At 37.2% G+C, this 103,657-nt stretch overlaps 2 protein-coding genes and 1 pseudogene across 3 annotated transcripts; all 3 read left to right on the plus strand.

Annotated features, from left to right (window-relative positions):
• Positions 1–1,581: 1,581 nt before the first annotated feature.
• Positions 1,582–44,716, plus strand: LOC136338168 (UDP-glucuronosyltransferase 2B31-like). Its single transcript, XM_066280279.1, has 6 exons — positions 1,582–2,345; positions 4,050–4,198; positions 19,778–19,909; positions 21,782–21,869; positions 22,985–23,204; positions 40,918–44,716. Exons 1-6 carry the CDS (start codon positions 1,625–1,627, stop codon positions 41,195–41,197), a joined length of 1,590 nt encoding a protein of 529 aa, XP_066136376.1. The 5' UTR covers positions 1,582–1,624; the 3' UTR covers positions 41,198–44,716.
• On the plus strand, positions 43,525–48,942 carry LOC136306643 (etoposide-induced protein 2.4 homolog pseudogene; annotated as a pseudogene).
• A 1,685-nt stretch (positions 48,943–50,627) lies between these two features.
• On the plus strand, positions 50,628–83,690 carry LOC136338167 (UDP-glucuronosyltransferase 2B31-like). Of its 2 annotated transcripts, XM_066280277.1 has the most exons (6): positions 50,631–51,706; positions 53,294–53,442; positions 57,145–57,276; positions 58,900–58,987; positions 59,856–60,075; positions 79,449–83,690. In XM_066280277.1, exons 1-6 carry the CDS (start codon positions 50,938–50,940, stop codon positions 79,726–79,728), a joined length of 1,638 nt encoding a protein of 545 aa, XP_066136374.1. In that variant the 5' UTR covers positions 50,631–50,937; the 3' UTR covers positions 79,729–83,690. The 2 variants fall into 2 exon arrangements, with proteins under 2 accessions (XP_066136375.1, XP_066136374.1); XM_066280278.1 differs by lacking the exon at positions 57,145–57,276 and having other exon boundaries at positions 50,628–51,706.
• Positions 83,691–103,657: the final 19,967 nt, after the last annotated feature.

Below are 103,657 nucleotides of genomic sequence, written 5' to 3' on the forward strand. Positions count from 1 at the left end.
AGGGATATATATCCAGAAAATATTAAACTTATAATTCAACAAGAAGACAACAAATAACCAAATAATGATGTTTCTGAGTAGACATTTCTCCAAGAAAGATACCCAAGTGGTCAACAAACATATGTAAAGGTACTTTTTTATTTTTTTATTTTTTTTAATTTTTCTGAAGTTGGAAACAGGGAGGCAGAAAGACAGACTCCTGCATGTGCCCGACCAGGATCCACCCGGTATGCCCACCAGGGGGCAATGCACTGTTGCAACCAGAGCCATTCTAGAGCCTGAGACAGAGGCCATGGAGTCATCCTCAGCGCCTAGGCCAACTTTTTGCTCCAATGGAGCCTCGGCTGCAGGGGGAAAGAGAGAGACAGAGACGAAGGAGAGGGGAGGGGTGGAGAAGCAGATGGGCGCTTCTCCTGTGTGCCCTGGCCGGGAATCGAACCCGGTGGTAAAGCGTTGGCCTGGCGTGTAAAGGTGCTTTTAATAGCATTAGGCATCAGGAAAGGTTAGTCAAAATCACAGTGAGATATGACTTTATCCCCATCAGCTTGGCAATATACAAAGAGAAAAATAAATGTTGGCAAGAATATGGAGAAATTGAAACCAGCAGATATTGGCAGTGAAGATGGAAAATGATGTTGCTAATTTGGAAAACAGACTACTGATTTCTCAAAGTTTAAGTATACATAGTTACCATATGTTGCAGCAGTCCCATTTCTAGGAATAAACCCAAGAGAAATGAAAACATGTTCACTACTAACTCGCCCATGAATGTTAAAATGCATTTTTCATAGTGGCCAAAATATTGGGAGACAATGTCTATCCACAGATGCATGAATAAACAAAATGGGGTGTGTCTAAATTAAGAAATACTATCTAACAATTAAAAGGAATAAAACCCTGATACCTGATATATATACAATATTAATGAATCCTTGAAATATTATGCAATATGAAAGAAGCCAGTCACAAAAGTCCACATATTACATTATTCCATTTTTGAAAATGAGACACAAACCACATTAATGATTGGATATGATTTGCAGAGTAAGAGATTAGCGAGTTCAATGAAAATTTTAAGGTGTCATTTGGGGTTTCAAAATGCTCTTCATGTGATCATCATGGTGGTAGCACAATTCTGTGAATACACAAGGAACTATTGAACTGTACATTTGAAATTTATCAATTAAATGGTGTATGAATTACATGTTCACAAAGCTTTATTTAAAAAATTAAATCTCTTGAACCCTCATCAAGGTAATTGCTGACCAGCTATAGAAAGGGTTTATCTGCCTTTCTCCATGAAAAGAGATTACAGACACAGTCATCCTTCAATCCTATAATTCTCACTTTCATCTGTACTACATAATATAATATAGGGGTATTAAAAGATAACTCTTAGCTGGATTATAGCACTTGTAGATATAACACAAATTTGTATAAAAAATAAGTCTTCTATCTTATGATTTTTTTGGCTTGCAATTAAATGTTCTGACTGTTGATATACTGTATTTACTTCGAGGTGTAGAAGTTATATTTTAACTTTTATTGAGATCTCCTTGGAGATAAACATGAACTTTAGCAGAAGGAGAAAGCTATTTGAAAAGAAGCATTATATTCCACCAGGATGTCTACGAAGTGGATTTCAGTTCTGCTGCTGCTACAGCTGAGCTGTTCCATTAGCCCTGCGTGTTGTGGAAAGGTGCTGGTGTGGCCCACAGAATACAGCCATTGGATCAATATGAAGACAATCCTGGATGAACTCGTCCAGAGAGGCCATGAAGTGACTGTTCTGACATCTGAGGCTGCAATTCTTGTTGATGCCACCAAACCATCTGCTATTAAATTTGAGATTTTTCCTACATCTTTAACAAAAGAGGATTTTGAAGTTCTTTTCACGCAGATGAACAATAAATGGACATATATGCCAAAAGATACATTTTGGGATTATTTTTCACTAATGCAACAAATCCTTTTACAATATTATGATTATATTCAAAAACTTTGTAAAGATGTAGCTTTGAACAAGAAACTTAGGACAAAACTACAAGAATCCAGGTTTGATGTCATTCTTGCAGACGCCATTGGACCCTGTGGGGAGCTGCTGGCTGAGCTACTTGAGATTCCTCTGGTGTACAGCCTCCGCTTCTCTCCAGGCTATACGATTGAGAAGCACAGTGGAGGACTCCCATTCCCTCCTTCCTACGTACCTGTTGTTTTGTCAGAATTAAGTGATCGAATGACATTCCTGGAGAGGGTAAAAAATATGATGTATGTGCTTTATTTTGACTTCTGGTTCCAAACATTTAATCATAAGAAGTGGGATCAGTTTTACAGTGAAGTACTAGGTAAGTCATCTTTTTAGTTGGTAACATGAAGTTCTACCTTTCCTTGTGTCTTAGAAGGTGAGTTTGCATGAATCTTAAGTCAGAGGAATTTGTCTTTTATAAGTAAAATGATGAAATAAAATTATACAATGATCTCTCATTGTAAATTATACAGTCATTGAGGAACTGCTTCTTCTTGTATGTGTTAGTGTTTTATAAACTGAACTATTTTACCATGTTATCTAAAAGATTCATTTACGGCCCTGGATGGGTAGCTCAGCGGTAGAGCATCGGACCAGCATGTGTCAGACTCAGGTTCCATTCCCAGCCAGGGCACACAGGAGAAGCGCCCATCTGCTTATCCACCCTTACCCCTCTCCTTCCTCTCTATCTCTCTCTCTTCCGTTCCCACAGCCAAGGCTTCACTGGAGCAAAGTTGACCCAGGTGCTGAGGATGGCCCCATGCCCTCCACTTCGGGCGCTAGAATGGCTCTGGTTGAAATAGAGCAATGTCTTAGATGGGCAGAGCATTGCCCCTGGTGGGCTTATTGGGTGGATCCTGCTCAGGGGCATACAGGAGTCTGTTTCTCTGCCTCTTTGCTTCTCACTTCAGAAATTTTTTTTTTTTTTACAGAGACAGAGAAAGAGTCAGAGAGAGTGATAGATAGGGAAAGACAGGCAGGAACAGAGAGAGATGAAAAGCATCAATCATCAGTTTTTCATTGCGACACCTTGTTCATTGATTGCTTTCTCATATGTGCCTTGACCGTGGGCCTTCAGCAGACTGAGTAACCCCTTGCTCGAGCCAGCAACCTTGGGTCCAAGCTGGTGACCTCGGTCTTCTGCATCCCAGTGCAATGCTCTATCCACTGTGCCACCACATGGTCAGACAAAAAATAAAAATATTTTAAAAAATAAAAGATTCATTTACAATAGAGAAATAGAGTGGATCTATGCCAGCCTTTGGAACCTATTATTTGAAGTACCTAATGATTTCACATCCCTTCATTATGTACTTATGAATCATCTGTTTAAAAACCTAAAATTTTGTTACAGGTTGGACATGTAAGTCACTAAATTATATTTTGTGAAAACTCTTCCTTCATTAAAAACAAAATAAGCCAAAATTTAAAATGAGGACATCTATTACCATACTTAATAAAAATACTCAAGCTGGGGTTTTTTTCAACATTTTTATTAATGTACAAGTATTATTATGCCCTTAAAATGAATTAAATGCAATTATATTACTAGAAATTAAGCTACAATTTCAAAGCTTCCGTTTTTGGTAAATCTAGGGTCAAAGGAATAGCTCGCTAAATTGTAGAAACTACACTAAGCAATCTAGGGAGAAGTGTTTCCATGGCTATGGTAGAATTAATTTATTAAGGAGTTGAAATCATTGTTGACATTTGCAACTGTTACTTTTGCACTTTACAGAGTAAACAAATGCATGTTTAATTCAACAGTGGCTTAGGTTTCATCAATTTCTATGATTGTGAATTACTGATTAGATGTCAGTGAAAAAAGACACTTACACTTTATCATATATATTTTTCATATGGATGAACATGATATCAGATAACTGCATATAAAGATGTTTGTATTATCCAATCAGAGAACTTTAAACATCTTGGACTACATTATTCCAAATGTTTTTCTGAAAACTAAATGTCATATTCACAATATTATCATTTCTCTAACTTTTGTTTTTCCACCTTTCAGGAAGGCCCACAACGTTATCTGAGGTAATGGGGAGAGCTGAAATATGGCTCATTCGAACCTATTGGGATTTTGAATTTCCTCGCCCATTTCTGCCACATTTTGAATTTGTTGGAGGGCTCCACTGCAAGCCTGCTAAACCTCTGCCTAAGGTAAACCTATTCATGTTTGTTTTTGTTGTTTACTTTGCACTTTCAATATAAATGATTTTGTGTTCTTCACTTAGAACATCTGATCACACTGAGAACTGCCAATTAGACACTCATAGATTTCAGCCCTGGTTGAGTGGCTTAGTGCATAAAGTGTCAACCGGTGAGCCAGAGATCACAGGTTGGTCAGGGCACCTACCGAAGCAATCAATGAGTACACAAATAAATGGAACAACTAAGTGAAATGAGTTAGTGCTTCTCTCTCTATCTCTTCCTTCCTCTCTCTCTCTCTCTCAAATCAATGAATAAAATTTTTAAAAAAGAGAGAAACTCATAGATTTCTATACTATTACAAGTGTTTGAATGTCATCATTACAGAATAAAAATTATACTTAGGAGTCCTTTGGAGACTTCGGAACCAGGATCAGCTAAATTAAGGCCTTTATTATTTAACACATAAAAAAGTATAAGCCAGTAGTGCAAAGAAGAATTTTATTTTTTTAATTAATTTTTTTTTTATTTTTAACACAGACAGGGAGAGATGTCAGAGAGAGTGACAGATAGGGAGAGACAGACAGGAAGGGAGAAAGATGAGAAGTATCAATCCTTCATGGTTGCATATTAGTTGTTCATTGATTGCTTTCTCATATGTGCCTTGACCTGGGGGCTACAGCAGAGCGAGGGACCACTTGTCAAATCCAGCGACCTTGGGTTCAAACCAACAATCTTTGGGTGTGAGCCAGCGGCCATGGGGTCAGGCCTATGATCCCACACTCAAACTGGTGAGCCCATATGCAAGCCCGATGAGCCCACACTCAAGCCGGCGACCTCAAGATTTTGAACTTGAGTTATCCGCGTCCCAGTCCAACCCACTATCCACTGCACTACTGCCTAAAATTATTCAATGCAAAGAATAATTTTAAGGTGACTAGCATAGTGCAAGGATAAGTACTAAATATGTAGGGGAGCAGTGTGGACACAGTTTGTGCTCCCACACACCGAATATTCTATTTGGAAAGATATATACAATAATATAAGCAAGTAATCAAAATTGTGGAAAGAATTGTAATAAAAAATATATATAATGCTACTATAATGCTAGAGAACATCCCATGAGACTAGATCATAATAACTTCAGGAGTTACAACAGGAATCTGGTATAACTGAATAGAGAACATCCTTGTTTTTGTCTCCATTCAAAAACAAAAATTTATTACTTATCCACAACCAAGAATGCCTTGTGGAAATTTTGGTATCCAGCATCATCTGCCAAGGCACCTGGGAAGAAACTCACTCACTTATGTATCAGGTAATATGCAGAAAGACTCTGGTACTGGCTGCGATACCACAGGACATTGTGAATGGGTTCCTCCACCTCATGACTGCTGTTCAGCAGCACCCACAGAACCCAGACTTGGGCAGCCACCTCTGGGTTAGAGAGCTTTTGTGAAAGTCCTAATTTCCCGAGAAGTTCCAGAACATTGTTGGAGCACAAAATATATGTGTTTGCATTGATGTGAGTAAGAGGAGAGCTCAACTTTGCCAGCAGTGTTCCTTCTCCGAGGTAGCACAGCTTAGGGCTACAGGAGGCTGTCATTGCTCCCACAGGGACAGGGAGAGCTGATAAGTAGATGGTGAGTTTCCCTGGTGTCCAGGATACTTCAAAGGGGCTTCATTTCCCTGTCACAGCATCAGTACCTGGTGAGAGGGAGCAGACAAGAGAGTGCCATGTGAGGTTCCCAGAGGGCATTGAAGAGACACAGTCCCTCCTGACAGCATTCTGTACTCCATCATGAAACTTGACCACAAACCATGAAGGAAACCTCTCCTACATATCCCCACAATTAGCCTGTGGGCACCAACAGTGAACTGCATTCCAAACCCATACCTCCTTGTCTGTGGCCAGCTCCATGTACAAGCTGCCAGGGGCAGCACAAGAGCAAGATTTGTTAGAAGACTAGAGAGAAAGAGCAGAATGCAGGACAGGGTTTGTCAACAAGAGAGAAACCACAAACTTGAGCTGTAGCACCACCATCAGGTCTGGTCTTTTATAAGATGGAGGGAAGACAAACAGGCTTAAGATTTCTCCCACAAGAGGGAGCAAGAAGCACAGGGCAGGAATATTCATACAAGGTCTAAAAGAATATCATCTATAGCAAATTTTACAGTAATCCTCCAGCAACCAAATACAGACAGGGAAACATGACTTACACCACCCAAAAAAATTGAAAATAGCTGTGTTAAGGAATCTCAGTGATCTACTAAAAACACAAAACATTGTGCACTGTTGGTGGGAATGTAAAATCAGTGCAAACACTATAAAAAATAGTATGTTCTTCAAGAAATTAAAGTAGAGCTACTATGTGATGGAGAAATCCTATTTCTGAGTATATTTCCAAAAGTAAGAAAAATAGCATATAAAAACTATATCCATTATTCCATGTTTATTGTACAATTATTCACAACAGTCAATATATGAGAACAACTTAAGTGTCTGTCAATAAATGAATGGGTGTAGATGTGAAATACATACACACACACAAATACACATGGATAATAGAACATTATTCAGCCATAAGAAAGAAGGATATATTACTATTTGAAACAATATAGATAAACCATGAAGGCATTATGCAAAGTGGCATATGTCACACAGGAAAAGACAAATAATATATAATATCACTTATACAATACATAGAATCTAAAAAAGGTATACTTCTAGAAACAGAGAGTAGAATGCTGATTACCATGGACTAGTAAAAGGGAAAAGGGGGTTAAGAAGAAGTTGGTCAAAACATACAAACTGCCTGACCTGTGTGGCATAGTGGATAAAGCATCGACCTGGAAATGCTGAGGTCGCTGGTTCAAAACCCTGGGCTTGCCTGGTCAAGGCACATATGGGAGTTGATGCTTCTAGCTCCTCCCCCCTGTCTCTCTCTCTGTCTCTCTCTCTCTCTCCCTCTCTCCTCTCTAAAATGAATAAATAAAATAAAATAAATTTAATTTTAAAAAATCATTAAAAAAAAAAACATACAAACTTGCAACTCAGTGATAACGTTCAGGAGATGTAGTAATTATAGCAACAATACTCTATTATATATTTGAAAATTTATAGAGACCTGATCTTAAATGTTCTCACAATACACAGAGAAAGGTAATAAAATGACCTAATAAAGATGTTCAGTAATGCGAAGGTGGTAATCATATTCTATAAATAAATCAACTCAATATACCATACCCCTTAAATTTATAGGATATTATACACAAATTATATCTCTATTTCTTTAAACAAAACCTTTAAATAATGATTAGAATGAGAAAGTAAAATTTTATTTTAGAAGAGTTATATCATTATTTTCCATAGAGAAAAAAAACTATTAAATTATTTAAAATAGGCCTGACCTGTGGTGGCATAGTGGATAAAGCGTCGACCTGGAAATGCTGAGGTCGCTGGTCGAAATCCTGGGCTTGCCTGGTCAAGGCACATATAGGAGTTGATACTTCCTGCTCCTCCCCCCCTTCTCTCTCTGTCTCTCTCCTCTCTCTCTCTCCCTCTCTCTCTCCTTTCTAAAAAATGAATAAATTTTAAAAAATAATAAATTTAAAAAAAACATCAAAAAAAAGTATTTAAAATAAAAAGATCAGGGGGGAAAATATAGAAGTATGAAGTTTGAACCACATAACCATGAAACTTTTGGCTCCTTACATATTTGTGGGTGTCGAGGTAGAAAGTCCATTGAGCAATTGGAAATTTTTCTAGTAGAGAAAGTAATAAAATGTGAAAACTGACAAGGATCCTGGACCACAGTCAGAATTTTGAAGCAATTCTGAATGAACATGACTTCACCATTAACTTTATATACATTGAACTGAGCTACTCAAGAATGTGACCAGACATCTGATGCAAAAAACACAGCTTTACCTCTCCTACTGTGGTGCAGGTGCTCCCTATGGGACTCAGTGAGATGATGATGAGGGCCCCCACAGCCAGTTATAGCACATTCTACTAGAAAATGTATTTTAAAATATTATTTCACGCTTGTCCAGGCAGTGGCGCAGTGGATAGAGAATCGCACTGGGATGCGGAGGACCCAGATTTGAGACCCCAAGGTCTCCAGCTTGAGCACGGGCTTATCTGGTTTGAGCGAAGCTCACCAGCTTGGACACAAGGTCGCTGGCTTGAGCAAGGGATTACTCGGTCTGCTGTCGCCCCACAGCCAGGGCACGTATGAGAAAGCAATCAATGAACAACTAAGGTGTCGCAAGGAAAAATTGATGATTGATGCTTCTCATTTCTCTCCATTCCTGTCTGTCTGTCTCTATCATTCTCTCTGACTCTCTCTGTCTCTGTAAAAAAAAAAAATTAAATTTTAAAATATTATTTCAGAGCTGAAAATGTCATATATAACAAGCTAGAAACTTAGTCATTCAAACAAGTGACTATACAAGTACAATTCTAGATTAAAAATGGAAATCTTTGGACTATTTTATGAAAATTCCAACTGTAATTCCAGAATTACGAATTACAGTGATTCTTCAGCCTGTAAACAGTGATTTGGGGGAAAAAGGGCTAAGATGTCAGCACAGGAAAACGCTGAACTCACACATCACATCAAATCCCTCTTGTACAGCAATTTCTCCTAAAAAGCATCTGAGGGTTGAGAGTTGATTGAACAGCTTCTGTGAAACAAATGAAACAGAGAGACTGCATAGAGAATGTTGGAAAACTGCAAGAACATTTCAGGCTTTGGAAACAATTTGGGATTGGAGGTGCCATTGTTTACATTCTCTCTCAACAGCTAGCTTGAGCAGGAATTCAGTTCAAGCACTGCAGCCCCCCTACTAAGCCCCCATAGTGTGCACTATCCCCTCAGCCCATACTCACTCCAGATTCAGACAACTAAACTTCCATAATATTGTACTACTGCAGGCACATGCACCTGGCTGCTCCAAATTCAACCAGCCAACCCACCATGGTGTCCCCAGAGTCAAGCATCCTGGGAAAATGGCCCGTGTCTGCCACACCTGTGGCTATCTTGTATGCCATAAAATCCCTAGTGCCTCAAGCCATCACTTCAGCTCCAGCTAGGTTACCAAAGCCATTCAACACACACAGAGGTCATCCCTGCACAAAGGCGTTCTACCAAGTTCAGGAGAGGTAGCTGTTTCATCTACTTCTTAGAAATAAACACAGACTGTAATACAGATGAGGAAACAGAAATATGTTTCAATGAAAGTACATATAAAAGCTTCAAGAAAAAAACTATAAAAAAAAAGATAAGTAATTTGCCTGATAGGTATTCAATATAATGGTCATAAGAATGATCACCAAATATGACAGAGGAATAGAGAAACACAGTGAGAACATTAACAAACAATTACAAAATATAAAAAAAGAGCTAATCTGGACTGAAGAATACAATAACTAAAATAGGAAAAAAATATGCTATATTCAACAGAAGATTAAATAATAGAAAGGGTAGCAACTGAAAGAATAGTGATAATCACCCAGTCAAAACAGCAAAAAAAGAGAAAAAAATTTTAAAAATAAGAATAATTTAAAAGACCTCTGGAACATCATGAGAATAACCATTCACAGTATGGAGACCCAAGAAGGAAAGAGGGGGGGGGCAGAAAAAACTATTTGAAAAAAATAAATAAATAATGGCTGAAAAATTTCCTAACCTGGGGAAAGAAACAGACATCCAGATCCAGAAAGATGAACCTAAAAAGACAACATCAAAATATGTTATAATTAAAATGACAAAAGAAAAAAAGAGGATATTGAAGGCAGCAAGAGAAAATCAATTAGTCTCATAGAGGGAAAACCTCTATGATCAGTTAACTTTTAAGGAGAAAAGTTACAAGCCAGAAGGTAGTAGTAGAATATACTTAAAGTGCTAAAAGAACAGAATTTACAACATAAGATACTCTACCATGCAAGGTTATCATTTAGCATTGAAGAAGAGACAAAGAATTTCCCAGACAAGCAAAAATTAAAATTCATCACTAAAGAATCAGCTTTTCAAGAGCATTTGCCAGGGACGTTAAGGACCCAAGTTCAAAACCCCACGGTACTAGCTTGAGAACAGGCTCATCCAGCTTGAGCACGAGCTCACCAGCTTGAGCAAGGAGTCACCAGGTTGAGCACGGGATCATAGACATAACCCCATCAATGGTCACTGGCTTGAGCCCAAAGGTCACTGGATTGAAGGCACGCATGAGAAAGCAATCAATGAACAATTAAGGTGCCACAACTATGAGTTGATGCTTTTCATCTCTTCATCTCTCTTCCTTCCTGTCTTTCTCTGTCTGTCTCTCTCTCTAAAAAATAAAAATAAAATAAAGACAAAGAAATGTTAAAGGGCCTTATTTAGACAGAAAATAAAAAGGCCATAAACAGAAATAAGAAAGAAATCTCATTGGTAAAGGCAAATATATAAAATAATACAATGGATCAGTCAACCAAAAAGCTATTACAAAAGTTCAAATACAAAATAGCAAACCAACTACAAGTATATACAAAAACTATTTAAGAGATATACAGCAATCAAAAGATGTCAAATATAATGCCAAAAAAAACAAAATAGGGCAGTAAAAATGTAGCTCTTTTAGAATATTTTGAACTCTCATGTATATCAGCTTAAAATAAACTGCTATCATTATAGGTTGATATATATGTAATAACAAACCAAAAATTTATTTAAAAAATACCCCCCAAAAAAACAAAGAAAAATAACTCTCCCAGAAAACTAAACAAGACCAGAAAACCAAGGAGAGATCAAGAAATGCAGAGAGGAACAGAAAACTATAAAAGCTACCATGAAACAATTATAAAAATGGTAAAAAAATATATATATAGCTATAAATAATTACTTTTTGCCTAACGTGTGGTGACAGTGGCTAAAATGTGGACCTGGAATCCTGAGGCTGCTGGTTCAAAACCCTTGGCTTTCCTGGTCAAAGGACAGATGGAAGTTGCTACTTCTTGCTCCTCCTCCCCTTCTCTCTCTCTCCTTCTTTATCTCCCCTCTCTAAAAAAATTAAATCTTTAAAAAAAATAATAATTACTTTTAATGTAAATAACTAAATGCTCTAATAACAATGCATAGGGTAGATAAATGCATTTTTAAAAAGACCCATCTATATGATGACTAAAAGACATTCACCTCATATCAAAAGACACAGAAAGAAAGTGAAGAGATGGAAAAACATACGCCATGCAAATAAAAGTTAAAAGAAAACTGGGGTGGCAATACTCATATAAAACAGAATACAGTTTAAAACAAAGACTGTAAAATGAGACAAAGACATTACATAATGATAAAAAAAATCAATCCAAGAAGTGAATACAACATTTGTAAATACCTATGCACCCAACATAAGAGCACCTAAATATAGAAAACAAAAGTTAACAAACATAAAGGGAGAAATTGACCATATTTCAATAACAGTAGGAGCCTCTAACACCCAACCTACATTAATGAGTAGAACATCACATCAGAAAAATCTGTAAGGAAACGATGATCTTATACCTCAAATTAGACCAGATACATTTTAAAATATATAAAGAACATTTCTTCCTAAAATCGCAACATACATATTCTTTTCAAAGACACATGGAGTCTGACCAGGTGGTAGTGCAATGGATAGAGTATAAATCTGAGACACTGAGGATCCAGATTCAAAACTCCAAGGTTGCCAGCTTGAGCACAGACTCACCAATTTGAACACAAGATCACTGGCTTGAGCGTGGAATCATAGACATGAACCCATGGTCACTGGCTTAAGGTTGCTGGCTTGAAGCTCAAGATCAATGGCTTGAGCCCAAGGTCGCTGCATTGAGCAAGGGGTCAAGGCTTGGTGGAGCCCGTGGTTAAGGCACATACAAGAAAGCAATCAGTAAAAAACTAAAGTGCCACAACAATGAGTTGATACTTCTCATCTCTCTTCCTGTCTGTCTGTCCCAGTCTATCTGTCTCTGGGTGTGTCTCCCTCACTAAAAAAAAAAAAAGGCACATGGAACATTCTTCAGGAGAGATCATATTAAGTCACAAAACAAGTCTCAATCAATTCAAGAAGACTTAAACGATATCAAGCATGGTTTCTGACCATCTGACCATAAATATATGAAATTAGAAATCAATTAAGAAGAAAACAGTAAGAACATGAGCACATAGTGACCAAACAAGATTCTACTAAACTAGTGGTCCTCATCCCCCAGGCCACGGACTGGTACCAGTCCATGGGCCATTTGGTACCTGTCCGCAGAGAAAGAATAAATAACTTACATTATTTCCATATTATTTAAATTTAATTCTGAACAATGTTTTACTTTTTTAAAATGACCAGATTCCTTCTGTTACATCTGTCTAAGACTCACTCTTGACGCTTGTCTTGATCATGTGATACATTTGTCCATCCTACCCTAAAGGCCAGTCCGTGAAAATATTTTCTGACATTAAACCAGTCCGTGGCCCAAAAAAGGTTGGGGACCACTGTACTAAAAAACAATGAGTAAGAGAAAATCAAACAGAATATCAAAAATTACCTTGAGACAAATGAAAATAAAAACACAATGTTCTAACATCTATAGGATGCAGCAATAGCAGTACTAATAGGAAAATTCATAGTAAGAGAGGTTTACCCTTTTAAAAAATTCAAAATAAATAATTTAATATTACAGCTAAAAAGAAAAGGAAAAATAAAAATGGCAAAATAAGTGGAAAAATTAAATATCAGAGCAAAAATTAGTAAAATAGAAGTTAAAAATAGAAAAAAATGAAGGTAACTGTTGCTTCTTTGAAAAGATAAAATTGATAAATATTTAGCCAGATTCATTAAGAGAAGAAGAAAGCCTATATAAATAAAATAATAAATAACAGAGGAGAAGTTACAACCAACTCCCCAAAAATATACAGTAATATAGTACTATGATTTGATGACAACAAATTGTAAACCCAGAAAAAATAATTTTCTAAAAACATACAACCTTTGATGAAAAACTGGAGAGAAATTAAAAACTGAAAACTTTGTTTTCTAGGAAGAAAATTAAAGAAGTAATAATATTTTTTTAAAAACTTCAAACAAACAAAAGTTCAGGACCAGATGATTACACAAGTAATTCTACTAAACATTTAATTCTATCAAGTAATCAATACCTATCCTTCTCAAAATATTCCAAAACATTGAAGAGAAAATAATACTCCTACACTCATTCTATGAAAGCCAGTAAGCAGTACAGTCTGATCACAAAAACACAGAGTACAAAAAAAAAAAATTACAAGTCAATGTCCCTGATAAAAAAAGATGCAAATATTTTATTAAAATTTTTAATTTATTGTATTAACATGGATTCATTGTGGTTTTAATTTGCATTTCTCTGATGATTAGTGATGCTGAACATTTTTTCATATATTTATTGGCCATCTGTATGTCCTCTTTGAAGAATTGTCTATTCAGTTCCTTTACCCATTTTTTAATTGGATTGTTTACCTCTCTGGTGTTGAGTTTTAAAAGTTCTTTATAAATTTTGGTTATTATCCTCTTATCAGACATATTGATGAATATCTTATTCCACTGTGTGGGTTGTCTTTTTATGTTGTTAATGGTGTCTTTTACTGTGCAAAAGCTTTTTAGTTTGATATAGTCCCATTTGTTTATTTTGTCCTTTATTTCACTTGCCCATGGAGATATATTGGCAAAAATATTGCTATGAGAGATACAGAGAGTTTACTGCCTATATTTTCTTCCAAGATATTTATGGTTTTGTGACTTATATTTAAGTTTTCTATCCATTTTCAGTTTGTTTTTGTTAATGATGTAAGTTAGTGATCTATTTTTTTTTTTTTTGCATATCCCTGTACCATTTTTCCAAAACCATTTATTACAGAGACTGTCTTAACTCCATTGAATACTCTTTCTTGCCTCTTTTGTCGATATCAATTGACTATAAAGGTATGGGTTTACTTCTGGCTTCTCTGTTCTGTTCCACTGATCTGTGTCTGTTATATAAATACCAGCCTGTTTTGATCACAATGACTTTGTAGTATAACGATATCAGGAAGTGTGATATCTCCTACTTTGTTCTTTATTTTGATTGCTGAGGCTATATAGGTTCTTTTATGATTCCATATAAAATTTTGAAATATTTGTTCCAGATCTGTGCAGTATGCCATTGATATTTTAATAGGAATTGTATTGAATCTATAGATTGTTTTGGATAGGATAGCCATGTTAACGATGTTAATTTTTCCTAGCCATGAACACAGTATATGCTTCTACTTGTTGTATCTTCCTTGATTTTTTTTCCAAAGTCTTATAATTATCCAAGTAAAAGATTTTTTTTACCTCCTTGGTTAAATTGATAGCTACGTACTTTATTTTTTGCTATTTTAGTCATGAAAGGAATTGTTTCCTTAATTTTTCTTTCTGACAGTTTATTATTGGTATATAAAAATGCCACTGATTTCTGAATGTTAATTTTATATCCTGCCAATTCATTTATCAGGTCTAGTCATTTTTTGACTGAGACTTTAGGGTTTTCTATATACAGTATCATGTCAGCAGCAAACAATGACAGTTTTACTTCTTTTCCAATTTAGATGTCTTTCATTTCTTCTTATCTGATTGCTATGGCTAGAATTTCCAGAACTATTTTGAATAAGAGTGGTATAAGAAAGCACTCCTCTCTTGTTCCTGATCTTAAGAGGGTTGCTTTTAATTTTGCCCATGGAGTATGATGTTGGCTATTGGTTTGTCTCAGATGACCTTTATTATGTTGAGGTATGCGCCCTGTATTCCAACTTTGCTTGGAGTTTTGATCATAAATGTGTGCTGAATTTTATAAAACGCTTTTTCTCCATCTATTGATATAATCTGATTTTTATCCTTCATTTTGTTTATGTGATGAATCACACTTATTGATTTGGGAATATTGTACCAGCCTTGCCACCCCAGAATAAATTTCACTTGATCATAATGTATAATCTTTTTACTGTATTGCTGGAAATATTTTGCTAATATTTTGTTGAGAATTATAGCATGTATGTTCATCAGGGATACTGGCCTATAGTTTTCTTTCTTTGTAGTGTCTTCATCTGGTTTTAAACTTAGGATAATGCTGGCCTCAAAAAATGAGTTTGGGAGTCTTGCATGCTCTTGAATTTTTTAGGAATAGCTTGAGAAGGATAGGTATTAGTTCTTTGAATTTTCAGTAAAATTCACTGGTGAAGCCTTATAGTTCAGGACTTACTTGCTGGGAGGTTTTGATAACTGTTTCAATTTCATCTGTTGCAATTGGTCTGTTTATGTTTTCTGATTATTCCAGATTGAGTTTTGGAAGATTGTATGTTTCTAGGAATTTGTCCATTTTGCCTAAGTTGTCCAATTTTTTGGCATGTAGATCTTCAGAGTATTTTCTTATAATCCTTTGTATTTCTGTTGTGTCAGTTGTTACTACTCCACTTTCATTTATAATTTTATTTATTAAGGTCCTCTCTCTTTATTTCTTGAGGAGTCTGCTTAAAGGTTTGTCAATCTTGCTTACCTTTTCAAAGAACCAGCTCTTGGTTTCATTGATCTTTTGCATTGTTTTTTTAGCCTCTATGTCATTTATTTCTGCTCTAATCTTTTTTATTTCCTTCCTTCAACTTCCTCAGGGCTTTATATGTTGGTTTTTTACCTTGGTCTTTTAGGTGCAGGATTAAGTTCTTTATTTGAGCTTTTTCTTGCTTCTTAACATATGCCTGTAATGCTCTGAACCACCCTCTCAGTGTTGCTTTTGCTGTGTCCCATAGATTTTGGTTTGTTATATGTTCATTTTCATTTGTTTCAAGAACATTTTTTATTTCTTCCTTGAACTCATTGTTAACCCATTCATTATTTACAACAAGCTATTGAGCCTTCAAGTGTTTGAAGTTTTTTCAGTTTTTTTATTGTAGTTATTTCTAGTTTCATGCCATTGTAATAAAAAAAAAGATGCTTCATATGATTTCAAACTTCTTAAATTTGTTGTGACTTGTTTTGTATCCTAATATATGGCCTATCCTAGCAAATGTACCATGAGCACTTGTATAAAATGTATATTCTGCAGCTTTGGGGTGAAATTTTCTGAAAATATCAATTAAATCCATTTGATCTAGTGTGTCATTTAGGCCACTGTTTTTTGTGGGGTTTTTTTTTAATTTTTTGTCTGGAGAATCTGTCCATTGATGTTAGTGGGATACTAAAATCCCTTATTAGAGTATTGCTGTCAATCTTGCCTTTTATGTCCATCAAAATCTGCTTTATATATTTAGGTGCTGCTCTATTAGGTGTATAAATATTTATAATGGTTATATCCTCCTGTTGGATTGCTCCCTTTATCATTATGTGGTAACCTTCTTTGTCTCTTATTATAGCCTCTTTTAAAAGCTATTTTATCACATATTAGTATTGCTACCCCAGCTCTTTTTTTATTTCCAATTTCATGAAATACTTTTTTACTTCCTTTCACTTTCAGTCTATACATATCTTTTGTTCTGAGGTGGGTTTCTTAAAGATAGCATATATATGGGTACTGTTTTCTTATCCATGAAGCTACCCTAGGTCTTTTGATTGGGGCATTTAATCCATTTATATTTAAGGTTATTATTGATATGTACTTATTTATTGCCATTTTATTCTTCAAATCTACAGTTCTCTTATTCTCAATTTCTTTTTTTCTTTGCTCCTTCTATAGCAGGCCCCTTAACATTTCTTGCAGTATTGATGTGGTTGTAATGAATTCCTTGAGTCTTTATCTGGGAAATTTTCTACTTCTCCTTCAATGTTAAATGATAGCCTTGCTGGGTAAAGTAGTCTTGGTTGTAGGTTCTTGTTTTGCATCACTTTGAATATTTCTTGTCAATCCTTTCAGGCCTGATGTATTTCTGTTGAAACATCAGCTATCATCATTATGGTGCTCCTCTGTAGGTAATTAAGTGCTTTTCCCTTGCAGCTTTCAGTATTCTTCCTTTGTCTCTGAACTTTGACAGATTAATTATGATATGTCTTGGCATAGGCCCCCTTGGATTCATCTTTAATGGGACTCTCCGTGCTTCTTGCACTGTGTGACTTTTTTCTTCATCAATTTAGGGGAATTTTAGGCTATGATTTCTTCAAACAAGTTCTCTATCCCTTGTCCGTGCCCTTTTTCAGAAACCCTTACAATGCAGATTTCCTTTCTCTTCATGTTGCAGAAGTCTCTTAGAGTTTCCTCAGTCTTTTTCAGCCCTTTTTTCTTTTTGCTGCTCTGCTTCTGTGCTTTCATTTATCTTGTCCTATAAATTGTTGATTTGATCCTCTGCTTCCTCCAGCCTGTTATTGATTCCTTCTAGTGCAGTCTTCATTTTAGGTATTGCATTTCTCATTTCTGACTGATTCTTTTTTATGATTTCAATGTCTTTTTTTGATGCTCCCTATTTCTGTTTAAGGTCTCATTGTGACCATCCATTGTTGCTCTAAGATCCTTGAGAATCCTAATAATCATTATTTTAAACTCTACATCTGGTAGTTTGGTTACTTTTATTTCATTTAATTCTCTTTCTGGGGATTTCTCTTGTTGGTTTATTTGGGTCATATTCCTTTGCCCATTCTGTCTTTGTATTAGGTACCTCTCCTCTGACTTTGAAATTGATTGTAGTGTCTTTCTGAGGAAGATGGGCCCAGTGGTACTGACTTCCAGGCCACCTGAATTCTTTGTTCTAGGAATGCTTCTTGAGGGTGGTATTTACCCTCTTGTTGTATGTGAATATTAAATACTGTTTGTTCTTTCTTTAAACACTGTTTGTGAAGTTATTACCTCAGTCTGGCTGGCTCTAAAGGTCAATCTTGATCATATGTATTAGACACTGTGCAGTGTCTGTCCTGTTGGGCATATTTATTCTCTGCAGTGGCTGTTGCCTGCTGCACTCCTCCTTTGGGCTTGCTGCTTGTGTAGTTAACCGAGTATAGCATTGGTGCTGTCTGCCACCCACTACTGGTTGTGTGTGTTCCGGGGTTCTTGGTTGTGTCAGCCTATGTCTATAACTTGAGATGGGCTACCTATCTGGAGCTATTGCTCTGTTCGCTGTTTGTTTCTGTGTTTTCTGTGCCTGCGTAGTGTGGGCAGGACCAACTTATATATAAGGACTAGCTTCCTTCTGGTTAGAGGTGAAAGCAGCTCTGTACAAACCCCAAGCACCTTAAGATTTTTCTCCACTTTTCAGCTGCTTCACCTCTTTTTGAGGCTGCCTGGTCTCCACATAGAGTCTATGTAGAAAGACTGTAGTGTGGGCTCAAGCTGGCCTCACCAATCCCTCTACAGGTTGCAATCTTGGTGAGTTATGGCAGTTGAGGTTGGAAATACAAGCCAGCAACCTTGGGCTCAAAACAGTAACCTTTGGGCTCAAGCAAGTGACCATGCACTCAACCTGGTGAGCCCATGCTCAAGCCGGCGACCTCAGCGTTTTGAACCTGGGTCCTCTGTGTCCCAGTCCGACCTTCTATCCAATGTGCTGTTGCCTGGTCAGGCAATAAAAATATTTTTTTAAAGAGAAGAGAAATTCTAAAACACGTTATAATATAGCTGAAACTTTGAGAACATTTTGCTGCCTGACCTGTGGTAGCGCAGTGGGATAAAGCGTCAACCTGGAACACTGAGGTTGCCGGTTCGAAACCTTGGGCTTGCCTGGTCAAGGCACATATGGGAGTTGATGCTTCCTGCTCCTCCCCCCCTCTAAAAATCAATAAATAAAATATTTTTTAAAAAATTAAGAACATTTTGCTAAGTGAAATAAGCCATTTACAAAAAGGCAAATACTGTATAATTGCATTTATGTAAGCATTCTAGACTAGTCGAAGTCAAAGAGAGAGAAAGCAGAATGATGAGTGTCAATGATTATGAAATGGGAAATGGAGTATCACAAGATAAGAAGCACAGTTCCAAAGTCCAAGATGAAAACGTTCTGGAGATCAGTTGTACAACAGTAAGAATATATAACTATTGAATGGTACACTAGAATATGGTTAAGATGATCACTTTACATTATATTGTCTTTTAACAGATTTTAAAAGACAGGCCTTGGCCAATTGGCTCAGTGGTAGAGCATCAGCCCTGAGTGTAGACATCTTGTGTTCAATTCTCAGTAAGGACACACAGAAGAGGCACCCATCTGTTTCTCCACCCCACCCAACCCCACCCCCAGCTTCTCTCTCTCTCTCTTCCCTTCCCTTCCCGCAGCCAAGACTCAGTTGGAGTGAGTTGGCCCCAGGTGCTGAGGATGGCTCCATGGCCTCTGACTCAGACATTAAGAGCTCAGTTGCTGAGCAATGGAGGTACACTGTAGATACAGCAACGCTCCCGAGAGGGCTTGCTGGGTGGATTCCAGTTGAAGCACATATGGGAGTTTATCTCTGCCTCCCCTCCTCTCACTAAATAAAATTAAAAAATTAAAAAAACAGGCACTACACAAATAAATCCTATAAGAGTTAATTTTCTCTCATTAGTTATTTGTAGCAATCCTTTCAATAGTATTCACTGTGCTGACACTTTTTGTGATGGGAAAATTTCTTCCTCCCCAGGAAATGGAAGAGTTTGCCCAGAGCTCTGGAGAACATGGAATTGTGGTGTTCACCCTGGGGTCAGCAGTCTCAAAAATGACTGAAGAAAGAGCCAATGTGATTGCATCAGCCCTTGCCCAGATTCCTCAAAAGGTCAGATTATGTACCTTATAGTAAAAAACTAATGAGTGTGGTAAATTCTATAAGGGTCTGATTACAGAAATTTCTACATGAAAGGTAACTATTTTTTATAGCTCCATTTTATCTCAGGTATCTAAAAACAATTTACACAAAGAGGATTTTGTTTAACAACAACTTTGGCATTAACATTGTGATCACAGAGAACTATAATTAAGAGGTACACTGTGAAGTTTGGTATTGTCATAGTATTGTAGACAGGAACAGATATTACCTAATTCTGTCCTGTCATTTGCTCCATTTCCTTGCAGATTCCGAAGGTAAGGTACACATTATAGATATTCTCAGAGAGGAGTTAAGTTTTAACAGTAACATTAAACTGGAAATAACAGTCTGAACGGTGTCACACAGTTTAGGTTTGGCAGGTGATCCAGGCACCTTTTCCCTGAATTCTGGAGTAGGCCCACTCAGTGTGTTTCTCAAGGTGATACCGAGAGAAACAGTGTCCACGGCTCACCAGCTGCATCAGACACAAGTCAGATCAATGATTGAGAGAAAGAGAAAAACCGGTCTGTGAAAAAGAAAGAGAAAACCTCCCTGATAAGCTGGGCCCTGCTACATTCTGAAGCAGAAAGACATAAAAGAAAGGATGGAGGGAGGGCCAGCTCTCAAGGTGACCCTGTGTTTTGTAAAATGTGACCCAGAAAGAACCCATCAGAAAAATAACTGCTCCTGTTTGAAGAAGTAAGGAATATAAAAAAGAGTCAACCCAAAGTATGCCTAGCATGAGACACTTTCAGATGCCCCCCTCCACACTTAAAATATGGTAGTAAATTATTCTAACATATAAAATCACTTGAAGTCTCTGGGTATTTGTGAACTACTTTTAATTTCCTAACTAATGTAGCTTTCCCCTCATCACCTATGCTAATTTGCTGAGGACCTGAAGTTACTTTGTCATATAGCAAAGAGATGTTAACCATTTATAAACTACAATCCAGCTTAGTAGTGGATTCAGAAGTTGCTTGACCATTTATAGTTAAACCATATTAGTCAATGTTGTCAGTGAATTGCAGCACATTGTGAAATGTTGAATAAAATTTAGTATCATAATATTTACTCAACAGGCATATTATTATTTATAAAGTACCAATGGGATATTCTTTCCTATATTTTAGCAGAATTTTTCATTGTAGCTAGAGTGATATTACTGGATTCATGTAAAAATTATCCTTGGAAGTGGTGATTAATAATTCATATACTAAAATAAGCTAAACATACCAAACAGCATAAATCACTTTATTATTATTAATAAATTGTTAAATATCAGAATGATTTAATTTTCACAAAGTACTAATTGCACTGATTTTATAAATCAAAAGATGTAAAACTTTAATAAAATAACTTATGGAACTAGTGTATTAAGTAAACCTCTTCCCTATCTTTCAAAAAGAAATAAACAGGTGAGTATTAAATCTGAATGATGAGGGCTAGTATAAGAAATAGTAAAAATGAAATATATGTATAGATTATTAGTAATTTGGTGGTTTTTACACTACAATTATATGACTACCTAAAAACATTCATATGCTTAAATTGGTCAATAATCTCATTTGTGTAGTCTCTGTGTGTGAAACATCATGATTGCATTCAAACCTGACTGAATATAAGAATAAGGAGCACATGTATACAAGTCTGTACTCCTCTTCCATCAATGGTTTGGTTTTGTTCTCATTCTCTAACATGTCTTCCTTTCCTTCTCTGGAACACGTAAGAGGTTTAACTAGATGTCTCTTAATAGAGATTCTAAATAGAATTCTGACACTTTATAACTCTGTAGTTTGACTCATGGAATACTACTAATACATTACTTTCTTACTCTAACAGGTTATATGGAGATATGAAGGCAAAAAACCGGCTACCTTAGGGCCAAATACTCGGATCTATAAATGGCTCCCCCAGAATGACCTTCTTGGTAAGACAGTGGTCCCCAACCTTTTTGGGGCCACGAACCAGTTTAATGTCAGAAAATATTTTCACGGACCAGCCTTTAGGGTGGGACGGATAAATGTATCACGTGACCGAGACAAGCGTCAAGAGTGAGTCTTAGACCGATGTAACAGAGGGAATCTGGTCATTTTTTTTAAAATAAAACATCATTCAGACTTAAATGTAAATAAAACGGAAATAATGTAAGTTATTTATTCTTTCTCTGTGGACCAGTACAAAATGGCCCACAGACTGGTACCTGTCCGCAGCCCGGGGGTTGGGGACCACTGCTGTAGAAAACACTGAAGTTAGAGTCAATTTGACCAGAGTAATGAACATTTCTTCTTGAAAACCTCAAATAAAAATTAACTTCCATATATATAGTATTTATTTCCCAGTCCTAGGGAGAAATAAGATATAACAATTGGTATCTTATTTCACACAGTCACATTTCTTTATGGTCACAAACAAAATATCTTTATTTCATGTGTAATTACTTCTCACCTAGAATATCTCTATTTCACTCTGTATCCTAATTCTGACCTGACACCAAGCCATTAACTCACTGTAAGGTTAAAGGTAAGGGTGTGCAGGTGCTCCTGAAAAAATATCAGCTCCGTTATTATTACCAGTGACTCTCCATTTTCCATTGAGAAAAATTTCAGTCTTTTTCCAAAGTATTAACATACTTCATTATAATGTGTAGCTTTTCCTTCCTCTGAGTCCTGGGACACCTCCATTACTTGCCCTACATCCAACATAGCAGATTCAGTGACTTCATTCACTATTTTACTAAGAGAATATATTCTAACATGACCCACTACCTTTTTTTTAACTTACACTCTTTTTTAAATCCAGAATATTCTCTTTCACTTTGTCTCTAGCAACTTGCATTCATTTTCAAGTCACAGGTCACACCAGTCTTCCATGTAAGCCTTCACTATCTCTCTAGCAGACTTAAGTGCCTCTTCCTTTGAGTTCAGAAAGACATTTTTAATACAGTCTGAAATGTACATAACTGTTACTAAATACATTGTCTCTGTCACCACTATTATGGCACAACTAATAGTTCATAATTCCCTGAAATTCGCCCAATCCTAGGTCATCCAAAAACCAAAGCCTTTATCACTCATGGGGGAACCAATGGCATCTACGAGGCGATCTACCATGGGATCCCTATGGTGGGCCTTCCTTTGTTTGTGGATCAACCTGATAACATCGCTCACATGAAGACCAAGGGAGCAGCTATAAGATTGGACTTCAACACTATTTCAAGTACAGATTTGGTCAATGCATTGAAGACAGTCATTAATGACCCTTCGTAAGTATCACATACTTGTTAATAAATATTGTTTATAGATAGGTTCTTTTTTCAGTGGTGCCTGTGAGTTTTATCCCATTTTTAAGATGCTAATTTTCAAATTATTAACATGATTTAGCCCATCTTATATCAACTTTTATTTTAGGCCACACATTAATCTCAAAGTTATACTTTAACCCCATGTATTTAATGAGCAGTCAATTACTGCAATAATTTTCTCCTTCAATAATCTAAAGTTATATAGATGATTGTAAAAACTCATCTTTTTAAATATGATAGAAAACAAAGAAGAATAATGTTCTAGAAGGAAAATCATAAATTCTTGCAATATAGCACCTAAAATTTCTAAAACCACAAGTAATTTTATATACAAAACTTTATTTTATTATAACCAATTTAACAGGATTTGTGAGATATTTTTATATACCATAAAATCCACCTGTTAAAATTATAAAATTCAAGTATATATAGTATGTTTACATAGCTATAAAGCTATTACCATAAGAAAAGTTAGGTCATTTTTGTCATCCCAATAAGATATGTTACTGTCTTAGAAATCACTTCTCTTTTTCTTTGCCCATTCAACCATTAATAACCTATCTCTACAGAGAAATCCCTTTGGACATTATATAGTAACAATCATACAATATATTGTCTTTCGAAACTGTCTTCCTTCACACAGCATAATGTTTTTTAGTTTTGCCCCTTTTGTAGTTTTCACACTAAATAATATTATATTATATGGATACACATGTTTTGTTTATATATTTATCAGTTTGTGGACATTTTGCTTATTTTCAATTTTGGCTTTTATTCACACTATGATTTTGTGTGAATATATGTAAGGATGTCAAAAGTTATAGCAAATCTTTTCTTTTCTTTTCTTTTCTTTTTTTTTTTGTACTTTTCCAAAGCTGGAAACGGGGAAACAGTCAGACAGACTCCTCCATGCGCCCGACCGGGATCCACCTGGCACGCCCACCAGTGGGCGATGCTCTGCCCATCCCGGGCGCCGCTCTGTCGCGACCAGAGCCATTCTAGCGCCTGAGGCAGAGGCCATGGAGCCATCCCCAGTGTCCGGGCCATCTTTGCTCCAATGGAGCCTTGGCTGCAGGAGGGGAAGAGAGAGACAGAGAGGAAGGAGAGGGGGATGGGTGGAGAAGCAGATGGGCGCTTGTCCTGTGTGCCTGGCCGGGAATCAAACCCGGGACTTCTGCACACCAGGCCGATGCTCTACCACTGAGCCAACTGGCCAGGGTCTATAGCAAATCTTAAACAGACTAAATCATTTAAATATAAGTAATGTCAAATTAAACAAAATTAAGTATATATATTATTTAGAAGCCATGCGTAAATAGAAGTGTACAAAAAGATTGTTAATAGGTAGAGAAATAATCTATTTCAAGAGTGACCATAAAACGATGCTGCTATACTGTTATGAGACACTGTTGACCAGAAGCACTACTAAAAATAAAGATAAATACATTATACTAATAAAAAGATTAATATTTCAATGCAATACAAATTATTAATTGCTAACCCCTATTAATATAATCAATCCCCAAATAAAAAAGTAAAAAGAGACAAAAAGGCAAAAATACAAGCCTTTAATCATAATAAAGGGGGTCTTTGGGTTATGGCAGTCTAGACATACATTTCATGTTTACAAAGCTCACGCCTATAAAAACTTTAAAAAAATGAGACTTGAGTGTTTCAGCTTACACCATCAGCGTTGTACTTACAGATAATGTGGACAAACTAGTTTGGTTGTGTGTGGCGGAAGAATACGCAGTAACACAGCATATGAGTGAGGAAGTTGACATCCCCCAGTACACTTACTACACCATTTTGGACAGTTAAAAGTGCATGCGTCCCATTTGTGTTAGGCTAGGCTGTGTTTTGACTTACACCAAAATTTGGGTTACATCACTGTTGTAGGAACAAAACTGTGTTGTAACCCAAGGACACCCTATACAATGTTTTTAAGATCTTTTTCTATAATATAAAAAAGGTGACAAATACACAGAAAATTTCAAACAATTCTTTTTTATTTAGAAACTAAATTTAATGTGGTAACATTGATCAATAAGAGTACACAAGTTTCAGGTAAATATTTCTATAGCATTTGAAATGTTGATTTCACTGTGCACCCATCACCCAAAGTCAAATCATTATCAATCACCACATATTTGTCTCATTTTCCTCTCCTCTTTCCCAGCCCACTCCCCTTGGTAACCACTTTATCTACGTCCATGAGTCTCCTTTCCTATCCCACCTATGAATGAAATCATATAGTTCTTAGCTTTTTCTGATGTGCTTATTTCACTTAGTATAATGTTCTCCAGGACCTTCCATGTTGTCATAAATGACGATATTTCATCATTTCTTATGGCTGAGTAGTATTTCATATCACATATGTACTACATCTTCTTTATCCAGTCCTCTACTAAGGGACATTTTGGTTGTTTCATGTCTTGGCCTCCATGAATAATGCTGCAAAGAACACAAAGGTGAATATGTCTTTGAAAACCAATATTTTTTAGATATTTGAGTAGATATATACCCAGTAGAGATACCCAGATTGTATAGTTCTAGGAACTTATCCATTCCTTCAAGATTGCTGAATATGGTGGCATATAATCTTTCATAGTATTCTAGTATGATTATTTGTATATCTATAAAGTCTGTGGTGATTACTCCTATTTCATTTTGGATTTTGTTTATAAGAGTCATTTTTCTTTTTTCCTTAGTGAGTCTAGCATGAGGTTTGTCAACCTCATTAACTTTTTCAAAGAACTAGCTCTGTTGTATTAATTTTTATATGGTCTTTTGTTCTCTATTTCATTTAGTTCAGTTCTAATTTTTACTATGTCCTTTCTTCTGCTGATTTTGGTCTGCCTTTGTTCTTCTTTTTCTAGTGCTTTAAAATGCAATGTTAGGTTGTTTACTTAGGATCTTTCTTGTTTCTTGATATAAGCTTGTAATGATATAAACTTCCCACTTATTACCACTTTCACTGCATTCCAAAAGTTTTGATATGTAGTGTTGTTACTATCATTTGTCAGTGTATATCTTCTGATCTCTGCATCTATTTCTTCTTTGACCTAGTCATTTTTTAGAAGTATGTTGTTTAATTTTCACATTTTTGTGGGTTTCTTTACTTCCTTTATGCAGTTGAATTCTAATTTCAAAGCCTTATGGTCAGAGAATATGTTTGGTATAATTTCAGTCTTCTTAAATTTTTTGAGGTTAGTTTTGTGGTCCAACATATGGTCTTGCCTTGAGACTGTTCCAGGCATACTGAAAAAAAATGTATAATTTGATGTGCTGTGATGAAATGTCCTGTATATGTCTATTACTCCATTTGGTCTAGTTTGTCATTTATGACCAATATTGCTTTATTGATTTTCTGCTTGGATGATGTATCTAAAGATGTCAATGATGTGTTGAGATGTCCAACTATGATTGTGTTTTTGTCTGTTTCTTCTTTGTTGTTCTGTTGAAGATGTCTTATATATTTTGGAGCTCCCTAACTCAGTGCATATATATATTAAGAAATTTTATACCTTCTTGATATAGTGTCTTCTTTATCATTATGAAATGTCCATTTTTGTCTCCTGTCAACTTTCTTGTCCTGATGTCAGCAATGCCAGATATTAGTATGGCTACACCTGCTTTTCTTTGGGTATTATTTGCTTGAAGAATCATTTGCCAAACTTTCACTTTGAGTCTACTTTTGTCCTTGCACCTTAGATGTGTCTCCTGAAGGCAGCATATGAGCATATGATTGGGTTTGCTTTTTGATCCAATCTGCTACTCTATGCCTCTTCATTGGTGAGTATCATCCATTTCAATTTATTGACACATGAGGATTTCCTATAGCCATTTTATGATTTGTTTATTGGTACCTCTATGTATCTTTTGGTTCTTCTTTTTTGTGTTTTTGTCACTTGTTTTTCTTTGGTGGTATTCTATAGTTCTTTCTTCTGTGTCTCCATTTTTTAAGCTGTGTTTCAGTATTGGTTTTTTGTGATGGTTACCATTATATATTTAAGAAAAAAATTTTTCATATATACAGGAGTTGTTTATCTTATGAGAGTTTCTGCCCTTCCTCCTTTTTTGCTACTGCAGATTCTTATCCTCTCTATTTTTATCTTATTGTTGTCACACATTATTCTTGTTTTATATTATAACCATTGTTGGAGCTTTTATTTTTAGTTTTATGTTGGTTTGTTCTTTGTATTCAATACAATAAACCCCTGCTGTTGGGGTTTTCTGTTGATAAATTCCCGCAGTTTCTGTATTGCTAGAAAAGCTTTAATTATCCATATTTGAAGGATAACTTTCATGGATATAATGTTCTTGCTGGTAGTTCCACTTTTTCAGTACTTTGAATGTTTGGGCCCACTCTCTCATTGTAGAGTTTCTTTTGAGAAGCCTGATGGGCTTTTCTTTATATGTTATATTTTTCTGTCCCTAGCTGCCTTAAAGATTCTTTCTTTGTCATTCAATTTTGACAGTTTTATTGCAATGCACCTTGGAGAAGGTCTCTTTGGGTTAAGGTAACTTGATGTTTTGTTTGTTTCTTGGATTGGGGAAGGTTTATTTAGCTTGACATAGCTAGGTGTTCTGTTTGCTTCTTTGATTCAAGGATATAACCCTTTCCACTAGCTTGGGAAGTTCTCATCAATTATTTGTTTGAATAGGCACTCCAGTCCCTTCTCCCTCTCTTCTTCTTCTGATATGCCCATTATTCTTCTATTGCTCTTTGATGGAGTCAGATGATTCTCATAGAGCTCTTTCATTTCTTTTCATTCTTGAGTCTTTCTCTTCTTCCCTCTATTTCATCTCTAATTGCCAGTCTTCAATGTCACTGATTCTCTCTTCTATCTTGCCTGATGTTTAAGCTAAACTTGCTAGCACATATTTTAATTCACTATTAAATTCTTCATCTGTTTTTAAAGTTTCAATCTCTTTGGTGAAGTACTCAATTTATTCATTATTGTGTTTTCTGAGCTTATTAAATTGCTTATTAGTGTTTTCTCATATCTTTCGAACTATTTTTAGAACTTCAATTCTGAATTCTCTATCATTTAACTCCAAGGTTTCCTCGATGTGATTGAGACTGCTTTCTGGAGATTTTTATTTTCTTTCTGATCTGTGTTTCTTTCTTGTGTAGCCATAGTATTAATTTTCTTATGCCTTGATGACACTTGAAAGTGGTATTATTAAGCAATTTAAAAAAATTTTTTTAATTAGTAAAAATATATAATAAAAAGCAAAAACCCAGAACAAAGATCAAAAACAAAAAAAATAAGCCTGACCAGGCAGTGCTACAGTGGATGGAGCATCGAAATGGGATGTGGAGGACCCAGGTTTGAGACCCCGAGGTTGCCAGCTTGAGCGCAAGCTCATCTGGTTTGAGCAGAGCTCACCAGCTTGGACCCAAGGTCGCTGGCTCGAGCAAGGGGTCAGTTGGTCTGCTGAAGGCCCGAAGTCAAGGCACATATGAGAAAGCAATCAATGAACAACAAAGGTGTCGCAATGTGCAACGAAAAACTAATGATTTGTACTTCTCATCTCTCTTCATTCCTGTCTGTCTGTCCCTGTCTATCCCTCTCTCTGACTCTCTCTCTGTCTCTATAAAATTAAATAAATAAAATTAAAAAACAAACAAAACAACCAAAAAAAAGAGAAGAGAAAAAAATTCCAAGCTAATTAAAAGGGGGTTGTGTTGCACTTCCAAAAGGTTTTTCTGTTTCTTTTTTCCAGTAGGTGGCAATGGATTATAAGTTTTAGCTTTGTGAAGTTCACAGGTTGACCTCCACTGAAATGTTGCTGTGACAATGATGGAAGCAGAGCTGTGGTTGCAGTGATTTATGGGGTGTGTTATGAGGGCTTTATAGCTTTAGCTATGGTGATCTCAGGCCTTGAGTGCTCTTCCCCACATTTTAAGAGACCAGGTAATCAAACCCAAAGCACCTCTGTTCTTCAGGGGAATGAGTGGCCCTGTAGAGCAAGCTGAGTGATAATTCTTGCCACTCTCCATATCCCATGAGGGAGTGAGGCAGGATCTGAAAGGTTGGAGGGGCATCCTTTGTTCTTCTCTCTCTTGTCCCAAGTGCAGGCCTCCAGCAGACCATGGGAACACTGTCACTGAACCCGTACTCTGCCACAACTTTGAGGCAGTATTTCTCCAACTGACCCCCAATCTCTGCTCCTCCCAGGAGATAAAAGCTCAGCAGTTCCGGTTTTTCTCTTCTATGAAGTCCTACCATGAGTGCTTCTTATCTTCCTCCCCCTATTTTAACCCGTCCCATCTTTAGTCTATTCAATGCATGTGTCTTTTCAGGCAAGCCTTACAAGCCTAGCTGAGGTTCCTTTGCTGAGTTATAGCTGTTCTGCTTGTTGAAATCTCAACGAAAATGGTCAAGTGTATCTCTCAAGCCACCATTACTCTGACACATACACAACTTTAAATGCAACCTATTTAACATGTGTACATCATTAGAGAACATATATTCTTAACTGCATAGGGAATAGCAATGATTTAAACCTACATGATGGGGCAAAACCAAAACTCAATATTTGAAAAAATTTTCAAATCATAGAGAGTACATGTCCAATCATACTAGAATTTAATTAGAAATAAAATAAAACCCTAAACCAAAAATATCTTTAAATTTTGGAAATTAAACAACATATTTCTAAATAACTCAAAGTCAATACTGAAATCATAATTACATATGCACTTTCTTCTCATAAATTCCCCTTTTAGAAATACATTTATACAACAGAAATGTATAAATGTATAAATCAAAAAACATACACACAAATATTTATATCAGCATTAGTAGAAATAACTAAAAAATACTAGCAATCCAAATGTTCATTGAATATTATGACACAATAATCTGTGGTACTGTAATACATTAGGTACTATACAGCAATAAAATTAATAACTGCTATATAAAAGAAAATAACAACTATTAATATATTATTCTAATATACAAATATTAAAAACTAAACTATGTTGTTAAAATTAATGAGAGTAGTTAAGTTGGGGAATGCATTAATGACTAAACTGTCCAAGAAAACAGGGAGCTTCTACTACTTTGTGGTATCTTTGGTACATTGGTAGGTCAAGTTCATAACAAATTACTAGGTAAGTATGAAATTTTGAGCTGTTTAATTACGATATATGCATTTGTCTATTTTTTATATTAAAATTAAGGGTATACTCTACAAAATGTATTGTTTTGTTTTGTTTGGGGAAGCAGTGAGTTATCTGAAAGACTGATTTCTGTCTTTGCTCACAATTTGTGTAGCTCAGGCTCATGTGAGAATTATAACAATTTCACATGCCAACAGCATGCAGGTTAATATCTCTTAATATGCCAAATAATGAATAACATATACCAAAGAAATGACTGGTTAATCACACTATTTTTCCAGGCAAAGGAAGATGAAGGAATAAAGTCCAAATTTAATAAAGAATCGGTAACCAACTAACAGCTTCTTTGTAATTGCCAGCACAAGAGTAAAAGCTCCCAGTTGCTATAGCGGGTTGCTGGGGAGCAAAGTCACCAGCAGTGAAGGTTGTTTGATCTCTTTCACAGGGCTGCTTTGGTGTTTATCACCACTGTCTAGGAGACATGTGTCACCAAGACAGGAAGCAATGTTCCAAGGAGTTTTTAGATTAGTGAAGTCATCCTACACAAACCAAACCTCAAAATCGTCCTCACAAACTCTATGTATTTATAGTCTAAATGTATCCTGGCCATAGTTGTTTCTCAGTACCTTCTTACAAATAAGCCCATGGCAGGGGACGGGGACGACTGCTTATGAACAAACACCAGATGTAGAATGATATCCTGTTAGTACTTTTACATCAAAACAACTTTTTTAATCTTTGTCATATAAAATTGGATTAATAAGCATCACTTAAGCCATAAAGAAGTGGATTTGAAGTCATATTAAACCAATGTACATGTATTTAGAAAAATAGTAATTAAATAGTGAAAAAAATAAAAACAGAAATAATGCATAGGAGTGCTGTAAGTGTGGCAGGAAAAGCTCTTCTGAGACATGGCATTGACATCAAGGCCTCCCTCAGAAGTTGAAAGCAGCCTTGCTGTGTCTCAGGGAAGACTGCTCCATAGGAGGGACAGAGGACAGAGCACAAAGGGGCTGATGTAGAAACACACTTGGCAGCTTCAGTGAACAAACAGCCAGAGTGCCAATGTGCCTACAATAGAGTGTGCCTAGGACAAAGTCATAGGAGAACAGATTGCCACGGGTGTGTCCATTGTCAAAATGCAAAATTTGAAGAAATAATTGGCTGTATTAAGCAATTTGTGAATTAGGCAATATATTATATCATTAGTGATTAGAAGGGTCCTCAAAGGGGTTGTACAAAATGGAAAGTATGTATAGAAAGAAGGCTGTAGCAGTAGAGTTATCAGTGAATGAAAAGATTATCTTCAAAAACTCCAAAAGCATCATTCTAAAACTACATTTTACCATCTGATTCATGTTAAGTAAAGAACATCCAAACCTACCAAAAGATTTTATAGAAGTTAATTTGAGCAAATAACTGAAGAGCTGCCCAGACACAAGATCAACAGATGAGAAACTGCTCTGGAGAATGGCAGTTCGGCAGTACAGCAGTTAATGCATTCTGAATCAACAGAGAAAACAAAAGAAATATTACATGAAATCCATTAGAGGTAGATTAAGGAGACAGAAGAAAGCAAAGTGGAGGTGGGGGGGGGTTAACTCTCTGAATTGAATAAAAAGTAAAATGGAGAGATACATATACTTCTTTCCCATTGGTAGTTACTGAACGGTTAACATTTAACACTTGTAGTAAATAGAGCTGTTCTGTGGGCAACGAGAGGTTTGTGGTCATTGTGCTCTGGTGCCTGTGGTTATACCTCCAAGAAAGTACTCTGGAATTTCAGAGGTATGTTATCCTAGATGTATAAGAACGACGAACACTCCCACTTCAGGTAAAGATTAACCTATTACTAAAGAAACTATAGGCCTAGGATGAGACTACTCAACAGGACCAGTCCAGTTAAAAATTTATGATCTGGTGGGATGACGTCAGAGTAATGGCGGGTTAGGAAGCGATACCGATAAATCTCCCCCAAAACTCAACAAGATCTTCAACCAGAAACAGAAAAACCTATACTTGGAGCTTCCAGATGCTTCGCAATACACCCAAAGGTATGATTGAGTGAAAAATTGGCTAAATATATAACCAAACCCCGAAGGAAATAGGGAGTAAGAAATGCTCCGCCTTCCGCACTAACCTAAACAGGGCGGCTTTCTCGGGTAACTGTGAATATAGAAACTGAGGCGGGCAAAGGGGGTGAATAGATCCAGGCCGCCGCGGCACAAACGGCCGAACCAGGCTGTGGCATGGTGATCCAAGCCGAGAAAAATCTGATCCTGTGGCAACCCGGGCAATACAAGCTAACACTCGTGCCAAACCCAAACAAAGAAAGACAAGCGGAGTGGCCATTTTACCCGGTCTCCTGGTCGGTGCGCAGTTAATGGGCGAGAATCTCTTCCTAGGCCCCGAGAGTGGGTGCCCGTGTTGCCCCACGGAGAGGCAGGGTCAGAGGCCTTTCTGTGGGCCGAGGGTAGAGTCTCTGGGCAGCCCCAGCACCCTGGGAAAGCCACGCACAGGAGGGAGTGAGAACTAATTCCAACGGTGGAGATTTTCCGTGCTGGAGGGTGTTTCACTCAGAGGGAAAGGCGGCCGGCCTCATATCCTGGTTTGCGCGCGCAGATAAGGAGTGAGCCATTCCTCCGAGTGCCTCGGCAGTGCGCACCCGTGTTATCACACAGAGGGGCAGAGTCAGGGGCCTTTGTGTGGGCCAAAGCGGAATCTCGAGCCGCCCCAGCGCCTTGCAAAAGCCGCGCACGGGGACAGAGCGAGACTCAATTCCAACGCTGCAACTTTTCCCTGCGGTTGGGGGTTTCACTCAGAGCATGAGACTGCTGGCCAGATATCCTGGTCGCAGACAGTGAGTGAGAGTTTCCTCCAAGCGCTCCGGAAGTGGGCGCCCACTTGTGTTACCGGACAGAGTGGCAGAGCCAGAGGTCTTTGAGTGGGTGGAAAGCCCGCCTGATTATGCTAGCAGCTCTGACTGACTGAGCCTTACCCAGAGCCCTGTGCTGAGTGGAAATAGAGTGGGGAGTTGCCAGCTCTCTGAGCCTCTTACTATCCAGGCAGAGGCAGCAGCAACCCCATAGCTGGATTATCAGGCTACTAATTGAGGAAGGAAAGACTACGAGAAAGGCTCCAGGAACACGGACTCTCTGTCGGAGCCTATAAATGCTAATGAGCTTCGACTGCCAACGAGACTAAAGCACAATACAAGACATTGCCATAGAGACTTATCAACTGCAAACCTCTACCTGAGCGTGCCAAAGTGGCAGAACCCGGGGTACAGAGTCACCGACCAGGAAGAGGGAGAGAAAAGAAAAAGCAAGAAGATAACCTCTCAAAATCAAGAATAATCTGCAGACTTTATAACCTATCCCATTTTATTATATTTGTTTGTTTGTTTCTCTTATCTTCATTCTTGATACTTTTTTTTCCTCCTCCAATTTGGCCGATTAACTCTCTACCAGTCTTACTCTCTCCTCTGCTTGAACTACACTACCCATAAGTGTTACATCTCCCATTATCTTTTCTCTTCTCTTACTTTCTCTCTATGAGGGTTGCACTCCAAAACCCTTAACTCTCTCTCTCTCTCTCTCCTTTCTTTTTTCTTCTTTTAGTGGTTCCCTCTTTTTTACTCTCTCTCTCTCTTTCTTTTCTCCCTCTATGTTAGTTTCTTCCTTTCTCCTTTACATCTCCTCTCATTCAAACCTCAATAACAAACAAATTATCTTATCTGGGACTCAAACCTATGTTTGTGGCATTTTGGGGGGTTTTTACTTCACCTTTTTAACTCACTAGCAGTGCTCCCATCCCTGGCTCTCCATATTATCTAGTTCTTGTTCCACTAAATACAATAGTAATTTTTTAATTTGTCCCCCCATTTTTCCGTTTTCCTCTTATTCCTCTCATCATAACTCTTAGAAAACCAACACCTAAAAGCAAATCATTTTATTCTTGACCCAAACTTTTTCCTTATTTGCTTTTTGTGGGTCCATATGCTCTTTTTTTTCTTTTTTCTTTTTTTTTTTTTTCCTTTTTTTTTTTTCTTTTTTTTTTTTTTTTTTTTTTTTTTGCCCCTTCATTACTTTTCCCCAATTCAGGCCCTCCATCACAGGCATTGTTTGTTATAATTCACAGTCCACCACAAGATTTTCTCAAGAAAGAGGGGAGAGGAGAGGAGAGGAAAAAAGGAGGGGGGGAATAATTTCCTTTTTTTTTAATTTTTATTTTATTTTATTTTTCTTTATTTCATTATTAATTTTTTTAAAAAAAAACAACTGTTTTCGATTTTTTATTTTTTTATTTTTTATTTTTTTAACTTTTTATTCTTTATTAAATCTCATTAATACTATCAACAAAACTACCCTCAGATGCCATTAAGGAAGAGAAAATCGAATATCATGAATAGAAAAGAAAGAGAGGTAACACAGCTAGATAAGGAAAAATCTATGGAGAAAAAATTTACTATATTGGAAACCTTGGAGCTAAATGACAGAGAATTCAAGATAGAAATCCTAAAAATCCTCCGAGATATACAAGAAAACACAGAAAGGCAATTTAGGGAGCTCAGAAAACAACTCAATGAACACAAAGAATATATGTCCAAGGAAATTGAAACTATAAAAACAAATCAAGCCTGACCAGGTGGTGGCGCAGTGGATAGAGCGTCGGACTAGGATGCAGAGGACCCGGGTTCAAGACACCAAGGTCGCCAGCTGGAGTGCAGGCTCATCTGGTTTGAGCAAAAAAAGCTCACCAGCTTGAACCCAAGGTCACTGGCTCCAGCAAGGGGTTACTCAGTCTGCTGAAGGCCCGCGGTCAAGGCACATATGAGAGGGCAATCAATGAACAACTAAGGTGTTGCAATGCGCAATGAAAAACTAATGATTGATGGTTCTCATCTCTCTCCGTTCCTGTCTGTCTGTCCTTGTCTATCCCTCTCTCTGACTCACTCTCTGTCTCTGTAAAAAAATAAAAATAAAAAAATTAAAAAAAACAAATCAAACAGAGATGAAAAACTCAATTCACGAGCTGAAAAACGAAGTAACAAGCTTAGCTAATAGAACAGGTCAGATAGAAGAGAGGATTAGTGAAATAGAAGACAAGCAACTTGAGGCACAACAGAGAGAAGAAGAGACTCAAAAATTTAAAAAAATGAGATAGCCCTACAAGAATTATCTGACTCCATCAAAAAGAATAACATAAGAATAATAGGTATATCAGAGGGAGAAGAGAGAGAAAATGGAATGGAGAACATACTCAAACAAATAATAGATGAGAATTTCCCAAGCCTGTGGAAAGAACTAAAGCCTCAAGTTCAAGAAGCAAACAGAACTCCAAGTTTTCTTAACCCCAACAAACCTACTCCAAGGCATATCATAATGAAATTGACACAAACCAACAGCAAAGAAAAAATTCTCAAGGCAGCCAGGGAAAAGAAGAATACAACATATAAAGGAAGGCCCATTAGATTATCATCAGATTTCTCAGCAGAAACTCTACAAGCTAGAAGAGAGTGGACCCCAATATTTAAAGTCCTGAAAGAGAGGAACTTTCAGCCACGAATACTATACCCATCAAAGCTATCCTTCAAATATGAAGGAGAAATAAAAACATTCACAGATACAGAAAAGATGAGGGAATTTATCATCAGAAAACCCCCACTCCAGGAATTACTAAAGGGGGTTCTCCAATCAGATACAAAGAACAAAAAAAAAACAGAGCCACAAGTAAAAGCTCCAAGAAGAACACAATAAAACCAAATTTAAACTGTGACAACAACAAAAAGAAAGAGGGGGAGAAGATGGAGATTAACAGTAGCAAAGGACGATGGAGTGCAAAAGTACTCACAAAATAGTTCGCTACAATGAACAGGGTAGGGACCCTTTTCATTACTCAAAGGTAACCACCATTGAAAAAACCACCACAGAAGCACATGAGATAAAAAAGATAGCAACAGAGGAAAGATGTATGGAATACAACCAAATAAAAACAAAAGATAGAAAAACGAAAGAGAAGGATCAAACAAGACACAAAACTAACAGAAAGCAAGATATAAAATGGCAATACGGAACTCACAAGTATCAATAATTACACTAAATGTAAACAGATTAAACTCACCAATAAAAAGGCACAGAGTAGCAGAATGGATTAAAAAAGAAAATCCAACTGTATGCTGCCAACAGGAAACTCATCTAAGTAACAAGGATAAAAACAAATTCAAAGTGAAAGGCTGGAAAACAATACTCCAAGCAAATAACATCCAAAAAAAAGCAGGTGTAGTAGCAATACTCATATCGGATAATGCTGACTACAAGACAGGAAAAGTACTCAGAGACAAAAATGGCCATTTCATAATGGCTAAGGGAACACTGAATCAAGAAGACATAACAATTCTTAATATATATGCACCAAACCAAGGAGCACCAAAATATATAAGACAGATACTTATTGATCTTAAAACAAAAACTGACAAAAATACAATCATACTTGGAGACATCAATACACTGCTGACGGCTCTAGATCGGTCATCCAAACAGAGAATCAACAAAGACATTGTGGCCTTAAACAAAACACTAGAGCACCTGGATATGATAGACATCTACAGGACATTTCATCCCAAAGTGACTGAGTATACATTTTTCTCCAGTGTACATGGATCATTCTCAAGAATTGACCATATGTTGGGCCACAAAAACAACATCAGCAAATTCAGAAAAATTGAAGTTGTACCAAGCATATTTTCTGATCATAAAGCCTTGAAACTAGAATTCAACTGCAAAAAAGAAGAAAAAAATCCCACAAAAATGTGGAAACTAAACAACATACTTTTAAAAAATGAATGGGTCAAAGAAGAAATAAGTGCAGAGATCAAAAGATATATACAGACTAATGAAAATGACAATACGGCATATCAGAATCTATGGGATGCAGCAAAAGCAGTGATAAGAGGGAAGTTCATATCGCTTCAGGCATATATGAACAAACAAGAGAGAGCCCAAGTGAACCACTTAACTTCCCACCTTAAGAAACTAGAAAAAGAAGAACAAAGACAACCCAAAACCAGCCGAAGAAAGGAGATAATAAAAATCAGAGCAGAAATAAATGAATTAGAGAACAGAAAAACTATAGAAAAAATTAATAGAACAAGGAGCTGGTTCTTTGAAAAGATCAACAAAATTGACAAACCCTTGGCAAGACTTACCAAGGAAAAAAGAGAAAGAACTCATATAAACAAAATCCAAAATGAAAGAGGAGAAATCACCACGGACACCGTAGATATACAAAGAATTATTGTAGAATACTATGAAAAAATTTATGCCACTAAATTCAACAACCTAGAAGAAATGGATAAATTCCTAGAAAAATACAACCTTCCTAGACTGAGTCAAGAAGAAGCAGAAAGCCTAGACAGACCTATCAGTAGAGAAGAAATAGAAAAAACCATTAAAAACCTCCCCAAAAATAAAAGTCCAGGCCCTGACGGCTATACCAGCGAATTTTATCAAACATTCAAAGAAGACTTGGTTCCTATTCTACTCAAAGTCTTCCAAAAAATTGAAGAAGAAGCAATACTTCCAAACACATTTTATGAGGCCAACATAACCCTCATACCAAAACCAGGCAAGGATGGCACAAAAAAAGAAAACTACAGACCAATATCTCTAATGAATACAGATGCTAAAATACTAAACAAAATACTGGCAAACCGAATACAACAACATATTAAAAAAATAATACATCATGATCAAGTGGGATTCATCCCAGAATCTCAAGGATGGTTCAACATACGTAAAACGGTTAACGTAATACACCATATCAACAAAACAAAGAACAAAAACCACATGATCTTATCAATAGACGCAGAAAAGGCTTTCGATAAAATACAACACAATTTTATGTTTAAGACTCTCAACAAAATGGGTATAGAAGGAAAATATCTCAACATGATAAAGGCTATATATGATAAACCATCAGCTAACATCATATTAAATGGCACTAAACTGAAGGCTTTCCCCCTTAAATCAGGAACAAGACAGGGTTGTCCACTCTCTCCACTCTTATTTAATGTGGTACTAGAGGTTCTAGCCAGAGCAATCATACAAGACAAAGAAATAAAAGGCATCCATATCGGAAAAGAAGAAGTAAAGGTATCACTTTTTGCAGATGATATGATCCTATACATCGAAAACCCCAAAGAATCCACAAAAAGACTACTAGAAACAATAAGCCAATACAGTAAGGTCGCAGGATACAAAATTAACATACAGAAGTCAATAGCCTTTCTATATGCCAACAATGAAACAACTGAGAAGGAACTCAAAAGAATAATCCCCTTCACGATTGCAACAAAAAAAATAAAATACTTAGGAATAAACATAACAAAGAATGTAAAGGACTTATATAATGAAAACTATAAACCATTGTTAAGGGAAATCGAAAAAGATATAATGAGATGGAAGAATATACCTTGTTCTTGGCTAGGAAGAATAAATATAATCAAGATGGCTATATTACCCAAAGCAATATACAAATTTAATGCAATTCCCATCAAACTTCCAATGACATTTTTTAAAGAAATAGAGCAAAAAATCATCAGATTTATATGGAACTATAAAAGACCCTGAATAGCCAAAGCAATCCTAAAGAAAAAGAACGAAGCTGGGGGCATAACAATACCTGACTTCAAACTATATTATAGGGCCACGACAATCAAAACAGCATGGTATTGGCAGAAAAATAGACACTCAGACCAATGGAACAGAATAGAAATTCCAGAAATAAAACCACATATATATAGTCAAATAATTTTTGATAAAGGGGCCAACAACACACAATGGAGAAAAGAAAGCCTCTTCAATAAATGGTGCTGGGAAAACTGGAAAGCCACATGCAAAAGAATGAAACTGGACTACAGTCTCTCCCCCTGTACAAAAAGTAACTCAAAATGGATCAAAGATCTAAACATAAGACCTGAAACAATTAAGTACATAGAAGAAGACATAGGTACTCAACTCATGGACCTGGGTTTTAAAGAGCATTTTATGAATTTGACTCCAATGGCAAGAGAAGTGAAGGCAAAAATTAATGAATGGGACTACATCAGACTAAGAAGTTTTGCTCAGCAAGAGAAACTGATAACAAAATAAACAGAAAGCCAACTAAATGGGAAATGATATTTTCAAACAACAGCTCAGATAAGGGCCTAATATCCAAAATATACAAAGAACTCATAAAACTCAACAACAAACAATCCAATAAAAAAATGGGAAGAGGATATGAATAGACACTTCTCCCAGGAAGAAATACAAATGGCCAACAGATATATGAAAAGATGCTCATCTTCTTTAGCTATTAGAGAAATGCAAATCAAAACGGCAATGAGATACCACCTCACACCTGTTCGATTAGCTGTTATTAGCAAGTCAGGTAATAGCAAATGTTGGAGAGGCTGTGGAGAAAAAGGAACCCTCATACACTGTTGGTGGGAATGTAAAGTAGTACAACCATTATGGAAGAAAGTATGGTGGTTCCTCAAAAAACTGAAAATAGAACTACCTTATGACCCAGCAATCCCTCTACTGGGTATATATCCCCAAAACTCAGAAACATTGATACGTAAAGACACATGTTGCCCCATGTTTATTGCAGCATTGTTCACAGTGGCCAGGACATGGAAACAACCAAAAAGCCCATCAATAGAAGACTGGATAAAGAAGATGTGGCACATATACACTATGGAATACTACTCAGCCATAAGAAATGATGACATCGGAACATTTACAGCAAAATGGTGGGATCTTGATTACATGATACGAAGCGAAATAAGTAAATCAGAAAAAAACAGGAACTGTATTATTCCATACGTAGGTGGGACATAATAGTGAAACTAAGAGACATTGATAAGACTGTGGTGGTTACGGGGGGGAGGGGGGAATGGGAGAGGGATAGAGGGTGGGGAGGGGCACAAAGAAAACAAGATAGAAGGTGACAGAGGACAATCTGACTTTGGGTGGTGGGTATGCAACATAATTGAACGACAAGATAACCTGGACTTGTTATCTTTGAATATATGTATCCTGATTTATTGATGTCACCCCATTAAAAAAATAAAATTATAAAAAAAATAAAAATAAAAAAAAAATTTATGATCCGATGGTCCAATGTAATTACTTTGGGTCATGAGCTTGTCAGGTCTGCTATGTGGTTTCCTGACACTGTCAGGTCTGCTGTGTAGCCCCTTTTTCATTCATAAATATAGTCCGTAGAACGGCTTCTATCATTTCCTCTGGTAAAATTATATAACTTCCCTACCTGATCGTCCATCTTCAATTTTTAAAATATTTGTCATCAAAAATTCCAATTTAAAAGCCAAACTTTCCATCATAAGCCAAATAAATATATACTTCTGTAATTCCATGACATTTATTTGAAACATATACATATATGATTCTTTAAAAAACTTCATGGGCATGAGTCACATAGGCAAATTAACTTCCTTTCAATGCTAGTATCTTTGTGTTTCTCCTTTAGATATAAGGAGAATGTTATGAAATTGTCAAGAATTCACCATGACCAGCCAATGAAACCTCTAGATCGAGCCGTCTTCTGGATCGAGTTTGTCATGCGCCATAAAGGAGCCAAACACCTGCGGCCAGCCTCCTATGACCTCACCTGGGTCCAGTACCACTCTTTGGATGTGATTGGGTTCCTGCTGGTCTGTGTGGCAACGGTTATATTTGTAATCACAAAGTGTTGTCTGTTTTGTTGCCAGAAGTTTGCTAAAACAGGAAAGAAGAAAAAAAGGGAGTAGTTGTTTCTGAGGCCTGAAGCTGATCTGCCTCATAGATGGGACTCCTTTGGTGTATTCCAGCAGTAAGTTATAATGTAAGGATCCCTTCTTCCTGTGACAAAATGACTTGACAATTTACCTTCTCAGAAAAAAATTTGTTTTCAAGTGATTTACTACCTGTTTAACAGGTATAAATATGTCATGCCAAAGATAAAAACTGGTAAAATAAATAAATAAATACATAAATAAATGAAGCAAGCAAGAATATGGAAATATATTTAAATTTGCTATTTTAATTCCAAAATTATATCAAAAACATGAACTTAACTGTGTTTCAAACATTACACATGGACATAATAACGTTAAGTAGTCTATTCATATATCAATATGACTTTGCAAATTTTCAGAATATTTTAACATTTTGGTACAATATTCTGTAGTTTTATCTTTTGCTAAAGAAACAATTCAGTAGTGAGAATTGTGTAAAATGATTCATCCTTCCATTTTATTTTATTCCTTGATTTTACTATAGATTTAGCCTCAGTATCAGGGCCCAGGTTCAAAACCCCAAAAGTTGCTGGCTTGAGTTCAGGATCATCAACATGATCCCAGGGTCATTGGCTTGAGCCCAAAGGTCACTGGCTTGAGCCCAAGGTCACTGACTTGAACCTCATTCCACACCCCAGTCAATGCACAATGAGAAGCAATCAATGAACTAAGGCAATGCAACATTAAGTTGATTATTCTCATCTCTCTCTCCACCCTCTCTCTCTCTTCCTGTCTATCTCTATCTCTCAAAAACAAAGAAAGGAAAGAAGGAAGGGAGGGAGGAAAATTATGTGAATTTAGAAATATAACAACAGCTAGATGCTTCCTATTATAAAACTGAGCTATTTATAAAAGACTTGGGTTTTCAGTAGCTAATCCTCCTTATCTCACAGCCCCTTAGAAAGATTCACCTGTTTGCTTTCACTCTTGTTTCAGCCTTTGCTAATGGATGTGGGTCTCAAATGTAAGTTTGATAATACAGAACCCTCATTCTGCAGGGAGTTATTAAATTTTCATTCTCTGCATATGCACGTGTCCATATATACACCCCTTTATTACAAAACAAGGCACAGGATCCCTTAGCTATTTACAGATACAGCAGCAAGTCAAGGTGTTTGTTGAAGGCAATTTGAAATAATGATTATTTTTCTAGATAACCACAGCAGATCAGCATGTCTCATTCCTCCTCTGTTTCCTCAGCAGCCTGTTGTTTCATTCCTCCCATTAACTGGATATAAAAACACGAAATCCTCTGGCATGACAAAAATATACAAACAATCCTCTCTTTCTTTTAAACTTAGGCACATTATGATTGATCATAATCAATAGCAATGCAGAGAATACAAAAAATCATGTAAATTTTATGGTAATAGAAACAAATCAATTCACAAGGATTCTCAAAACACTCTTAAAACATAACACAAGGACTGAAGTGGTCCAGGTGAGAAAAATCATTCCTGTCTTTATTGTCAAGAAGACCACAATTTACATCTTACAATAAACATTATCCAGCTTAAGACATGAATTCATTTTAGAAACAAATTTAAACTTCAATGCTGAGGAAATTATAGGGCATATTTATCAAAAAATTTCCCATAGAACTCTTCCAGATATTTGAAATAATTTTTTAAAAATTAAAAAAAATAGAACATAGTGCCATAGCAGATAATAATGTTAAAGCATGCATATAGGCTGAATTTTCTTCAAACCTACCCTGTTACACATGTAACAGATACAGTTTGGTAATCACTGTACAGTATGAAATTTTACAAATCACACACCAAAAGACAAACACTCCAAGACAAAAATAAATGGAGGACACGAACAGGCAATTCACAGAAGTAAAAATGGCCAGTAACAAAGAAAAGATGGCAAAGGCACTGATTGTAGGTCAATGTAAATTGAGTCAATAAATTGTTACCAGCAGAATATGAAACGTCCGCAACTCTGCAGGAAGAGGCTGCAGTAGCTGCTGAAAAGTACCCACCTCCACGCTGAGGGCGGAGACGCGAGTTCCGGACGCAGAGGCTGGCAGCAACTGTCCCGCGCCCCAGGAGCGGGAGCTGGGTCCTCAGTCGCCCGGCAGCCTCCAGGACCCCAGACTGTGTGAGCGGCAGTGAGCGCCGCCTGGTGGGCGCGCGTCCACAGCTGCACCTGGCGACCGATTCCTTGCTAGTCGCTGGCTGCGGTGGGCTTGGCCGCCCAAGGCTAACACGTGGCAGCCGCCTGTGAGGCTGTCCTGGCGTCCTGGACTACGCCATACTAGGCAGCAACAAATCGGTCTGCAGAGAGAGGGAGACATGGCGAGGCACACGTTCGCCGGGCAGGGTCTGCGCGCCCACTGGCTACACCTGCTCGGTTCCGCCCGGAGTGCGCGTCCCATGCTCCCGCGCCCTCGTCAGCCGCTGTCGGCTGCCCAGATGTGCTGTGTGGTTGTTCTGGCATCATTCTTTCTAGCTCCCTGGTTAGGGACGCCGGCGTCCTGGGCGAACTGCCTCTCGTGTTGGCCAGCGCCGGATGCTTCAAGAACCAAAACGCAATCTACCGCTATGACATTGTCTTTGCCTTCGCTGGCCACGCCCTCAACTACCCCCAGCTGCGCAGACGGCAGAGTGCTGGGTGGTAGCTGGGGTCCTAGGCTGCCTGTGGAGGCTGGCACTGTTGGTCGCTACAGGTCTGGGCCCTGGGTACAGTGGCAGCCTGTTGCCCTTGAATGCCTTTAGTGGACATTCCTGCTGTATTCAACTGTGGAGCCCCATCCCGACTGTGCACCTTGTGGGGAGTGGCCCACTGTGACTGACTTGCACGACTGCGAACAAAGCCAAGTTCTGTGGCTCTTCAGCCACCGATAGGTGCCACCACTCCCTGCAGTTGCTGAGCCCAGGAGAGCCGGTTTCTGTCACCGACTAACGCACAATATCAGATTCTGGGTCACACCACCCCATAAGGCCTCAAGTGGAGGTGGACATGGGTTGTTTGCTTCATGCCCTACACCTCCCTTTGAAAACAAATGTGCTGCGGAGAGCGGGAGAGCCTGAAACTCTTAGGACGGCCAATTCCAGAAAGCTGTGAAGATAGTGCTGTCCTTGGCAGCAGTCCAAGATAGACCCTTTAACAGTTCAGCGTGTTGTAGGGGCCTCATGGCCTCAGCTGCCAAAATTGATGGCACATTTCCCAAGTACTGACTGACTAGTACAGTCTGACTTGAGAAAGATGTGGATTGTCATATTCTAAAACTATATTTATTTGAAGATTTTTTTCAGTAATGTACAGAAGAGCCTTGGATTCTATAATGAATACATGGATTCCTGCCTGACCAGGCCGTGGCACAGTGCATAGAGCGTTGGACTGCGATGCAGAAGGACCCAGGTTGGAGACCTCGAGGTCACCAGCTTGAGCACGGGCTCATCTGGTTTGAGCAAATCTCACCAGCTTGGACCCAAGGTCACTGGCTCCAGCAAGAGGTTACTCTGTAAAAAAAAAAAAGAAAAATGAATACATGAATTCCTTTTTATAAGGAATTTATTGGATGACAGTAGTTATTAATAGGCTATAGTGATCTTTCTGAGAACTGCCTAGTGTTTGCAGCACTTAATGTCTTCAACATAGGAGCTGTAATGTAACAGGATTTTGTGACAGCTTTTTTCCATCTCCCCCAATCAAAAGCTTTCTAAATCATTCCTGTTACTCCTGGAATTAAGAGTAGTAAACTTAGTCTTACTGAATTGATTATAGATGATATACTTAAGGACAGTGTATTGTTTACTAAGACATTCTTTGGAAATTATTTATACTTCAAATGTTAAAATATATTCTACAGAAATAAGTATTCAAAATGTATATTGGTTTCATTATTTGGGAAGTGGTCATTCATTTTGAAGTAATATAAAGTTAAATATTTACCATTTAGCAAGATAAAGCAAACCAGCTTTGTAGTATGTTATTTTTTTTATTATAAAGTTCTCATTTTTTCTTAAAGTTAGCTTTATGGCCTACCTTATGTGTACACATGCATTTTCTAAACTCTATACTATTGTTTGGCTTGCTTAGGACACAAGTCCAAGTCCCAAACATCAGCTTTCCTCCTGTCCTATTTATTTATTTATCTTTCTAAACAGTGTTGCTTTTATTTTGGCTTCACAGTATAGCCAAAATTACAATATTGATTCAAGCAGAATAGTGAACATTCTTATATCCTGCCCAATCTCAGGTTGAAAACTTTGACTATTTGACTAATATTGCTTATTATTGCTTTGGTGTAGGTAAATACCCTTTATTGGATTAAGAAAATTTTGTTAAAATTATTAATTTGAGAAAACAAAAAAAAATTTTAAGCGAGAGAGACAAAGATGGAGAGAGACAGACAGGAAGGGAGAGAGGTGAGCAGCATCAATTCTCCACTGTGGCACCTTAGTTGTTCATTGATTGCTTTCTCATATGTGCCCAGCCTGGGAAACTTCAGCAGAGCCAGTGACCCCTGGCTCAAGCCACAACCTTAGGCTCAAACCAGTGACCTTAGGGTCATGTCTACATTCCCACAGTCAACCCAGCAATCCTATGCTCAAGCTGGTGAGCCCGTGCTCAAGCCAATGAGCCGACGCTCAAGCCAGTGACCTTGGGTTTCAAACCTGGGTCCTTTGTGTCCCAGGTTAATGCTCTATCCACTGCACCACCACATGGTCAGGCAAGAAAACTATTTTTATGATTTGTATATAACATGCTCTCTCAGGTACCTAAATTATCAGTTACTGAACACACCTCCAGTGAAAAGGATGAGGTATACAGTAATTACAGAGAATATTATGAAACAGTATTATGTTCTCCATGTCATATTGCTAGATAGACAAGTTCAAGGGAAAAAAAAACAAACATAAGTATGATACTCTTCTTTGGAAATAAAACATGTAAATTTGTATAAACACAGAGTAAACATTCTTGATGAATACACAGAATTTCCAATGCTGGTAATTTAAATGTTTATATATAGCATCATTGTTTGACATTTCACAACACGGTTTTTGTAAAGCCAGTAGCAGCGGCCACCATCACAGCCACCTGGCCCATGCAGGTTCGCATTTGATTCGGACAGATGGTAATGAAACAATGGAGCCAAGAACTGGTGGGCCATTACCTTTAATCCTAGCTCACACCCAGCAGGGGAGAAATACGCACAGTGGGAAAACACTTCCCTTTCCATTCAGGGCTCCCAAAGCCACTGACTTATCCGAGTATTTCTACAATCAAAGGTTTCTACCTCACCAGCCTCATTCACCTCTGTACCCCATCTCCTATCTGCACAAACTAACTTCTCCTTCAGCACTCCACCATCTTGGCTGCTTCTCCTATGATATGCTAATAGCAGGATCCAAGAGAGAGTGCCATAGGTCTGACCCATTTTATAATGTAAAAATCAAAACCTTTAAGTCAGTATACCAAAAAGGAAGTCTTTGATACAAAGACATTTATGTGAGGCATAAATGGGATTCCTCACAAGAGTGCACCACCCCACATCATGCAACAGTTACGGGTGTGGGGAAAAGTTTAGTGTTGAGAAGATTTTAAGATTAAAAGGGTGGGTAAGGCTTAGTCTTAAAACTAAGCCTTAGGCACCTGACCAAGCGGTGGCGCAGTAGATAGAGCGTAGGACTGGGATGCAAAGGACCCAGGTTCAAGACCCCAAGGTCGCCAGCTTGAGCATGGGCTCATCTGGTTTGAGCAAAGCTCACCAGCTTGGACCCAAGATCGCTAGCTCAAGCAAGGGGTTACTCGGTCTGCTGTAGCCCCACGGTCAAGGCACATATGAGAAAGCAATCAATGAACAACTAAGGTGTCACAACACGCAACGAAAAACTAATGATTGATGCTTCTCATCTCTCTCCATTCCCGTCTATCTGTCCCTCTCTATCCCTCTCTCTCTCTCTCTGTTTCTGTAAAAAAGAAAAAACAAAAAACTAAGCCTTTAGGCTAGGCTATAAGGACCCTGCCTGCTTATAGCCTGTCCCCACATCCAATGCAAACTATAAGCGAACAAACATATACATCATATTTGCAAACTTATTTGACCCATAGTTTTTATGTATTAAGTGGAATGAAAAAGTTATTAGTGAAATAAACATATTGATTCATGATAACAAGTTCCAATATTTTAATATTGTCTTTTCAATTTGTTCATGTTATTCAGAATACTCAAATTGACAAAAAATCTGGTATACTATCTATTGTATCAAAGTGGGGCTCTTTTTTCACAGTTAAAAAAATCTTTCATTTAATATCTCTAGGAATAAATATAAATATATTACAATGTTTACTAAATATTTCAATACATGAAAATCTAAATTCATTATTCTTAACAATTCTACTGTTTTTGAATGTCAATATTTTCTTAATTTCATAGTAACTTAGTGATTTTTGCTGGCTTCCTTTGAAAGGTTATATTTGTGCTGATTTTGAAATATAACTACAAATACTTTGACAGTCCTCCCAATCTGTCTCCTCCCACTGAACTTTGGCAGACCTTACAGCGGTCTCATCAAAAAGCATGCAATTAAAAGTGATGTTAGCTTCCAAGGCTCTGATTTTTTTTAAAAAAGGCAATACATTCTATTTTTTCACTCTTTCCCTCCATCTGGGGAATCTGTACCATCTCAAAGCTAGATGCTCAAATTCAGCAAAAGAGAGAGGCACATCATCAAAAAAGGGCAAGTAGTGTCCTGGTGCAGAGGAGAGCCCAGAGCATAGAGAGGAAGAGATTGAGCCAGGTGTTGCTATGATTTTCCAGTGCTACGCTTGGAATGCTGAAATATTCTGGTCCAGTCTCCCCTTCTTTTGTCAAAATGTTTGTTCATGTGCTTCAGTCAGTAACTGCCCAAACTGTTGGTGATCAGTCACTACTGAAGGTGTTGGTTGTAGCTGGAATTCTCCCTCATGTCAATTTTCAGTGCTATCTGGGTGCTTCCCTTCTTTTTTCTTAGCAAAGCTGTAAATGCTATTAGACTTTAAAATATAGCTGATCTGGAAATTAAGGTATCAGGGAGAAAGCTTCACCCATTCCCTAGTGTCAGCAGAATCAGTGCTGACATTCTCTTCAATCTTATGCTGAAAGTTCTTTCCTTTATCCAGGGGATGTTTGTAAGTATCTTTTCCATTCATCTTTTTAGTTTGTCTGTTTGTTTGTTTCTTGTTTTGTTTTGTTCTTTTAGAAAGAGACAGAGACAGGAAGAGAGAAAAATGAGAAGCACCAACTAGTAGTTTTGTCACTTTAGTTGTTCATTGATTGCTTCTCACATGTGCCTTGATGGAGGGAGATATAGGGGGCTCAAGCCAAGCTAGTGATAGTGATCCTTTGCTCAGGCCAGTGACCTTGAGTTCAAGCCAGTGACCTTGGGTTCAAGCCAGTTACCTTGGGCATCAAGTCAGTGACCATAAGGCTCAAGCCAGTGACCTTGGAACAATATTGATGATCCTGTGTTCAAGCCGGTGACTCCCTGCTCAAGCTGACAGACCTGCGCTCAAGCTGGATGAGCCTGCACTCAAGCTGGAAACTTTCAGGTTTCAAACCTAGGACCTCAGCGTCCCAGGTCAACACTCTATCCACTGTACTAACACTGGTCAGGCCTTCTCATCCATCTTGTTGATCTGCTGGTGAGTCTCTTGCATATGTTTCTTCTCTACTCCTATACTGCTTTGAATATTGTTGGTCAATAAAAGAATTTAAATGAACCAACAGTTGTCAAACATAGAGAGGAACCGGCCTTACTACTTCAGCTTTGGTTTGGCCTTGGCCTTCCTCACAGCGATGCAGTCTTCATACGTTATCAGTGGCTGCCTCTTCTCTAGCCTCTTTCCTTTACTCACAATCCATGCCAATGAAGCAAAGACTCCTGGTTGAGCTTCCTCCCCTTAGTGGTTTTCTTAAGCAACAAACTTTTCCACAGATTATCTACCTGCAGTCTGTCCCAAGTGGCTCAACCTCTGCAGAAAAATTTCTTTCACCAGATCATCTCCTGCTAAACTGAAGGCTTCTGTAGGCTACTGAGTCCCTTGCCATTCAGGGGGGATGAGTGGGTTTGGAAGAAGGCTTTGCAGCTCTGTCCTTGTTCATCTCCCCCACCAGGGAAGGCAGGATGCACTCTGGCCAAGGGCCCTCTGCATTTTCCCTTCCCTGTGAGAAACTGGGATTTTTGTCTCTGATGCACATAAGGCACAATCTTCCTGACACCAATATGTGGACTTTTAACACCTGTGAGTCTAAAAGGATCACAGGGTTTTCTGCAGCTCTATACTAGCGTTGGCCAACCCCTGTGCTTGGGCTGAGTTGAATACATCTTTCTCCCTGAGGCATGTATCATCCCACCTCCCTTTTCGGCTTTCCACTGCCTCTGGGTTAATGAATTTTGTAATTCTAGCCGTTGTATTTTGTGGACCTGTTATTTTTGTTGTTTTCTGTGAGGCACATAACATTGGATGTGGGAGGTAAAGGAATTTCTCAGTTGTTCCTGGTCACTCCCTTTACAGCCATCACTGTCTTGTTTCTTGTAACTCAGGTTAGGTTTATGTCTCTCTTGCTCCACTACAAAAAAGTATTAATAATAATAATAATAAGCCTGAAGAAATGAGACAGGAGGGAAGATCCCACAGCCAGATCTGCTAGGTTTTGTGGACTGATCTCCCCTTGAAGGGGAAAAATTCTTTTTCAACTGATACATTTGAAGTTGCCTGCCTATGGGGAGGTACCAATTTTGGAAGTGCTACTGGAACACAGAATGCTCAGAGAACCTGAACTTCTGAGCACTGGAAGTCTAAATTTACTGTTGGTCACTGTCAAGACTGTCTGCTGTTTATTGGGTGCCACAAATAGGAACCAAGAGGTAAATTTATTAAACTCATTAACCTGTGATTGGGGTTTTCCTGCACTTTAAAGAGACTAAATATGGGGAAAGGAGCCAATGTCAAAACACTTGTATGATTTTAAAACATCACAAATCAACATAAGCTGGTTTACAATTAATTAATTAATTAATGAATGAAAACATATGTTTGTGGCTGTTTTTTGGGGCAATATGCTATGAAAACATGGAGAGTCAGAATAACAATCAGAGACGTCGAGGGCACCCTGGGGCAACAGCACTGAGAAGATGAGAGTCCAGGGGCCTCTCCCGCTGACCCGAACTGGAACAGTCCGTGCTCTAAACAGCAAAGCAGCAGGATGACATTCAACAACAAGAAAATGTTTAGGCTCTCAACAGAGATTAGATAGAGGTCAGTATGTTCTTGAACTTTATTTTACCCCCTGAGAACTTCTGTCTGCTTCCTTGAGTTATTTGTACTGGCTAATAAATATCTGAGTAAGGCTGAGGACAAGGCTCCACTCCTTGAATCTGCTGACCAGGACAGTTGCCTCCCCTCAGCCCCTGGGAACATTTCATCTGGCCTTTGAGTAGTTCACTGTCACAGTGAAAAGTTGTGCCATCATACGAGGAAGGGGAACCAAACGACAGATTTGCTACTCTAAGTAGTTCATTGTCGTTGCAACATTTCTTTGTGTGGAATCTAATAACTATGGCAAGAACAGTATGACATGTTTTTGTGACACCATCACCTAAGTATTTATCTACTTTTTGTTTCTTCCAAATGCTGTGACTGTTTTCACTTCAAGGTGTAGAAGTTATATTTTAACTTCCTGATTGATTTCTCCTTGGATATAAGTATGAGCAATGGCAGAAGGAATCAGTAATTTGAAAAGAAGCATGTGTTCCACCAGGATGTCTACGAAGTGGATTTCAGTTCTGCTGCTGCTACAGCTGAGCTGTTCCATTAGCCCTGCGTGTTGTGGAAAGGTGCTGGTGTGGCCCACAGAATACAGCCATTGGATCAATATGAAGACAATCCTGGATGAACTCGTCCAGAGAGGCCATGAAGTGACCGTTCTGACATCGTCAGCTTCAATTCTTGTTGATCCCAATAAAGCATCTGCTATTAAGTTTGAGATTTATCCTATATCTTTAACAAAAGATGATTTGGAGGTTTTTTTCATGCAGATTATCAATAAATGGACAGATCTGCCAAGAGATACATTTTGGTCATATTTTTCACAACTTCAGGAATTTCTTTGGGAATGTTCTGACTTAATAGAAAAGCTTTGTAAAAGTGTTGTTTTTAATAGGAAACTTATGACAAAACTACAAGAATCAAGGTTTGATGTCATTCTTGCAGATGCCATTGGACCCTGTGGGGAGCTGCTGGCTGAGCTTCTTAAAATTCCTCTGGTGTACAGTCTCCGCTTCTCTCCTGGTGATAACTTTGAAAAGCGTAATGGAGGACTTCCATTCATTCCTTCCTATGTACCTGTCATCCTGTCAGAATTAAGTGATCGAATGACATTTATGGAGAGGGTAAAAAATATGATATATGTGCTTTATTTTGACTTCTGGTTCAAAACATTTAATCAGAAGAAGTGGGATGAGTTTTACAGCGAAGTACTAGGTAAGTCATCTTTTTGCTTGGTAGCATAAAGTCCTAACTTTCGTAGTGCCTTGGGAGGTGAGTTTGTATACATTGCAGTGAGAAAATTTGACTTTTATAAGTGAAATAATTAAATAGTACTAATTATTTTAATAGGCTAATGTAATTAATTAGGTTAATTAATAGGCTAATGTAACAGCTCAGCTGTAGCAGCAGAACTGAAATCCACTTCATAGACATACTGGTGTAACACATGCTTCTTTCCAAATTACTGATTCATTCTGCCATTGCTGATATTTCAATCTCATAAATATTATAGACATTTTTAAATTATAAGGTTACTATGAAACTTATTGTTGACTAATATAGAACATCTCAGGAGGTTAGAGACCCCAAATTGAAGCACTGAGAGTCCTCAAATTTAAGCAATCACATATTCATTCTTCTTTATTTGGTTTTTTGTACCGGGCTTTATTTTACAGAGGAGTTTTGGATCCACTGCAATGTTTGATAGAGATTTTCCAAAAATGCCTTTTCTCCTCACAAGCATTGCTTTCTCTGTTGTCAGAATCCTCCGCCAGAGAAGTGCATTTCTTACAATTGATGAAAATATATTGACATATCATTATCATATCATCTAAAGTGCACAGTTAACATCTAGGTTCATTCTAGGCATTGTCTATTCTATTATTTTTTATAAATTTATAAAGTCATGTATCCACCATTATCATATTGCACAGAGTAGGTTAACTGCCTAACAAATCCTACATATCAATTGTATGATAATTTTTTCATCTTCAATGAAGGCATTAAAAATTTCACTAAATATTTTCATCAAAGTACAAATGCAGATTGAGAAGTTACATATTTCTAGCACAATTGTCTATGGAGCATTGAGGAAATTGTTTCCATTTGTTTCTCCTCCATTCTTTATGTAAAGATTAAACTGTTTTGCCATCTTACCTGAAGGAGTCTTTGACAATGGAAAAATGTAATGGCTCTATCACAGTTTCAGAAAACTATAATTTAAGCTTTCTAATGATGACATTTTTTAAGTGCTTACAAATCATTGTTTTAAAGGTCTAAAATCTTGTTGCAAGAAGGATAATCAAGTTATATGTCTATATTTTTTGAAAACTGTATCTTTCCATTAAAAAAACAAAATAAGCCAAATTAAGAGTGAGCACATCTAATTCCATACTTTGAAAAGTTTTCAGATGTATTTTGCAAATAATTTTATTTAATCTTCAAATATTATTAAGCTCCTAATATGAACCAAATGTAATAGTGTCCTTATTCTCAAAAACCTCACAGTTTACTTGAAAAATCTAGAAACAAGGGAATAGCTTGCTAAATTGTAAAATCTAAATGGAGTATTCTATGGAAAGGCATTTCCATGTGTAAAGTAAATTGATTAAGGAGCTGAAATCAGCAGTAGTTAATTTTGAAGCTTTACAGAGGAAAGAAGTATATGTTTAATTCTTTAGTGCCTAGATTAATAATAGTTTGTGATTTGTACTGTACTGATGTGACATTAAAGATAAAAGTATATTATAACACACACACATATTTCCTCAACATTTTTTTCTTGCTTTATTTTCCCTTTAGGAAGACCCACTACATTTTCTGAATTAATGGGTAAAGCTGAAATGTGGCTCATTAGAACCTACTGGGATTTTGAATTTCCTCGTCCATTTCTGCCACATTTTGAATTTGTTGGAGGGCTCCACTGCAAGCCTGCTAAACCTCTGCCTAAGGTAAACCTATTTTTGTATGTTTTATGTTGATTACTTTGCACTTTCAGTAGGAATGATTCTGTGTTCTTCACTTAAAACGTCTGATCACTCTGAGAACCATATGGGAATCTGCGTAAATTAGACACTCATAGATTTTATACTATTTCAAGAATCTGAATGTCACTATCATTACAGAATAAAAAATTATACTTGGGAGACTTTGGAAACAGGGTCACTTAAATTAAGGCCTTTCTTATTCAACGCATAAGAAAGTGTCAGGCGTTCATTCAAAGAATATTTTTAAAGTGACTACTGTAGTCCAGAGATAAGTTCTGGATATACAGAGAAACAATGTGGACACAATTTCTACCCATAGATACCTGACATTCTACCTGGAAAGACAGAATATAAGTACTAAAAATTGTCTGAATGGTATTATAATAAGGAAAGGCTACAATGCTAGAGAATATCCAGCAGAGATTAGAGAAAGTATTTTCATATCATTGATAATTAAGGAAGAACTGAAGGATGTGCAGTAATAGGAAGACAGAATGAGGAGAGAGGAAGACACACAAAAGCTAATGGAGGAAAAACAATGTCAGTTCCCAAGAAGTCCAAGTACAGTGTATCAGGAAGAGTCTGAATAAAGAGGCAGATGATGCTAGAGTAGTAGCTAGAGATAAATTTTAAAGATTTTGAAGCATCTAATGAAAGCATTCAGGAGCCACTGAAAATGAAAAAAGGGACTAAAAAAAAAGATATGATCAGATTCTCTTTTCTAAAAAGGCCTCAAGATGCAATCACTGCATTGAATTACAAAGGGACAAGAGTGGAAAGGCAAAACTCTGGGAAGTTGTTGCAAAAGTTCTGGCAACAGATAGTGGAAACTAGACATTAAAGATATGATGACACCTACTTATAATAATAATATCAACTTCATTTTCTATTTAATAGAAAAAATACTTAATACACATAAATTACTTAAAATGTCTCTGGCACATAGTGACACCAAAGTAATATTAATTACTGTTACTATTGTTGTTTTTATTAGTATTAAGACTGTTTTAGTAGCCTAATATATGTCAGCCTATAATTCCTTATTTAATAAAAATTGGTTTCCAGCCCTGGCCAAACAGCTTCATTGGTTAGAGCAGTGGTCCCCAACCCCCGGGCTGCGGACCGGTACTGGTCCGTGGGCCATTTGGTACCGGTTCTCAGAGAAAGAATAAATAACTTACATTATTTTTGTTTTATTTATATTTAAGTCTGAACAATGTTTTATTTTTAAAAAATGACCAGATTCCCTCTGTTACATCAATCTAAGACTTACTTTTGACGCTTGTCTTGGTCACGTGATACATTTACAAATTTCTTGTTTTTCATGAATTATTAGGATCTCAGGTGATTTCTATACTTTCTTTTTAAGAAATAAGAATTTGGCAAATTGCAATGATATTCATTAAAGTGCTTATATACTTTTGCTTCATAATAAACTTCTATAAAACTATACAGAGAAAAATAATGAAGACGTGCAAAAATGCATACAAATTTCACATCGAGAACATACCTGAATGGAGACTAGAGGTGAATCTTACTGCCTTTGTTATCTTTTACATGCTTTTCCAGATGTCCTGGAACACAAGATGGACTTGTGTTATTTTTATAAGTATGTCACACAATGAGAATGACCAGTCCATGTTAGTGATTACTCTATAAAGAAGAGCTATATGATATTACCATAGTACTATAGAAGACTATTTTCCACAGCATAGTGGAAGACACAATTGGCAGAGAGCTAGACAAAACATCAAACATAGCAGGTTAGCACATATTTTGTATGTTACATGTAGTACATATATATTTACAATATTATTACAAAAAGCTAAAAAAGAAAATGTCAATAAATTTATAAGAAAACACAGAATTTTTTTAAATTTATTCATTTTAGATAGGAGAGAGAGTGAGAGAGAGAGACAGAGAGAGAAGGGGGAAGGAGCAGGAAGCATCAACTCCCATATGTGCCTTGACCAGACAAGTGCAGGGTTTCAAACCAGCAACCTCAGCGTTCCAGGTCGACGTTTTATCCACTGTGCCACCACCGGTCAGGCTAGAGTTTTTTTTAATCTATGTGTAAGTGAACCCATATAGTTCAAACCAGTATTGGTTAAGGTTCAGCTGTATAGTTTGAACTGAGCTCTCAAGAGGGTGACCAGATTTCTGCTGCAGGAAGCCCAGCTCTAACTCTCCTACTCGTGGGGCAGGTGCTCTCTGTAACACTCAGTGAGATGATGAGACCCCCTCAAAGGCAGTTACACATAGCACATTCTACTAGGACATCCATTCTACAGCGAAAATTTATTTCAGAGTGAAAGTTGTCATGCATAAAGAAGATAGAAATATGGTCACTCAAATAAGTAATTTTATATGTATATTATATAAGTAAATATATATGTATATTTCTGAATTATGCCTAGGGATCTTAGGGCTATTTCTTGGAAATTCTAAACAGTAAAAGCAGGATCAGCAACCCTTAACCTCCAGCCTTTAAACATTGATTTAGGGAAAGAACTTGAGATATGCTTTAAAGCATTAAGAACACCTTAAATGATTAAGGTGAAGTCATAATATACTTTTTGTTTGTGCTCATGGTCAAAGAAATAAAATACTAATGACAAAACAAAAATAATTCTCAAAAAAACCTGTCAGGAATAAATACAAGTGATATAGTACAACTATAATAAAAATTAAAGGTTACTGTTTTCCTGTTTGGCCTCCTCCTAAAAATCTATATTAGTAATTATAAACATTATACATAAACAGTTTGGATATAATATAGTCTGAGGGCGCTCCCTCCTAAATATTGTTTATTTGCTCTATATTATTTCTTGCACACACACATTTGCACTATATCAATAATAAAGGAATTAAATCTCTTATCAACTGTATACTCCCAAAAGAAATGAGATTAGGTCTGTTATAAGCCATTGATGAAAAAGGAATGGAGGTTACTAAAAAAATTAAACATAGAATAACTATTTGGTCTACCAGTTCCATTTATGGTAATATATTCAAAATAACTGAAATTGGATTGATGATGAAACATTTGAACACCCACCTTTATAGCTGCATTATTCACAAGAACCAAAAAGTAAAAACAACCCAACTGTCAGTCATAGATAAATCATAAACAAAAGGTGCTATATACACAAAATGGAATATTCTCAACCTTAAAATAGGGGGAAATTATAACATGTTACAACATGGATGAAACTTAAGGACATTAACGCTAAGTGAAAAGGACTAACTACAGAAAAGACAAATACCATATGATTTTATGTATGTAAGACATGTAGACTAGTCAAATGCATACAAACCGAAAGCAGAATAAAGATTGTCAGGGACTGTGAAACAGGAAATGGAAAATCACAGAAGAAGAAACAGAGTTTGAAAAAGTACAAGATGAAAAAGTTCTGGAAATTGGTTGCACAACAATTAGAATAGCACAACAATTAGAATATATATACCACTAAACTATAACTTAGAAATGGTTAAGATGGTCACTTTATACTACATGTCTTTTAAATACAATTTAAAAAAATAAACAGGTACTACACTAATAACTCCTTATAAGACTTTTCTCTCTTTAGTTGTTGGTAGCAATCCTTTCAATAGTGTTTACTGTACTGTTGCTCTTTTGTGATGGGAAAAATTCTTCCTTCACAGGAAATGGAAGAGTTTGCCCAGAGCTCTGGAGAACATGGCATTGTGGTGTTCACCCTGGGGTCAATGGTCACAAACATGACAAAAGAAAGAGCCAATATGATTGCATCAGCCCTTGCCCAGATTCCTCAAAAGGTTAGATAAAGTACCTTTAAGTAGAAAACTAATGAGTGTATTAAACTCTGTAAAGGGCTCAGTTACAAAAATTTCTCCATGGCATATACAATCAACCAATGAATGTATAAATAAGTGAAACAACAAAATGTTTTTGTCTCTCGCTTCCTCTCCCTCTCTCAAGTCAATAAATAATTTTTAAATAAAAAAAACTAGCCTGACCTGTGGTGGTACAGTGGATAAAGCATTGACCTGGAACACTGAGGTCACCGGTTCAAAACCCTGGGCTTGCCCGGTCAAGGCATATATGGGAGTTGATGCTTTCTGCTCCTCCCGCCTTTCTCTCTCTCTCTCTCTCTCTCATTCTAACTCTCTCTCCTCTCTAAAATAAATAAATAAAATTTTTAAAAGAGCTAAGCATATTTACTAATTAAACAGAAATTATTAATAATTTAATTAAATCAAAATTATTAACCATATTTCCCCATGTATGAGATGCTCCCATGTATAAGACACACCTTAATTTGGGGGGCTAAAATGTGAAAAATAATATATTACATAATGTTATTGAACTCAAGTTTTATTCATCATAAAATTCATACAACAACTCCTCATCACTGTCAAAACTCCCATCCATTAGCTTGTCCTCATCTATGTCTGATGACAAATCACTCACTGTCTTCAACAATGAGCACAAAAACAAGCATGAAAAAGTGGGAAATGCAAGTAAGAAAATCTACAACCACTATATAAGATGCACCCAGTTTTTTTACCCCAAATTTTTCAAAAAATAGTACATCTTATGCATGGGGAAATGTGGTAATTCTCACAAATAGCTGATTGCATTGATTTTGTAAATCAAATGATGTCAAACTCTGATAAAATAACTTATAAAACTAGTGAATAGAGCCTGACCAGGCAGTGGCGCAGTGGATAGAGTGTCGGACTGGGATGCGGAGGACTCAGGTTTGAGACCCCGAAGTCGCCAGCTTGAGCGCGGGCTCATCTAGTTTGAGCAGAGTTCACCAGCTTGGACCCAAGGTCCCTGGCTTGAGCAAGTGGTTACTCGGTCTGCTGAAGGCCCGCGGTTAAGGCACATATGAGAAAGCAATCAATGAACAACTAAGGTGTCACAACAAAAACTGATGATTGATGCTTTTCATCTCCCTCCATTCCTCTGTCTGTCCCTATCTATCCCACTCTCTGACTCTCTCTCTGTCTCTGTAAAAAACAAAACAAAACTAGTGAATATTAGTAAGCCACTTTGCCAGTTTTCAAAAAGAACTAAGCAGGTAAACATTAAATCGGGAAGATGAGAAGTAGTATAATAAATAATTAAAACAAAATAATATGTAGATTTTTAGTAATTTGCTGGGTTTTGCACTACAATTATATGACTATTTAAATTTTTGTATGTTTCATCACTGATAATTTCATGTGTGTATCCCTTAATTTGAAACATCATGATCAATCATACCTGACTAAGTACAAAAGTACACATAATACTCATTATCTAACATGTCTTTATTTCCTTATCTGTAATATGTAAGGGGTTAAACTTGATGTCTCTTAATTTATTCAAAATTCTGACATGCTATAACTCCATTTTGACTCATGGAAGATGTTACTTTCTTACCTTTCCAGGTTATATGGAGATATGATGGCAAAAAACCAGATACCTTAGGGCCCAATACTCGGCTCTATAAATGGATCCCCCAGAATGACCTTCTTGGTAAGACTCTGGAAGACACTACTAAAGTAACAATCAATTCTACCGAATGATAAACAGGCCACTAGAAAAGTATTTATTGAACATTTCTCATTGAAAATCTCAATAATAAAAATTAAGTTTCTTATATACTTCCCAGTCCTAGGGGAAAAGGATAAGATATCACAGTTGGCATCTTATTTTACAGTCACATTCCTTTGGCTACAAACAAAATATTTTATTTTATGTGTGATAACCTCTCACAAATACATCTCAACATTTTCTCAATTATTATTCTGTCTCTTAATTCTCCTCTTTATACCAAACCGTAAAGTCACTGTAAGGTTAAAATTAAGAGTGTGCAGATTCCCATGAAAAATATCAGCTTCTCTTTTATTACCAGTGACTCTCTATTTTCCACTGGGAAAAAAAATTCAAAGCCTCTTTACAAAGTAATAGCATAGTTCATGATAATGTGTAGCTTTTCCTTCCTCCGAGTTCTGGGCCGCTGCCATTACATTGTCTCCTGCCTTTACATAATTAGACTCAGTGATTTTACCATTTTATTGAAAATATGTTCTAACATGTCCCACTACTTCTTTTCTTGCTTATACTTTTACTTTATCCCGAATATTCTCTTTCATTTACTCAATGGCAACATGTATTTATTTTCAAGTCACAAGAGACACGCAATCTTCCATGTAAGCTTTTACTATCTCTCCAGCAGACCTAAGTGCCTCTTCTTTTGAGTTCAGAAAGACATTTTAATATAGTTTGAAGTGTATATTGTTTTTTACTAAATACATTGTCTTTGTCAGTACCTTTATCATCCAATTCTCCTTTCATTCCAAGACTTATAAATCATAATTCTCTAAAACTCACCCAATCCCAGGTCATCCAAAAACCAAAGCCTTTATCACTCATGGTGGAACCAATGGCATCTATGAGGCGATCTACCATGGGATCCCTATGGTGGGCATTCCCTTGTTTGCGGATCAACCTGATAACATCGTTCACATGAAGACTAAGGGAGCAGCTATCAGATTGGATTTACACACTCTTTCAAGTACAAAATTGCTCAATGCATTGGAGACAGTCATTAATGACCCTTTGTAAGTACCACATAGTTCTTAATAGATACTGTTTATAGATAGATTTTTTTTCTCAGTAGTGCCTATGAGTTTCATCACATTTTCTTAAAGATTTTATTTATTTCTTTTATGGGGGGGTGGCATTGAGAAGTATCAATTCATAGTTCCTTCTTTTTAGTTGTACATTGATTGTTTGTCATATGTGCCTTGACTGGGCAAGCCCAGGGTTTCAAACCATCAACCTCAGTATTCCAATTCTCCACATAATTGTGAATAATTACTAAATCAGTGTTTTTAAAAATTTTTATTGAATTTTTGGGGTGCCATTGGTTAATAAAATCATATGTTTCAGATGCATCTATGATACATCATCTGTATATTGTATAATGTGTTCACCACCCCAAGTCAAGTCTTCTTCCATCACAATTTTATTGTCCCTTTACACACTGCTACCTCCCTCTATCCATCTTTCTTTCTGGTAATTACCATACTGTTTTATCCAGCTCCCCAACAGCCCTCCAATCTAACAACTATCAATCTGTTTCCTGTATCTATGAGTCTGTTTCTATTTTGGGTTTTTTGTTTGTGTGTTTGTTTGTTTATTTTATTCATTAGATTTCACATATAAGTGAAATCATATGGTACTTTTCTTTCTCTTCTTTCTCTTCTCTCTTTTGGCTTATTTCTTCTTCTTTCTTTCTTTCTTTATTTGTTTATTTTTATTAAGTGAGAGGTAGGAAGGCAGAGACAGACTCCTGCATGTGCCCTGCCCAAGATCCATCTGGCAAACCCCCTAACAGGCGATGCTCTGCCCATCTAGGGCAGTTGCTCTGTTGCTCAGCAATTGAGCTATTTTAGTGCCTGTGGTGAAGCCATGGAACCATTCTCCTTACCCAAGGCCAACTTGTTTGAACCATTCAAGTCATGCATGCGGGAGGGGAGTAGGGGAAGTAGGAAAGCAGATGGTCACGTCTCCTTTGTGTCCTGGCCGGGAATCAAACCTGGGACTTCCACACATCAGGCCAATGCTCTACTACTGAGGTAACCAGCCAGGGCTTAATGGTTTATTTCATTTAGGAAATACTCTGAAGGTGCATCGATGTTGTCACAAAAGGTAAGATTTCTTTCTCTTTTACGGCTGAGTAGTATTCTATTATGTAAATGTACTGCAGCTTTTTTACCTACTCATCTATTGGTGGACATGTGGACTGCTTTCAAATCTTGGCTATTATAAAAACAACACTGCAGTAAATATAAGAATGCATATATAGTTTTGAATTAGTGTTTTAGGTTTCTTCATATATATTCTCAGAAGTTGAATTGCTGGGTCATATAGCAGTTCCATTTTTAATTTTTTGAGGAAACTCCATACTGTTTTCCACAGTGGCCACTGCAATCTAGATTGCCATCTATAGTGAAGAGGGTTCCCTTTTCTCCACATTCTCAGCAACATTTTTTGTTTGTTGATTTATTGATGATAGCCATTGCTATTTCATTCTGGTTTTAATATACATTTCTCTCATGATTAGTGAGGTTCAGCATCTTTCCATATGACTATTGGCCAGCTGTATGTCCTCTTTGGAGGTGTCTACTCAGGTTCTTTTTCCATTTTTTAACTGGATTGCTGGCGATTTTTTTTTTTTGGTGTTGAGTTATACAAGTTTTTTATAAAGTTTGACTATTGACCCATCATATCTATCATTGGCAAATATATTCTTCCATTCAGTGAGTTGCCTTTTCATTTTGTTGATGGTTTCCTTGTTGTGCAAAAACTTTTTAGTGTGATGTAGTCCAATTTTTAATTTTTATTTTGTTTACTTTGCCTGAAGAGACATATCAAAAAATATATTGCTATGAGAAATTCTGGATATATTACTGTTTACATTTTCTTCTAGGATTTCCATGGCTTTAAGTCTTACATTTAAGGCTTTAATTCATTTTGAGTTTATTCTTATGTATGGTGTAAGAAGGTGACTTAGTTTCATTTTTTTAGAGCACATGTCTAATTTTTCTTTTTTATACAATAGAATATCTTTACCCCATTGTGTGTTCTTGTCTTCTTTGTCAAATAGTAACTGACCACAAAGATGTGAGTTTATTTCTATGCTCTTTATTCTGTTCCATTGATCTATATGTCTGTTTTTATGCCAGTACCATGCTATTTTGGTTACTCAGGCCTTGTATAATTTGATATCAGGTGGTGTGTTTCCTTCAACTTTGTTCTTCTATCTTAAGGTTTCTGAGGCTGTTCAGGGTCATTTGTGGTTCCATCAAAAATTTTGGACTATTTGTTCTAGTTCTGTGAAACATGCCATTGGTATCATAATAAGAATTCTTTTGAATCTACATATTTATTTGGATAAAATGAACTTTTAATAATCTAAACTTCTAACCAGACTCATCAAAAAAATAGAGAACCCAAATAAAATTAGAAATTAAAAAAGGAACAATAATAACTGACTCCATAGAAATACAAGGGATTGTAGGAAAATATTACAAAACAACTATATGCTAACAAATTGGACAATCTGGACAAAATAGATAATTTTCTAGAAACATACATTCTTCCAAAACTGAGTCAGAAAGAATTAGAAAATCTGAATAGACCAATTACAACTAATGAAATTGAAAGAGTAATCAAAAACTCCCAACAAACAAAAGTCTCAGACTGGATGGCTTTATTGATGAATTCTACCAAACATTCAAAGAAGAACAAACACCTAAACTTCTCAAGCTATTCCTAAAAAATTCAAGAGGAAGGAAGTCTTCTAAGCTCATTTTACAAGGCTAGCATTATCGTAAATCCAAAACCATATAAGGACACTACAAAGAAAGGAATTTAGAGGCCAATATCCCTGAGAAACTTAGATGCTAAAATCCTCAACAAAATATTAGCAAACTGGATCCAGTGATACATTAAAAAGATCATACACCATGATCAATTAGGTTTTATTCTTGGGATCCAAGGTTGGTACAATATCCACACATCAATAAATGTGATACAAGAGACAAGATGGTGATTGAGTAGGCAGACGTACCAATTTCCACCACCCAGAACCAAAATGGATTACATACTAATTTTAAGAACAATCATCTGGAAAAACCAACTTTGGACTAAACTAAGAGGACTCTTCAACCAAGGAACACTGAAGAAAGCATGCTGAGACTGGTAGGAAAAGCAGAAACATAGAGAGGGCTGCCCAGCTCCCTGGAGCAAATGGCAGCCAGGAGAGACTTGCATGGCGGGAAGTGAGTTTAGCAGAGAGGGGAGGGTCCTGAGTCTCAGGAACAAAGCCCCAGCCTGCATCCCCAGAGCCTAGAAGAGGTGTATTGACAGTATTTAGCTGAAAACAAAACAGAATACTGTTTGTGAGAAAGAGACTGATTTCTCAGACAAAGGATTCTTCTTAAAGGGACCGTGCACAAAACCTCTCTCACAACCACTCACCCGGGGCTCTGGGGGATGGGGAGAGAGGAGAGGACCAGAGTAGCAGGAAGAGAGTGTAATCTAGGAGGCACAGGGAGAAACATTTTGAGAGACAGCCACCCTAACCCCTGGGATGAGTCACTTCCCATATATGAAGTGAATATTTCCCATGGAAACAACAATACCAACAAAGGGAAGCAGGAAACCAGCCAAACAAGCTCTCCGCAGCACTCAGAGCAGAGTCGCTTAGAAGTAGGGAGCTTTTGGGACTACAGTAGTGAGTCTTAGGGTCTGAGCTACAGCGCCCCCACCCACACAGCTGAGGGTTCACTGAGGGCGGTGGGTGACGAGATGCAGAAGTGCGGTTCTGTTGGCAGGGCAGAAGCCGGCTGGCCACCACTAGGCCCAGGTGTGAGCTCAGTCTTGCCCAGCTGGAGATGAGGGGACGTGCAAAAGTGGTCAAGCCCAGCTGTGGGCCACCTGCAATCCAGCCTGCGGGAAAAGGGCAGGAGCCCTGGAAGGGGTGAAGACCCGCCCTTGAGCAAGGGTGCAGGAGCACAGCCCTGCCCCACCCACAGAACCGAGGCTTGTGGCCTGACTTGGGAGCCTGCTCCTCCCGCGGCGGTGGAGCCAAAAGCCTAGAACAAGCAGAGCCCCGCTACTGAGTGTGGGCACGCAGTCCCGCCTGGCCTGTGGAGCCAAGGCTTGCAGCCATCCCACGAGCGGGCTCCTCCTGCAAGGGCTGGGCAAAAGCCCGGAATCATGTGGAGACCCACAGTTGAGTAAAAGAGCTCACCCCTGCCCTCAAGGTCGAGCATAATGCCACCCACAGGGGCAGGGTGAAGTCCAAGTCCACCAAGACTTGTATACCTGAGCACATGATCACAGCCACTCCCGTAAAGGAGAGGAAGAAACCACAGCAACAGCCTCAGTGGGCAGGCACCAGCAACGCTCATACTCGAACACCCTAGGCAGCAACAGCAGAAGGGGTGGTGGGCCTACAGACAGACCACACCTAGGAAACACAGAGGATACACCCAGTGGACTCCAGTGGCCAAAACCTTCTTTTACACAGACAAAATGAGAAAGCAGAGAAATGCAACACAAATGAATCAATAGAATCCCCAGAGGCCTGACCTGTGGTGGCGCAGTGGATAAAGCGTCAACCTGGAAATGCTGAGGTCGCCGGTTCGAAACCCTGCACTTGCCTGGTCAAGGCACATATGGGAGTTGATGCTTCCAGCTCCTCCCCCCTGTCTCTCTCTCTCCTCTCTCTCTCCCTCTCTCTCTCCTCTCTAAAATGAATAAATAAAATTAAAAAAAAAAAAGTAACATCTTTAAAAAAAAAAAAAAAAATAGAATCCCCAGAGAAGGACCTGAGTCAGATATAACTGAATTACCAGATGCAGAGCTTAAAATAACAATTGTTAGGATTCTCAAAGATATTAGAACAAAAATAGATGGTCATTATGAACACCTAAAAAAGAGATAGAAAATATAAAAAAGGACATTGAAATAATAAAAAAGAATCAGTCAGAAATGACAAATACAATATCAGAAATGAAGAACACAATGGAAGGAATTAACAGCAAGATGGATGAAGCTGTGAATCAAATCAGCGAGTTAGAGGACAAGATAAATAAAGATACAGAAGCAGAGCAGAAAAAAGAAAGGACTCAAAAAGTCTGAGGAAACTCTAAGAGAGCTGCTCTGTGACAACATGAAGAGAAATAACATCCGCATCATAGGGGTTCCTGAAGTAAAAGAAAAAGAACAAGGGATAGAGACTTTGTTCAAATATATCATAGCTGAAAACTTCCCTCAATTAAGGCAGGAAAACATCTTACAAGTTCAAGAAGCACAGAGAACTCCATTAAAGTGAAACCCAAAGAAATCTACACCAAGACTCATTATAATTAAAATACCAAAGCTAAGTGATAAAGAGAAAATATTAAAAGCTGCTAGAGAAAAAAAGACTATCACCTAAAAAGGAGCCCCCATAAGGGTGACTTCCGACATCTCAACAGAAACACTTGAGGCCAGAAGGGAATGGCAAGAAATATTCAAAGTAATTCAGAACAAGAGCCTACAACCAAAACTACTTTATCCAGCAAGGCTAACATTTAAAATTGAAGGAGAAATAAAAAGCTTTCCAGACAAAAAAAAACCTCAAGGAATTCACTACAAGGTTGCAAGAAATGTTAAGGGGCCTGTTGTAAACAGATCAAAGGAGAAAAAGAATATAGCAAAAGAGGAATACAGTTTTAAAGAATAAAATGGCAATAAACAAATACATATCAATAATAACCTTAAATGTAAATGGATTCAATGATCCGATCAAAAGACACAGGGTAGCTGCATGGAAAAGAAATAGAACCCATACATATGCTGTCTACAAGAGACACACCTTAAAAGAAAAGATGCACATAGACTGAAGATAAAAGGATGGAAAAAATATTTCACGCAAATGGAAATGAAAAAAAAGCTGGGCTAGCAATACTTATATCAGACAAAATGGACTTTAAAACAAAGACTATAGTTAGAGATAAAGAAAGTCACTACATAATAATAAAGGGAGCAATCCAACATGAAAATATAACTGTTATAAATATCTACGCACCTACTATAGGAGCACCTAAATATATAAAGCAGACTTTGATGGATTTAAAGGGCGAGATCAACAACAATACTATAATAGTAGGGGATTTCAATACCCCACTAACATCACTAGATAGATCCTGAAGAAAGAAAATTAACAAAGAAACAGCAGACTTAAAGGACATACTAGATCAACTCAATTTAATAGATATCTTCAGAACCTTTCACCCTAAAGAAGCAGAATATACATTCTTTTCAAGTGCTCATGGTATATTCTCTAGAATAGATCACATGTTGGGGCATAAAAGCAGCCTCAACAAATTTAAGAAGATTGAAATCATATCGAGCACTTTCTCTGATCACAATGGCATGAAACTAAAAATCAACCAAAAAGGAAAACTGAAAAATACTCAAACACTTGGAAACTAAATAGCATGTTATTAAATAACAAATGGGTTAACAATGAGATCAAAGAAGAAATTAAAAAATTCCTAGAAACAAACAATAACGAGTATATATCAACTCAAAATTTATGGGACACAGCAAAAGCAGTCTTGAGAGGGAAGTTCATAGCATTACAGACATATCTCAAGAAGCTAGGAAAAGCTCAAATAAACAACTTGACCCTGCATCTCAAAGAACTAGAAAAAGAACAGCAAGTAAAGCCCAGAGCTAGTAGAAGGGAGGAAATAATAAAGACCAGAGCAGAAATAAATGACATAGAGGCTAAAGAAACAATACAGAGGATCAATAAAACCAGGAGCTGGTTCTTTGAAAAGGTAAACAAGATCAATGAACCTTTAACAAGACTCACCAAGAAAAAAAGAGAAAGGACTCAAATAATAAAATTAGAAATGAGAGTGGAGAAATAACAACTGATACAACAGAAATACAAAATATTGTAAGAAAATACTATAAAAAACTGTATGCCAAAAAACTAGACAACCTAGATGAAATGGATAAATTTCATCAAACATATAATCTTCCAAATATTAATCTAGAAGAATCAGAAAACCTAAACAGATCGATTCCAACAAATGAGATAGAAACAGTTATCAAAAAACTCTCAACAAAGAAAAGTTGTGGGCCAGATGGCTTCACAAGTGAATTCTACCAAATATTCAAAAAAGAACTAACTCCTATCCTTCTCAAGCTATTTCAAAATATTCAAGAGGAAGGAAGACTTCCAAGCTGCTTTTATGAGGCGAGTATAATTCTGATTCCAAAACCAGGCAAAGACAACACAAAGAAAGAAAATTATAGGCCAATATCCCTGATGAATTTAGATGCAAAAATCCTCAACAAAATATTAGGAAACCAGATCCAGCAATATATGAAAAAAATCATACACCATGATCAAGTGGTATTTATTCTGGAGAAGCAAGGCTGGTACAATATTCACAAATCAATCAATGTGATTCATCACATAAAAAAAAAGAAGGAGAAAAACCACATGATAATTTCAATAGATGCAGAAAAAGCATTTGATAAAATCCAGCACCCGTTCATGATCAAAACTCTCAGCAAAGTGGGAATACAGGGAACATACCTCAATATGATAAAGGCTATCTATGACAAACCCACAGCCAATATCATACTCAATGGGCAAAAATTAAAAGCAATCCCCTTAAGATCAGGAACAAGGCAGGGGTGCCCCCTTTCACCACTCTTATTCAACATAGTTATGGAGGTCCTAGACATAGCAATCAGACAAGAAAAAGAAATAAAAGGCATCCAAATTGGAAAAGAAGAAGTAAAACTATCATTATTTGCAGATGGTATGATATGATATTGTATATAGAATACCCTAAAGTCTCATTCAAAAAATATTAGACCTGATAAATGAATTCAGCAAAGTGGCAGAATATAAAATTAATACACAGAAATCAGAGGCATTTTTATACACTAACAATGAACTGGTAAAAAGAGAAATTAAGGAATCAATCCCCTTTTCTATTGCAACCAAAAAAATAAAGTACCTAGGAATAAATTTATCCAGGAAGATTAAAGACTTGTACTTGGAAAATTATAAAACATTGATAAAAGAAATCAGGGAAGATACAAACAAGTGGAAGCATATATGGTGCTCATGGTTAGGAAGAATAAACATCATTAAAAGGTCTATATTACCCAAAGCAATTTATAAATTCAATGCAATACCAATTAAAATACCAATGACTTACTTCAAACATATAGAACACATATTCCAAATATTTATATCAACCAAAAGAGAACACGAATAGCCTCAGCTATCTTGAAAAGGAAAAATAAAGTGGAAGGTATCACACTTCCAGATATCAAGTTATACTACAAGGCCATTGTACTAAAAACAGCCTGGTACTGGCATAAGAAAAGGCTTATAGATCAATGGAACAGAACAGAGAAACCAGAAATAAACCCACACTTTTATCGACAACTGATATTTGACAAAGGAGGTAAGAGCATACAATGGAGTAAAGACAGCCTTTTTAATGAATGGTGTTGGGAAAATTGGACAGCTACCTGCAAAAAAATGAAACTAGACCACCAACTTACACCATTCACAAAAATAAACTCTAAATGGATAAAAGACTTAAATGTAAGCTGTGAAACCATAAGCATCTTAGAAGAAAACATAGGCAGTAAGCTCTCCGACATCTCTCGCAGCAATATATTTGCTGATCTATCTCCACGGGCAAGTGAAATAAAAGACAGGATAAACTAGTGGAATATATCAAACTAAAAAGCTTCTGCACAGCTAAAGACAATAAGAACAGAATAAAAAGACAAACTACACAATGGGAGAATATATTTGATAATACATCTGATAAGGGGTTAATAACCAAAATTTATAAAGAACTTGTAAAACTCAATACCAGAAAGACAAACAATACAATCAAAAAAATGGGAAAAAGAAATGAATAGACACTTCTCCAAAGAGGACATACAGATGGCCAATAGGCATATGAAAAAATGCTCAACATCACTAATCATTAGAGAAATACAAATTAAAACCACAATGAGATATCACCTCACACCAGTCAGAATGGCGCTCATCAACAAAACAACACAGAATAAGGGCTGGCGAGGATGTGGAGAAAAGGGAACCCTCCTACACTGTTGGTGGGAATGCAGACTGGTGCAGCCACTGTGGAAAACAGTATGGAGATTCCTCAAGAAATTAAAAATCGAACTGCCTTTTGACCCAGCTATACCACTGTTAGGAATATACCCCAAGAACACCATAGCACTGCTTGAAAAGAAGAAATGCACCCCCATGTTTATGGCAGCATTGTTCACAATAGCAATGATCTGGAAACAGCCCAAGTGTCCATCAGAAGACGAGTGGATTAAAAAGCTTTGGTATATATATACTATGGAATACTACTCAGCCATAAAAAATGATGATATTGGATCATTTACAACAACATGGATGGACCTTGATAACATTATACTGAACAAAATAAGTAAATCAGAAAAAATTAAGAACTATATGATTCCATACAGAGGTGGGACATAAAAATGAGACTCAGAGACATGGACAAGAGTGTGGGGTTTACGGGGTGGGGGGGGGAGGACAGGGAGGTGGTTGGGGAGGGGAGGGGTACAAAGAAACCCAGTTAAAAGGTGACAGAAGACAATTGGGACTTTGGGTGATGGGAATGCCGCATAATCAAATGTCAAAATAATGAAGAGATGTTTTCTCTGAACATAAGTACCCTGATTTATCAATGTCAACCCATTAAAATTAATAAAAATTAAAAAAATAAATTAAAATAAATAAATAAATGTGATATAATACATAAACAAAATGAAGGATGCTTGACCAGGTGGTGGTACAGTGGATAGAGAGTCGAACTGGGATGCAAAGGACCCAGGTTCGAAACTCCAAGGTCGCCAACTTGAGAGTGAGTTCATCTGGCTTGAGTGCAGGTTCATCAACTTGAGTGCAGGCTCACCAGCTTGTAAGCAGGGTCTCTGATTTGAGTGTAGGATCATAAACATGACCCCATGGTTTATGGCTTGAGCCCAAAGGTCACTGGCTTGAAGCCCAAAGTAGCTGGCATGAGCCCAAGGTTGCTGGCTTGAGCAATGAGTCATTTATTCTGTTGTAGCCCCCCAGTCAAGGCACATATGAGAAAGCAATCAATGAACAACTAAGGAGCTGCAACAAAGATCCACAACAAAGAACTGATGCTTCTCATCTCTCCTTTTCTGTCTGTCCCTCTCTGTCCCTCTCTCTGTCTCTCTGTCTCTGTCTCTGACACACAAAAAAGTGAAGGATAAAATCACATGATCATAATTATAGATGTAGAAAAAGAATTTTATAAAATCCAGCACTCATTTGATAAAAAATCTCAGCAAAGTGGAAATAGACAGAACATTTCTCAACATAATAAAGGCCATATATGAGAAATCCAGAGACAATATCATACTCAGTAGGCAAAACTAAAAGTATTTCCCTTAATGTCAGGAACAAGACAGAGATGTCTGCTTTCACCACTCTTATTCAACCAGTACTAGAAGTCTTATTTAAAGTAATCAGGCAAGAAAAAAAATAAAAGGCATCTAAACTAGGAAGAATTAAATGTCAATATTTGAAGATGATATGACACTGCATACAGAAAACCCTAAACATTCTACCAAAAAAACTACTAGAACTGATAAACAAGTTTAGTAAAGTAGCAGAATATAAAACAAATATCTAGAAATCAGTTGCATTTTTATACACCAATAATGCACTATCAGAAAGATACATTAAGAAAACAATCCTATTCACAATTGCATCAATACAAATAAAATACCTAGGAATAAAGTTAACGAAGAATGTAAAAGATCTGTATTTGTAAAATTATAAGACAATTAAGAAAGAAATTGAAGAAAATACAAATAAGTGGAAGCATATACTGTGTTCATGGATAGGAAGAATCATCAGTGATTTGTTGTTGTTTTATTAAGGCCATCCTAACAGGTGTGAATCAGTCTCTCTTTGTGGTCTTCATTAGTTTTTCCCTTATAGACAAAAAGGTTGAGCATCGTTCCTTGTGCTTATTGGCCATTTATCTATTTTACTTGGAGAAATGTCTTTTTTAATGCTTTTCCAATTTTTAATTGGGTTAGCTACCTTCATAAATACATTCCTTTTGCACAACTCAATTAATTTTTTGGTTTTAACAAAAGAGTTAAAACAAAAGGTGAGAATATTTTTAGAATACTAAAAATATTTCTGCATAAATAGTTCACAAGATTAGGTATTAATTTCAAGTTGAGTTAACACTGAAATAATTTATGCTTGGAGTTCAGTGCTCTTCACACAATAGTGGTCTAGGAAGGCAGAATACTTATTTTTATTTTATTTATTTTTAAAATGTATTTAGAATTAAATTTAATGGTGTGACATTGATCAAGAGTACATAGATTTCAGGTAACAAATTTTATAGTATTTGAACTGTTGATTGCATTGTGTGCCTATCACCCAAAGTCAAATCATTTTCCATCACTGTGTATTTGTCCTTCTTCCCTCCCCCCACCTCATCTCCCTGGTAACCACTTTACTTTATCTATGTTTATGAGTCTCAGTTTTCTATCCCACCTATGTATAAAATCATATTGTTCTTAGCCTTTTCTGTTTTAGTTATTTCACTCAGTTAATGTTCTCAAGGTCCATCAATATTGTCATAAATGGCAATATGTCATTATTTCTTATGGTGGAGTAGTATTCTATTGTATATCTGTAACACATCTTCTTTATCCATTTCTCTATGGAGAGATACTTTGGTTGTTTCCATGTCTTGGCCATTGTGAATAATGCTGCAATGAACACAGGGGTGCATGTGTGTTTGCATATCAATGTTTTCAATTTTGAGGGATCGATACCCAGTAGAAGGATTTCTGGGTCATATATCAATAGTAATTCTATTCTTAGTTTTTTGAGAAATCACCATACTGTCTTCCATAATAGCTGTACCAGTTTACACTCCCACCAGCAGTGCATGAGTGCTCCTTTTTCTTCACAGCCTCTACAACATTGTTAGTATCTGTTTTGTTGATAATAGCCAGTCTAACAAGTGTGAGATAGTATCTCATTGTAGTTTTGATTTGCATTTCTCTAATAGCTAGCAAAGATACACATTTTTTTCATATCTATCTGTTATTTGTAAGTCTTCTTGTGAAAAGCATCTGTTTGGGTTCTCTCCTTTTTTAATTGGATTATTTGCTTATTTGTTACTGAGCTTTGTGAGTTCTTTATATATTTTGGATACTAAACCCTTATCAGAACTGTTGTTAGTGAATATCATCCCCCATTTGGTTGGCTTCCTTTTTGTTCTATTGGTTCTTTGGCTGTGTAGCTTTTTAGTTTAGTATAATCTCATTTATTTTTTCTTTTATTTCTCTTGCCTTTAAGGTCAAATTCATAAAATGTTCTCTATGACCAAGATCCATAAGTTTAGTTTTTATGGATTTTTTTTTTCTTTCATTTTTCTGAAGCTGGAAACAGGGAGAGACAGTCAGACAGACTCCCGCATGCGCCCGACCCGGATCCACCCGGCACGCCCACCATGGGGCGATGCTCTGCCCATCCTGGGCGTCGCCATATTGCGACCAGAGCCACTCTAGAGCCTGAGGCAGAGGCCACAGAGCCATCCCCAACGCCCGGGCCATCTTTGCTCCAATGGAGCCTTGGCTGCGGGAGGGGAAGAGAGAGACAGAGAGGAAAGCGCGGCGGAGGGGTGGAGAAGCAAATGGGCGCTTCTCCTGTGTGCCCTGGCTGGGAATCGAACCCGGGTCCTCCGCACGAGTTTTTATGTTTTCTTCTATGTAATTTGTTGTTTCAGAACTTATATATAGATCTTTGATCCATTTTGAATTAATTTTTGCTGTGCAGAAGCTTTCATTTAATGTAGTCCTGTTACAGGGCAAGTAAAGATGTATGTTGCCCATCACCCTTTCAGCCAACTCATGAGAGACAGGGACCAAGTAGATATTATAGTGTCTTTAATTTAAATTGCTAGCAACTTGAGAAGGCAGGGGACTTGAGTCCAGAAAAACTGCCTTAACAATCTCAACTGACTGGCTAGTTTATATACCTTGGGAAGATTAGTAATTTATTACTGAGATGCAGTTAGTCACATAGCAGTGTGCGAGAGGTGGGAGTCCTGCTTGCAGGAGTGCCTCTCTGAATGTCCTTCTGACACTGGCATAGGTCTATCTGGTATCCTTGATATTCCAAGACAGCCAGGGTTTGGTGCTTCTGAGAGCCATTTGTGCCTCAGGTAACTTACTGCAAGAGAACTCACTGTATATCTTAGGCAACAAAGAAAAGATTAAGGGTTCTAAACCAAGCTTCTAGTTATCTACAGTGCTTTAACTCCTTACAGGAAAGCCTGTGATTGAGTCCTTATCAGAAATTATTGTATTTTCAAAATTAACATACAGAAGTCAATAGCCTTTCTATATGCCAACAATGAAACAACTGAGAAGGAACCCAAAAGAATAATCCCCTTCACGATTGCAACAAAAAAAATAAAATACTTAGGAATAAACATAACAAAGAATGTAAAGGACTTATATAATGAAAACTATAAACCATTGTTAAGGGAAATCGAAAAAGATATAATGAGATGGAAGAATGTACCTTGTTCTTGGCTAGGAAGAATAAATATAATCAAGATGGCTATATTACCCAAAGCAATATACAAATTTAATGCAATTCCCATCAAAATTCCAATGACATTTTTTAAAGAAATAGAGCAAAAAATCATCAGATTTATATGGAACTATAAAAAACCCCGAATAGCCAAAGCAATCCTAAAGAAAAAGAATGAAGCTGGGGGCATAACAATACCTGACTTCAAACTCTATTATAGGGCCACGACAATCAAAACAGCATGGTATTGGCAGAAAAATAGACACTCAGACCAATGGAACAGAATAGAAAGTCCAGAAATAAAACCACATATATATAGTCAAATAATTTTTGATAAAGGGGCCAACAACACACAATGGAGAAAAGAAAGCCTCTTCAATAAATGGTGCTGGGAAAACTGGAAAGCCACATGCAAAAGAATGAAACTGGACTACAGTCTCTCCCCCTGTACAAAAATTAACTCAAAATGGATCAAAGATCTAAACATAAGACCTGAAACAATTAAGTACATAGAAGAAGACATAGGTACTCAACTCATGGACCTGGGTTTTAAAGAGCATTTTATGAATTTGACTCCAATGGCAAGAGAAGTGAAGGCAAAAATTAATGAATGGGACTACATCAGACTAAGAAGTTTTTGCTCAGCAAGGGAAACTGATAACAAAATAAACAGAAAGCCAACTAAATGGGAAATGATATTTTCAAACAACAGCTCAGATAAGGGCTTAATATCCAAAATATACAAAGAACTCATAAAACTCAACAACAAACAAACAAACAATCCAATAAAAAAATGGGAAGAGGATATGAATAGACACTTCTCCCAGGAAGAAATACAAATGGCCAACAGATATATGAAAAGATGCTCATCTTCTTTAGCTATTAGAGAAATGCAAATCAAAACGGCAATGAGATACCACCTCACACCTGTTCGATTAGCTGTTATTAGCAAGTCAGGTAATAGCAAATGTTGGAGAGGCTGTGGAGAAAAAGGAACCCTCATACACTGTTGGTGGGAATGTAAAGTAGTACAACCATTATGGAAGAAAGTATGGTGGTTCCTCAAAAAACTGCAAATAGAACTACCTTATGACCCAGCAATTCCTCTACTGGGTATATATCCCCAAAACTCAGAAACATTGATACGTAAAGACACATGCAGCCCCATGTTTATTGCAGCATTGTTCACAGTGGCCAGGACATGGAAACAACCAAAAAGCCCATCAGTAGATGACTGGATAAAGAAGATGTGGCACATATACACTATGGAATACTACTCAGCCATAAGAAATGATGACATCGGAACATTTACAGCAAAATGGTGGGATCTTGATAACATGATACGAAGCGAAAGAAGTAAATCAGAAAAAAACAGGAACTGTATTATTCCATACGTAGGTGGGACATAATAGTGAAACTAAGAGACATTGATAAGAGTGTGGTGGTTACGGGGGGGAGGGGGGAATGGGAGAGGGATAGGGGGTGGGAGGGGCACAAAGAAAACAAGATAGAAGGTGACAGAGGACAATCTGACTTTGGGTGGTGGGTATGCAACATAATTGAACGACAAGATAACCTGGACTTGTTATCTTTGAATATATGTATCCTGATTTATTGATGTCACCCCATTAAAAAAATAAAATTATAATAAAAAAAAAAAAAAAAAAAAAGAAATTATTGTATTTTAAACCTTTACATAATCTCCTATTGGTTACAACCAAAAGCCACTAATTTTTTTGTGTGTGTGTATTTTTCTGAAGCTAGAAATGGGGAGAGACAGTCAGACAGACTCCCGCATGCGCCCAACAGGGATCCACCCAGCACGCCCACCAGGGGGCGACGCTCTGCCCACCAGGGGGAGATGCTCTACCCCTCTGAGGCGTCGCTCTGTTGCGACCAGAGCCACTCTAGCGCCTGGGGCAGAGGCCAAGGAGCCATCCGCAGCGCCTGGGCCATCTTTGCTCCAATGGAGCCTCGGCTGTGGGAGGGGAAGAGAGAGACAGAGAGGAAGGAGAGGGGGAGGGGTGGAGAAGCAGATGGGCACTTCTGTGTGCCCTGGTCGGGAATCGAACCTGGGACTTCTGCACGCCAGGCCGACGCTCTACAACTGAGCCAACCGGCCAGGGCCAAGCCACTATTATTAAAGTCAGATTTCAAATATCTAACTTTTGGGTTCCCGTATCAGTCCTATTCATTTATTTTTGCCTTTATTTTTCCTTTAAAGACAGCATTTTTGTCACAGTTCCATAGAATTCTAGATAATTAATAAGACCTCTGAATAAAGGTTATATGGGTTAAAAGAAATAAAAGACAAGCTTAAATAGCAGTATACAAGTTTGTAAGTACAAAGAAAGAAAGGAATTTATTTCAACAGTAGCCATAGAAAAATATTATAGCTACAGTAATATTGGATACATCTAGACAAGAAGCACCACTAAAAATAAAAAAAATAATTCATAATGATAAGTATGTTAATCTTTCAAAACAATACAAATTATTCATTAGTAACACCTACTAACAAATCCACCAAAGTAATGAAGTAGATGTAAACAAAAAGAAAAAGAAAAATTTAGAAATATATAATCACAATAGGACATTCTTAAAGATCTTTCTCAATAATATAGAAAAAGATGACAAAATAATGATGACAAAAAAAGTGGTACAAAAAATTTGAAGAACACATTTAAAATGTATCTTATTTTCTCTCTATATATGTATATATAGATAGATTATATATACTATCTATATATTATTTATATGTAGAATGTATATATATTCCAAAGCTACATAAAAGTACCTCATTCCTGGACCCTCTCAGTACTATCCTCCCCAAATATAAAACAATAGAAAAACACATTTTTCAAGACCAGATAAATTTATTAATTGACCATATATGCTGTAGCATAAATCAAGATGCAGTATTTGAAAGTTTTTAGACTAGATTTAAATTAGAACTTTTTAAAAAGATAACTAAAATATTTGTAATTTTGAAAATTAAGCAATATATTTCTAAATAATTTAGCATCGACAAAGAAATCATAATTATATATGCACCTTCTCATCAAATCTACTTCTAGGTTTATATGCAACAGAAATGCATAAATATGTAAACCAAAAGACATATACAAAAATGTTTATACTAGCATTAGTAGTGATGGCCAAAAATTCTTAACAATCTAAATTATTGGTCATTAAAGGAAGAAATAATTTGTGAGGTTGTCATAAAATGAAATACTATATAGCAAAGGAGTTAACCAAAACTGCTACAAAAATAAAAGAAGAAAAAAATACATACTGTAAGATTACAATACAGTATGTCCATAAAGTCATGGTGCACTGCCCTGGCCGGTTGGCTCAGCGGTAGAGCGTCGGCCTAGCGTGCGGAGGACCCGGGTTCGATTCCCAGCCAGGGCACACAGGAGAAGCGCCCATTTGCTTCTCCACCCCTCTGCCGCGCTTTCCTCTCTGTCTCTCTCTTCCCCTCCCGCAGCCAAGGCTCCATTGGAGCAAAGATGGCCCGGGCGCTGGGGATGGCTCTGTGGCCTCTGCCTCAGGCGCTAGAGTGGCTCTGGTCGCAACATGGCGACGCCCAGGATGGGCAGAGCATCGCCCCCTGGTGGGCAGAGCATCGCCCCATGGTGGGTGTGCCGGGTGGATCCCGGTCGGGCGCATGCGGGAGTCTGTCTGACTGTCTCTCCCTGTTTCCAGCTTCAGAAAAATGAAAAAAAAAAAAGTCATGGTGCACTTTTGACCGGTCACAGGAAAGCAACAAAAGACGATAGAAATGTGAAATCTGCACCAAATAAAAGGAAAACTCTCCCAGTTTCATACCTATTCAGTGCAGTTCGATGTGGGCTCACACACAGATTTTTTAGGCTCCTTAGGTAACTATCCCGTATAGCCTCTACAGACTCATCACTGACTGATGGCCTACCAGAACAGGGTTTCTCCACCAAACTGCCGGTATCCTTCAACTGCTTATCCCACCAAGTAATGTTATTCCTATGTGGTGGCGCTTTGTTATAAACGCGCCGATATTCATGTTGCACTATGGTCATGAATTTGAATTTAGCAAGCCACAGAACACACTGAACTTTCCTCTGTACCATCTACATCTCGACTGGCATGGCTGTGGGCTGCTCCGCTTTATACACGGCGTTACGTCATCATCTGTGCATGCGCACATTCTGTCACATCATCCTACAGAAACTGGGAGGGTTTTCCTTTTATTTGGTGCAGACTTCACATTTCTATTGTCTTTTGTTGCTTTCCTTTGACCGGTCAAAAGTGCAGCATGACTTTACGGACACACTGTACATAAAACTAATATATGGTATTAAAAGTCAGGAGAGTAGGTAATTTGGAGAAGGGAGTAGAAAAATGGTCCAGAAATGGGGTGCTTCCATGGATAGTGAGTATATTGGTATGTTCATTTCATGATCATTTTCTTGCTAATTTTGAATTTTGAGCTGATCACTTATAATATATGCACTTTCTTATGTATTTCATACATAAATTGAAGGTATATTTTAGAAATTTTAGGACTCAAATAGAAAAAAAAAAACATAAAGAAATGTCTAGGTATGCTATCACAGTGTAGCCAAGAGGCTCTCTGAGATGTGACACTGAGCAAGGTCTCCAGCAGCCTTGGAGTGTTGCAGGAAAAACTTGCTCCAGGAGAAGGACAAGGGGGACAGAGTATGTAAAAGGTGCTTACATGAAAACACATGTGGCAGCTTAAATGAGTAACTAGAAGATCATTGTGATTACAACAGAATATGAGACAGAAGGATAGAAGAGGTAACCAAGGGTTTATCCTTGTAAGGCCTCTATAGGACAAATAATAGATCTATCTTTTATTCTAAATGTGATAAGGCAGATAGAAGTTTTGAGCAAATGAGGGTTGTATTCTGATGGATTTCAAAAAATTATTTTGGCTACAGGATTAAAAATAAAGTCATGGACAGAAGAGTAAAAGTACAGAGGCTTCTGAGGAAGCATTTCTCCCACCATAACACAATTTCTCTTTTAAAACCACTACAGCATTATCTTTTTTGTAAATTTATTTACTTATTTATTTTTTACAGAGACAGAGAGTGAGTCAGAGATAGGGATAGTCAGGGACAGACAGACAGGAACGGAGAGAGATGAGAAGCATCAATCATTAGTTTGTTTGTTTGTTTTCATTGTGCATTGCAACGCCTTAGTTGTTCATTGATTGCTTTCTCATATGTGCCTTGACCGCGGGGCCTTCAGCAGACCAAGTAATCCCTTGCTGGAGCCAGGGACCTTGGGTTCAAGCTGGTTGGCTTTTTTCTTTGCTCAAACCAGATGAGCCCGCGCTCAAGCTCGCGACCTTGGGGGTCTCGAACCTGGGTCCTCTGCATCCCAGGCTGACACTCTATCCACTGCGCCACTTCCTGGTCAGGCTAGAGCATTATCTTAAATATGCATTTCCACAACCCAATATATACCGTATAGGCTGGCACCTAGCCTTTCTCTGCTAAAAATACTTTACATTTTCACTTTATCTCCCATCTTCACTGTTTAAAATATTTTTTAATCATAAAATTCTAATTTAGAAGTCAAGCTTTGTGAGACCCAAATAACAATACTACTACTTCTGTCATTCTAAAGCACGTATTTGCAATCATTTGTTTGACAGAAACTCTGTATGTGTTTGACTTGCTTAGGCAAAATAAATATCTTTCATGGTTGATATCTTTGTGTTTCTCGTTTTAGATATAAGGAGAATGTTATGAAATTATCAAGAATTCACCATGACCAGCCAATGAAACCTCTAGATCGAGCCGTCTTCTGGATCGAGTTTGTCATGCGTCACAAAGGAGCCAAACACCTGCGGCCAGCCTCCTATGATCTCAACTGGGTCCAGTACCACTCTTTGGATGTGATTGGGTTTCTGCTGGTCTGTGTGGCAACAGTTATATTTGTAATCACAAAGTTCTGTCTGTTTTGTTGCCGGAAGTTTGCTAAAACAGGAAAGAAGAAAAAAAGGGAGTAGTTGTTTCTGAGGCCTGAAGCTGATCTGCCTCATAGATGGGACTCCTTTGGTTTATTCCAGCAGTAAGTTATAATGTAAGGATCCCTTTTTTCTGTGACAAATGACTTTTGACAATTTAGCTTCTCAGATAAAAATTTGTTTCCAAGTCATTTACTACATGTTTGAGCTAGAAATATTTAATTCCAGAGAAAAACCTTGGAAAAAATTAAAAATAACGAACTATATAAGTTTATATTGAACTTTTCTGTTCTAGTTCACGAGCAATACCAAAAAAACAAATTATTTTTCATTTAAATATTTTATTTATTGATTTTTTTTTTTAGAGAGAGAGGAGTGAGAGAGAGAGACAGAGAGAGAGAGAAGGGGGAGGAGCAGGAAGCATCAACTCCCATATGTGCCTTGACCAGGCAAGCCCAAGGTTTCGAACCAGGACCTCAGTGTTCCAGGTTGACGCTTTATCCCACTGCGCCACCACAGGTCAGGCCAAAAAAAACAAATTATTGAGTTTAACAGTGTCTCACGTATTATGCATGAACACAAAAACATTAAGTCTTCACATAGTATCCATATTATTTTATAGACACTCAGAATATTTTAACTTCATTGTGGTGCATTATTTTGTAGCTTTATCATTTGCTAATAGCTCAGTCACTGGAATTCTATGAAAAGAGTAACCCTTCCATTTCATTTTGAGAGATGTTCAATGCTTCTTGGCTTTTACTGTACATCCAGCCTCAGCATCAGGTCTTATCTAAAGACATGGCAAGTCATTTGCTTTCATTCAATTTAAGTTATTTCCCAGTGGAATGTTTGTTATATTAGAAATATCACAACTGCTATCTGCTTCTTATTATAAAATTGAGCTATTTATGAAAATCTTTGATATTTCAAACTAAATGATCTTTTATTTGTGGCCTTTAAAAATATTCACCTCATAGTGGTTGCTTTCACTCTCATAGTCAGCCTTCAATAATGAATGTAAGGTCTTAATTGTAGATTATGATAATATAGAACCTATACTCTAAAGAAACTTATTGAATTTTAATTTTCTCTGAATACATTTTTTTTTCAGAATGAGCTACAGCATCACTTATCTTCTGACAGATATAGTATGAAATTCAATGTTTGTTGACACAATTTGAAATAATGACAATCATTATATAAAAACCGTACTAGATTAGCATGTCTTATTCTTTTGTCTCTTTCTTTATTACACTGCTGTCCCATTCCTTCCATAGCTCTTATGTGTAAACATTCAACTAGTTATCATTTTTATTAACCCTATGCATATTGTGACTAACATAATCAGTAACAATGAAAAGAATACAAAAATTACACTATTATAAAAAATTGGTAAATCAAATCAAAGGAATCTGAAGGCCCTCCTGAAACCTGCACATGAGGACAACACTTTATAACAAATTGTTCAAGGATAAGAAAATAATTTATTGATCTTTGTTGTTCAAGAAGACCACCATCAGAGTCTTACAACAAACATTCTTCAGCCTAAGGCATAAAATTTATTTTAAAATATGATAGGGAAATTATAGAAAAAAAAACCTCACCACAAATTTTTCTATGCAATTCCTATAGATACTGACACATTGTAAAAGACAGATAGAACTAACACAGTGCCATAGTAGAAGATATTATTAAATCATGCATTTAGGCTTAAATAATTTACTTCAAATCTATCCTGCAACATAAGTAACCAAAATGTACTAATATTCATTGTATAGTTAGAACTACTACAAATCTCTAACAAAAGAAATCAAACAGTTCAAACTGCATTTGTGAAAATAGATGATGAATATGAATAATAAATTCACAAAAGTAAAATGATCAATAACACATAAACGGTTACAAAAGTCATTGATGTTTCAGGAAACAGAAATTAAGTAATTAAATTATTTTTCTACACATAATTTGCTCAACAATCTGGTATCAGATGGATTTAATTGATATCTTCAAAGCATTTCAACCCAAACCAGAATATACAGTATATTTTTTTTCAAGTGCACATGAAGCATTTTTTAGGATAGACTTAAAAACCATGTTAGGACACAAAACAAGCCTCAGTAAATTTAAGAAGACTAAAATCATATTGTAGAAGATGTATTATAGTATTATACCCCTAAAACCTATATAATTTCATTAACCAATATCACCCTAATAAATTCAATTTTAAAAAAAAAAGAAATCACATCAAACATCTTTTCTGACCACAACAATATGAAACTAGAAATCAGTTACAAGAAAAAAACCTGAAAAACACACAAATACAAAAAGGCTAAACCAGTGGTAGTCAACCTGGTCCCTACCGCCCACTAGTGAGCGTTCCAGCTTTTATGGTGGGCGGTAGCAGAGCAACCAAAGTATAAATAAAAAGATTTAATTATAGTAAGTTGTTTTATAAAGATTTATTCTGCCAAATTTAGAGAAAATCTGACATAAAGTACTTGATAAGTAATTATTATTATATGCTTTAATTTGCTATAATTCTGCTTTATAAATTTTATAAAGTAAAGTTACTTCCCTACTTTATAAATCACCATTACTGTGGAACCGGTGGGCAGTTAGAAAATTTTATTACTAACAGAGATACAAAAGTGGGCAGTAGGTATGAAAAGGGCTAAACAATATATTTCTAAACAATGAATGGATCAACAATGAGATCAAGGAAGAAATCAGAAGTTATCTTGAGATAAAAATAAACATACAAGAACTCAAAATCTATGGGACACAATGAAAGCAGTCCTAAGACAGAAATTCATAGCAATACAGGTCTATCTTATGAAAAAATATATCTCAAATAAACAATATCTCCTTATACCTAAAGGAACTAGGGGGGAAAGGGGGGGGGAAAGAAGCCCACAATGAGTAGAAAGAAGAAAATAACAATGGTTAGGGTAGAAGTACATGACATAAAGAGTAAAAATAAAAAAGTCAATGAAACCATGTCCTGGTTCTTTGAAAAGATAAATAAGATTGATAAACCTCTAACCAGAGTCAGAAAAAAAAAAGGACTCAAAATTAGAAATAAAAGAGAAGTAACTGACATCATAGAAATACAAAAGGTTGTAAAAAACATTACAAAAACTATATGCCAACAAATTGGACAACTGGATAAAATGGATAACTTCCTACAAATATACATCTTCCAGAACTGAATCAAGAATAATCAAAAGCTGAGCAGACTCATTACAAGTAACAAAATCAAAGCCAAAATAAAAAATTCCCAGCAAACAAAAGTACCAGACCAGATGGCTTCACCAGTGAAATTTACCAAACATTTAATGAAGAACTAACACCTATCCTTCTCAAACTATTCCAAAAAAATTCAAGAGGAAGGAAGACTCCCAAGCTCATTTTACAAGGCCAGCATTATCCTTATTCCAAAACCAGATAAAGACACTACAAAGATAGAAAATTATGGGCCAATATTCTTTATAAACATTGATGCAAAAAACTTCAACAAAATATTAGCAAACTGTCTCCAAAATACATTTAGAAGATTGTAAACCATGATCAAGTTGGATTTATTCCAGGGATACGAGATTGGTACAATATTCACAAATCAATTAACGTAATACACCACATAAACAAAATGAAGAATAAAAATCACATGATCTAAAGAACAAAATAAATGAACAAACAAAATTGAAACAGACTTATAGATACAGAGAGATAACTCATGATTGCCAGAGGGAAGCACTGTGTTGGGGCAATGGGTGAAAGAGATGAAGGGACAAAGAAGCACAAATTGGTAATTACAAAACAGTCTTGGGCAGTAAATAAAGCATAAGAAATAGAATCATACTATTGTGATAACTATAAATGGCACCAGTGAGATACTAGAAATATTGAGGGGGATACTATGTACAGTATATGACTATCTAATCACTAAGCTGTACACTGAAACCAAATAATTGTTCAAAATTAAAAAAGTAGATGAAAGAAAATTTTAATGCTAATTATTTTTGCTTCTTTTCCCCCTAATTTATAGCCTCGCTTAGGCCATTAATTAGTTCTATTAAAATAGTCAAACCACTTACATCTCTCGGATTAGACTGTTTATCTCAACTAAACATTTGACTTTGACTTCTAGAGCACTTTCCAGTTTTAGCATTCTATCACTCTGCCTATTTACTTACAATTACTAATGCTATTCACAGTTATTAGTATCATTCACAAGGGTTTAAATATTCTATGACCTGGTATATGGTTTGGCTAAATCTAGAAGCCTGAATGCCTTGAAATATATACATCTGCATATTACCTTTGTTTTATAGATATTCATGAATAACTTTTCTCTAAGCATTTATTCAATACAATAGTAAAATAATTGTCATGATTAGATTATGTCCAAAGTACATGAGTAGTTTTTGTTGTTGTTGTTGTTGTTTTATAGAGACAGAGAGAGAGAGGAATAGTCAGGGAGAGACAGACAAGAACAGAGAGATGAGAAGCATCAATCATTAGTTTTTTGTTGCGCATTGCGACACCTGAGTTGTTCATTGATTGCTTTCTCATATGTGCCTTGACCGCAGGCCTTCAGCAGACAAAGTAACCCCTTGCTTGAGCCAGCGACCCAAGCTTGTGAGCTTTGCTCAAACCAGATGAACCCGTGCTCAAGCTGGTGACCTCAGGGTCTCGAACCTGGGTCCTCATCATCCTAGTCTGACACTCTATCCACTGCGCCACCACCTGGTCAGGCACATGAGTAGTTTTTAAAAGATTATGTCTCCTATGGGTACAAGATTGATAATGCTCAAGTGTAATTAATGAACATATTTATATAGAAATATAAAAAGAAAAAAAAGACTATTCTAGCTTCATAGAAAATGTTAGTTTTCAAGCTGAAATTAAAGAATGCTGATTAGTTCTTAATTAATTTTCATATAGAATGCAATGCTTATTAAAGAATAAGACAAATACAGTTTTCTTCTATGCTTAAGTGTGTGTGTGTGTGTGTGTGTGTATTTAGAGAGAGAGACAGAAGAGAAAGGGAGGAGAGAGAGATGAGAAGCATCAACTCATAGTTTCTTCACTTTAGTTGTTTATTGATTGCATCTCATAAGTGCCTTGACTGGGGGACTCAACTGAGCCAGTGACCCCTTGTTCAAGCCAGTGACCTTGGGCTCAAGCTAGCACCTTTGGGCTCAAGCCAGTGACCTTGGAATCATGTTGATGATCCCACACTTAAGCTGACAACATCAGTGTTTGAAACTGGGGACTTCAGCATCCCAGGCCGACACTGAATCCACTTCACGACCACCAGTCAGGCAATTTTTAAGTATATTCTTTAGTATTCTTAAGTATATTCTTAAAATATATGTTCTTAAAACCCAACAATAGCCCTGGCCGGTTGGCTCAGCGGTAGAGCGTCGGCCTAGCGTGCGGAAGACCCGGGTTCGATTCCCAGCCAGGGCACACAGGAGAAAAAAACAAACCCAACAATAGTCACAAGAATTACTGAATAGTAAAGAAGGCCAGGCCCTTTAGAAGGATGTTTCTCCCTGCTGCTACTGCTTTGCTCTCTACTGATGAAGCTTCACATTCATCCAGCTGGAAAAAGAGAAATATAGGGTCCTGATTTAATGTCACAAAACCTGATTTGTAGCTGAGTCGACAAATTGAAAGCTGATACAGCAGAAAACAATATTACAAATTTCACATTTGTTAGCATCCCAAAGGTTTTTGCACCTTTGGCCCCTGCATCATGGTAAAACAACAGGTGAACGGTTTTCATTTAAGATGAAGTTTGTGAAAGTGGAGATATAAACAGGTCCTGCCATAGGTGAGCTTAGAGTAGGCCCATTTGGTTTCTAGCTTCACTAGTGGCAAATTCCCTGATCTCTAAACGTATGATCAGAATAGACATACTGGCAGGCTGGAATCTTGGTTTTCGTATTATTAAGCTCAGTCTCAGTTAGAGGGAGTCCATTTAGTGGGGCTAATGTGTAGCCTTCATCTCTGCTGCCATCGCCAATCTATTCAAACACCCATCAAACCAGCACTAGAATGACCAGTTATTTGCTACCTCTATAGTGCATATTAATTTTACCAATCCAAAATATATGGAAGTGCATTTCATTAATTTAATTGGGCTTGACCTGTGGTGGCACAGTGGATAAAGCGTCGACCTGGAATGCTGAGAGGTTACCGGTTCAAAACCCTGGGCCTGCCTGGTCAAGGCATATATGGGAGTTGATGTTTCCTGCTTCCTCCCCCCTTTCTTTCTCTCTCTCTCTTCTCTAAAATGAATAAATAATAATAAAAAAATTTTTTTTAATTTAATTTAATTGGAAAATCTCAAATTATTAATCTGACCACCTTTCTATGATTTTGTTCATTTAGAATATTTTTTCCATGTACTGAACTTTTTTTTCCACTGTAATGTTTTTCTACTGACTCTCTTTTGGTGTAGAGAAGTTACAAAGGGTAAATTTTTTCTATTTGTTTATCCTAGGGTCATGGGTAACAGTGGCTCAAAATGACTGGCAAAAAAACAAGATCAATAAAAGTGGTAAAAATTAATAGGAATCCTAGTTTTAAAAAAATGAGCTTTGACGGGTTGATCAATCATGAGGACATGTAGGTTGCAAGTGTCAGGATGGAATGAAATAAATGACACAAATAGTGAATCAGATCACAAACACTACAATAAAGGTCAGGAAAATAGAAACAAGAGAGCTTTAGAAATACAGCAAATAATTAGAAGGGCTCTAATGCAAGATGCTAGCAAATAACATATATTTTAATCAGTTTACTGGAAAATTTTATACCTTTTAGGTCTAAAAGGCTCTCTGGGCAGGAAACAAAATTCACTAATCCTCTCTATAGCTGATGTTGTTCTTTCTTCTATTCACTCATTTAGTTCTATTTTGTTTCACAAAATCAATTATGTATCTCATAATCAGTGAATGCATTTCTGAGTTCTTGAATGTCTAAATGATTTTTATATTCCTCTTTCTCACTCCATTCCATCTTTATGCTCTTTCATCTCTGAACATTTTAAACCTGCTTATTTTTAAAAGGCAAAAGATTTATGCAATCCAAAGAGAAACCAGAGTATAAATCTGCTTATTTTTAAATCTCTCTGGTTTTTGTCTCTTTTTGCAATTCTCAGGTACAAATCTGTTGGGAGCCGATCCAGCCTTGCTGTCAGACACAGACACAGCAGGAAAGAAGCATTTGCACAGCATATGCTTTTTGGGGCGTTTCTGGGCATTTCCTTTGGCAATTCTTTCCTTATTAGGGTTTTGTGCATTCACTATTGGGACGGGCCCACGGTATGATTCCAACAATACTGTACTTTCCCAGGCTGCTCGAGACCCTGAGGTCAACCAGTCTGTGAATATGTCTCTCCAGAATTACTCTAAAAGTAACCACACAAATATCTCCTTGACCACCTGAGCCCCCTGTGTTCCTTTTAAGAAAATTTACCAGCAACTCCAAAAACAAGAGCTAGAGGGAATTATATTTCCCATTGTCAAAGCTGTTCCCCTCAGGAGTTCCCTGAAGAAACCTTGGCTAAAGAATGTAACCCCCTTGCCTAAGCCCATAGGCATAGGAAGCTGGCTATGGTATCCCCCGGAAGGGGCTAGGTCTGTAGGAAAACTCCCTCTTAAAAATCAGATTATGAGAAAATCTGTTGTGATTTATGAATAGGTGGGAAACAGATGTTAAACACAAAAGCCCCTTTCAGCCTTTACCTAGCTGATTGCTTAACCCTCCTAGCCTTTTCATTCTAGAGAATAAAAAAACTTTCCATTCCTCTTACATTCCTGACCTTCAGGTAGTGGAACACTCGGAGAAAAATAAAATTAGAACTTAACTAGTAGATGAAAGTAGTAGACAAACATAATTCTACTAGACAATAGGCCATTAGGTAAAGCAGAGGTATTAATGAATAGTGACCTTTTAGAAGCCTACGTAAGGCTGATGTCAGTATTGTTCTTGCTGCTTAGGGTATTGTGTAACTGTACTTAGAATGGCTTACCACCTGATTTATAACTTAAAGAGATGTACTAACCTCTTCCTGGAATATTTATCCATATTAAAGCAAAAATAACTATTAATCAATGTATTCTACATAACATGTGATTATAACTTAGTGTATAAAAGTAAAGCTATACTGCCATTGGCAAAGATGCCTGGCAGATGAACTGAAGAGTTTCGCTCTCTCACTCATTTCTCAACGATGCTGTTCATTCCTTCGGGGACCCCTGAACCAGCTGGAGCTGGACTCCAGCACAAATCATCCTATTTAGTATAGTTAGTCATTTCCTCATGTGGTTTTCATGAATTAAACTTCAATAGGTATTGAGTTCTGCAAACATTCTACATGTCCCCAGCATTGTGAAAGCATGCATCCCTTTAAAATGGTTTTGCCAGCCCTGGCTGTATAGCTCAGTTGGTTAGAGCATCATCCGGCTGAGCAAAATGGTTTTGTCTCTGCTACAGCATAGAGGATAACCAGTTCTGTTACAATTTAATATTTTTTAGCCTAAAATCACTGCATTCTAGAGAGTAAATTTTGGTTTACAGAGTTAAGGCCCTTATCTTTTTTTATTCCTCCCCAAAGTCACTTTTCAATCAGGTCTCACAAACAACTATTCACAGAATTCATTCGTATGCTAACAATTAATAGATATTCTTCCTTGGTTTTATACTTAATGTTTCATGTACACCTGAAAATAAATGTATGTACTCTATGTGAAGCTGAAAGATTCGATAAATAAATTTTGTTACTTTTGTTGCCAAAATAACCAACTTTCAACTTTTGTTGACAAAGCAAACAACTTTCACACTAATTTGTGTTTGGTCTATCAGTTTCTGAGTTATATTAAATGATAGATAAAATGACTACTCAATTGCCATACCAAGAACAGTGCAGGCCCAAAAGAGGAGGAAGGGCTAGAAACAGAACATTCTCACCTCCCACTGCGAGGCTGTAGTTAATTTGCTTGCTATTCTATCTCTTAATGGCTTTCTGGCCTTTACTTTGAAATGTAGCAAAAAAGTTTACCTTTACAGAAATGTCAGGAAAAGCTTACATTGGGTAGAGACTTGACAATTAAGGGAGTTTAAATCACAGTGGTTATTTGTAAAAGCCTAGCCACAGACCCAGAGGTGCCAGATACCAGTTGCTCTGGGAGAGACACCTGACCTCGGCAGTCTTGAAGATTTACCAAGGATATCAGATAGGACCATGCTGATTAGGCCTGTGCTTTATCAGAAAAAAAACTTGCAGAGGAGTTGTTTCTATAGTCAAAGGTTGGGAACTATGGCTCGCGAGCCAGATGTGGCTCTTTTGATGGCTGCATCTGGCTCGCAGACAAATCTTTAATAATAATAAAAAAAACGTTAAAAATATAAAACATTCTCATGTATTACAATCCATTCATTTCCTACCGCTTATGTTCATGGTTGTGGGTGGCTGGAGCCAATCACAGCTGTCCTCCGGAACAACACCAAATTTTTATAGGATAATGTATAACATACACGAGTCGTTGTATGGCTCTCAGAGAACTACATTTTAAAATATGTGGTATTCATGGATCTCTCAGCCAAAAAGTTTCCCGACCCCTGCTATAGCTGAATCCATAAATCTATAGTAGTAAAAACTAACCTAAATGAATAAATGGAGGAAAGAGGATGTTTTTTTCTTATGGTAGAATTTCAATTAATAATTATAGAGGAAATTATGAATACAGAAATCACCGTTAGGGCCTGAATGGTGCTGTCACAGTGGATAGAGCATTGACCTCAAATGCTGAGGTTCCAGGATCAATACCCCAAGGTCACCAGCTTGAGCACAGGATCTTCAAAAATGATCCCATGGTTGCTGGCTTGAGCCCAAAGGTTGCTGGCTTAAAACCCAAAGGATTATCTATTCTGACTTAAAAATACTAAAGAGATATGACAACAAAATGCAACGTATGATCATAACTTGGAAACTGGTGCAGAAAAAATTAGTGAGAGAATAGAAAAGCCTGAGCTAGACTCTTATACACTGGTGCCTACACCATATCTATTTCCCACCTCCCTGCTTTCCAAATTAGTCTTTTTTTCTAAAGAAATAGAAAGAAACAGTCTGGCGTTATATAAAGTAGCCAGAATTGATATAACATCCAAGTAAAGCCTTTCTCGTTATGACATTTATGGGTCCCCTTAAGTAATGTCTAGTAATACATACTCAGCATAAAAATCAAAGCCAGCCAGCTAACAAGTCCTTCATAGGTACAAAGATTTTCCAGTGAGTCATGTCATTGCCTCATTTTAAATATAAATCTCCAATTACAGATCAGCAAACATTTGGGAAAAGCTAACAAAATGGCAAAGTAAGTCCAAAATAAACAAACACACACACACACACACACACCCCAGAATAAAAACACATAGTGAACAAGATAATTTTTTAAAGTTTAAATTAGTAACCTCAAAGGTAATGAAAAGTATATATTTCAGCCATATAAAGAAATAATATACTGCAAAATGAAACAAGAAATAAAAGGGAGGGATCCTGTCTATTTCACACCTATTATACCCCATTTCATACCATCTCACCTATTTTTTTTCTCTACTTTTTGCTTCAGCAAGGAACTTTTGCACAGTTATAATCTGAGAGCGCCGACCTCTCCCTTTCTGCACTAAGGCTTCTTTGACATCACTGTATGAATCTGTTGCAGGAACCCGCCTAACACTCCCAGTGCATAATCTAACAGTTCTCCCAGTAGGAGTTCTCTACCATCCGCAGGGGGTCATTTGTAGGTATACACCATACAACTTCTTATTGGGTCCCAATGGGCTTAATTCCCACTGCTCACTTTGATGATTAGCTTGATAACATTCTTTATTTCTTCCCTTCCTGTTTTACCCTTCCCTGACCTCTACTCCTATACCCCAGGCTTTCTCAAAATAAACTATTGTATTCCGATTCTTTTCTCAGGCTCTGCTTTCTGAGAAGAATACAGACTAAGTCAGTTTGTATCAGAACTGGTTCTAATTAAAAGATCTACAAGATGAACCTTGGGGATTGGAGAATTCACTGATAGCTGGCAATAGCAATCTCATTGCTGATAATGTTTGCAATGATGATAACTCTTAGCATTCTGTAAAATCGCAAGTTATAAGATTCACACAGGGGAGCGAGGGATTGGAGTGAGGTACATGGGAAGGTAAAATACTGATTTATGGGCAGTATGGGCAACAATAGTAATTATGTAGTTTATAGAATGCAAAAGCTTTATTAACAGTCTTAGAATCTTATGAAAACAGATTCAGTTTAAAGAAATATCAAATCAAATATACTGTGTGAAAGTAAAAAATGCTCTTCGGCTGTGTTTAAAGTGACTCCTTCTGCAGCAGCAGAAAACCAGGTTTAGAAGGTAATTGTAAAGATAAGAGTTACAAAAAAAGACAATTCATAACCTCAGCAGGCCTCACATATCATAGTCAGTGCCTTGGTAGAAAAACAATGAGACCCTGAGACCTGGGGTAGGAGAACAAGCCTGAAAATCTTGAATCCCCAGGTTCTCCTGGGTTCTACTTCTGAGGACAGTAGTGGAGACATTTCTATCAAGGGTCACAGTAACGCTTCCACTGAACTTAAAGCTATGACTGCCACAGTCATTTGGGACTCTACATGTTAGAGGGACAGTGGGAAAACAGTATTATTAGTAGGGACTATTGACCTTGACTACACTAAGGAGCTAGAATCATAACTACATGATAGGAAGCGACTAATCCAAGACTCAGGAGATGCATAGGGTTGCCTCAAATTCAGAGGGGTGGTAACTCAGTGCCTAATGATAACTCTTAAGAGTGTGTTTGTAGTAACCGTGATCCAAGAAGAGTAAGGTGCCTTAGGAATAAAGACATGTCGTCACATCAGACTAGCAATTTAGAACATATCAATAGCTGGCACTGAGAGGGAAATATGGAAAATATTTTATGGAACATAAAAACACAACTAAGCCACAGAAAAAGAAAAAGGACATAAATATACTGTACTGTACAGTGTACTGCATATTCTTCTGCCAAACACAACCAAACTAGTTTGCCCACATAGTCCAACACTAGCATAAGCCTAAACACTCATGTCTCAATTTTTTTTTAAGTTTTTATGGGAGTGAGCGTTGTAAACTCAAAACATCATATGTTGAGACAGTTGTAACCCAAAAAACCTTACTCAGAATTCTGACTGCCCTCCCTTACCTTGTTCAAGGGTCAATTGTATTTAGCTTTTGAGTAAATAATAGCTGTAATAAGCAAAGTATAGAAAATGATATTTATTAATTGTGTTAAGATTCAACCCACAAATTACAGAAGCCTTCACTGTGGTTACAAACCAATATAAATGTTATCAACCTCAACATATATCTATGTATGATGATAGGTGTTAACTAGACCTTGGCGATCACAATATATAAAATTATTGAATCATTTTGTTGTATGCCTGAAACTAACATTAATTATGCCCCAACAGAAAAATAAAATTTTTAAAAATATCTTTGTATTTTTCCTTTGTTCCTAATCAATATCCCATCTGAACTGTATTTTGCTTCAAACCATGAATTTACTGCATGCTAACAATAAATAAAGTCCAAAGCACTTACCAGAGAGAGATGTGAAGATGAAGACGATTAAATGTGACCTGGTAAAAGTTCTGCCCTTCTCTTTCCCTCCCTAACCAGACTTTTACGATTCAACTCCAATGTACTGAGCCCCTTTCCCCAACATCAACACTTGGGTCTGATGAACTCAGCTGCAAAGATATCCCTGCCTATGTGACCTCTTGGTGAGCTTACGTGTACTTTAACATCTGTTTATCACTGTCCATCCTGTGTCCTCATCCTCTACTTTATTCAGAATTATTAACTTCCGAATGATTTTTCCTTGTTTCTGTAAATCCTCAACTGTACTTAACAGGATCTTTGTGTCAAGGCAAGGCCCAATGAAGTAGAAAAGTTTCTCAAATATTACAAAGTATTTTGTAAGATTACAAATGTTATAAAATGTTCTACTTTATCCCATTATACAAGATGATTCTGGCTTTTACTTCTTCTTTGTTAAACCAGTTCCCTGAAGCTAGCAAGATAGTAATAATAGTTCCAGGCTTCACATTCACATAATTTAGACCCCTGTTGTGAAAAAGTATCTCTTCCAGTGAGTGACACTTCTAAGAAGAAGTGAACCTTTCTCCCACAAAGCCTCAGAAAAATTCCCATAGCATCTTCTTGGCCTAAGTACTATAATAAACTGCCCAGTTCTAAACTAAGTTCTGGCAAAAGAAATGTCATGCCCTGATTGATTTCAGGATTCCTAAGGGAATGGGATAACCGTCTAATCAAGTCTATTCTCTGAAGATTGGGCCAGTTATTCCTGAATCACGTGGGTTCAGGTGTCATGGGATACTAGGGTGGTAACTGAAGAGCTATTAGAATTGATAAAATAAATGGCCCCAGTTGGCTCAGTGGTAGAGCATCAGCCTGACATGTGAATATTCCAGGTTCGATTCCTGGTCAGGGCATACAGGTGAAGGGCCCATCTACTTCTCTACCCCTCCCCCTCTCACTTCTCTCTCTCTCTCTCTCTCTCTCTTTTCCCCTCCTGCAGCCATGGCAAGGTGGCCCTGGACATTGAGGATCAGAGCAATGCCCCTAATGGGCAAAGCAGTGCCCCCTAGTGGGCTTGCCAGGTGGTTCCCAGTGGGAGCACATGCAGGAGTCTGTCTCTCTGCCTCTCCTCCTCTCATGAATAAATGAATGAATGGTTACCCAGGAAATAGAGAATATATACTATAACCATTATTTAGAATTTATTAATACAATGAGTCATTGGGATCTATTCTCAAATTGTGTGACCTTATTCAGTGATGAGACAACTGCTATAGTACAGATAATGTTTCTAAAGATGTCTGTTTACACAGTATGAGAAGAGTCCTAGTTCTTGCATGAATATTTTCTACAAAATAAAACATGCATTTGTGACTTTGAAATAAAATATGACAGAAATGAGAGATTTATCTTTATCCAAAATCCCAAAAAGAAAGTTTGTATACAGTATACATTTTTATATAAATTTAAATAGTTTTAAAAAATCAAAAGTAAAAAAGGAATGTTCTCAGCTTAACATTAATTCCAATAATATAGCTCTACAGATTTTAGTCAAAAACTGTCATCATTTACATAGAAGAAAAAAAAAAAAAGATGAATAATCCCATAGTAAAATAAGTACCTCTTTAGTCTATGATGTTCCCATAAAAACTACTTGAATCTTAATTTTGGAAGCAAATTCTTATCCAGTAATGAAAATCACTAGAAAGGAAGTAGAAAGGAGGCACTGTTGCATTTTATAAGCCAGTTGTTTCCCAACTGATTTAACATTTACAGGCAAAACCCAAGCACACATTCCAGAACTTTGAGTACTTTGAAAACTGCAAGGCTAACTATTGCCTGTCTTCTGCTCTCATAATTTAAAAACAAAATTTCCTTCAGTGAAAGCCAAGATCTGGAAGAGGAGTTTATTGATCTATTATACCCTGAATATCATTAGTAGGAATAAATAAACTTTTAGATGCCACAAACAAATTTAGAACCGAGAGAGAAAAAACTGAAAGGGAAATGCAAAGTAAAAGATTCAGAATCAAGGAAAGGCCAAAAATCGGGTGACCCATATTGCAGACGAGAGACCACTATGAATTGTTTAAACCCTAAGATTTCTTTTCCTACTAAAAGGAATTTAAAGTCTAAAAGTTTAAGCCAATAGTGTCGCATGTTCCTCAATTTTGAATATATGTATCAAATTGCATCAGGAATGTTTTCTAGCCAAATAAAAATTTTTAAATCGGGATAAAAAGATCCATGTCTGTCAATCACCCTTATCTTGGGGTTAAGGAATTCAAGCCAGGGATCACATTTCCTTCTTATCATTTTATACATCTGACATGCTTTTACGATATTTTTTTTATTCAGTGAGAGGAGCAGAGGCAGAGATAGACTCTCGAATACACCCCAACCAAAACCTACCTATCAAGCCCACTTGGGAGTGATGCTCTGTCCATCTGGGACATTGCTCTATTGCTTAGCAACTGAACTCTTCTTAGCACCTGAGGCAGAGGCCATGGAGCCATCCTTAGCGCCAGGGGCCAACTTGCTCCAACCTAGCCATGGCTGTAGGAGGGGAAGAAGAGAGAGAAGCATGAGGGGGAAGGGTGGAGAAGCAGATGAGAACTTCTCCTTGTGTACCCTGACCAGGAATCGAACCTGGGATATCCATAAGCCAGGACAATGCTCTCTACCACTGAACCAGCTGGCCAGGGCCAGGGTCATGATTTTTAACAGTATAACAAAGCTGTTTTGAAGGATCTATATCCTTCAAAAAAGTGACCAAAGCACTCTGCAGCAAAATGAGAAGATATTTAGGAGCAGAAGGAAGCTATGTGCCTATGATGACAAAATATTCTTAGTGACAAGTCAGATATTTAGAAATTAGCTTTTTAGAAGATCATGAATTTAATGGTTAATAGATATCTGCTACATTGTCTATCTCATTTGGAAACGGCCACTCCAGAGGTAATTCTGGTGGAGCTCACCCTAAGATCCCTTGACAGCAAGGCTGTCATAACTGTCTTTCAAATAGCTAATCAAAACCTTTATATATATAAATATGTATATATATTTTGACTTCTCTACATAGAAAAAAAATTATGTATTCTTTTATACCATGTGTCTGTAATATTTTCATCCAAAAAAATCAAGAGGCAGAAACTAGTTGTTGTGATTAAATGGGCTAAAGTATATAGAATAATGTCTGATAGTAAGTACCCAATAAATGTTTTATAGAATAAATTAGCTAGAATGGAGCAAAATAGGTAGAAGTTACACTCACTTCCTTCCAGATCCATATCAAAATTATGACTGAACTGTAGAACAATTAACTGGGATAACCCTCTGAAGACTATCTAAACAATTTGCAAAGGATATACAGAAGCAGCTACACTGAGTCTGGTAGAAGAGACAGACATGAAAAGGGCTGACCCTGTTTCCCCATATAAGGAGGTTGAGAATCTGGAGACATCAAAGCTGCAGCAGTCTGCCCAGAAGAGCAAGGACTCTCATCCCCATGCCAAGCTCCCCAACCTGAAGCACCAGTGCTGGGAAAAGGAGCCCACTTAATATCTAGCTACAAAAATCAGCAGGCATTCCATTTGCCCAGGTGAGGTAACAAAATGCTGAAAAACCAGGCACCCTCTTAATAGGCCACAACACAAATCTTGCTCACAGGCACTCTCTCTGCTTTCCTGCAGAAAGATGGTGGGTTGGAGGAGACAAGAGACCTACAGAGAAAGACCAGATTGTGTGGTTTTGAGGGGGGCTGGAGAAACAATGTCTCTGTGCTGAGTCCCCCTCTCACACTAACCACAGACACCATCCTTCCTGGGTCAAGCACTCCACTCCATACACATTAGCCCCGTGGACAGCTTGAGTCCACATTGTAGTTCTTAAAAATAACCAAGAATTATGGGCAAACTTAGCAGGTGCCAGACACACACAATAACTTGAGCAGTGTGGCTTTGGGAGACATTTTCTGCCAGTATGTTGGACTGATGCCACAATTCTAGTGTTGTCCCCCTACCCCCATCATTAGCCTGGGTAACTGCATAGCCCCACCCTGCAAAACCCTTAGACCTTGTCTTGCCAAGCTCACACCTCGCTTTGGGATCTGCTGGAGGCGCATGGTGGCTGCCCTTGATTTACCCTGGCTGCCCTTGATTTACCCTGAGACTTTTGCCAAGGAACCTCTGACCCAGCATTGGAGCAGTTTGAATCTGTATTAACCTAGTGATTCACTGAGGACCTGCATCACACAACTCACATACTGCCTAAGGATATTAAAGGCTAGGCCTAATAAGCAGCTGGCAGGTAGTAGTGATTCTTGGGGTACCTCGGACCTTTTGCCAACCTACCCCAAGCCTGGTACTAGTGGCAGGTGGCCTTGCTACACAGCGTGGACCCTCCCACAAGCACCCAAGACCAGCACAAGCAGTCACCAATCACTTGTAGCTCCCAACAGGTAGTCCAGGGCCAGTAATAGGCAGTGTCTGACTGATCTGTCTCTTCCAAGAGGCCGCAGAATAAAGACACCCAGTGAGTGGCTTCAGAACATAGTAGAACATAACCAGATTAGCTTAACAAGTGGCACACCCAAAGGGAGGTCTTGGCAAACAGCAGATACTGTTTAGGAAAATTGCTAGGGTTAGGCTCTGCACAGCAGCTAATACACTGTGGTCTTAGTCAGTTCTCAGTCTGTTAGACTGAGGATCAACCACACCCATGGATAGGTCAACAGCAATCATGATTAAACTACCAGAACTGAAACAGCCTACACAGGGACATTCCTAGAGCACTCAGCTCAGGTGATCAGGAAAACTGCATCCTGAGCCCCACAAGACAACTACCATATGATATCCTATCAAGACCAGGAGACAGACCTGAAGATGGCAGGAGAGTAGGCAGATGCACAGACTCCCAGCTCACACCACTGAACTGGATTATAAACTAATTTATGAACAATCAGCGTGAAAAACCAAATCTGGACTACAAGAACAGCTCTCAAAAACCAAGGAGCAAAGAAGAAGCCAAAACAAACCTGGTAGGGAGTGCCTGAATCTCCCCTGCTTACTGGAACAGGGGGGTGGGGGTGAGGCTGGGCTCTCACTCCAAGGAAAAGAGCAGTAAATACTGCTCACAGCCACTTGCCTGGCAACCAGGGAATGAGGTGTGTTGAAAGGGATCGCCTATATCCCAAAAAGAAAGGAGAGAAACAGAGATGGATGGTGAAGGGGAGAGGAATAAAGGCAATGACCTGAAAAACTGACTCATTCAGTGCTGGAGGCAGCCATAACTGGGGGAGGGGCTGATCCTTCCACAAAGCAAAATACAAAAGTACTTCCAGGTCACAGAGATACACACATCTCTCCAACTCCAATCAGTGCAACAAGACACAGCTGAAAACAAGAAGTGGTAAGGAGGGGCAGGAACTCAGGTCTCCATGGAGATCAGAGATACACCTCCCCCTACTGAAGTTGAGAAAGCAACCCGCCCCCAGAGATTAACTGGCAGAAGAGGACTTCAGAGCCTCAGGTCACACCCACTGCATTCCTGGATACAGTTTCAAATAAGCCCTCTGCTGAGGTCAGCAAACAAGACAATCACCTGTTAAGAAAACAAACAAATCAAGACTTCAAAGCAGCCCAAATCCAAAAGTGTATTACAAATAATACTGTGGTGGCACAGTGGATAAAGTGTCGACCTGGAAATACTGAGGTTGCCGGTTCAAAACCCTGGGTTTGCCTGGTCAAGGCACATATGGGAGTTGATGCTTTCAGCTCCTCCCCCCTTCTCTCTCTCTGTCTCTCTCTCTCCCTCTCTTTCTTCTCTCTAAAAATGAATAAATAAAAAAATAATAATAATAACAAATAATACCTGATGCCAACCCAAGAAGACTTAGAAACAATACAAGTAAAAACTGAAGGCAGACAACACCAAGCCTAGAATCAACCAGCTCTACAAAGAAAATACCCAAACACACAGACATAATGAGAAGACAAAGAAGTGCAATCCAAATGAAACCACTAGAGAAACCTTCAGGAGAGGAACTGAGTGATATGGAAATAATCAAACTTCCAGATGCAGAGTTCAAAATAATGATTGTAAGGATGCTTAGGGATCTTGGAACAACAATGGATGGTCACCACGAACACCTAAATAAAGAAATAGCAAGTATAAAAAAGAATCAGTCAGAGATGACAAGTACAATATCAGAAATGAAGACCACAATGGAAGGAATTAAAAACAGGATGGATAGAGCTGAGGATTGAATCAGCGAGTTGGAGGACAAATGGACTGAAGGAATGAAAGCAGAAAATAAAAAAGAAAAGAGACTCAAAAAGTCTGAGGAAACTCTTAGAGAGCTCTGTGACAACATGAAGAGAAATAACATCAGCATCATAGGGGTTCCTAAAGAAGAAGAAAAAGAACAAGGGATAGAGACTTTGTTCAATCATATCATAGCTGAAAACTTCCCTAAATTAATGCAGGAGAAACTCTTACAAATTCAAGAAGTACAGAGAACTCCACTAAAGAAAAATCCAAAGAAACCTACACCAAGACACATCATAATTAAAATACCAAAGCTAAGTGATAAAGAGAAAATATTAAAAGCTGCTAGAGAAAAAAAGACTATCACCTACAAAGGAGCCCCCATAAGGATGACTTCTGACTTCTCAACAGAAACACTTGAGGCCAGAAGGGAATGGCAAGATATATTCAAATTAATGCAGAACAAGAGCCTACAACAAAAAATACTTTATCCAGCTAGGCTATCATTTAAAATTGAAGGAGAAATAAAAAGTTTCTCAGACAAAAAAAACTCAAGGAATTCATTACAACCAAACCAATACTGCAGGAAATGTTAAGGGGCATGATGTAAACAGATCAAAGTGGGAAAAGAATATAGCAAAAGAGGAATACAGCTTTAAAGAATAAAATGGCAATAAACAACTACATATCAATAATAACCTTAAATGTAAATGGATTCAATGATCCGATCAAAAGACATAGGGTAGCTGCAAGGATAAGAAAACAGGACCCATACATATGCTGTCTACAAGAGACACACCTTAAAATAAAAAATGCACATAGGTTGAAGGTAAAAGGATGGAAAAAAACATTTCATGCAAATGGAAATAAAAAAAAGCAGGGGTAGCAATACTTATATAAGACAAAATAGACTTTAAAGCAAAGAATATAGTAAGAGATAAAGAAGGCCACCACATAATGAAAAAGGGAGCAATTCAACAGGAAAATATAACTATTATAAATATCTACGCACCTAGTATAGGAGCACCTAAATATATAAAGCAGACTTTGTACTCTTTTTTTAAAATTTTATTTATTCCTTTTGAGAGAGAGAAGAGAGAGAGAAGGAGGGAGGAGCAGGAAGCATCAACTCCCATATGTGTCTTGACCAGGAAAGCCCAAGGTTTTGAACCTGCGACCTCAGCATTACATTTTGACGCTTTATCCACTGCGCCACCACAGGTCAGGCTAAAGCAGACTTTGTTGGATATAAAGAGTGAGATAAACAGCAACACTATAATAGTAGGGGATTTTAATACCCCAGTAACATCACTAGATAGATCCTCAAGAAAGAAAGTTAACAAAAAAACAGCAGACTTAAAGGACACACTAGATCAACTTGATTTCATAGATATCTTCAGAACCTTTCACCCTAAAGCAGCAGAATATTCATTCTTTTCAAGTGCTCATGGTCCATTCTCTAGGATAGACCACATGTTAGGACACAAAAGTGGTCTCAACAAATTTTCAGAAGACTGAAATCATATCAAGCACTTTTTCTGATCACAATGGCATGAAACTAAAAATCAACCACAACAGAAAAACTCAAAAATTCTCAAACACATGGAAACTAAATAGCAGGTTGTTAAATAACGAATGGATTAAGAATGAGATCAAAGAAGAAATTTAAAAATTTCTAGAAATGAATGATAATGAACATACAACAACTCAAAATTTATGGGACACAGCAAAAGCAGTACTGAGAAGGAAGTTCATAGCACTACAGGCACACTTTCAGAAGCTAGAAAAAGCTCAAATAAACAACTTAACCCTGCATCTAAAAGAACTAGAAAAAGAACAGCAAGTAAAGCCCAAATGTAGTAGAAGGAAGGAAATAATAAAGATCAGAGCAGAAATAAATGACATAGAGACTAAAGAAACAATACAGAGGATCAATGAAACTAGGAGCTGGTTCTTTGAAAAGGTAAACAAGATTGATGAACCTTTAACTAGACTCACCAAGAAAAAGAGAGGACTCAAATAAATAAAATTAGAAATGAGAGGGGAAAAATAACAACTGACACAACAGAAATACAAAGGATTGTAAGAAAATACTATGAAGAACTTTATGCCAAAAAACTAGACAACCTAGATGAAATGGGCAAATTCCTTGAAGCATACAATCTACCAAAACTCAATCTGGAAGAATTAAAAAACCTAAACAGACGAATTATACCAAATGAGATCAAAACAGTAATCAAAAAACTCCCAACAAAGAAAAGTCCGGGGCCCGATGGCTTCACAACAGAACTCTACCAAATATTCAAAGAAGAACTAACTCCTATCCTTCTCAAGCTATTTCAAAATATTCAAGAGGAAGGAAGACTTCCAAGCTCCTTTTATCAGGCGAGCATAATTCTAATTCCAAAACCAGGCAAAGACAACACAAAGAAAGAAAATTATAGGCCAATATCCCTGATGAATATAGATGCTAAAATCCTCAACAAAATATTAGCAAACCAAATCCAACAATATATGAAAAAAATCATACACCATGATCAAGTGGGATTTATTCTGGGGAGGCAAGGCTGGTACAATATTTGCAAACCAATCAATGTGATTCATCACATTAAAAAAAGGAAGGAGAAAAACCACATGATAATTTCAATAGATGCAGAAAAAGCATTTGATAAAATCCAGCACCCATTCATGATCAAAACTCTCAACAAAGTGGGAATACAGGGAATATACCTCAACATGATAAAAGCCATCTATGACAAACTCACAGCCAATATCATACTCAATGGGCAAAAATTAAAAGAAATCCCCTTAAGATCAGGAACAAGGCAGGGGTGCCCCCTTTCACCACTCTTATTCAACATAGTGCTGGAAGTCCTAGCCACAGCAATCAGACAAGAAGAAGAAATAAAAGGCATTCACCTTGGAAACGAAGAAGTAAAACTATCATTATTTGCAGATGATATGATATTGTATATAGAAAACCCTAAAGTCTCAGTCAAAAAATACCAGACCTGATAAATGAATTCAGCAAGGTGGCAGGATATAAAATTAATACTCAGAAATCAGAGGCATTTTTATACACCAACAATGAACAGTCAGAAAGAGAAATTAAGGAAACAATTCCCTTTACTATTACAACCAAGAAAATAAAGTACCTAGGAGTACATTTAACCAAGGAGACTAAAGACTTATACTCGGAAAATTATAAAACATTGATAAAAGAAATCAAGGAAGACACAAACAAGTGGAAGCATATACCGTGCTCATGGTTAGGAAGAATAAACATCATTAAAATGGCTATATTACCCAAAGCAATTTATAAATTCAATGCAATACCAATTAAAATACCAATGACATACTTTAAAGATATAGATCACATATTCCAAAAATTTATATGGAACCAAAAGAGAACACAAATAGCCTCAGCAATCTTAAAAAAGAATAAAGGGGGAGGTATCACACTTCCTGATATCAAGCTATACTACAAGGCCATTGTACTCAAAACAGCCTGGTACTGGCATAAGAATAGGCACATAGATCAATGGAACAGAACGAAGAACCCAGAAATAAACCCACAGATCTATGGACAACTAATATTTGACAAAGGAGGTAAGGGCATACAATGGAGTCAAGACAGCCTCTTTAACAAATGGTGTTGGGAAAATTGGACAGCAACCTGCAAAAAAATGAAACTAGACCACCAACTTACACCATTCACAAAAATAAACTCAAAATGGATAAAAGACTTAAATGTAAGGCATGAAATCATAAGCATCTTAGAAGAAAACATAGGCAGTAAGCTCTCTAACATCTCTCACAGCAATGTATTTGCTGATTTATCTTCATAGGCAAGGGAAATAAAAGACAGGATAAACTAATGGGACTATTTCAAATTAAAAAGCTTTTGCACAGCCAAAGACAATAAGAACACAATAAAAAGACAAACTACACAATGGGAGAACATATTTGACAGTATGTCTGATAAAGGGTAAATAACAAAAATTTATAAAGAACTTGTAAATCTCATCACCAGAAAGACAAACAATCCAATAAAAAAATGGGCAAAAGAAATGAATAGACACTTCTCTAAAGAGGACATACAGATGGCCAATAGGCATATGAAAAAATGCTCAACACTACTAATCATTAGAAAATGCAAATTAAAACCACAATGAGATATCATCTCACACTGCTCAGAATGGCGCTCATTAACCAAACCACACAGAATAAGTGCTGGCCAGAATGTGGAGAAAAGGGAACCCTCCTACACTGCTGGTGGGAATGCAGACTGGTGCAGTCTCTGTGGAAAACAGTATGGAGATTCCTCAAAAAATTAAAAATCAAACTGCCTTTTAACCTAGCCATCCCACTTTTAGGAATATACCCCAAGAACACCATAGAATGGTTCCAGAAGGAGAAATACACCCCCATGTTTATAGGAGCATTGTTCACAATAGCGAAGATCTGGAAACAGCCCAAGTGTCCGTCAGAGGACGAGTGGATTAAAAAGCTTTGGTACATATACACTATGGAATACTACTCAGCCATAAGAAATGATGACATTGGATCATTTACAATAACATGGATGGACCTTGATAACATTATACAGAGTGAAATAAGTAAATCAGAAGAAAACTAAGAACTATATGAACCCATGCATAGATGGGACATAAAAATGAGACTCAGAGACATGGACAAGAGTGTGATGGTAACAGGGGGTGGGGTGGAGGGGTGAGGAGGGGGCGAGGAAGGAGAGGGAGGGGGTAGGGGGAGGGTAGGGGCACAAAGAAAACCAGATAGATAGAAGGTGACAGAAGACAATTTGACTTTGGGTGAGGGGTATGCAGCATAATCAAAAGTCAAAATAATCTGTTTTCTCAGAACATATGTACCCTGATTTATCAATGCTACTGCATTAAAATTAATAAAAATAGGATTAAAAAAAAAGAGCAGGAGACAGTCTGACCAGGTGGTGGCGCAGTGGATAGAGTTGGACTCGGAAGAAGAGGACCCAGATTCAAGACCCTCGAGGTCAC

Source organism: Saccopteryx bilineata, chromosome 5 (assembly GCF_036850765.1).
Source record: "Saccopteryx bilineata isolate mSacBil1 chromosome 5, mSacBil1_pri_phased_curated, whole genome shotgun sequence".
Taxonomy (NCBI): domain Eukaryota; kingdom Metazoa; phylum Chordata; class Mammalia; order Chiroptera; family Emballonuridae; genus Saccopteryx; species Saccopteryx bilineata.

What these genes read in the sequence shown, in the direction of transcription:
- LOC136338167 (XM_066280277.1), top strand. Translation starts at nt 50,938, where the DNA reads ATGGCAGAAGGAATCAGTAATTTGAAAAGAAGCATGTGTTCCACCAGG. An exon ending in GTTTTACAGCGAAGTACTAG is followed by an intron (nt 51,707 to 53,293) that starts GTAAGTCATCTT and finishes TTTTCCCTTTAG; the next exon opens with GAAGACCCACTACATTTTCT. An exon ending in CTGCTAAACCTCTGCCTAAG is followed by an intron (nt 53,443 to 57,144) that starts GTAAACCTATTT and finishes CTTCCTTCACAG; the next exon opens with GAAATGGAAGAGTTTGCCCA.
- LOC136338168 (XM_066280279.1), top strand. Translation starts at nt 1,625, where the DNA reads ATGTCTACGAAGTGGATTTCAGTTCTGCTGCTGCTACAGCTGAGCTGT. An exon ending in GTTTTACAGTGAAGTACTAG is followed by an intron (nt 2,346 to 4,049) that starts GTAAGTCATCTT and finishes TCCACCTTTCAG; the next exon opens with GAAGGCCCACAACGTTATCT. An exon ending in ACAGTCATTAATGACCCTTC is followed by an intron (nt 23,205 to 40,917) that starts GTAAGTATCACA and finishes TTTCTCCTTTAG; the next exon opens with ATATAAGGAGAATGTTATGA.